This window comes from Periplaneta americana, chromosome 12, assembly GCF_040183065.1.
Source record: "Periplaneta americana isolate PAMFEO1 chromosome 12, P.americana_PAMFEO1_priV1, whole genome shotgun sequence".
NCBI classification, from domain to species: domain Eukaryota; kingdom Metazoa; phylum Arthropoda; class Insecta; order Blattodea; family Blattidae; genus Periplaneta; species Periplaneta americana.
In genome coordinates this window covers 74,159,021-74,281,821 of record NC_091128.1, presented here as the reverse complement: position 1 = coordinate 74,281,821, position 122,801 = coordinate 74,159,021, and the positions used below count along the sequence as shown (strand labels likewise).

The following is a 122,801-nucleotide window of genomic DNA, read 5'->3' as shown; positions in this document are numbered from 1 at the left end:
ATATTTTCTCATTAACGTTTTCGGTACGTAAATTGTACCATCTTCAGATGTTTGTATATGATGCTAATTGTTAACCAAGCCTATGGGTGCATGTGGACTTAAATGCTCAGTGTTTTTGTGCATGCTGTGCGATGTCGGTGAAGTGTTGTCATGATAACATAAATGATTACCTTAACTCTTATATACTATTTGCTGGTACAACACTTGAGTATCAGCCTAGCATCAAGCACGAGCAGATCAATACACGTTAAACTACACGCCAGGCGATACTAAATCCATGGACCTGACAACCTTCATTCTGTTATAATATTACATCTATGGACACAAATCACAGTAATGCCATCAACTTAATAGAAGTGTCTCAACATCACTTTTAGAAAACATAGCCATGTTACGATATTGCGTCCAGCTCAACGCTAAATAACAAGATCACCACAAGTGCCTCATTTAACTCCACACCGGCAAACACCACACAATAAGTGATCACATACTTCACATAGTTAAAGTGATGTAAAAACTATGTGCTTTTAAATAGTTTTAAACAGTGCTTTTAAACAGTGTTTTTTAAATAGTGTTTTTTAAATAATGACTGAAACATTCTAATTTAAGTTTGATAAAGTGTTGTACCAGCAAATAGTATATAAGAGTTAAGGTAATCATTTATGTTATCATGACAACACTTCACCGACATCGCACAGCATGCACAAAAACACTGAGCATTTAAGTCCACATGCACCCATAGGCTTGGTTAACAATTAGCATCATATACAAACATCTGAAGATGGTACAATTTACGTACCGAAAACGTTAATGAGAAAATATGACTAATTAATTCATTCATATTGTATGATAAGCAAAGGCGGAAAACACACACATAATTATAGTCAAATTGTGACAGCTTATCGGTATATCTTCAACATGAAATGGGAAAATGTTGTTTGTGAAGCCCTGTACATGTTGGTGGGCCTATTTTATCACCAGGAGATTTTATTACACTTTACTTTATTCCAATACAGTCTGCCGAATTAGCTTTGTGGTAGCGCGTCTGCCTCCAAACTAGCCAGCCCGGGTTCAATTTTTGGCTGGGTCAAAAATTTTCATTTAAAATTTCTAACTCAGGAATAGGAGAGATGGCGGTGCACAACTTTTAATCACTAAATTGTGCAGTGAAGAGAAGGTATATGTTACTGTTGATAGTGATTTGTCTGTTGGACGGACATTAAGTATGTATGCCCTGTTAGTGCTATTCAACAGATGTAGGCTACATGCCGGCACCAGGTTTCCCCTTCTCCTTTACCCATCTTCATCATCACTGATTCCATAAACTACACTTAACAGAACACGATCACTTACACATACACTCACTCTAGTACATGTCATAACTCTCTACAGATACACATCATTTACAGTGTGGCCTGCCAAGTGGTGTGCAACTAGAAAATGGGTCACAGTGCTACCATCTATCCGCAGTATGCGGAATTGAATCACGTGAAGAGTGTAGGCATTGGATACACACATTCCAATATGAAATTATAATAAAATAATAATTGTTTAATAAATCATTAATCTTGACTTACCAAAAAACAAATATTTGCTGATTATAATCTTGTTCTGGTCAAACATTCAATTCTTGAACAGTAAAATTTCATGAAATTTGTTACATTTTTTTCTCATATTTTAAAATTATTACTGGTTGTAGATAGTATTGTTTTGCTTTTGTTTTATTTTTTCTACCTCTCACGAATTGGTCTTGTGTGCAATGAAACACACTAGAACGATATGTTGATGTGCACCTTATTTAGTGCGTTTGTCAAATTTATAATTTATAATACTTTTGTTGTGACGTTTCAGGACAGAAATTCGCTCTCCTCGAGATGAAGGCATTGCTAAGTCGATTGCTGAGGAACTACCAGCTGCTGTCAGGCACCACCCCACTCAGAGTGACCAACGAGATAGTCCTCAAGTCCATGACTGGTATAAACGTCCTGCTTCGTCACAGAGACAATGTAGTGCTTTAACCCTGTAACAATGAAAACTATTGAAAATATCTATACTTCCCCAACCCAGTGTTATAGCGTAGAAAACCTCAGTCAGCATTTAGAATATGTGCGCGGTAAATTCTGCACTAAAAACCCTCGACTTTTTAATCCCACAGGCAAATTACGCACCAGATATTGCCAGGAATTCTCCTGCCACAGGAAAATTCCGCAAATGTCATTTATAATTCAAACATTTTTACTAACACTTCGATTAAAAATATATAGTACAAATGTGGTCAAGAAAGCCATTCAAAAGTGGCAGTTAGGCAGCAGCATCTTTTAAAAGGCAAGATAAGGTGGAATGTCGAGGACGGTGTTCATAGATTGGCACATTGATTCAATTTCTAACCGACAGCTATGTAAAAATAACCAGCACAAAGGAGGTCATGAAATGCTACTCAAAAGTGGCAGTTAGGCGGCAGCATCTTTTAGAAGGCAAGATAAGGTGGTATGTCGAGGACGGTGTTCATAGATTGGCACGTTGATTCAACTTCTAACCAACAGCTATATAAAAATAATCAGCACAAAGGAGGTCATGAAACGCTACTCAAAAGTGGCAGTAAGACGGCAGCATCTTTTAGAAGGCAAGATAAGGTGGTATGTAGAGGACGGTGTCCACAAAATGGCAGATTGATTCAATTTCTAACTGACAGCCCCAAATATTTTCCTAAGCATCTGTTCCTCTCTCAAAGTGAGAGTTCAAGTTTCACAACCATACAGAACAACCAGTAATATGACTATTTTATAAATTATAACTTTTAGCTTTTTGGGAGCAGACTGGATGACAAACGCTTCTCAACCATATTTATTCTGCGTTTAATTTGCTCTCAGGTGTTATTTATATTTGTTACTGTTGCTCCAAGGTATTTGAATTTTTCCACCTTTTCAAAGGATAAATTCCCAATTTTTATATATTTTCCATTTCATACTGTGTTCTGGTCAAGAGACATGATAATATACTTTGTGCGTGGAGTACATAGCTTTTTAAAAATAAGTAATATTTCGTTTCACAGTGACTATAGTGCTGTGAGCTTAATCGTGAAATTTTGTTGCCAGCTGGGAGCATTATACCCTGCAGCCCATGAACTCCATGCTATGCTCACATTTCATAGATAAACCATGCACTCAGTATTACTTCAAATTAGAGGATTTTTCGAGAGTTCTTCCCCAATACAAAGTGTAACCGTGACTTTATTAGAAACTTTTAGGGGTGGTAGAGTTATTGATATGAATAATTTTCGTGTAGGGAACATTCCATTTGGGAGTTACATGACTTGATGTGTGTGCTAACCAGTCTAAGTAACATTGCAGATTAATAACTCAAATCTCTGATTATGTTATGGGCTTGTAATTAATGTAAATTGACTTGACAGATATTACAATGTAGACAGTTTCTATCAGTACTCATTATGACAAGTGTTCAAAATGTTTTTCATCAACCTTAATACAGGCATCGCTTGCTGTTCTATCGACTGTTGCATCCATTTAAAGATTCCCAGCATGTTTCTAACGCTGTCACAGGGAGCAAGGAGCCATCTTATGTACCTAGAAAATTCCTTGGTCTGAAGCTGAATGGGATGTAAGACAATGGGTCCCTCTTCACGATATTTTCTGGCAGAAATCGGTCTGGGTCAAATTTTTCCAGATCTGGAAAGTACTCTGGATTAAGATGTATCACAATTGGTAGGAATCCAACGTTAGTCTGAGTAGGAATGACGAGGTCTCCTGTAACAGAGGGCGAATTATTTAAGTAGGTAGGGGAGAGTCGGGTAGTATCGGACATCGAGTAATATCGGACAGTGAGTTTCTTTCATCTACCACACGATGATAGTACCTGATTGACATGGTTACGTTTCTGTGTTGTCGCATAGAGAAACGTAACCATGGCATTCATTTACTACCATATGGTGATAGATGAAAGAAACGCACTGTCCGATACTACCCGACTCTCCCCTACTTAAATGTTTAAGTTACAGTCTCATTTGCATAGGTATTTTTAATCCACTATTTAGTTACAAGGAAAAAAAACTGCACAGGATTTGATGATCTCAGCATCAGTCATCGATGCAGGTTTACATAAATTTATCACAGTACATGAAGTCAACAACGAAGGAAGTGGTAGCCTTATTTAAAGTGACAAAAGAACCAAATAGCATATGGAGAATCAAAACAAAGAGTAAACTTAACAGAATCATACATAGCAAAATATATATATTTATATATATATATATATATATATATATATATATATATAAATTTTGTTAAATCCCAAATTTAAACTGACAAAAGAACTAAATGACACATGGAGATTCAAAACAAAGAGTGAACTTAACAGAATCTTACAGAGCAAAAGAAATATAACATATTCTGTTAAATCCCAAAGAATAAGATGTTTCGGGAGTGTTAATTTAATGACAGGTGACAAATTAATTAAGAACATTCAGGCAGTACATCCACTTGACGATATGTGTCAGAGGAAGAACAATAATTGTTTGTATGCATCTGAAATCTGATAAGTGTAATATGTAGCTAATGGGCGATGTAAGCAATGGAGGGGGAAAGGAACTGGCCATCCTACTCCATTATCTCCTGGCCTAGTTGCCTCATAAGTGGTGCCATGTTGATATCACTTGTGAGATTCAGACCTGTCTTCGGACAGTTGACTAAAAAATGATAATAATAATAATAATAATAATAATAATAATAATAATAATAATAATAATTGCATATTACTCATTCTCAGAATTGTGAAATATGTTGTGGCTCTCAGAAAAATACAATACCAGTATAATGTTTCTAGCTCTCCTTTAATTTCTAATGAGTACCACTGGTCTAGAACGACAATTGTTTATTACGATCATAAAATATAATTAATAGGGTAGCTGAAAAAATATCATCTTATAAATTGTGGGTAAGGTTTCGAAAATGGTCAAGGTTGCAGGGCTGTTCAATTTGAGGCTAGCATAATGGGTTTCTTGAGGAAGGAAGCGATTTATTCCATCTCTAGCTCTATTCAATACCAATTTCATCCTACCAATAGTGTAGTCGTGGTTGAGTGCTGGCACTGGTGGGTAGAGACGCAGTGTTTCCTTGTTGACCATCTCCAAGTACTTCATACTCTGCAGGTCGCTGAATGTTGCTGGACGCAATGAGTCTCCAAACACTTCTCTCAGCTTCTGGACAACTCTGTCCTGAAAAGCATATCGTTTAGTAAGGGCATGAGTTTAGTGTGGTGATTGACTTGTTAACTCATGTATCCGCCACTAACAACACAGTAAAATATTATTAAAAAACTGTAAAATATGCATAATTTTTTTTAATGTTAGGTGATTGTAAACTCTTTTTACTTAAATAGTGATTATGTCTATCTTTGTTTAGTTTCGGTTAAAACATAATTTTTATGCACTATAGTAATAAATTGCAAATTGAACTTTTATTTTCCTATATTAATTTCAAAATATAAGGAAAATATTAATGCTACACTTCTTTTGGGGGCAGTGTATGGCTATTATTATTTTCGAGACTTGAGTTATGACAGAGAAACGGCTAAGCTCTAGCGCAGTAGGGAAGTACAATTGAGGAAGCAAGCCCTATCCTGTGGCCTTATCACGCACCATGGCATATCACCAATGGGTATGGAGGGGAGAAATAAGCTTTTAGTCGAATTGAATTTCCACTTCCGTAGATTCGTGTAATATTAACCAGATCTAAACAAAACTTTATTTCTGACCTCTCATCCTTTCCGCTCTCGCAAGCTTACATGCCAGGTCTCGCCTCTCGATCTATATGTTGACAAATGCAGGGTCACCAACGTTTTGGAAAACAATTATATTTCTTGTTTTGTATGGAATTGTGCTATAAAATGAGGAAAGATATCACTAAATATCGAATTTATCTCGCATCTGACACAACACAAGAGCTGTAACACTGGATATAAGATTTTAAAGGTCAAATAGACTCGCTAGTGCATTGTCGCAAGTTCTATGCTCATAAAATTAGCAGTGAAACAGTTATTTACATAGCAACAGCACTCCCGTTCTAAGCGATATTCAGTGGATTTATTTTTTTCTTTTTAACCGCAGTAATATTGTCATATTTCAACTCTCAAATTTATTATAGGACATAGTTCGTTAGAAACGTATGAAGATGGTGCAACTAACATACATTAACCAATAGGAGTAAATTTTTCTACTTTACCTGTACATGTGAATGTTGAGAGAGCAGCCAGCGTACAAAGCTTAGGGCAACAGCCATGGTCTCACCTCCCTGGACACACAAGACGAATTATTTCTACAGTGAATCTCTGTTTAAAATCGCGCAATGTTTAGGATTAAATGTTTATAACACACTAACTACTAAAGAAAGTAACTCGAAAAAGATTGTCATTCGATATTCAACAGATCCTGTGGTGAAAAAAGCTGTCGTGGTTGTAGTCTTCTCTGCAAAGTATTTCAGTTTCCCTTTTATTCAACTACTGCTCCATTCTATCTTATCACTAGAATCCTAATTTTTATGTAATTAGATACCGGTACATATTCTACTGGGTGTTCAGTTCAAAGTGTATCATGGCTCGCTGTATGCCGTCACATGGCTAGTCGATGAGCCAAGAGAATTCAATCTTCCTACACTTCCGCAGAGGTGTATTACTTATCTGCCTGAGAAGTTGCATAGCAAGTACTGCGTTCATTCAGAAGAGTACTTACTGATACGTACGGTAACGCTGGTAGTGGCAGGAATGTGAACTGTTTTGAAACATGTACTGAGGTGGGTTCTTTCTTACTGTCGGGATATGGGGAGAGGGTTAAGACGATTACTTACGTATTTGTTGACATTAACTTCGACGGTCAACATGGACACAGAGCATTTGATTTGTATTGTGGAATGTTGCCGTACGCAACAAATACCCTGTGTACGACTTGGCCGTGCAAAAGACAGTTCGAAAGAGGTTATGGTAGCACACAGACCGTACAGACCGCCATCTGTTGCTACGACGTTCAAGTTATACCGTACATGTTCTCAAGTTCAGATTGAACGCCTTGATTAACAGGCAACTTCTCTGACACAAAAACTGAAACTTGCTTCAAATCGCTGACTTATCAACAGTGACATCATGACACACTTTGAAATGAACACCCAGTATTGTTGATCATTACAGGTCTACAAGTCATAAAACTTTGCAAAACTAGGATATATTAATTTGCAGGGCGGAGCTAAGGTGTAACTACTGACTAGGCTGAAAAAATCTGCTTACCTTGTATCTTTTTATACAGCAGATGTTTCTCGGCTTTACTATCAAATTTTTTTGTGACACACACCCCACAAGAAGATGATGCCCACTCATTTTTACCCTCAAACAGAATACAGGTATAACAATATAACTTATTTGCCTCAGAGCACCCTGTTAGCCAAGGATATTTCTTATACCATGAAAATTGTAAATTTCTATTTTGTCTTCCTCCATCCGTCATTTTTATATGTAAATGTGTTATCGATTTCCAATCTTTGTAAGCTCACTTCGTTTCATACGCCAAATTTGAAAAAGGTTTCTCTATTAATTCTACAAATAATAACCTCAATGTTCTCTCAGTATGAGCCATTTTACAAAAAATTAATATGTGACACACACATGCCAGCATCTTTTTATTAAATTAACACTGCCAGGCACGGACTCCATCAAAAGGTCTGGATGATCACCAGAGGCTCTCTGCACAGGAACAAACTCAAGGGTGTCAGACATCAGATATGATAGGCTGGATCATTTTGTCGCCCCAACCAAGTATAAGAAGTGGTTCCATTGTGCATATGAAAGTTTCAAAATCCAGAGTAGGCCTATATTCCAATGCTAAAATGTAATGTTGGACTATGTATTGAGTGCTTTCAATTCAAAATGAAAATAGTATTAATTCCACATTTTGTTAATCGTTTCTTCAATTATTTTGTATTGTATTGTATTATTTTCATTTTTTAATAAAAACTCCATTGGCCATTTTTCACAAAGTGTGACATGTTTAGTCGAAATGTATTTGTCATGTTATTAAGAATAAATATAGTTGAATAAAGCAAATATTTTTAAAATGTCCAATAAAAATTAATTCAGGCTTTGCAGAGTTAATGATGATGAAGTATGTACGTATGTCATTGCTCTGATTGTTTGTATCTTGTAAAAACAGCATAAACTGTTTTGAAATGACAGTTTACCTCTTTATTATATTATTCTTCTCCTCATTCAGTCTTGATCCTGAAAGTCTGAATTCAAGGACTCGTTCAATAACTGATGTCATCGATTGCTCTACAATTGGTAACAGGGTCAGCTTCATAGTCGTTCTGATGCACATTTATAAACTAACACCACCTAAAGCTAGGTGACGTGATGCTGTTTAAACCCATCACCTTGCTGGATTAGCTTTGACTGAGGTTCTGGCTGATATGTACACATACGGAATTAAAATCTGGAGCGAGTGTTGATGGGAGTCTACCTGTATGTAGGCAACAATTTCGCACGACTGTCCACAAGTATATATACAGGGGCTCTTGTTTACTGTACGTAAGCGAAACTTATACAATAAGGGAGCTTCAAATTTTATTTCTGTATCTGTACATCTATTATCAGACAATAGGCCTACATCTCACTTGATGATATGTATCATAGGAATAACGATAATTGTTTGTATACCGGTACATCTGAAGTCTCTTTGTGTAATATGTCAGCGATGTAAGCAATGGAGGGGGGAAAGGAACTGGCCACCCTACCCCATCATCTCCTAGCTTAGTTCCTCATGAGTGATGTCTTATTGGTGTCACTTTCACTTATGAGGTTCAAACCTGTCTTTGGACAGTTGACTAAACAACAAACAACAATCTTGCTGGAATAATTACAGTAATTTTGTAGACAAGTCTAAGGATGTGCTATTATCCAATTACTTCCCCAGATTTGAGATATAACTTAGTCGCCAGTCACTAACAAAATCGCAGCTGCGAGCAATTGCAATAAACCTATAGATATTAAAGATAATTGCCATATTCTCTCGAAGGTGACAGAGTAATAGATTCTAATGAGGATTATGAACCATAGACAAATAAACAGACATATGAACAGCTCATAAGCGTATCAGTGTAAGTCACTGATATAAGGCCAGGGGGTGAAACTGAGATAGGCGTTTTCGGTAGCAAGTCGTTGTTTTATTGCCACCAGGCGCACATCAGCTGTTCTCTGCTTCCCTGTCGTAACATGCGGTGTGCACTTGTATTGTATTGTTGTTTTGTGTATAAGGCTCATAATTAAAGTTTTAAAATGTTAAAAACAGAAAATCTCAGAAAAAGGAATATTATTGTTATGTTATTTCTGTAATAGCTCACACAAAGCATCAGCCATTTATATTTTGTATCATTTATATACGAGAGTTGTCCATTGAAAATATGGAGATATATATATATATATATATATATATATATATATATATATATATATATATACACATCTTGATTACACAACTTTAACACTACTGCCACCTATATCACTTCGGAATATATAATTTAATATTCCTGACTTACACTCACTGGCATCTGAATAGTCTAATATGAATAGCAGTCGCTGCAGTCTTCAATGTCTGCCTTGTGCTCTGCATTATTTACTGGTACGTTGTTTTTCCTTAGTTTAAGCTGTCTTGCATTCCTTTACGTCGACTCAGAGATACTACTTAGGTTTCTTGTTTCTGCAGGATAGGTTTACTCAGATTTTTTAGTTTACCTTAGGATAGATAAGTTGTATAGTATAGGTTAGGTAGTGTAGGCTAAATTTGGTTAGGTTTATAGTACTTTTAACGTAGGATAGGTTAGGTAAGATTAGTTAGATTAACTTTTCTGCACGATCGTGCTTTTTGTTGTATTTACAACTATTGTTGTTAGGCTTTGAAAGTTAGAATTCCCACACAGAAACTTGTTGCTAGGGAAACCATTCTTCATAACATAAAACTACACTGAAATAGACCCATTACAGTGCAGTTATTGTTACTTAGGCTAGTTAGTATTACGGTACAATATAGTTTTGCGAATGCTTTGGAATAATATTGCTCTAAATTTTCAATGCAACATATATTGTATTCGCAATTTTAAAAATATGATCGTGCAAAAATGTTATAGCCTACAATACACGTTTGTGAAGTGCATTAAAAAATCTTGGAAATTGAAAAACGAGCAGAGCTCGTTTTTCAAACTTTTCCTCGATTTTGAAAAAGCACTTTCCAACCTTGTATTGTAATATACTATTACATCACAGCCTAGTACATACAGTCATGAAGCTCAATACGTAGGGAATATGCATCCAATGACAGTTGAACTTCAGTTGCTAGCCATTAGGATTGCTACTATCGTCTCATCACAGACAATGCGAAATAGTACCAGCACAGTCTATTGTTCCTAGTACTCTCAGTTGCTATCCGCTTGAAACGCTGTACCGTAAACTGGAGTTACTTTGAACATTTTTTCAGAAAATCATATTTAGGTTTCTACATGCTGCACTTGTTATAGATGGAGGTAAATTTGGTATGAGAATGATTTCATGATAATTTGCCTCCATTGATAACAAGTGCAGCATGTAGAAACTTAAATATAATTTTCTGAAAAAAATGTTCAAAGTTTCCTTTGTGTTCAAAGTAACCCCAGTTTACGGTATCACGAGAAATGCAAAAAATCACCTCAAGCTTCTTGACTGTAGGATATTAGACTGTGATTACATTGTCCCGTTACATTATGTTGTGTAGACTTACTCTGGTACTTTTGTTTTCGTTATGTTGACAGTATTGAAATGTAGTCATATTTCTAAGAATAAATACGTCACTGATCACGGTGCAAGGCTAGCTATATTTTGTAATTAGTATAAGAAATACTGCTAAGAAAGGCGGCATTGTTAAGTTTCAATAGCTGAGAATGTAACTGGACTTTTACCATGGAGCATATTGAGGATGTGAAGAGGATAGATGCACTTCAGGATAAATAGAGTGATAGGCTTTTAAAAAGACAGTAATCAAGAGTGAGGTGGGAATCTAAGCTCTTCAGATAACATTCATCTTCAAGGAGAACATTGCTGTAATACTTATCACTTGAACCTAGATAAAGCTGCATTTTAAAAGGAAGTAAGGAATATTATTAGATTTTGAACGACTGCCAGAAATAACGCAATGTAAAGCTCTTTATTTTGTAACAAGAGTCCAAACATGTACCAAGAGGCTGGCTATGTGGAGGGCGGAAGAACATGGTAGCTATGACGCCATGTGAATAATCTGTCTCTCATGGCTGTATAACCCCAATATTTCCAGTTATATCATATAGATCCACTTAGAAATAGCAAACCAACACATCTATGTTAAAGTATATGGCAAGAATTAAAAGATGCTCCCCAAAATAATGTCTACTGGTACAAAAAAGAAAAAAAAAAAACATGGAAATAGTTACTCTCTTTCAGCATTACCAGGTGACCATTCTTGGTATGGTAATAATGGTAGGTCAGAAAATATCTTTGGTATCATGGTCACCTACAACAACAAACAACATTGCACTGTGCAAAAAAATATCACAAATAAGTGCAAGTTTGTTATATCTGCATTGAGAGCATGCAATTTCCTTAACACATTGTCTGCAGATTGTTACATATGGCTGGCAATATGAAGAGTGCCTTTTTTTAGAGAAAAAAAAGCAGGTACAAAATATTCTTATGGTAATTCCTATAAGGATGAATAGGTTCTGTTTCAAACTTACAGGAGATTGAATCCAACATAATGAAATAATACATTAATATAGATAATGGAAATGACGTCGATGATAATGGTAATAATAATAATAATAATAATAATAATAATAATAATAACTGTAGTAGCAGTAATGATAATAACTTTGTAGACATAAAAAATATATACAACATGCTTATGGGATTATCATGATATGTCTCTATATTTTTAAGTAATATACATTATGGTTGTAATAGTTTATAAGTTAAAAATATTAAGGTTGGAAGATTCTTTACTTATTTTCCAAGCAACATTTTTTTAACTAAACAAAAATAAAATATATAACATGTGTTTTAAGTACAAAAAGCAGTGTTTCAATAGTAATTTTAATATTTTCAATTTGACCAGAAGTGACCTAAAGATCCTATACTTTAATAGTTTCTTTTTGCACCATTCATACTTTGTGATGTATCATCTTGTGGTAACTAAGTACGTGACTACAATGTATGGCACCTATCATCGTGCAACAATTTTGCTACAGAATCAAACAAAATCTGCAGGAGAGAGCTCTTTGACTAATAACACACTCACAATACGATGATTACAATAATATACAGTCAAACTGGACACAGCTAACGGGGTAAGGGAGAAGAAATGAATTTGTTATGCATTGTTGGAGGAAATTTAAAACACCAGTACATAGCAGAGATATCGGCATTAAACACAACACCAAAATGACTCTCCTGAACTTAAGGGACAAAGAAAATATCTAGAGAACGAACATCTAGACGACAACAATGATAACACTTAGTTGCCATACTGCAATCTACCATAATTGTCCCTACACTTTTGAAAAGGCAGCATCATATTCCAAGGCAGTACAAAAGTTAATTTCCCTTTTTTTTCTCCTTATTTTGTATGTAATTCAGTTAACAACATCTCACTGTCAATGATATGATGATTATATATGGAAAAATTATTTAATACTCGTTTGACTTGCACACTCAACTGTTACATCCGGCACATCATGTTAGGCATCGATGCTATCACCTCTTGTGGCACATTGCAACCATCTTCTCTCTCACCACCTCATTTAAAATATAACCTTTCTATCTTTGTACCTCAAAATATAGTATCAATATATATAATATATTATCCTCTTCAAAAGTGACAAATGGAGAGTAAATCTGTTACACCGATATAAAGACCATTCATCAAATAGTAATGTAACAAGTTATATACTGCTTGTTGGCTGAAACTGCACAGCTTCAATTGTAACCAGAGATGGGGAACTTCAGGTATGCATGCTTCAGACATAGTCACAGTCATAAACACGAGGTATTGGCAGACACTGTTACTAAGGAGCTTTGTGAAAATAATTTTGTATTACGTCCCTCAGAAATGAAAAAATACATTTTTATTCAAGTTGAAGTGCTTCCTCACTTGACCCCACTGCTCTACTAGTGTTAGAAAATCAAATTTCCTGGTTAGCTATGCTGAAACCGCAATATTTCAGATATGCTGAACTATTATCCAAGCACAGCACTTCAAAGTAAGTTCAAACTAGAATCTTTAAATTATATGTTCAAGTGGAAAACCTGAAAATCTTAATTCTTGAAATAGAATTATAAATGCAATTTCCAGAGTGATATGATTGATTAAGTAATAATTTAGGAATAAATAATGAATTCAAGAATGGTAATAGTTGAATTTGATTTTTTTTCAAAACACAGTATATGTTATTTAATTAATTACAACTACCAGTGGCACCTCTATAACTCCCACAGTTTCCTTGAAGCAACATGTAAGCTTAGGCCTATTCAAAAGACTTCTTCATTTGTTTATATTTTCTTCATTTTTTTCACTATTTCTTGCATAATATATGTAAGAGGAAATTTGGATGTATTTGCTTACAAGGAGTTAAGAAATGTCTAATATTTATTACTTCAGTTACATTTTTTCTAGTTTCTTATATTAAAATTAATATTTATCTACATTATATATAGAAAAAACATCTTAGATGTATCTGCTTGCTAAACGGGGCTCAAAAATTTCAACATTTGTTAATTTAATCTCTCTCTCTCTCTCTCTCTCTTTCTCTTTTTTATACTCCTTGTACCCCGAAAGCAACATTAGTCAGCATGATGTAAGAAAAGGGAAATTTGCATATACCGGTATTTCCTGTCAGAAGAGGTCCAAAAATTGTCAATATTTCTTACGCAATCAGATTTTATTTCTCATTCCTCAAACTGGGAAGTATAACTTATGTTTATTAATGAGTCAAAAGACGCCAGAAAGGTGACTGATATAAAGTCCCGAATTATTTGATACGCCACTGGTGATGTTGACTTTTGTAATTAATTATGAATATTTTTAAGTGACTGTTATTTACTATTAAGGTTTCCCAATTGTGCTGAATCATACGAATGAAAGAATCGTAGCAAGTTAACAGTGACTGCATGGATTCCCCATTTCTGGTTTCGAAAAGATAGTTGTAATCATAGATTGAGACACAGATCCTGATCTTGTGGTAACACCAATGAGAACCTAACGAGAGGGGAGCACACGTTTGTCACAGATTATGCTTATCTGTCTGGACAGAACAGCTTCGTGTGTGTATGGGGAAGGGGGCAAATGAAGGGAAAGGAAGGTAAGACAGAAAGAGGAACAAGTGCTCAGGCTCCATCTTGTGCTCCCTGGACCTTATACCTCGTTAAATCTGGACACATCTCATTGCTGTGTTCGTGTACATGTGTGTGTATATATTACTCTATCATCTTAAAACGTACGGTAACTTTAAAATCCAATTAACAAGCTAAAATAATAAAATATTGCAGTTATGTCCACAGGTATATATAGTATAATATAGTATTTCTGTCTTGTGCGTAAGATCCGACACAGTTGCACATTAGAGAAAATTAAAGACTTCTTTACCTTACATGCTTACACCCATACATACATGCATTCTTACAGTCACACGTACACACAACCATGAAATTGCACACCGAAGAGCAACACAAATAAAATAACCTATGTTTAACAATGTTACTACAGCCTCCGTCACCACGTATCACATTTTGTCTCGTTAGGAAATGTAGAATATAAGGAATACTTTAGGAGAACAACTCCCACTAGTGCAAGTACAGGTGCAGCGATCCCTTCACACGTCATGACTGCCTTCTCTTCTTTTTCTCAGTCCACAGCCAGAAGAGATAGAGAGAGACACGAAGGGATGGGTAGAGAAATAGGCTGCGCATCACAGTGGTACCAACCGCTCACTCGAGACTGGCTCTATTACAGAGCATTTTTCGGACACGATTGCAAACATCTTCAAGGGCCGAGCACATGGAAGGAACTAGGATCATATCATAGGATTCTCAAGCCCTATAGAAGCTCTGGAAGGCAATCTAGAGGGTAGACTGGCTATAGCGCAGGTCTCTCGAGGGAATTGCACGGCAAGGGACTGGCTACAGGTAACCAGTATTCAGCAAGTCTCTATCAAAGGCATCACGCACTTGGATCAGACTGTTGCATGAGGAGACTGGGAGTGTATCAGGTTGTGGTAACTGGCTGGGAGGTCACGAAGACTTCCCGAAAGAGTTTCTTGTGTAGAAAACAAGAGTCGGACTGCCTGATTGCCCAGCCTCCAAATGGATGGAAGTTGTACTTAAGAGATGGCCAAGGTTTCTCATGAAGTTGGCAAACGTGGACAAGTAGTTCAAAAGGGCAAGCTGGCCACAAACATGTTCTCGATGAGGGGGGGAGCTGGCACGAGGTCCTCCAGCTTCAGGTAGAAGATGCGCTGCAGTCCCTGCACGCTCAGCGACCTCAGCTCTGGTAGCTTTCCAAGCAGCCTCGAGAAGTAGTGCGCCTTCCTCTGGGCCTCAGCATTGTATGTCACGTGGTCCCTCAGCGAGCCAATGATCTTCATCTGTAGCTGCTCTACTTTGTGCGGCTCCTTCAGTCCATGGCGTTCTGCAAAAGAATGAAATCTTATATGAAACGGGCAGAGAAATTTAAACTTTCAAAATGACTACACTTAGAAGAAAATTGATATGTTTTACATCGTGTGTTTCCGAACTACATACAGTTCCCATAATCGGGATATTGTATATTGCAATACATGTATAGTACCGGTAAGTGTGTAATTACAGAATCGAGGAAAAGTTAGAAAAAGAGAGACGAAGTCGAATCTTTTCTATTTCCGACATTCTGTGATGCACTTAACGTGTGTTGCATAATATTTTTAGACGATTATCATTTAATTTAACTGAAATAATTAAATATTTTGTTTTATTATACCAGTATAGTAAACAAGAATGTAAAATCTTGATTACTTTCTTAAGAAATGAATTTATAAGGAGGATTTGGATTTTGATGCTATGTCATTTTACATTTATTTGTGTAAATGCAAATAAATTTTTTGTTTGTGTGATTCTCCATTATATTAAATCAATAACAGATGGTATCGCGCTCAAAGAATCAGAATTGGAATAAATGGAAGTGAATGAATTTAAAATCGTAGATTTTGAAACTGAAGAAGATTAAGATACGAAGGGGCATGGAAAATCGGCTCGGTGTCAATGATTCCTAAAAAATCTACAATGAGGTATGAAAATACATACTACGATAATTTCAGAAAATGGTTTCATTTCTTGAATTATTAGGGTAATTGTTAAATAAAAAACACACAAGTTATGTTACGTAAGTGAATAAACATGCCGATTTGGTGAAGTTCAGATATTTATTTAACTCATACTGGCTTTAGTGTATGTAGTTTTTAATAACGATATTTCATGCAAGAGTTACATGAAAATGTAATAATAAAAAACTATACAATGAGTAACGATCATAATTCTTCACAATAATGATAAATGTAGAGTGCTTCCAAAATACGCGTGTTTGTGTATTCAATTTTTCATCATCAAATAAGAAGTTACTACTTTTCAATCTCACTACAGATATGCGAAATGTTTTTGCTTTCAGAAGGAAATGTATAATTTTGTCAATTCTTTTCAGATCGTTTAAAAGATTCAGCAGAATATAGACGAGAATAAGTTCACAGTCTTTGCTAATAACACAGGTTGTCTTGTCAGAATTTTCCTGAATATTCTTTAAATGTATTTGGACTCCAAAAATATATATGTTGAGTGACTGTTCTATCATTTCATTTCATATTATAATCAATTTTGTAATGCAGATGAACAAACTCTTCGTTTGTTGAGACTTTGCAGATATTCTTACCGAATCTATTGACAACAATGCTTAATGCGTTTTCGAAAAACAAATTATAAATAGTAATATACCACAATTTGCAACATGATAAGTGAACTGAATTCTTGTTGAACGCATAAAACCTAACGAGAAAGTTAATCTTAGGTTGCTAATTGCTGTGTTAAACGAAGCAATAGTACCGATATCACATTCTAGTGTATACAGTCACGAAGCTCAATACATAGTAAATATGCATCCATAGATAGTTGCTAACTACTAGCATCGTTAATATCGTCTCATTATAGACAATGCGAAATAGTACTGACACAGTCTATTGTTCCTAGCACCATCACAACTCAAGCTTTGTGACTGTATATACTAGACTGTGCCGATACTTTGTAAAACAAGATTCAGCAAAATTGGAATTTAATTATTTTTTCTGAATTCAGGTAAGTATAAAGTTGTAACAGAAAGAACATGAAGAAGATAGTCTTAAGTTCTATTAGTTCTATCAATGTTACTACAGCACAATTTAATTTATCTAACAACTGAGTGAGCATTATTGTATTCTGTTAACTCAGCCAACTTGTAGTGACTTAACTTACCAGTAACAAGTGTGAGAGCACAAAGGCAGGCAAATGCAGAGATGTCAATATCCATAGCATGCAGAGAGTGGCAGAAGTCAAGGATGGCATGCAACCAATCACCAAAACTTCGTTGACACTGTTGCTTGTCCAAAACTACTCCATTGCAGAATGTGAGTTTGGTGTCATCTGGCCTAGTTCTGTTATGGAAGAGAAATGTGAATTAAGAAATTGTAGTAACTCATCAGGAACACCTAAACTACAGTCAGCCTACGGAAGTTGACCATGTTACAGATTTTAAGAGAAATGCTAACAGATTTCCTTATTTGAAGTTGTGATGACAACATTCTCTAAAACTAAAGAACAGATTCAAAGACTACAAAGTTATGAAGTTGACACAGGAGTTATGTGGACAATGATGAATCCAGGACTAGTTGAACATGAGAACTTCCCTTCAGGCTCAGGGAAAATTAGTCCTTTCCCTCCAAAGATAACAATAATGACTTATGGTAAGGTAGTCATATTTCAATCAAGAAAATATGAAGGGTTCAGAGCCATAGTGGGCCAAGCGCCATTTATTAAAAATGGGTTAAATTAAGTGAATATGTACCATAGTTTAATGAAGATTGACATATCATTTAGTTTTAATGTGTATACTGTACTTTATATTACTTGCTATATATTTTCATTGAATTATGGTAATAACTTCATTTTAACCCGTGTTTTCTACGGTTTTAGTAAATGGTGTTTGGCCCATTATGGTTCTGAATCCTTCATATGTTCTTATTTACATGCTGCCACAACTTGAAAACACTGTGTGACCTTTCGCACTTCCGTTTTATTCTGCTCATGCATTGTACTCAACATAAAGAGCACATTCAATAATAGATTTATTTTCGGTCTTAAAATAGTATGATAGTATGTTTTATGCACTCTCGTGAGAAAATCTCGGTTAATATTATATTTTTAAATTTATAATTCCGATTTTAATAGCTCCAGTTTACTTTGTAACTAGTGTTCGAATTGATAAAAAGGTAAAGGGGGAGGGGAAATTTCTCATTGACATACTATGTATGTATGTATGTATGTATGTATGTATGTATGTATGTATGTATGTATGTATGTGTGTATGTGTGTATGTGTGTATGTATGTATGTATTTAAAGTATTTATATCAATTATAACATGTCCGGTTTTAAAGTTTTTCTGAGTGCTGAAGAATGAAGGAAAGGAAATTGTGATTTGTAGATGAGTAATACCTACCTATGTGCAAGACGCAGCACGAAAAGTTCAAGAGAAGCTGACTGGAAGAGCAGTTCCTGGTCATCTCTGTTCAACTCCGTGAAACCCGGAATCTTATCAGCAAATGTTCGGATAACATCTACGGATGTAGTAAGGAGATTGTAGAATTGCTGGATCTTCTCTGCTTCACTCATGAGGGGTTCATTTGGTGTGGGTTCACGATACTAAAAGAAAAACGCATTCTTTTACTATATATTGTATGCTAATAATAATAATAATAATAATAATAATAATAATAATAATAATAATAATAATAATAATAATAATATATATATATATATATATATCTCATGCATAAATAAATTTGGTATAGAGACGAATGCAAGTGGCTAAGAGGTACCGAGCAGAGAAAGAAAAAGAGATACAGCTTGAGTGCCACCATACTGACTTCTCTGCTTTGCTTTGGAAGCAGGGCCCGCTGATAAATTTTAAACACAATATTCTGGGTTTGTTTGTATAAAATAATTTCGGAAGATTCATTTTTGCATTTCACAAATGCAAAATAACCACAACTACGAGTAAAATAACACAAAAATTCGGTAATTAAAGTGTGATTGACGAAGAAAAGTAATAGCTTATGGATGTGGTTCTTCAAACCATTTTAAGTAAAAAAAGTTAATATGAACATCGTTCCGATTTCGAAAAATTAAGGATCCACTGTAATTTATTTGATAAAAATAAACGCATTAAATGAGTACTGGGCCACCATTTAAATTTAATGTGTCATGACATTGTTAAAACATTACTCAAGAGTCACAACTCTGTGGGAGGACATATTATTAAAATTATAACAGAAGGTAGGCTCGGACACTGGATGTCTATATTAGTGACGCGATTCACACGCGAGCGCAAAAGTGTACTACTGGGCAATGCTCAAACTCACCTGAGAGTAGTCGAGGTTAGCGAGATCGGGTGTCGTGTCCACGTGGGCTCGCACCAGAGCTGTGATGAGAGAGACAGGCGGGCTGGGGGGCGATTCTTGAGGCGACTTGGGTTTCGAGGGGAGCCTGCCCCTGCGACCCTTCAGCGAGTCTGTGCGCACCACTTCCTTGACCATGCCCACGGCCAGACACTTCTGGAAGCGGCAGAACTGGCACCTGTTGCGACGCCGCTTGTCCACGGGACACGCCTTGTCTGCCAGGCACACGTACTTGGAGCCCTTCTGCACGGTCCTCTTGAAGAAACCCTTGCAGCCCTCGCAGGTCCTGACGCCGTAGTGCTGGCAGGCGGCGGTATCCCCACACACGGCGCACAGCTGCGACGGGGACGGGGGTGCGGGACCGCTGCTGGTGCGGGGCACCGCGCCCCCCGTGCTGGGCGTCGACGGGGCCGACGGGGTGGGGGGAGGTGCTGCTACGTCACTCAGTCCGCCGCAGCCCGGAGAGGACGACGCCGACGACGAGGCTGAGGGCGCAGGTCCCCCGGAAGGTAACGTTCCCAGCCGGAGCTTCGGGGACTCGCTGCTGCTGCAATGTCGAGGAATGCATCGTTGAGAATTATAGCGTACACAATAAAACTTCGATCTGCAAACAACCATCATTCATGTCCTCACCCGCAAAAGTTGCTTTTCCCTATAACTTATTACTATTTCCATAATGTCAAGCACTGAAGAAGGATGTTTTGAAGCTGATTCTCTAAGTTTCTACGAGTACGCAGGAAATAGCGTTTGCTATGAAGGTGAGGCAAAATACGAGGTGTCTACAAATGATTGGAGCAGCTTCATGATTTTTTAATTACCGTATTATTGGAGATTTTGTGATCGCGTTTGGTATTATAAATGAGTATCTCTTAAAGTTTTGTTTCAATTGCCCGGAAAGCATGTTTCCGCCTGCAGCCGCGAAAGCGTTCAGTTATAAGATGACGACAAACAGTAACTTCATTCGCGACACTTTAGAAAAAAATTGCATAAAGATACACTCAGTTCCAACTCCATTCGGCGATGATATGAACAGTTTGTATAGGGAAATCAACGGGTTCCCCTCTTGTACCCGAAGCAAAAGTAGTGCGCTTACGGTAAAGTTTCGCGCGTATCCCGCAAAAGTCAAACTCACAGAGGAAACAGTGAATTAAACATTCCACGATCGACAGTTTGGAAAGTTTTGATCGCGAACTGCTGTCATAGTCTACACGTTCTCCCAACGTAAACCCTTGTGATCTTTTTATATGGGGATGTGTAAAGAATTCAATGTTTGTGCCACCATTGCCGGCTGATCTGCCAGAACTCTGGGCTCGTATCATTGACGCCTTTGCTCAAATTCACAGAAACATGTTATATCGAATGTGAGACGAAGTTGAGTGCAGAGTTGATATGTGCAGAGTTACTACAGGAACACATATCAAGCACCTGTAAGATGTAAAAAAAAAAAAAAAAAACCCTTGGCGAGTTTTCCTATGTAACTGTACAGTTCTATGATCGTATGTTAAATAATATACCTACAGTAATTTTTGAAACCGTTTGAATCATTTGTAGACGCCCTGTATTAACACCTCATTCTGCGAACAAAATATGCGAAACTGTACACGAGTGAACACTCAACGCTATAGTTCGTTCAATTTCTCGAGTGTAGTTTAGTAGAAAAGACTTTGTACACTGACTGACCCTCTACTAAATTGCTTGTCATAAGTAAATATCTTTCTTTACTGCAACAAAATCTTGTCGTCGCCTGTTAATAACCAATCACAACCCTCGTTTAGAAAAACTGATGATTTCCCTTCAACTTCACACAGAGTAAGAGTTGCCACATGTATGAATGACCTGAAGTAGCAGTCATTGAGGGGTCGAGGGTCGCTAGGATTGTGGCAAATGTGCAACATGTGATTAGGGGTGGTCAAGGCTGTTTTAGTAGGAAGTCGTAAATCTGTTCAGTGGGCTTCAAGTGGACGTTCAAAGAAGTCACCGAACTGCACACAAGGAAATTGTACACGCTGGTCTTCTTTCCAGGTAGCCAGGGTTTGATTGCCGGTCTGGTCGTGATGAAATCTTTGGTGGATAAAACAGACGTTGTACAGTGTGTTTGTAAAGGACAGCAGTGGCTCGAGGGAGTTTTATAAAGCGACAACATTATTACACCACTTTCAAGACACAGTAAGAGCGGATTTTTCTCGGGGTCCCCTCGTTTCCCTATTTCATTCCACCAACGCTTTCCACCTCTCTATAATTTTATCTATCATCTAGGTTGGATTAGGGATAGTACGGGTTTCCGACGCTGATGTAGATTATAAGGGCTTAGGACTCCAGGTCCTGCTGTTACAAGGTCTCGTCTGAGACTGGGATCTTGTTCTGCAAGGCTGAGGCAACATGGCCCGCTTGTCGACTTTGGACTCACGAATGCAACCCATCGGATTTGGAAAAATCATCATGACATGTTCACCTCTGTGGAGTAACGGTTAGCACGCCTGACCGTGAAACGAGCGGGCCCGGATTCAAATCCTTGTTGGGATAAGTTACCTGGTTGGGGTTTTTCCGGGGTTTCCCCTCAACCCATTAAGAGCTGGGTAACTTGCGGAGCTGAAATTATCATCTAAATTTCATTCAGAAGCTAGATAACAATAGTAGTTGATAAAGCGTCGTAAAATAAACCAATTAAAAACCATTACATTTAGGCAGCTTCGGTTCATGGACCCGTGAAGGGTCCGCCATCGCAAGCCAAGTCAAGCAAAACAAGTGATAAACAAACTCAGGCAATTCATTATACAGGATGTAGCAAAAAAGTATCTGAAGAATTAGTGGTGGTCAGATGAATGTCATACTTTGTTAAATGGACATATCAAGAAGCAGAACATGCATTTCTTGGATTAGGAGAAATCACATAAATATGTCTAAATACCATTTCATTCAGAAGAGTCAATAGTGTGGGCTGCAATATCCAAACGTGGTTACTCTATTTCGTGAAAAATAACAATGGGTAAGAAATAATGATTTATTGCTGCCGTACACAAGAAACAAGTGATTAACCATTTTCAGGCTGATTTGCAATTGTTTTCTGGTCTGGAATTTGAACAACATATGTTCAACCAAGACAGAGGAACTCCACATGTGGGCCAGGGTAACACAGCACTGCTCTTTCCAGGAAGAATTGTGTGACGAGGAACAGATCTACTCTACCCATCCCGTAGCCCTGATCTGACGTTAAGTGACGCGTATGTGCGAGACATTTGAAAGAAGAGTGCTTCACAAATATATGCAACAGCTTCGAAACTACGTTGAGTGTGTTATCATGGCTATAACGCCGTGTCATTCTTCCGCCATGGTCAATGAAACACGCTGTTGGTAATGAAGGGAGGCAAGTTGAACATGTTATTGTTCGATAATATAGCCAATCAGCGTTCAAACAGATTCTTTTGTACAGTTACTTTTTTGCTTTACTCTGCATCATCATCATCATCATCATCATCATCATCATCATCATCATCATCATCATCATCATCATCACCACCATCATCTTTGTCATCTTCCTTCTCTGCCTTCTTCGTCGCGGCCTGTCCATGCTTACCTGGTGGACTCTGATCTCTGCAGGGGTAGCGACGCTCGTCTCTGCCGCGGGCTCAGCGTCGTTGTCACGTGGAGTTCGGACGTACTGGGAAAGTGGGGCAGCGAGTACGTGTCTTGCGGAAGCGGCGTGGGATCGAAGCCAGGACTCTGCTGAGGTTGCGGTGGGAAGTACGGCGAGTAAGGCGCCGGCTGTGGCGGCGTCGGCTGGAAGTCGTACGGAGATGGCGTCGGCGTCGGGACGACAGCGGGGTGGTGGTGGGGGTGGTGGTGGTTGTGGTTGTAGGGCGTGGGCACGTTGTAGCACTCCTCGTCCATCTTGTAGCCGTGCTGGTGGGAAGTGCCGGCCAGGTCTGCGGGGCGCGTGTAGCGGGGGGAGTAGGTCTCCTGGAAGCTGGGAAGGGGGGCTCCGGATCCAACGGGGCTCAGGGGGCCCGCGCCTCCTCCGGGAGATTCGTGATGGGGCGGGGGTGGTTCTTGGTGAGGGTTGGGGTGGAATACTACGTCCGGAAAGGGGTCGAGCTCCTCCGAGAGGGCTCCTGTGTCTTCAGAGTAGGGGGCGGACAGCAGGTCGGCGAAACTGCTCGATCCGAAGGGTGCCTGCAACAAGCAGAAAGTGCTGCTTAGAACTCTGCACCAAGGCGGTTACCATGTCGATAGGTTGCGTACCTTAGCACAGACAAGACATCCTAGTGAAAATTACACTCAGTATGTTTAAACAGCTCCAGAAGGTTACCATCACGATCATCATATCATCACAATCGATGTCACTATGACTAAAATTACAATCATCATCATCATCATCATCATCATCAGCATCATCATCATCATCAACCCCGTACTATAATGCAGTACAGCTCGTTCGGCCTCAGTCAATTTTTTTTCAAATATATCCCTTTTCGTCTATAAATATTTTGTCTTCTATTATTACTCTAGGCTTTGTTTTGACGTGATTACGTCTTCACTTGAGGTACAAATGGGAAAAATGCCATATTTTATGTGTAACAGGAAGTATTGACACCATACAGCGGTTGCGGACCGTCGAGAAAACACAATAGGCCTACTATACTTGAACTGTAAGATGAGTCATCATAATATCACAGTCTAGTATATACAGTCACGAAGCTTGAGTTGATGAGAGTACTAGGAACAATAGACAGTGCAGGTACTATTTCCCATTGCTTGTAATGAGGCAATAGTAGCGATCCTAGTGGTTAGCAACTATCTATGGATGCATATTTATTACATATTGAGCTTCGTGACTGTATATACTAGACTGTGATAATATTATAGGAGTATTGTTAAAAACAAATGAAAGTATAGGAATAGTTTATCTCATACGAGGGGAGTATTGTACGAATGGAACAGATATCATCCAGTTATTGCGACGTAGTCACGTAATCAATAGAATTTTAAAATCCCATCACTTCTTCATCTTTTTTCAAAAAAGTTATATGCAATAACTTCATGCTTTTCGACTTATTATTTTTTTTTTTTTTGAGACTAACTTCACTTTTAGTTCTTCTGAAATGTTCTCGTTCCTCTTCTGATCTGAAGGAATGTAGCCTTTTGTTTTGCCGAAAAAAAAAAAAAAAAAACATATTTCCATTCTATCTTCTTGTTGGAGACCACAGACTTCAATGTCATCCTGCAGACTGGGAAGTGATAAGTGTTGTGCACTTTCTTAACTACATCCAAATTTCACTTCATGCAGCAAATTGAGAAGGTTTAGTGTACTGTTCACTTTTTTTTAGAAGAATGTTTAACCAAATTACTCTTGAAGTGTCGTTATGTAGCTAGTCCTAGGAAGTACACCTATTCTAAAATGTGTCATGACGCTTAAAGCTAATTTGAGTAAAGCAACATTTTGTATTTTATTTTTAAAATTATAAAACCTAACATTCTTCAGTATGAGCATAAATTTCTACACACCATAGCTACCCAATATTCCAAATTATGTTACTTGTAATTATTAATTTAAAAACCCAATAAAATCAGCTTAGTAATGTGAAGAACGTAAAGTGGCTAGTTCAGAAACTTTATACATTTATTTCTGTGCTTCATTGTTATCAATGTATGAAATAAAAAACATCTAGAAACGTATTATTTTACTTAAAAGTTGCATGGTTATAGAAAATATAAATAAATTTGAATTCTGACTCAAATAATTTGTCCATGTCTCTAATAAAGGTGTGTAAAAAGGAAAAAAAAAATAGAATGTATATTACTGAACTGTTATTCGGACATTAACAACCTCACAGTTAAGTGAAATAGCTACTTTAAAATGATTTGTTTCTCTGGTAGCTACAGTATACAACCATTTAATTAGGCCCTAGAGATTTAATTATCAATCGGACTATAAGTTTTGTCTCTACATTCATAAAGAGTGATTTTATTTTTCACTCTCATTAAGACTTTAAGATTAAAACCTGTATCTAATTTTAATGTATTCCACATACTAAATTAATTGAAAATTATTTTAGTTCTCAAAACTTAAAACAAGGTCTTGGAACATTATCTTTCTCTCCTTTTTTTACTTTGCTTCAGAAACACGTAAAATCCACCACGTATATATTCAAAACAGTGTTAATGAATTTAATAGAATGTAGCAATATACCGAAGGTATGTCTTATTGTCCATAAATACGTCACTAAGCTTTTGCTGAACCATTTTTACTTAATTGGCTTTTATAAAAACACATGTCCGCCTGCACAGAAATCTCTACTCAGAAACTTGTTATTCGTCAATGCCTCCTTGATTGCACTGATAGTTAATTGGTTGTTTCCCTAACGTAGAATGTGCCACTGGCATCCTCTCGAAACACGTTTTCAGCGATCGCTGTTTATGACACACTCGTTATGGGTCACCCCGTTCGTTTCGCATGTAAATGGAAAGTTGAAACTTTTTGGCGTTCGTTTAACGTTAAATTATGGATCAGTAATTTTATACTGCGACATTTCTTTCTGCCGCGAAACAAGAAGCGAAATATCTCATTTATGTTCAGAGCTTAGTTTAATTATATAGCAGTACACCAGTACTTTTGTATCTACCGCGCATTCTGATCTATAAAACTATACACGTTTATTTCAGATGTGATTAATTAATTGATAGAGTGATTGATTACTTGATTCAATTAGCGATTAATTAATTGATTTATAAATTGAATTAATTTGTTGATAGGGTAATTTTTCTGATTGAGGTTCTCTCTGATCATCTATTATTAGATATCAAGCATAGCATACATCTGAAGTCTGATTAGTGAACTATGTTACCAGTCAGCGATGTATGCAATGAAGGAGGAAAGGAACTGGCCACCCTACCCCATTATCTCCTGGCTTAGTTGCCTCAAGAGAGATGTTTTATTGGTGTCACTTATGAGATTCCAACCAGTCTTCGGACTTAGGTAACCGTAATATGAGAGTCTATCCTAATTTGAGACTCCGGTGTATAGGCCTATTATTAAGTAAGTGTTGGAATCCAATGCAGAACATTGTAACCTGTAGCAGCCGATATTTTTAGAAACTGGAGAGTTATGCAAGTGTCTGCACAGCTAACGTGTGTCCTTGTGGAAATTTAATTAAATTTACATTATTGAAGATGTTTGATTCGATTTATCCACACGGATGTAGTTTTATAAAGGTAAGAAAAGAGTATCTTTGTAATTGGATGATAGAGTAGTACATTGTGTGTTGTACTAGGAAGTATGTAGAAGAAAAAAATTATTTAGTAATACAGAGGGTTGTTTCCGATCTCTGATAACGGATTTGAATGACGTCATGTGCGTCAGGAATCACACCGACAGCTGAATTGCGGCAAGAGGTGACAGACCAGTAGTGAGTGATTTCATAATCAGAGTGCACGATGTATCACAGTAGCAATGTCCAAGAAAATCGAGTCTTTTATTGGGAGGGGTACACAACAACCTTTTCCGACATCAAGTACAGTTACGTGAAAATCATAGGAGCTTGCAAAACACGTGGTTTCGTTATTTCCAAGAAAGGCATCTTGTGTGTACCTAATAAGACTGGCAAAGCTCGGATGGGATTAATTCCAGAATGGAAAAAGCAAGCAAATCCACCCCCGTCACAAGTCGCCGCACCCCACGAGATGATACAAATTAATTCCATTCGAGCTTTACCAAAGGAAAGGGTTGTTATGTATCCCTACCAAAAAGGCTCGATTTTCTTGGGAATTTCTGCTGTGAGTCGCCGTGCACTCTGACTATGAGATCACTCAATACTAGTCTGTCACCTCGCGCCACAGTTCAGCTGTCGTGTGAATCCTGAAGCACATGATGCCATTCAAATTCGTTATCAGAGATCGGAAACAACCCTATATACAATTTATTGGGCGCTGAAGTTAACCTAAACAATTTTGTTGTTCAAGGCCCATAAGAGGCTAATGCGAGAGGGAATTGATTTTAGGACCCCTATTTTTAAACTATTTTTTTATAAACAGTAGGATCAGTAAATAAAATTTAATATTTATAACTGAATAATATATTTTAACATAACAAATCAATATTTGAACAAGAATACAGGGGAACTCCCGTCACGTGATTACGAACACCACCCGTTTTAAAATGGAAAACACAAGTGTTGTAGAGGAGATTGGAACCCAAGACTATGTTCTCAATCAAGATTAGAACCGTGTTTCTTAGCCGTTGCGTACTCTGCGTTCGACTAATACTTCTACATAGCCTACTTCGTAACTTCCTTACAGGGATATTCTTACTACCGGGACACCAATTGGATAACCGGACCGCAGTCTTAGCGGCATGTCTCCCGGCAAGCCCGTACACAGTTGTCGGCGGTTAGAAAGCTCCTCCTATTTTTAAAGTCTATCCTTAACCAGCAGCATAAAGGAAGGACACGCACCTACTAGTTAGCGGGGAAGTGCTGAAATTGCCAGCTCTTTTCGTGCAAACAATTTCTGGCACATGTTTACCGAAATAGTTCCATACGCTCTACAGTTTTACTAATTTCATGTAGCCTAATTTGGGTTATTTAGGAACTGACATTGTTTCTTAATTTTTCTAGGGCTTAAAGATTTGTTTTACAGATTATCTTTAAGAGTGCATCACAGGATATAGGTCTCGAAAACGCTTCATAGTTAGGCCATGAAATTATTATAGACAACACAAGAGATTCTCATTTTGTCGATAAATTTACCCTAAGGAAATAAAACCTAGTGTGATATTTAATAAGACTACTTCGCAAATAAATGAATGAATGAATGAATGAATGAATGAATGAATGAATGAATGAATGAATGAATGAATGAATGAATGAATGAATGAATGAATGAATGAATGAATGAATGAATGAATGAATGAATGAATGAATGAATGAATGAATGAATGAATAGGCATAATATAATACTTGTATCGTACCATAAAATTTCATTCGCAATCGTAAAGAAAAGCAGAAGAAAGCACGGAATAATGAAAAGAGTCATTTTTATTATAAATACAATGAAATTTAAAAATTCAAATTTAATTATATGCATATTTTACTACGGATGTGATATTGCGAAAAAAGATATATATTTTTTGTATGTTCCTGATGCTGAGGAATTGATGTTGATTTATTATCTCTGAATTTATTGATAATTATATTATGATATTCCTCATTTCCTCATAACTTGCCAGGTTAAATAAACCATTATTATTATTATTATTATTATTATTATTATTATTATTATTATTTATTTATAAACACAACTGCGAAACATCAGCAACAAAATAAAAGTGACAATATAAAATCGATAATATTACAGTATTAGATGGCTCTGATTGATTGAAATTTAACAGGTTCTTTCTCACACTCCATTGGTTAATTCTTATATGAACGAAACAGTTGTCAGTAAGATACCGTGAAAGAATCTTGTTTTAAAAAACTTACCTACGTTCTCTCACACTGACCTGACAATTTTGGAAGGTTCCTTTGTCAAGACAACACGAAGAAAAACTCTTAGTTTCTTGAGAGTTATGAACCTGTATGAATCTGTAAACAACTAAACAGTTTCGAAACATCAGAGAAACGTAGTTCATTGCAGTTATAGTATATCTTTTTTACCTCTTTTTGCACTTTTAACTTTAGTTACAATGTTATTTAATTAGAAATGTTAACATTTCAAGTAAGACAGCACCCTGTTCTGTACAGGAAGAATCTGTAATGTCAAGAGTATTCTATAATTATTACTCTGAATCACAGAAAGAGTTTCCAAACACCCCAGCAATCTGTTGAAAACCCCAAAGTATTCTTCACATAATTATGTAGTTCACTGCGGTTATGTCTCAAAATATTTTTCATTGATATTTGTGCAATTTTAACGTTAGTTAAATGTTAGTTAATTAAAATTGTAACACTTTAAGTACCGGTAACACAGCATCCTGATTTATATAGGAAGGACCTGTAATATCACTCAGAAATGTCATAGAAATTGGTTGAGAAACCCAACATATTCTTCACAGATGTAGTTTACTTCAATTATAACATCGAAATATTTTTTGACTTGTTTTTGTGCAACTTTAATTACTGAAAATATAATTTAAAATGTTAATATTTTAAATAACATTGCACTCTACTTTGTGTAGGTAGGAATTTTGTAACATTGAGCGTTCTGTCGTTGTCAATGTAGGCAATGTAGACCCGTTTTCACTGCGATTTTCTCGTTCTCCCAGCAAGTAGTCACGGAACATCAGAAGAATAAAATCTTAGCTAATGCATAGAGAAAATCCAAAGTCTTCTTTACATATACATAGACTATTTTAATTATAAATTTAAAAAACACTGTTCCCTCTCAAATCTCCCACATTAATATGACATGAAGTAGAAATAGTTTGGGACGTGAAATTGCATGAAATGCAAGAGCAACTCAAAATAATTTAATTAATGTTTATTAGTAAATAATCTACATGTGATCCATTGGCGTTAATGATAACATTCAACCTGAAATCAATTTTTTGCCATGTTCTTTCCAACATATCCATTGTTACCTAAACAATGTTACAGTTGCGGTTCGTAAAAGTGAGAGGTTGGACCTTTAGAAGCATACACAGTGACCTTAACATAGTCCCACAAAAAGAAATCCATGGAAAAAATATCGAGTGAACATGGTGTCCACGAAATGGGTCCATTGTTTCCGATCCATTGACCTGGAAATGTGTCCATTGCTTTTGATCCAGTGACCTGGAAATGCGTCACTGAGAGACTTTTGAAACCTGCAGACTCAACGTGAGACAACCACATCCCGTTGAAGAAATACGTTGGGCTGCAGATCGGCTAATTTGTAATACTAGAACTGTTCCATAATGCCACGTCGTTGTTTACTGTAGCTTCGTAGAAAAATAATGGCCTGGAAATTTTGTCTTCCATCGGGCAACACCAAACATTGAGTTTTTTACTGTTTCGGATGTGTTCGTGTTGAACGTGTGGAAATTCGAATTTGAACCTTGGCATATGAAACAGTGTGTGTATTCTTAAATAGCTGATGTGCTATTTCAACAGGATGAGGCTGTCTTTCATTGGAGTATGTAGGCTCGACAATCTGTGAATAATACATTACTATACTTCGTTCCAGAATGTCTCACAGGAGACGTAAACATTGCCGGCAGAGAGAAAGGGAGAGCGAAGGATAATTACTATTCAACCAATGGCAGAGGTCTCATTCCACGCTTATCTTGAAGTCGGGCGGTCTGAAGAGTTCTACCTCCGCCCAACTTCAAGAAAAGTGTGGAATGAGACCTCTGCTATTGGTTGAATAGCAATTATACTTCTCTCCTTCTCTGCCGGCAATGTTTACAACGCCTGTCAGACACTATGGAACAAAGTACAGTACGAGTACATAGATACTGGATAGAGTACATAACAGACCCATTTTATGGCCACCATATTCACTCGGTATCATTACACTGGATTTCTTTTTGTGGGTGTAAGTTAAGGTCCTTATAAGCCTATATGTACATGACCTTCTAACTTAACGACACCGTATTAATTTGTGATTTGCTTGTTATGGTAACAATGAACAAATTGGAAAGAACGTGTCAAGAAATCAATTTCAGGTTGGATGTTGTCATTGCAGAGATTTACTGATACATTTTCATTAAAGTTGTTGATATGCTCTTACATTTCCCCAACTTTCTTACTTCATGCTTTATGTTAATATATATGGGAGGTATGAACGGAACACGATGTATTTAACTCGTATTTATTTTGATATAGGACTAGGCCTACTTCGAACTATAAATATGATGTTTTACTTTATATTAAATTATTAATATTTTTAATATCAGAGTACTCAGTTATGTATATAACTTGTAGATAATAGCAAAAGTGATGTCGAAATATGTAAAACAGTATTCCTTACGGTTAGCAGTTTAGAAATGTTAGAGGAAACAAATAAAGGTTGAAAACTTCCAAAATAGTCTACACACATGAAGTTTAATTATGAGGTTGAAATTATTTAATTTATTTCTTCTATATTTTGAATTTCAATTATATTTGTTTAAAGATTTCAATATTTAAAGTAACAGACTACCCTTCCACATGCAGAAAGCAATAATCGCTTAGAATTGTGTTGCTGTAAGTAGTTTAGGAATGTGAGAGAAATCAACTCTTAACTAACGGCTAAAAATATGAACTTATGTTCACATAATAAAATTATACGCTATGTAAATAAGAGTATTGGACATAGGGGTTTAACATGGGAAATCAGTTAATCTCAAATACTTTCTCCTCTGCTCATTTTAAGGAAAAATGTTGTATAAGTAACTTTTATCCGCGTTGGTTTGATAATGGATACTTATCCATCTTCTTATCACCATGGTAATGGCATTCATTACCGCACTGAGTGCGATATGTAAATGATTACCGCACTGAGTGTGGTAATCATTTACATATCGTACTCAGTCAACGATTGTGTCATTAAACGCATTATTAAATAAACGCGGATAAATATTGTATGCAACTAGTGGGATGAGCATAATTACCCCTCTCATGTAATTATACAACTCGGCTTGCGCCTCGTTCTTGCAAAACACATTGGAGCGGTAATGATGCTCATATCCCACTAGTTGAATAAATAACTATTAAAGAACTGAATCAGAATAGGTATACTACAATAAGAAATTTATTTTTTTGTTTAGTGTTACAGAAAAACTACAATGTTACTAGGTATTTTTATTAATTTTGATATCAGTAATTCTTTTTCATTGATGTGGGCTATGATTCATAACAATGTTACAACTTATATAACAAATGAGTTCCTTGAGATAAAAAAGATTATTAATGTAATATCCTTCTGTATTTTTGTTTTCTGGATATTATTTTTCTTTCAAAATGGTTCCATTAATTTTATGCCATTAATTTTAATTAATTTTACTAATTTTAAGTATCGTTATGTTATTTCTATCAATGCCTCATGAAACTCGATGTTAAATAAGCCTATAGAAAAAAAAAACAATTGATTGTAGAAGAAACAAATGATATGTTAAATACAAACCAAATGTAAAGCAAATTAAGTTACAGTTTAGAATTATATTTAATTCTTATGAACTTATTAAGAAAATAAAATAGTTTTTAGTGCATTTCCTGTGAACCATCACTTACAGGGAAGGTAGCGGGAGTCTTATTTACATGTAGGTAATTGATTCCCCATGTTTATTTTGTAATTCGTTTATTTTACGACGCTTTATCAACTGCGATGTTTATCTAGTGTCTGAGTGAAATGAAGGTTATAATGCAAGCGAAATGAGTCCAAAGTCCAGAGCCGAAAGTTATCTTGCTCCTAATGGGTTGATGGAAAGCCTAGAAAAAACTTTAACCAGATAACTTGACCCAACCAGGATTTGAACCCGGATCCTCGGTTTCGCAGCCGATATACCGACCACTACTCCATGAGGTGGTTGATTTCCTACGTCAAATCCTTATGTACAGTAGGCTTACTTCTATTTCCACAGTGTACAGTTTATTTTAACTAAGAATTCAAGATCATTCGCTTGCTTAAGAACTTAACTTATTTTGTACTTAGAACAATATGTTATTTGATTACAAATGTCAATGTTTCAAGCGACAGGATACCCTCCCAAGTGTAGAACTTGTAGGTCACAAAAGTGTATCTGTTTATGTAGAACTCTGTTCCTTAAAGAAAAATTCGTTGCGCGACAATCCATGACCGTCTAATCTCATGTTCACATGCCTCAAAACAGGTGAACGAATATTCAACAAGAATGGGGGTAACGTGTAATTAGCACGATGATCCTCCCCTCTCAAGCCGTTATAGCTGGCTTGCGAATCGGATTTCGCTATTTACCTTAACTCCTCACATTCACCGGTGAGCACCGATCCCATACAATAATATAAATTTTATTAGCCTCTTATTTCCTCAAGTGTATGTTGTATCACGTAGAACTGTGTTTCTTACAGTGGGTGGAATGGAATGGAATTTCGGGAGGGGGCATTACGATCAAGCACTGCGATCTTTCAATATCTAGTGCGCTAACCCTCAAGTTGGGTGCATTCCCAAACCTACACCGGCTGACTACACTAAGGTTCACTGCGTACCCAGGTCTCGAGCAGGCAACTCTACTCGTCCCTAGGCCAGCCTCCTCCTTGCGTCGCCAGCCGGAATGGGGATGAAATGGAGAAATGTTGACGGGATGGTGTAGATGCATAATATTGGGATACGGGAGAACCCCGAGAAAAACCCTAACTGCGACCTTGTCCGCACAAGTGTCACTATGGATTTTTCAATGAGAATCCCAGGCCTGACCGGGACTCGAACGCGGATCGACTGAGTGACAGGTCTAACCATTCAGCCACTGCAGGATTTCTACAGCGATTCGTTTCGATACGTGAGAAAAATAAAATTTTAAGCAATGTTGAAAAAAATATTTTTGCAGATGTAGTTTAGGCCTATTTTTAATTATGAATTCGAGATAATTTGTTTACTTACGTACTTTTGCATGCTTCGAACTTTGTTTTAAGTAAAATTTTCATTGTTTGAAGTAACAAGGTTCCCTCCCACGTAGCCCATTGAACTTGTAGAAAATAACAAAACTGTAGATCTATGTAGAACTATGTTTCTTAAATTGATCAGTTTCGGAACATGAAAAAAACAAAAACAAAACAAAAACAAATATTAAGCAACAGTTGGAAAAACAAAATTATTTTTACAGATGTAATAGTTTAATTTAAATTGTGACTTTAAAATAATTTGCTTACTTACGTTCCTATGCTTCGAAATTTATGTTATTTGACTAAAACTGTCATCGTTTCAAGTAACAAAGTTCCCTCCCACGTGTAGAACTTGTATAAGCGTATAATTATTATAGCATGTACAGTAAAAGTGTGTTTTTACAATAATTAGTTTTGGAACGTGAAAAAAAAAATATTAAGTAACGGTTGAAAAAAGATAATTATTTTTACAGATGTAATAGTTTATTTTAATCATGAATTTGAAATAATTAGCTTGCTTACTTTCCTATGCTTCGAAATTCGTGTTATTTGACTAAAACTCTCATCGTTTCAAGTAAAAAGGTTCCCTCCCATGTGTAGAATTTGTAGACAGTAACAAAAACATATAATTATTATAGCACATGTACAGTAAAAATGTGTTTCTTACAATAATTAGTTTTGGAACGTGAGAAGAACAAATATTAAGTAACGGTTCAAAAAAGAAAATTATTTTTACAGATGTAATAGTTTATTTTAATTATGAATTTGAAATAATTTGCTTACTTACTTTGCTATGCTTCGAAATTTGTGTTATTTGACTAAAACTGTGAACATTTCAAGTAACAAGGTTCCCTTCCACGTGTAGAACTTGTAGACAGTAACAAAGTATGTTTATATCATGTTGAACTGTGTTTCTTACAGTGTTTGTCTCGAAACGTGAAAGACATCAACTCTTAAGTAATGATTGAAAAAAATAAAATTATTTTAACATATGTAATACTCGTAGTTTATTTTAATTATGAATTTGAAATAATTTGCTTACTTACTTTCCTATGCGTCGAAATTTGTGTTATTTGACTAAAACTGTCAACATTTCAAGTAACAAGGTTCCCTCCCACGTGTAGAACTTGTAGACAGTAACAAAAGCGTATAATTATTGTAGCATGCACAGTAAAAATGTGTTTCTTACAATAATTAGTTTTAGAACGTGAGAAAAACAAATATTAAGTAACGGTTGAAAAAAGAAAACTATTTTTACAGATGTAATAGTTTATTTTAATTATGAATTTGAAATAATTAGCTTGCTTACTTTCCTATGCTTCGAAATTTGTGTTATTTGACTAAAACTGTCAACATTTCAAGTAACAAGGTTCCCTCCCATGTGTAGAACTTGTAGACAATAACAAAGTATGTTGCATCATATTGAACTGTGTTTCTTACAGTGTTTTGTCTCGAAACGTGAAAGAAATAAACTCTTAAGTAACGACTGAAAAAATAAAATTATTTTAACATATGTAATACTCGTAGTTTATTTTAATTATGAATTTGAAATAATCTGCTTACTTACTTTCCTATGCGTCTAAATTAGTGTTATTTGACTAAAACTGTGAACATTTCAAGTAACAAGGTTCCCTCCCACGTGTAGAACTTGTAGAGAATAAGAGAAATGATATCATTGTTATAGTGGATCGTGTAGAATCGTGTTCACTGTAACATTATTTCCCTCATAGCAAAACACGTGTACGATTAGCATCACAACTAACACAACACACAAGTTTTCTGCACAACATGAAAAGCGTCCACTCCAGAAGAAATATCGACGATAAAACAAAAGCAAAAACACTAACAAGAACGCTACGCTACGCAACATGTAAAAGAAGCATGCGGTACATTCAATGCCAGCTGCCATTCTTGAGAGAGAGAAAAAGAGTGAGGGTGGAAGGGGTGGGTTTGCGCCGTACCGGTGGTGTCGGGGGGGTGGCGCCGGGCGCCGCTTGGGCGTGACCCGGCGTGGGAGTGGCCTCTTGCTCTTCATCACTATCACTATCCATGCGTGGTGACATGAGGCACCCCATAGGTCCGCTGCTTCTGGTCGAGGAACCAAATGCAACGAAACAGACGTTCCGGTCCTGCGCCGACGTAGTAGTGACTGTTGAGGTACAGAAACTATCCTGGACCCCCACAAACAGGGACTTGAGGATGCTGTAACCTATAAGATGATCTTGGGCAGCCAACTTGAATTCTTCTTTCTGGACCTCGCAGTAGTAGAATCCTCTCACGCCACCTATAACACCGGATCGCAGAGGGTTTTGGCTCTTCAGAGTCCCACAGTCTTCACATCTGGAGTGCCCGGAGTGACGAAGGAGCGTCGGGATTGGGTAGCAAGGTCTCATGCCGATATAAATGAATAAACGTACATGAAGCTGGATAAAGTGGTGTTAATGCAACAACGTACACAACAAGACATGGGGAGTATCGCAAGAATAAATGACACAGTTCATTCGTATCGCCCTAGTATATAGCAGCCTTGAATCTCTCTTCAGTTTGCAGAGCATTTATCTTTCGTAAATAAACATATTCACTTCATAGTAAAGTCAATAATTTTGTGGATTATACCCTATACCAATGAACCTACATACATCCGCCTTCAAGGTAATCTCTTCTAGCAGAGCTGCATTCTCTCCAGTGTTAGTACAATTGCTGGAAGCATCCTAGAAAACATTTTTCGAAATCCACAGACGGGCATGTATTGCAGTTGTGATAAGTTTCTGTGCTGAAGAGAACACCTCCCAGGAATATTGTAATTCATACAGAGAAAGAGAGACAGATAAAAAACAAGAGGTGCCAAGTCAGGAGAGTAGGTACGGAGGATGTGACAACACTATTGATCATTTTCAGTATTGATTGCAGTATTTCCTTTCTTTGAACAAAATGCCATATTTGTACGCTGCTAAATATTCTAATGTGATGCACTTAGAAACTAGGCCTACCAGTGTAATACAGTTCAAGTAAGTTAACGCTGTTGCAGATAAAATAGTAGTAGCTTGTTAAAGATGTCTACGCAGATGGCACTGCTTTTGTTTTTCATTTATTTTGAAATATAATGCACGACAACACCTCATGGCCGCTGTTAACGAAATTATTGACTCTACTATGCATGTTGAATACTTATTGCAAGTGGTTCGTAAGTTTTAAGCAAATATTTTAGTTGCCTTCTCTATGTTGAAGTTTATTGCAGAAATGAACATATGGTTACCTTCCTGTTTTACGTTAGTAAATAGATTTTGACTAGCATACTGCGATGTTAACTTGTAAGAAGGCACTGTCAGAGTGAGCAATGCAGAAAACAAATGACTAATATTTGAAGAGAAGAAATACATAGACCAACGTTACGGTGCGTTAATGTTGAATCCTGGAGCATTGTATTACGCATAGCACGACATTATGTAATCGTGTTTTCACTATATACAAAATTGAAGACTCAATATCTTTTTCTTTTTTTTTTCCACAAACTCGCTCATCTGTCGTATCAGGTATGCACGGTTTCTGGATTTCTTTTTCTAATTCTAAACACCTAGGCATATTGTTATGCGTGGTTGAATTCCCATAGACTAAATTAGTTTTTCACAAATTTCCCTTAATTAAATGATCTGAATTTAGTATTTGTTATCTAATTAGGAAGTATAGGGTGCGTACAATTTCATTTTTATGTAGGATAACGTCTATATTAGACCCACATTAACAGAAAAAAATGAAAGGAGTTTGTTAAACGGAAATTCGACTTCGGTTACCATGGAAATACTTACGTTAGCTATACCCGATAAACTGACAATAATTGAGAGAGTCCATTCCTAAACTACACAAGGAGAGCCCGCATATACCTAGCTTTTACATAACTTACTTGGAAGAATTTACTATAATCCAAGGGAGTTGTAATATAAAGAAATGATGTTATTCAGTTGTGCTTTGACATGGATGGAAAACAGACGCGTGCACAATACATGCGTAACTGCAGAAAGTCAATATTATGTACAAGGTTGGCATTATTCACATACAGATTGATAAATAACAATAACAATATTTAAGAGATATTCTCATGTGCTTAGGGCCTATGTACAGTAGGCTACACTAGTTAATAGTTCGTTATCTGTCGCTAAAAAGAATTCTTTACTTTTCCTCTTATGAGGATATGGAATTACCAATCTTGACAATGTTAATTATGTAATACATGAGAAAATTTTTCTCGAAAACTGTTGAAGCTTGAACGCTCACTTTTTTACAGCTCATGAACAAATAACTTGACTTTATACTGAAACAGTAGTTTTTCTATTATTTATTTCCTGACTGATAAATTATTTTTTTTATGCAAATCGAGATTTTCAGGTATAACTCCCTGTAAAGTTGATTTGAATAATTTCGAGGGAAAAATTGTTCCGGAGCCGGGTATCGAACCCGGGACCTTTGGTTTAACGTACCAACGCTCTACCACTGAGCTACCCGGGAACTCTAACCGACACCGATCCAATTTTTCCCTCTATATCCACAGACCTCAAAGTGGGCTGACAACCGTCAAGCAACCAACTTCGAGTGCACACTAACTCCGTGTGACTCGAAATTATTCAAATCAACTTTACAGGGAGTTATACCTGAAAATCTCGATTTGCATAATACACGTCACTGTTCGTTAACAGAAAACCACAATTTAAGTCACACGGAGTTAGTGTGCACTCGAAGTTGGTTGCTTGACGGTTGTCAGCCCACTTTGAGGTCTGTGGATATAGAGGGAAAAATTGGATCGGTGTCGGTTAGAGTTCCCGGGTAGCTCAGTGGTAGAGCGTTGGTACGTTAAACCAAAGGTCCCGGGTTCGATACCCGGCTCCGGAACAATTTTTCCCTCGAAATTATTTTTTTTATATTCCTATATTTTTTTCGGCGATTTTCAGCATATTAGCCTCTATCACATCTCTGATTTTTTAAAGAAATTAAAAAAGTAGACTATTGTTTCAATTATGTAAGACATACAAATAAAGAATTCCTGAAAATTTGAGCTTTCTGTATTAAATAGAAGCTGGGAAAAGATTTCTTTGTTCGAAAAAAAAACTAAAGTTACGGAAAATAAGAGTTAAAATAAGAGATAGCCCTATATGGTACGTATACTGTGCACACTCCTCAGATAAACGAATATTAAAATGGATACAATTTTAGTATAGGCCTACCATTTTAAAGAGGAAAACCAAATAATAAATTAGAAAAAAAAATCACTCAAAATCCAATTCCATTGCCTCTTAATAGTAGCTACATTCTGCTTTATAATAATAATAATAATAATAATAATAATAATAATAATATTATTATTATTATTATTATTATTATTATTATTATTATTATTATTTCATCGCAATTTTTAAAGACTTTCAACATCAAACGCAATAACTTTATTTAATATGACGAAGACTTTTATAATGCTCAACATAATGCAAGATTTTCGTGTTTCTGCCCCGAAACTTTGGATTTTTCTGATTATACGCCATAATACAAGGACCCAAAAGTCTCGCACCACTTCGGTCTCCGTTACTCGTGCAGGAGACTTCTCTTTCCACCATGTGATGTTTTGTTTTCAGTCTTCAACGAGACACACAACAACGTGACTGCGATGTGAAATTCGGCAGCCCACGTCATGCCACATAAACCCAACATGGCGAGCGGGCACAATTAAAAATCTAATTCCCATCAGGCTGCGAGGCTTTGTGCCGGATGTCACGCTCCACGGCGCACGCGGATAATCATACAGCGTCGCGGAGCGGCGCGGCGCTCACTTGGGAGAAATTCAGTGTTAAATGTCAACAGCTTCCATACGGCGGCGCCGCCGGAGCGGAGCAACCAGCCACCCCATCCCGATGGATGCCAAGAAAACATGCACACTCCACAGCGCGACGTTTTTTACTACATTCAGCCCGCAGACGATGTCATTTAATAATATTCCTATCTCATCATTTGCGTGCTCTATTCCATATTATTAAACTGCAGATTTTTAGCTCCTAAAATTAGTTCTTTCAAGGGGCTGAATAGGCTTACAGAGGTGTCAACTATTATGGATTTTCCATAATTATTGCGATATTGCGACCAAAGTGAAGATTATTGCGAAAAAAAATTATCATGGAAAACTATGGTCTATTGTCTACGTATACAGAGTAAACCGTAAGTAATGTCATTCATTTCAGGGGGTTATTCTTTAAGATAGGTTAATTCAAACAAAAACAATTTTTGCTCGTTTTTGCTTCCTCATCGAGATAAAAATTATTTTATGTCAAACATTTCGTGCCGTGTTTTGAGAAAGCCATTGATTTAATTCCCAATATGCTCAGTCAATTTAAGAGAGCAGTGTATTATGATAATATATAATTGGAATAATTTTAATTTTTCTTTAAATGTGTAGAAATCTGATCCGAACAAATCGAGGGTTCAGAATGACAAGGTTCTATCTAGTGTTTAGTAAATTTTACAGGAGAGCATTTTAAAAGTTTGGTTGTTAATATAATCAATGCAGATAAAACCTTTTCAAACTAACTTTATCACGCAAAATAATTTAGATATCAACATATAATTTATATGGTAGATAGCTGTGAAGTAGCAGAATTCAATGCAACAAAAATCTCAATTTTGCTAAAAATGTCAGATAGAACCTTGTCATTCTGAACCCGCGAAATGTAACTTTGCGTTCTGAAAAGAAATTTTAAGATGCTACATTTGTTCGGATCAAATTTCTGCACATTTAAAGGACAAAACTAAAATTATTTCAATAATTTAATCTATTATCATAGTAGAGTGCTCTCTTAAATTGACTCAGCATATTGGAAATTAAATCAATGGCTTTCACAAAACGTGCTATCAATTGTTTCATAAAAAAACATTTTTATCTCGGAAAGAAGGGAAAACGAGCAAAATTGTATTAAACTTTTTTGTTCGAAATATCTCAAAGAATAACCATCGAAAACAATGACATTACTTACGGTTCATCCTATATAATTAATAAACATTTCATACTTTCTATCATTGTAGGCTGTCTACAAAGACGAAGTACAAAATTTCAAGGAATACAATTCTATATAGCGTACGTAGACTATATACAAGCATTCCGAAAAATTTTGATATAAATGAAAAGTAATAATACATAGATCTACAAATCAATTTATTTTTAAAAATATACACTAAAAATTACAAATAAACTAACTGAAATATTCGACAACTGAATAAGTGCTCAAAATAATATTAAAAAAGAAACAGATTAAATCTCAGCCTGTTTGCATTAGAATTGCAGGGCCCGTTTGCGGTATTTTGAAAACTATTTCAGCGTCTAGAAAGGTTAAAGGGGTGCGAAATTGTCCATTTTGACAATGTTAAATTATGTGTTATGTAAGGAAATTTTTCTCGAAAACTGTTGAAGCTGTTGAAGTTGATTTTTTTACGCTCCATGTACATGTTACTTGTCTTTATTCTGAAAAAAAAGTTTTTTATATAAATTATTTCTTTTAGTGATAAATAATTTTTCCCCAATACATTTTTAACGATTTCCCGTAACATCTTTGAAATTCAATAGATTTAATAAACATTGTTTCAGTACATGTAAAACGTCCAAATGAACAATTCCTGAAAATGTCAGCTTTCTAGATCAAATAGAAGCTGAGAAAAGGTCCCTTTCTGTGAAAAAACTAAACTTATGGAAATGAGCATTAAAATAAGACATGTAGGCTACACTCATACTACGCTCCCTGCTCAGAAAAACGAAAAATGAACATGGATATAATTGTAGTATATCTTTTAAATATGAAAAATCAAGTAATAAATAGAAAAAATAAAAAAATACATAATTTTCTGCCCAAAATCCGTATATTTTTGGAATTATGAGCGTTAAAATTGAAACTTCTACACTCCTTTTTCCCAGAAAATAGAAAAATTAAAATGAATACAATTTTAGTGCATCATTAGGCCTATGTTTTTAATAATAATAATAATAATAATAATAATAATAATAATAATAATAATAATAATAATAATAATAATATACCATTTTAAAGAGAAATCTAAATAATAAATTGAAAAAATAAAAAAATAAAATCAAAATTTTCACTCAAAATCCAATTCCATTCTCTCTTAAAGCGCGTCCAAATAATATTTTATTTATAAGACCTAATGATGTGTAAAAATAAATTAATTGTCCACAGAAAGAACATACTGAGTAATTTTTTGTTGATTTTTTTGTCCTATCTGCTAGCTTATAAACTGAACTACCTTCCTAGTAAATCAGAATGGCAAAAAACCTGATAAATTAAACTAAATCAGATGTAAAATTCATAACATCTTAAGTGTGTTTTAAGTTTTAAAGTCAAGAAATGCTCCCCAAAAAATTTAAGAAAAGTGACTTAGCATGTTCTTTCCGTGGACCTTTCAAATGCAAACACTGACAGGTATTAAAATTCCTTCTATAAATATAGGAAAATATAATACTCAGAAAAAATGCAACGACTGATAAAATTAGCTTCATAATGAATCTATGAAACGAACACGAAAAACAGTACAGTAAGGTGTTGGAATGAAATTTCATTGTACAAAATGATTGTAGAGTTTTACTATTCAAACTTTGTCCTACTGTGTTATTGTTGTTCAAACATTGCTACATTTTTTTTTTAATTTTTAACTAGATCACTTTTTTATGGCTTACATCTGTATTGGCAGCTACAGTTTTGCGGGTCACTGTCCCATTACAGAATATACTCGTGTGCAAACTCTGAAGAGAAGTTTCGATCCGATGAGTTTGGAAGGTTCCTTACTTAGTTTAACCCTGAGGGGATGGTGCAGAGAGCCAACGCTGCACTCTTTATAATATCTACAATATGAAATCTGATATCTGAACGTAACACTGGTGCTGTAACCCAACACCGTAACACTGAGGGGTGAAAAAGGAGCGTTTTGATCATATCAGCAATATAGTGTGTTATTTAATATAGCATTAAAATAATTTAACCATCACTTCGCTGTGATTCAATTGACTTCATATAGCAGTACAATTAGGGGAAGTCCTTCCTCTTTTAATAATGCATTTGAATTATGGGGCCAGATGTTTTTTTTTTTTTTTTTTTTTTTTTTTTTTTTAAGGTACAGAATGCAATGTCTGACTTTCATGGACGTGATTGTAACTTACTAGGTATTCTGAGTTAGCCTCTGTAATAGGAATGAAATTGTCACTGCTTGTTCTTTAATGCAACATAATTTCATCTTGAAGTAAAATAAACGAAACTAAGTGCAATAATTATTAACAAACACTTTTCTCCTACTAGATATTGCCAGCTTATTATTCATTTCATTGTTTAGATTTGCAATAATACTTAAAAATTGCATTTACATTATACAGAATGTAAATTAAATTACAAGTGAGGAAGAAACATTACAATCATGTCTTTTAAATTACAAATCGAAGGAAAGACTCAATAATTTTGGATATCTGAAAACAATATGAACAGACAAATTCTTTTATGTCTTTAACGGGAAAATTCTTAATCCAAAAAGTTGGTGATGATGATGATGATGATGATGATGATGATGATGGTAATGTTTATATAGATATGTTTTTAATGTATGAATCGCAACAGTATTATAATCACGCTTCTGAATTTTCTTGCAATATAATACTTTCATTTGTTTATAATAAACATTACTGAACTTAAGGAAAGGATAAACAAAACTGTTGCTTAGATACCAAAGTCACATCTTTAGCACAGCCTAGTATATACAGTCACGAAGCTCAATACGTAAGGAATTTGCATCCATAGATAGTTGCTAACCACTAGGATCGCTACTATCGCCTCATCACAGACAATGCGAAATAGTACTGGCATAGTCTATTGTTCCTAGTACTCTCAACAACTCAAGCTTCGTGACTGTATATACTAAACTGTGTCATTAGTGTGTATTTTAATGTGAGCACATCTTCAGTAAATGAGCCGAAATAAAACGGAGTGATGAGTGACATACTATATCCATATAAATTATTTCTCTATCTACGAATATCTAAAAATTACAGCGAACTAATTTCATTTCAGCCTTTTACTCTATAGATTTAAGAGACAGCATGGATATTGATAGATGAGGATAATGAGTGGTTCAACAGACAATTATTACATTCTTTATGCAAACTCAAGTCAAGGACGATCAAACTCAGAAAGCTACTTGATAATTTGTATGTACAGAGACGAATTTTAAGTTTTCCGGAACATATACTTAAATGTACGTCATAGTAATTGCTAAATTAAACCTATTATTACCTATAAAAAGCTGCAATTAAATACGGAGTCTTACCGACATTAGAATAACAAAAAGAATAAATACCAACTGTTTCGTCATTGAACTTTGAACACACATGTAACATTTTTTACGTCGCTATTGTACGTGAAACACATTAAAATTATGAGTAAGTTATTATCTATGGAAACTTCTATGGGCTCATGAATTTACCAAATGCTAGCTTGTGAAGGCATTACATACACTGTAAATAAAACATACAGTATAACACAGCTTACACACAAAAGTTATAACATTCGTTTAAAAGTTAATGCTACATATAACTTCTTACTAGAATGCGAAGAGGTTAATATGAAGTTATAGAATTATCCTAAATTCATCAACACAGTTAGTCATTCAGGATTAAAATAAGCTGCTTAACAAGACTAAACAACAATTCACCATGACATAAGCTTATTTGGCACAGACAAAAATGACGAAAAGTTGTAATAACTTTACTGAGATCTCAACAATTTGACACATTAACATTAAGTAACAGGTTAGAGTAAAAAGTAACAGGACCAGTCAGAGATGATAATTAACTTGGCTGAGCACGTGTTTGAAAACAGATGAAGATCATATACAGCGAACATTAATTTCTGTTTTTGTTTGCTTTGCCATAGCAATCTAATCGTGTTGTTAAAATAAATCCCTTCTTTTGTTTCATTTTTAACGCCTTTTCTTCTCCGTTTTTTTATTGTGAGGTCATTTTATCAGAAAGATGATATCTATGCTATATAACAGAAATTACTATTTACGTACTTCTAAATAAATTTCTGTTATAAATTTTAATTTTTTTAATGAGCTCTCCTATAAGATAATATTGGGAAATGCATAGACAATGCAGTGAACCTTTCTCTAATATTTTTAATTTAAAAATTCTATACCTATATTGTTCACTTTAAGTGTACGGTACGTGAATAAGTTATGATTTATTGGTATTATTAAACTATTGCTACTATTACAATCACTATTACCAGTTTCGTATATAAAATCTGTTCAAAGTTGCAATCGAGCTTTTAAGCCACTGTTGAATACAACAATTTCAACTTACAACATAAAAAGACCACCACTCATTGGTGATGCAAACATACCGGTAGTCAGTCAGGAATCAACTTTGGCTGACCCCAATTAATTATTGTTACTCTTTACCATTGGTCTTCGTAACAACACTGCTAGGGAAGGAATATTTACAAATGGTAACCAATTGTTTGCAGCCGCTTGACAGCTATCTCGTAAAAATTCGTTTACGATTTTAACGGAGTACACGTTTTGTCTCCTGAAGACGTCGTGATTATTTTTTTCAATACTGTGATCAGTTATTTAATATTACTGCAATTGTTGAAGCCGTAGTTAATCAGCATTTTTTGTGTATTTAAGACCTTTATCTGAATAATTTGGCAAATTCAAATATTATGAAACCTGTGGCAGTGATTTCTAGAATAGCTTATACAGACTGTACCGTAAGTAATGTAATTAATTTCAAGAGGTTATTCTTTGAGATATTTCAAACAAAATAATTTAATATAATTTTGCTCGTTTTTGTTTTTTTTAGGAGATAAAAATTGTTTAATATGAAACTTTATTGAGGGACTCAGTGGAAAAGGGGACCATGCTACATTCCAGTTGATTTTTAGTTTCTTCGACAGATCTTGCCATCTAGGACCTCTTTTATGAACTTCCAGTCTTGTGGCATGTGTCTACTGTACATAGTAAGCATTCGTAAATGCTTCTTCTTCACTGGAAGAGAGAGAATGTCAGCGGAATAAATGCTTCTCATACAAAATTTAGTTTTTGTAGCGTGGACCCCTTTTCCACTGAGCCCCTCATTTCATAGCGTGTTTTGAGAAATGCATTGATTGAATTCCCAATATGCTCAGTGAATTTAGGAGAGCTGTGTATTATGATAACAAATTATTGAAGGAATTTAGTTTTGTCTTTTAAATGTGCAAAAATTTGATCCGAACAAATATAATACTGTACAATTTATTTGCAGAACAAAAAGTTACATTTGTTCGAATCAAATTTCTGCATATTTAAAGGACAAAACTAAAATTCTTCCAATAATTTATTATCACAATATACCGCTCTCTTAAATTGACTGCATATTGAAAATTTAGTAAATGGCTTTCCCAAAAAAACGCTAAGAAATATTTCATATGAAACAATTTTTATTCTGAAAAGGAAGCAAAAACGAGCAAAAGTATATTACATTATTTGTTTCAAATATCTCAAAGAGTAACCAGAGAATTTGCAGGTGTTTGTGGCTTAGTAAATGTAGAAAAATCCTAAATGCTAGTATAAAACTTCATCAAACGGTATGAAATGCTGTGCTCAATAATTTCGACACTAATGTAATAAGTGTCATAACGTTTTTCAAACAAAATCTTATTTTTATTCCTCTTCTGACTTTCGGGGTTCTAATCTCTCTACACACATCTCTTTTTCCTATTGATTCACATTGAAACACTGAATTCCAGGTATTCTTGCTTATTCCACAATTCTTCAAAGCGATGTCTCCATTTTTTCGTCCGCTTATCAATCTTTATTTAACGTTGATGGACAAATGACCATACCATTCATAATTTCACTATTTTATCGTTCCTTTTATTCGTGTAAACTTCTTTACAACTCAAAGGAAAGAGTCATTTCCCTGTTTGAGTAATAACATATATTATAATGTTACTCAAGGTATAAACCAAAATAAGATGAGTGTTTCCATTAGACCTACTTTTGGAATTCAAGTATTAAGTAGTGTCTTTATGGGTTCTTGAATTATTCCACAAATAGCATCATAGCAGCACGCTTTCAAAGCATATTCCAATCGTAATCGTTGGCAATGTGACGTCATAGAAAATTAACATGCTGTATTTCAGATGACACATCTTTTCTTACTATTTATACTCCATCAGAGTACTTGCCTTGTAACACAGTTATATGTGTTTCGCTCTTGGTATTTTAAACTCATACTCTTTTCTCATTCGATTTCACAAATGAACTGAATAATTACGAATCTAATTCTCTAAAATGTTCTGCAGCAGTGAAATTATTAGATAGTACTGTACTGAGAGAAACAAATTTTTATAAATTACTTGCGGGTAATTTTTAACAGAATTTATTGAACAGAAAATAATGAAAGGTGAAATATGTGTATAAATGTATTATTATATTAAATAACGCTTTATAAACAGTTATTATCAACAGACCTTGCAAAACTTAAAATCTCTATTCTAGGTTGAAGAAACTGTGACTTTTCTAACCAAATGCGAAACGGTCAGAAATTTGACGCCAAATATTATGATAAAAGAGCAATTCAAATCTGATGTTAAAAGCATGGGAAAACGAATCAAAACATAGATTAAGTGCAAAGAATAATTAAAAGTTTTAAGTAATACCAAGAATTTGAATTAACTTATGCAGTACACAGAACTACTTTTTTTTTAACAAATCGTTTTTAAAATATAACCTCACCATGTGTATAAGTTAGAGACTAATGCAGCGGAATGTCTGAATTCCCATAAAACTTTCACTAACATTGATATTGAACAAGTTAAAATTTTATATAGGTTACACAGAGTGGTCCAATACTTTTGCTACCTTATAAATCGTGGTTATCTGTAAAACAGTGAAGATCTTTCGCCACACTCTTTGTATGGCTTCGAAGATACCATGAAATGAAGAGACAAATTTTCTGTGTGAATTAGCATTTCTGAAATATCAGAATCACTCATTTTTTAAAGTGAAAAGTTAAATTTTTCATAGCTAATATTAGAGAAAATGGTGAAGAACGCGGTGAGGTATTGAATGACAGCTTTGAGAGACAAAAATATTAGACGACTGGGGGCTTCGTGATTGATTCTGATGTCTGACAAGCGGCCTACCCTCTCCAACATCTTGCGTGTGCTCACAATGTTAAATCTAAATATACTGAAAATTATAAATGCTATAACGATCCACTTAATAATACCTACTGTTATACATTCGCAATGTGGATTGCACTGCACAGGTCTAAAATGACCACAGCTACTTAAAAACTTGTCTTTCTTAATAATAAAACCTAAATTTAAGCGCAGGGAAATAGGCCTAAATTAACTGCTAGTCCACAGGAATAACGGCTTCAGGAGCTAGTTATCTGGTTGTAATGAGTGCACTGATTCTATAATTAACATGGAGGTATGAGATAATTATTTTGCCTGTCATTACAATTTACTCTGGCTCCACCCCTATTTGATTGATTGAAAAGGGGATTAGTGAACTCATGGAGGAATACAAGTGATATACATTTGCTGATCTTATAATTCACCGAGTAAGATGCATTATACCTATACATTTTCCTCAACCTCCTCTTAATGTTAATGATAACAGATTAATGTATAATATAATATGGCTATAAATATTAATGTGACCTTGATATCTCAGAAGTGCTTAACCATGGTAAATCTGTCTTCCTCATTATTGCATTCCTTGATATCACAGAAATGCTTTCGAGAAATCTTTTCGGGGATTGAAACATAAACAGTATATCTCAGGTGGCAAAGGTTATTGGGCCAGCCGGTATAGAACTCAATTCTTTCAATAAAATAGCATTTAAAAATGCATTACTCTCGTAATCTGGCCACACCTATAATTTCGAAGGCAATGCAACATAGTTTGTGAACGCATTATTTAAGAGTAGATCTGGCACTGTTTGGACATGTTTAGGTTTTGACGAATCACGCAAAATGTTTAATGACTGCTTTGAAGGAGGGCGTAGAGTGTAGACCTTGCCAAGTCGGCAATTATCTTACCTGTGTGTGCAGTAGCAGCATACTTGACGCCACAGTGAAGGGTGCGGGGCCTCGGGCACCTAGGCTGCTCACTTCAGTCGACACTGCCACCTCCTTGGGCACCTCGGGGCCTGTGGTCAGAACAGCAGTGTCAAACAAACGGGAAAGAATGAGATAATACTTATCGTTATGAATATGTTTATGAACATTTAAAAATGAAAATGAAAGATAATGTGGTAGATAAATAAATAAATAAATAAATAAATAAATAAATAAATAAATAAATAAATAAATAAATAAATAAATAATATTAAATTCAGTAAGGAGAGTGTTACATCTTAATTCTTGTCTAGATATAATAATAATAATAATAATAATAATAATAATAATAATAATAATAATAACAATACTACTACTACTACTAATAATAATAATAATAATAATAATAATAATAATAATAATAATAGTAATAATAATAATAGCTAATTTATTTGGTTATGGCCTTCATTATGAATCTGTTGAACTACTACTACTAATATAATATAGAGTTTTTAAATTTAGAATTGGTTTGTTTATTGTGCCCTTAGAGTCCGAGTGCAATAGTGATGATCTAAAGCAGAAAATGAAAGCAAGAAATAAAGTCAAAGCAAATTAAAAAAAAACCAGCACATCTTCTTTTATTATACCGTGTTTTTTTATGGATGCAAGACATAGGGATTTAATATTGCCATAAGAAACCTGTGTATAAAAACAATGAAGAAATAACTTAATGAGTGGGCCATGGTTAGAAATTAGCAGACTTTGACAATTTGTAGATCTAGAGAAATCATATTTTATGGTTACTGTGTCAAAGTTCGATGTTCTGTTACTTTACAAATTGTCAAAGTATCCTCATTTCTAAACGTATCCCACTGATAAAGTTATTTCTTAATTGTTTTTATACATACGTTTCTTACTGAAATGTTAAAATATCTCTGTCTTATATCCAGAAAAACACACGGTATAATGGAGCCTTGAAATTTGTAATACATCCGTTTATTGTGCAAGGATAATTCGAGTGGAAAAGTGTTTGATCTTAAACAGAAAAAGAAAGCAAAAAATTAAGTCAAAGGTCCACACCTGTGGAGAAACGGTAAGCGCGACTGGCCGCGAAATCAGTTGGCCAGGGTTCGAATCCTGGTCGGGGCAAGTTACCTGGTTGAGGTTTTTTTCCGGGGTTTTCTCTCAACCCAATATGAGCAAATGCTGGGTAATACTGGATCACCGGACTCATTTCACCGGCATTATCACCTTCATCTCATTCAGACACTAAATAACCTGAGATGTTGATACAGCGTAGTAAAATAACCAACTAAAAATAATAATGAAGTCAAAGCTCATTAACGGAAACTAATACTCCAATTTTTATTATTATATTCCTATTATTTTACCGGGTTAATGGTTTCTAACTCTAACTTCGAGATACTGGAGCGATTCCAACCAAAGACATTGCAAACAATATTGGCAAGATCCCTCAGCGCATCAATAACAAATATTATGTCTATCATGATTTTCGCATCCCAACAGTCAAACAAGGAAAATAGCAAATTACAGTTCAGCCTATCAGAAATAAAAATCCAAATGCGTTAGCAGTGAATTTATTGAACAACAGTTGTCTTCACCTGAACAGACTTAACATACATACTGTTTTAGATTTACGTAATCTACAGATTCAAACACTAATTTTAATTTAATTTTAGAAGCGATTTATATGCTAATGGTCTGTATTTTATAACACTGTTAAGATTATTTTATCATTGTTACTGATTGTTCACATTGTTGAATAGACTATTATTTTTATATACAAATATCTGGCTATGAGAAATATATGGGGCTTTGGAATAAATGTTATGTTCATATGTTCATGCAAGAGAAATTCGGGACATATATCAATCGATATAAATTTTTAGCTACTAGTTGTTAATACTGTTACAAATTAATAATAATAATAATAATAATAATAATAATAATAATAATAATAATAATAATATTGATAATAATACTAACAATAGCAATAATAATAATAATAATAATAATAATAATAATAATAATAATAATAATAGACTAATTGTGGCTATGCTATATCTTACGAAACTGTTATAAAAACATGGGCACCTACAATTCAGATACAAAAATCCTCCGTTCTAATAGCATGTGCAATCATCTACCGCACAAATACTTATAAATTAAAATATGTAGGGAAATATTAACTTGTTAATGTCATCTTTCAACTTAGACAAAGTTATTACAATGACAATAATAATAATAATAATAATAATAATAATAATAATAATAATAATACGAAAACAACAAAACATTTCATTATTTGTAACTGATTACACAATTATTAAATTTTTATAGAAAAATAATACTCTTCAAATCTGTTCTGCTTTTAGGAGAACTTCTTTCAATCTTAGAGATTCTTGTAGATCGTAAGAAGATATGGTGATGATAATAATAAAATAAATTAAAATTTGGGCATATTAATAATTTCAAATGAATTAGGAATATAACCAAACCACTGTATATCCGTAAGGAGTTGTGTTATACAATATCACTAAATTTAATCCAAACTATGAATTTCAATGGATGTACAGTAATCCTTTTCATGACATATGAATTAAATTCTAGATTATGCGAACGGCAGTTGCAAATTTCGGACAGAGAATCAATTTCTGTCTGCGAAGAAATATTCAGTGACTGCGAACTATGACTGAAGTAAGAAAGCCAGTCTATTGCAGTATGCGAAAGTGAGAGTGTCACAAGGTACAAGACTGGAAATTCTGCCTACAATATTCGCATTAATACGAAACTTATGAAAAACAGCACGTGTTACAAGGCGGCGGAGAAAAAAAAAGTGTTTCACTTTCAGATCACTTTAAGTACTGTATATGTAAAAATAAAGACAAAATTTATTTTCCTGTGACATTAGTCCCTTCAAGCGAGCCCCCTGAGGTGACTGACCGTTATCTGACGTGGTCAGCATGATCTTCCAACACAAACACGAAACAACCGACACTCGTGCAACCCTCGAAATGTTCCGGAATATCCAACGCCTTCCAAACTTATATAGACCATCAAGAAGGCTGGGGGGAATGGAGAGATGTCCCTAGGGATGAAGGCAGCTATTAAATCAGTGGTATTTCAAACTTGGAGCGAGTCAGTCTACGGCTGATGATGATGTTGACTGGTGATGACGCAATGATGGGATTTTTTTATTCTTTCATTTTTTAGTCTATTTTGCCTGTCTCCATTGTGTAGGATATGAGGGTTGGGGTTGCATGCTTATGGGGCGGAACGATTTTGTCGAAGCGCATTGTTGCTTATGAAAGCCCGCTCACAAACTGTTTTTCATGCTCCACAATCAACTAATTACTTAAAATCACAATCAGGAAATATTAAATAGCTGTAAATATTTATCGATATTCGTAATTTCTTCAATACAATTATTGTCAGACGTCATATTTGGATCTCTGAGTATTTCCGGCAATGAAAAATACAGTTAAATTAAAATGTCTCTCTCCAGTGTACAATATATGATAAATATAGTGACATAATAACAATAATTTTACAACACAGTAAATTGCTGTGTACGGATCTGAAAATCGGAAGTTAAACAGGACAGGTAAGCGAATGATAGAAACCGCAGGAGTAGAAATTCCTGAGATATGTTTCTTAACACAACCGCAGAGATCAAATCAGCATTGCAGACGTAAGAAAAAATAACATAATCAACTTAAACAATAAAGTTGAAACATATCACCTTAATTAATATCAACATATCTACGTAAATTAGTATGCAAAAGTTACCGTAACACTGTTCCTTGGGATATAGAACAAGAATTATTGGCATAAACACCAAACTTCAATAGATTCTATGTTGAGTATATAATTTCGTCAGTTTATAAGTAAAACACATTAAGTAAAAAAATACTACTTTAGGAAAAAAAAAGCGTTTGAAAGTTCTTGACAAAACTGAATCCTCAAAATATTAGGCCTATTTTTGATAAGTTATTTCTCTTTATGTGTATTTCATTTCCCAATTCTAAATTTATACATAGACATTATGTACATTATATACAGTATATGTTTTTCTCGGAAGTAATATTTTTTACTTAGGCCTAATGTGTTTTGCTTGTAAACCGACGATTTATTCATAGTGTTTTCAAACACAACACTAATTTATTGAAAAATTGTCAAAATTGTACTTATATCATTATTAGTTATGTATGTTAGAAACTAATAATAATAATAATAATAATAATAATAATAATAATAATAATAATAATAATATTATTATTATTATTATTATTATTAATATGGATTTCTTATTTGTAATGCAGGGATGCATTCATTTGTTGAAAAAAATAAAAAGAAAAGAACAAATAACAAATGTCAAAACATACATGGCCTACATCGTTTATCTATGCCTTGAGAATTAAACTCGTTCCATGATGTTAACTTCATGGATTTAAAAAAATAAGTTCCGGAATTTCCCATTCAAAATTGAACACGGGATACAACACACGAACAAAATTAATGCAAAGAAAGAAAAATATACTGGCTTTTTTATCGATGACGTAATCCGCTCACTATAACATCAATAAAGCAGAAGATTAATATCACAAATTATCCAAATTCAGAACAGTTTTAAATTAGCCGAAAATTAGTTAAATCCAAAGTTTGCACGAAATAAAACTTCATTTCGTTTCTTATGTCACATTGCCATACTTGTTTTCAACTTTTCATTCGGTTTCCTTGACAGTGTTTATTTCGAATTGCATTATACACAGCTATTCAAGCTATTTTTGTGGATTAATGCAACTTTATTTTGAATTGTATTTCCCTAAGTAATAGTTTTGTTCCTGCGTTTTCTTTAATAAATTTTATGAGTACAATATAACATTTACCGATACACTGAAAAGATTTAGGGTTGTCAAAGATTTTAGGCATAAACATTATAATCTGTCTTCATTTCGGATGCTATTAAAGACTAAAGAACAAAATGGCGATTATATTAGTCCATTCTTTTGGGAATAAAATGGTGTAATTATCATGTAAGCAATATTTTCAACAAATTGTTTACGGTTTAGAAAAGTGGTGATTTTTTAATAACTTCATACAAGAAATAAGAATTTCGAATATAACGCAAACATACATAGGTATACACATAATATCCATTAACATAAATTCGTGAACTACATCTTGAGTGTACTACAGGCTGTCCAACAGTTCAGAGAAGATTTTTTTTTATTCTTATATTCGTCATACATCTAGATATCCCAATTTAAGATATTTCCTTTAGGTGCTGTTTCTAAAAATTAATAGAGTTCATGAACAATTTTATTGCGTATTTTTTTAAATACGAAAAATATGATATATTTTCAGTTTATTGATGACTTTGAGTCACTATAGCAACTACAAATTCTACTGCCTTCGCATGTTACATAATGATGTAATATTTATCGTCCCCTTAATTCGCGATCGAATTTCGATTATGAATTTAACATTACTGCACGCAAAAGCAACAGAAAGTCACACCGGAAACTGAGCTCGAGATTAAATGTGTTTGCAACACGACAAATAAATGCAGTTTAAAATGCGGCCATACTAGTCTTACATTAGTTTCGTAACAATGTGGTTGTTTTTATTCCAGACAACAGATGGCAGATAAGTTACTACAAGAAGTACATTTACGTCTATTACATAACACTCTTTCCGGAAATGAAGCCTAGATGGCATTAATGTGAAACATTGTAAGTATAACTGCAGTAGAAGTTGTACTGTTCTAATAGTTTAATAGTTTACGGAGGTTTATCACGACAAGCGATTTTGAATTACACGAACAATTTAATAGCTTTCACGCCTCGAGGGAGCGAAGTGACATAATTAACACATTTCAATTTTTCACACCTAAACATATTGCCGTTGTGAAATACAATATTTGCCTTAGTGAACTATGGTTGTAGGTACGATGATCACCTCTGACCTCGGCCACCTACATACCCGTGTGAAAGTTCCGCTAGCATAATACCAATATTTACGATACAAAACGTAAACATTTGCTTTCATTCGGACTTCAAAAAAAGTGGGACGAAGATATCTGCACTTCAACGCTTCATCGCACTATCTTTTCCACGGGGTTGGATGAAGATCCCTTATATTTTATGTTCATTAATTCGAACGCCGTGAAATGTTTAATTAGAAGTGGGTATTTGTGATGTAGCGAGAAAGTTGTCTGACCATGCAGTCTAGACGACTTGCAGCAACGGGGAACGATGTCACGGTAAACATGGCCCACCCTACAACCTCACGTAGCAACTCTTCCATCTGTGTGATGGCGTTTCTGCTAGGAAACGCTCGTAATTTGTTTTACACCATGACTGTGTGCATTTGTCTTGATGTCAGGTCATTAATTGTTTACGTTTGCAGTCATAATATCCAGGTGGCTGTCTCGTAGTAAAGATTGGATTGTTCTTTTTACAAACCGACTTGAAAACAAACATTACCTGAAACTTTACACACTTTCTCAATATAAACTACGTCCAGTAACTTAAATATGCGTTATTACGTTTGTTGACATGTTGATTCTGAAAGTAAACGAGAGATCAATGTTCCTTTTGAAAAAAAGAAGTATGATGCAAAAAATAGATTTCAGGATTTTACGGATATAAGTTTACACGTTTTCTATATTCCTGATACCGAAAATTAGTGTCTATCGATATGTATGTGTACACCTATTTCTCCTGAACTACTGAACGCCACTTATTCAGATTCAGTATCCACGAGTTAATTTATCCGTGATAGAAGAACATTAAGGGGATGACATCCACCACTGAAAGCTATATCCTAAATAAGGGCAACATGATTTTTCTTAGAATCCAAAAAATGTATTAAACTCAGAATTCGTGAGAAACATATTCACTACACCTACTTTAAGAAACAATATTCAAATATTAAAAATAATTTATAGTTACCGATAATTAAATATTAAAAATGGCGCCTATTAAAATGCAGTGGGAAAGCGTGTCCCACTTAATTTCCATATTTCTTAACATAATTTTATGATATATTTTCCAATGTAATATTAAATTTCATATCTAGAAAATGTACTAGCAGTAGTTTTGTAACATGAATAGTTTAAAATAATATAAAAATATTAACTGTTCTAAAAGTTAAACAATTCGGTGCTGTATCTTTTCATTGAAAAAAAAAAAAAAAAAAAAAAAAAAAAAAAAAAAAAAAACAATATTTATCTAACATGGATAGACCTACGTAAAAGATTCTGGTATACTTTCTAAAGAGAAACATTGAAGACTGTTCTTCCTGAAACTTCTAACGTTTAACAATACTGACATACACGAATATTAAAATATACTCATGTTATTTTAAGAAACGTGCTTGTGAAACATCGTGTTTTCGAACTCCGCTAGTAGTTCTACGTACGCTCGCTAGATGTCATGAGCTTCTCAGCTGCAGAATCGTCTTTTAGAGCGTGTTTAGACGGGCGTAACGCAACTCACTGCTATATTAACGTTTATTGGCATTGAATGAAAAGCAATCTATGCAATAAAAATTATTATGTGTAAGAAGAAATACATAGGGCCTATAGGTCTGTACAATTCTCAGTAATTAACAATGAAGATATTATCCTTCTTACTCCCAATATCTGTTAAAAATAACTGAATTCTTCTTCATAGCTGTGCTGAGTTTCAAACTCATCTTCACTCTTTCCACACATCGCAGACAATTTTATTATGACATGTCAATTATACGATGCCGTAACTAGTAACAAATTAGCAACGGTTGCTTTACGAAGTAGCATTTATTAGGGATGTGAAAAACTTAAAAAATTGTACTACATAATCATAATTAGACAGCACGAGGTATATTTTCTAATCAAGTAATAAACACAAAGTAAGTTTAATCTATATTTTCAGTGTGCCAAATAACGGAAAATTCTAAATAAAGTAATTTATAATGCTTCTCAGTTAACTATCCTTTTAGTAAAACCACAAGGTAAAGAATTTCAACGGAGTTTTCGTTATTATTAAAAAAGATAAGACTGAGTAAATATGTAACTTAAAGATATGACACAATATTCAAATTACATAAACATGCTTTGTAACAATGTGGCCTATATCGTATTTTATGTTCCCTAAAACGGCTTTTTCAGCAATTAGTGTAATTGATATAATACGATAGGCAAATTCTATACGTACCTATAGAAGACAAACGAAGTACCCGTAGCTTAATTAAGACACATGTCATATGTCATAACATGTCATATGTTTGAATTAGAAACTATACGAAAGCTACGGACTAATATAATAGATATTACATACAACGAAAATGAGACCTTTTATGATCTGTATTAGGGTTAAAAACGACAAACTAAGAAATAAAGACGCATGAAAACAATTAAACATACTGAGTTTAAATGATAACATTTCCTCTCCTGTTTTACGGAGGAGGGAACCGAAGGCTTGCACTGCAGCCTAAGGCTTATTGTGCTTACCACTCTTATTCTGTGAATGATTGGGTAGTCGAACGACCACGCTCTTGTACAAGTACAGCACGCCGCACCGAATGATAACATTTACTATTACATACAGTAATATCTACCAAGTATATGCATAGAATAGAAACAAAGCAAGATTCAGTAGATGTATTTAAACATAATAAAACACTGAGAGGACTTAAGAAAATATTGCTTGCACAAAAGAAACTCATCGGACTTCAGAGACAGATATTTGAAGAAAAATAAGAAAAAAACGAAGAGAATAAGAAGATTCTATCTACTATTTAGAATACTGTGCACCTTTCTGTATTAGACATCTTCATAAAGAAGTTTCATGAGGAATGGTTGGCAAGAGGTATAGGTAAGTTCTGTTTTTTCGTTTGCTCATAAATGATAATTTTTACTGATTGAAATATCACTGAATTTCCCGCTGAAATTGAATATGTAGCGTTCGTAATCCCTCTGTTCGTGAAGATCCCGGAAGGCTGTCCCTCTCCCTTCAAATAAAAAAAAAAATCCCTTTTTTTCTCCCTCACTTGTTTCGATTAAATATGCTTCCAGCCGCTTTCTCCTCCTTCGCCAAGTACAGAAATTATTCCCCCACAGTAATTTCTCATTAAACAACACATAATTTCTCGAGCTGACATAAAATGTTAAATAAAGCAAGAAATGTTTTCTTGTGTTTGATTTAAAGACAAAGTGAGGAAGTGTTAAATGGACGACTGACGGCGCAATGTCCACTAAATCACACACATACACACATTGTGTGCTGTATCAGTTTGTGAGTGTCTCGAAAGGGACATGACATCAGCAAGGAGTAGCGGCCCGATTGGGGTCAGAGGAACATTAAAGTTTTTCTTTTTCTTCTTCTTCCTGGCTGGAGACTTTCACCGCTGTGCCGCATCTCTGCGTTACATAAAGCACACTAGATTTCTGTCATATTGCTTGATCCATCCTCCATACACTTTCTTCACGACGTGATCAAGCCAGGTCTCGACTTGGTATACCAGCGATTTGACTGGCCGCATTACCAGAAGTTGTTAGATGCAAAAATGTCTAAAAGTGCAGTCATGGATTCAGGGCTTGAAAGGAAGGGAAAATTGTGAATTCTTCTTTCTCCACGAATTTCAGGTGCATTATTCTAACCTAGTTTACTTTTTTTTTTTTTTTTGCATTTACATACAAGATATTTTAAGTTCCCACGGTGACTGTATTCAGAAAAAAAAGTTTTACATTCTTGTATTAATACGAAATATATAATTATATTGAATTCATGTAGTTTTCAATTTAACTTTAGTCATGAAATAGTCTACTTTTAGCAGAGCGTATAATATTATTATTACTTACAACTTACAAATGACTTTTCAGGAACCCGGAGATTCATTGCCGTCCTCATATAAGCCCACCATTGGTCCCTATCCTGAGCAAGATTAATCCACCATCACATCCCACCTCCCTCAAATCCATTTTAATATTATCCTGCCATCTACGTCCCGGCCTCCCCAAAGGTCTTTTTCCCTCCGGCCTCCCAATTAACACTCTATATACATTTCCGGATTCACCCGTACGTGCTACATGTCCTGCCAATCTCAAACGTTTGGATTTCGTATTCCTAATTATGATATGTGAAGAATACAATGCGTGCAGTTCTACGTTGTGTAACTTTCTCCATTCTCTTGTAACTTCATTCCTCTTAGCCCCAAATATTTTCCTAAGCACCTTATTCTCGAACACCCTCAGCCTCTGTTCCTCTCTCAAAGTAAGAGTCCAAGTTTCACAATCATACAGAACAACCGGTAATATAACTGTTTTATAAATTCTAATTTTCAGGTTTTTTGTATATTATTATTATTATTATTATTATTATTATTATTATTATTATTATTATTGTTATTATTATTATTATTATTATTATTATTATTATTATTATTATTATTGTAGGTTTTACAATTTTAATAGAAACGTTATGTGGTATAGTTCTTATATTAATGGGTCATGTTTATTAAATCAATAGGTCTTTAAAAAAAGGATCTACTCATTATGGCCACCAGGCAACTGAAAACAATATGGATTTTTAATTATGGCGACATTTAAAAGCAATTTGTCTATTCGAGACCTATTCAGAACATAGAAATTCTTCGCCAGCGTGTTAAAGAAGGATGACAGCAGATACAACACACATCTGGAATATGGGAAATTTAAGATAGTCCATGATGCGGTGCCGACGCTTAGAAACTTGTGTTAGAACTCATGATAACCGTTCTGAGCGCTATCAGTAGAATATTATGCATTAACTTTGTAAATAAAGATGTAAAAACAAAGTTGTGATAAGCAAACATGTATGAACTGAAAAGTACATGTAGCCTAATAAAAAATAAAGTGAATTTAACTAAATATTTACATTATCTATCTATTCCCCAAAGATTTCATATATATTAGTTAATACTTTGTATAGGAAGGCGAAAATCTTCAAAATTCTCACAGCATAGAATGTAAAATAAGAGAGTCATCAATCCCCATGAGAATTGTAGTATCCTCTTGAAACTAACGAGTAAAGGTTGTTTATTCAACTGTCCGAAGACAGGTTTGAACCTCATTTAAGTGACACCAACAAAGCAACACGCATGAGGCAACTAAGCCACGAGATAATGCGGTAGAGTGGCCAATCTCTTTCCTCCTCATTGCATACATCACTTATTAGTAACATATTACAATAATCAGAATTCAGATGTAGACCTATACAAACAATTATTGTTCTTCCTCTGACACATATCGTTAGGTTATTTTACGATGCTTTATCAACAGCTTAGGTTATTTAGCATCTGAATGAGATGAAGGTGATAATGCCGGTGAAATGAGTCCGAGGTCCAACACCGAAAGTTACCCAGCATTTGCTCATATATTGGGTTGAGGGAAAAACCCGGAAACAACCTCAACCAAGTAACTTGCCCCAACCGGGAATCGAACCTGGTTTCAAGGCTAGACGCGCTAACAGTTACTCCACAGGTGTGGACACATATCGTTAAGTGATATACTGTACATACTGCTGATATATATGTAGTCTACATATCAGCCAGGACCTCAATCAGAGGTCCCGTGTAAAGGTGGTTATTATTATTATTATTATTATTATTATTATTATTATTTAATAACTTGATTAAGCCAAAATCTATAAAATAATAAATTAGTATTAAAATCCAGTCCTTTTGTGGGCATAAAAGTGTGCTCCTCTGGACACATTTCACTGGAGAAAACAGGCGTAAATTCTTGAATTCCACTTCATACTTAATTCCAGATTTTATGATTCTACACGCAACATGACAAACAGAAGAAGTTGAGTTTCTCTCCGTATCAGACACACTTAAATTTTGAGTTACGATTCGTTGAGAAGCGCCATCCGTGAGGCCCGCGTGTGAGTCCATTAAAAGCTGGACATTACGGCCCTCTATGATTGTTAAAAGTGGCGTTTTATGCGCAGTTTCCAGAGATGTGACAAGGCCCCTTCTCAGTAGCTCGCTCACGTGGTACGAACAGACCCTGGTAAGTTAACGGGAAGTGAAGGCACACGGCTATAAAATGATAAATACTAACGCCTGGCTGTAAAATTAATAATGGACAATATGCTCAATATAAACTCCGATTGTGCTATCTTCAACTTTTTCTGTTCTTAAAACTTTTACTAAACTATATTACTTTTCTTTACAATTCTCCGTTGCAATTCAAACGGTAGCATTTCAATACAAAATCTAGAGAAATCGAGTTCTCCTCTTGACAAGGAAGTGGTTTTCTATCACCCCTGATAAGGCGTCATTATGTGCTACTTGTCTTATTTTGTCCTCTGATGTCTTACACGGTAGCTATGTGTCAGACAAACCAATAATAAGCGAATTTCGCTGTTTGTGAGCGTATAAGTCGGCTTATAATTAACACAGAAGTGATCATGAGGTAAAAGAGTCAAACTTTCAAAAGTAGAAGATGATGATTATGATGATTATGACGATGATGATGATTATGACGACGATGATGATTATGACGACGACGATGATTATGACGACGACGATGATGATGATGATGATGATGATGATGATGAAAATGTTTACAATGACAATTAAGACGAAAAGTTTTAATATAACAAAGGAATGGCTACTAATGCTAATTTTGGTGTGTTTAAACATTACGTTTCAAAGGAAGTCCGGTGTTCAATTACTGAAGTTCTTGTTATTGTCTGGAAATTCTTTATTTTAACACCCTAGCAATTATTATTTTACTTGAAGCAAATGACTGTTCCATAAAAAATATTTTCTGAGCGTAGGAATTTGAAGACCTCATATTCAACTATTTATTTAGTTAGATTCAACTATTTATTCTGCAACCATTAGAATAAGAATAGTTTTTCGTCTTCAACTATTTATTCTGCAACCATCAGAATATGAACAATTTTGCGTCTTTAACTATTTATTCTGTAACAATCAGAACATGAAAAGTTTTGCGTCTTCAACTATTTATTCTGTAACAATCAGAACATGAACAGTTTTGCGTCTTCAACTATTCATTCTGTAACAATCAGAACATGAACAGTTTTGCGTCTTCAACTATTTATTCTGTAACAATCAGAACATGAACAGTTTTGCGTCTTCAACTATTTATTCTGTAACAATCAGAACATGAACAGTTTTGCGTCTTCAACTATTTATTCTGTAACAATCAGAACATGAAAAGTTTTGCGTCTTCAACTATTTATTCTGTAACAATCATAATATGAACAGTTTTGCGTCTTCAACTATTTATTCTGTAACCATAAGAATATAAAAAGTTTATCTTCAATTATTTATTCTATAAAAATCAAAATAGGCTATATAAAGTTTATATTCAACTATTTATTTTGTAACAATGAGAACAATAATAGTTTTGCATCTTCGACTATTTATTCTGTAACAATCAGAATATGAACAGTTTCGTATCTCCAACTATTTATTCTGTAACAATCGGAATATGAATAGTTTTGCGTCTTCAACTATTTATTCTGCAACCATCAGAATATAAACAGTTTATCTTCAACTATTTATTCTGTAAAAATCAGAATATAGAAAGTTTATCTTCAATTACTTATTTTGTAATAATCAGAATAGTAATGGTCTTGCATCTCCGACTATTTTATTCTATGACAATCTTAATATGAACAGTTTTGTGAGTTCAACTATTTATTCTGTAATAATCCGAATATGAATAGTTTTGCGTCTTCAAATACAACGATAATGTAAACAGTTTTGCACCTTCAACTATTTATTCCTTAACAATCGCAATATGAATAGTTTTGCATCTGCCTGTAACAGTCAGAATATAAATAGTTTTTTGGCTTCAACTATTTATTGTGTAGCAATCAAAATATAAATAGTTTTTATCTTCAACTATATATTCTGTATCAATCACAATATTAGTCAACCATTTATTTTGTAAAAAATTAACAATAATAATAATAATAATAATAATAATAATAATAATAATAATAATAATAATAATAATAATTCATTTCAATAAGGTTTCAGTTATATTTTACTAAATTCCGAGGAAATATGAAATAAATTTACATTTCTATCCCGGGGCTTGAACCCGGATTCACTGACTTTGTAGCCAGAGATGTCAAATACGGCATCAAAATACAAGAAGAATGATATATAGTTCAAGTACAATACGTAGAACTGAAAATTACTGAAGTGATGTAGGTAAAGCGAATACACAAATAGAACTTGAAGGGTTGAATATTGAAATATAGAAGAAGGATGAAGGGAAAATAAGAAGAATAAACAAGCAATGCAGAGTGGGAAGATAGCGTATAAACGGAGAAGGAAGGAGAGAGAGCTAGCTTGCACTACGACAACGCACTCTGTCCCGTACGGCGTACGAGCACATCTCTCACACGCGGAATCTCATGTAGGGTAGATCGTCGGTGCCAGGTGTGAGCAGGCGGAAGGGAGAAATTCTTAAATGCTGGTACAGCAATATTTCGTAAGTGGATGCATATAATATCGGTCACGCCTACACCAACTCGCTTCGAAACCAATCAATGGACAAGGAGAAAGAGAAATTCTAGATTGTTAGCAATCTTCAATAACCCGAGACCGAAAGTGTCACGATCTCACAATAACACAAAAGGAAGCGAGAAAGGGGCTAACTTGGACGGCTCCGCCTGTACACAGAATCTCAGAACGAATGTAAGACGTACAGCAGGCATAAACGCTATTCGTGTACAGTTACCCAAAGGAAGATGAAATATTCAAAGTTCCGGATACAAGACATTCGCATGATCGGAGACTCAGAGCACAGATACACAAAATAACGCGCAATTGAGTTATTTTAATTTACTCTCTTTGGTTTGTGGTTGGAAAACCACTTGAAAACTACAAGAAAAATGTTAAACTATTGTAAATAATAGATAAATAATATAGACATTTATCCTTAATGAATGTGAATCTAATTTTATTTTATGGCAAAGAGGTAGACAGGTATATAAATGAAAGAAACTCTTTAATTTTTTACGTTCATAACAAAGAAAATTAACTGACCAGAGATGATTTCTTTTTCTCTCATTTTTATTTCCTTCCCAACTGTAAACGAAATGCAGAAAACTGTTAATTTATGACTTTACTTTAACATTATGGCTCAACAGTTGTTTAGCCAACTGACATCAATAAGACATCACTCACGAGGCAACTAATCCAGGAGATACTGGGGTATAGTAGCCAGTTCCTTTTCCCCTTCATTGGATACATTGCAAAATTTAAATTGGAACAAAAGTTTAAATTGGAATATTCAAGTTGCAGAAACCTGCAAAAAAGTATTCTCACTAATCCACTCGTTTAGGTGAATTTTATACCATTTTCACTGAAAAAGATTTAGTGCAAACATTCGTGATGCCCCACTTCGATTACTGTGATATTCTGTTTACTGACCTAAGCGTTACTTTGGCGCAGAGACTGCAACGTGTTCATAATATGTGCGTCCATTTCGTCTGCAATATTCGCCGGGCTGATCACGTAACATCATCCCTCGAAATGTTGTCCTGGCTCCGTCTAGAAGATTGTAGAAAAATCCACTGTCTTTCCCTTCTCTTTCATATATTGCATTTCTCCACTCCTGTTTATCTCGCGTCTCGTTTTCAAAATTTATCTACCCACCATAATCTAGACACACGATCACAACAATCCTCAATATTATCCATTCCCTCCCACCAAACTTCCTCATATCCATTTTCTTTCACTGTGGCTGTTGCTCAGCTTTGGAATTCCCTACCGAGCAATGTCAGAGACCGTCAATACATCAAACCAATTTAAGAATAGACTAAGGAAATATTTTTCTAATAATTCTTGTTAACAATAGGCCTAATAGCTATTTCAAGTTTCTCAATGTTTAATGGTTATGTATATCACAGAATTAATACTTAAATTATCTCATTATTATTATTATTATTATTATTATTATTATTATTATTATTATTATTATTATTATTATTATTTCTTACCAATGTTTATTATTGTCTCACTAACATTACTTACCTAACTTTCATTATTCGCTTTCACGTTGTTTTACGGTCTAGATATTAATGTAATAACTACTGTAAGCCAGTTGCATCCAATTAGAATTAGAGTCTGGCCTCTAACGTTTTTTTTCTCTCTCTCCTTATAACAACGTTTTGACATGAAAGGATTACTCTAACGTCACTCGTAATAACATACAGTAGGAACAGAGGTGTAAGATGAACTTCGTGCCTCGTAGTTTTCCACGTGGTCTGTCTTACTCCATGCACTATTTGATATGCCTCGAGGTTTTTTCGGCTTTTCTCTTTCAAAATTTTCTTATTTTCTTTAAACGGAACGATGAAAATTGTAATGAGACAAATGACCAACAGGTTTGGAGTTCACACAGATACTGTCACAAGTTTAAAATTCCCTGGGAAAGATGTGCGATCACGTAACTTTTAATTATTTCCCCCACTTCAATCAATCAATCAATCAATCAAATCTGATGGACCCAGAGTGAATTATACTAATACTTTTCTTTAATTTCGTCATTACATCATTCCACACGGTCCGTCTCGTTCCAATCTAATTATTCTATAGGATGTACTCATCCTGCCTGTGGTAGTAGGCCTATTTATTTAATCCTTGAATTAGTCCTTACCTAACATAAAAATTACAACTACTTTGAATAAAAGACTTCACGCATTAAAAGAATTTCATGAATTCCCTGCCATTTTTTTTTATTATTCAGGTTGGAGCATTGCATGATACATAACATTTCAATAAACACGAAATTAAACTTAAGTAATTTCCTGCTTAATTGGTGCAATTAAGAGACCACAACGTCACAAGTGACTAAAAATAGTTTTCTTCCAGATTTTTAATGTAAAAAGGTAAAAGGTAAAGGTATCCCCGTAACATGCCATGAAGGCACTTGGGGGGCATGGAAGTAGAGCCCCATGCTTTCCATGACCTCGGCACTAGAATGAGGTGGTGTAAAGGTATCCCCGTAACATGCCATGAAGGCACTTGGGGGGCATGGTGGTAGAGCCCCATGCTTTCCATGACCTCGGCACTAGAATGAGGTGGTGTGGTCGGAACCACGCTCTGACCGCCTTTTACCCCCGGTAATTAACATAAATAATTCGACTCTGAATCGATCGATAGTAGATGTTCAGTTGTTTTTACTCGTTCTTGAAAAGACGTTCTCGAAACATATTTTTTGAACTAATCATAAAGAAAACTAATATCGTTGTTAATAATATAACTGACTAAATAATATACTGTAACTCTTAAATTGACAATTTATCCTATAGGATACAACAGGTTAATAGGCTATATGCTATAATTTTAGTAGAACAATAATAGGAAAATTAAAATTTCACAATATTAGACTATAATATTGTACAACATAAAAATATGGGCATTGCGATAGTTGTTTTCTTTACGGTCCGACAAGGTTTAATAAACTAGTGTGAGAAATAAAGCTTTGCCAAGTTAAGGGTTAATAATCTGAAAGAAAACCAATAATATCCGCGTAAAAAATAAAGAATAGGCTACTATAACTGGTAACCAAGCTCAGGTCACAACAATTTTTTTTGTGTGTTTCAGAGTTACCAACGTCTGAAAACAAAATAAACTGGTGGTGCCGAAATAACAAGAAAACATATTATTTTGCATAAGCGATGACAGCAGATAATACGGCATACATTTACGCTAGTTTAGTGCCAAGTATAAATACAATTTAATTTCTACCCTGATAGTTACACAGAGAAGGAAATGTCGCTGGGGAGATGGAGTGAAACATTAGAGTCGGCCGGTCGTCTTGTATTAGATCGCAATCGCTATGGATATGAAAAGCCGAAACTTGTTCCTGCGTGCTGGAACATCGCCACAGACAATCACACTACAGGTAAATGGGCACAACAGTGTCGTTAATCTGTGTGCCGGACATGTATCGTATGACTGCATTGCATAACATACAAAACTGGTAGCAATTACGTAATAAAATATACATGAAGTATCGAGAGCGTATTGCAGATGTTTTTATTGTAACTGCCAGGTAATCAACAACTGTATCCAAGGGACCGGAGGAGCCGGAGAGAATTGCGGTAACAATCCGACACGAAGCAACGATATGAATTTCAACATTATCACAAGATCAATTTCCTTCTGTTTTTATTTTATACACGATTACAGTTCTTCCACGGAAAATGTTATAAAGACGTAGTTATGGTCACCGTTATGTAATATGCAAATTAAGCGTAAATATAACTAAAAATATCTCACTCTGCCTCATTTTCTTCTATCTGCGTATTGTAAACAGCAAACATTATACACAACAAACGCATATGGTATCTCAAATGTAGTTTTTACATGGATTTAGGAAAAAGAGTATTTAGGCCTATAACAAATAGCTGTATTTAACAAGTAAATTATCTACAAAAGTGTAGAATCCGAGGTGACACATGTAATTTTCCTCTAAAGTAACTATGAAAACAAGACATGAAAATAAAGAAGGAAGAATGTACAAACTTCTTTGCTAGATGTCTCTTTGCTCTTTTCCTCTTTCCTATATCTATCTATCCCTCTGCTTTACTCATCTTATTTATATTACTTTAATCACACCTTCATCCAAGTTTAATTAACTTTAATATGTTGGCTACATTTTTATTTTCCGACGGATAAATCCGAACGGAAGTTTTTTTAAATAGTAGAGGATGATAAAATACGGTAAAACAACAATTTGAAAAACAAATTCTACATTGCAATGTTACCAATATCATAGCCTTCAGAAATGTACATGCAGCTAATTACATCGAGAGAAAATAGTTGGTCCATTATTATTATTATTATTATTATTATTATTATTATTATTATTATTATTATTATTTTGGTCCACGGCAAAATACATATTTTTACCTCTAGTCCATTTGTAGCTATTGGATTTTTAAATTTTTGTTCCAGGAAAATACTTGTTTTTATTCGCTGAATTTTTTTTTTTTTCTCGTTTTTAGATGTTTGTAGCTATATCCCAAAGAAATTTTAACGCAAAATAGATCTAAGTATTGCCTCGAATTCCACACTATAACTCCTCAAATGTTCTCATTTACTTAGGATTTATATAAAGATGCTAGGTTCTAACTTCGTTCATAGATTCAGGCATGTTTGTGGAGCAATAAAACATACTAACCTACGAAGATGAGTCCGTTACGATAATTTGGTTTAAAACGAATACAAAATGATGTATAAATGTGGTTTATAAGATGAGTAGCAGACTGTAAAGAAAAGAAACGAAGGAATGTGATACAAATCAGATATCGGTAGTACAACTAGTGTCATCCAGAAATGTAAGCGTAGCTGAAGATCTAAAATATATATATATATATATATATATATATAATATATATATATATATATATATATATAATATATCGGTAACGAAAATGGTTAATTTTATTTGAAAACGGTACGATCCATTTTCATCGTTCATGCTGTTCAAAATGATTCTTTCTTAACATATTTTGAATTAAAATGAAAGCTTTCTGATATTATGACCAACTCCTCATATCGCAATGAGCGTTTTATTCCCTGAACCTTCTAATTTGCACTATGTTTGAAGTCCTCAGTCACACTAAGAAGGAAAGAATTTTATACTTGTATAAGAAGTGACTTGCGAGAAAAAGATGAAATGTCGTGATTTCCTTCTCACTGTCTGCAATTGCTGCCTCCTTAAGCATCTCTTACATCAGTTGCCGATGAAGTGAAACTAACCTGTTGCATGTATTTATTTCCAGTTTACGTTAATTAGGCCTAATTGTTGAATTTTTATTAATCTCATTGCTCAACTATAGAGCTTTGAAGCTTACATTATGTATTAAAATGAATACGCGGCAGCTATGCCAATTCTCAATCTATCTTTCAACACATCCAAAGTTGTGCTGAAAGCCCTCTAGTCCAGTTTCGAGTCCTAAAAAGTACTTCATTTGAGACGTATTTTTTGAACCAAGATTATTTGGAGAAACATAAACTATGCTCTTTAATTCAATACTATGAATAAAATAATATGCTACTACTACTACTACTACTACTACTACTACTACTACTACTACTACTACTACTACTACTACTACTACTACTACTACTACTACTACTACTACTACTACTACTACTACTAATAATAATAATAATAATAATGAAAATCATTACAGCCAAATTCAAGCAAATTGATAGGCCTATATAATCAATTAATTAATTTTACGTATGCGCTCCAAATAACATAGGTATTTAGAATAGATATCTAACATTTCAAGTATATATACCTTCTAGATGAATTATTACATGGTTATTATGAATAAAATAAAAATCATTAATCAGTACAAAAATAAAAATTTACATACACGAGCTAAAGGACGAAAAACAGACGGATAGTCTTCCAAGCAACTGGATAGGCAGACAAGAGACCAAAATGCCAAATATATATATATTACTATGTTACGGATGCTAAAGTATTCTTTTGAAGAAAATATTTTCACCGCCACAAAATTTTAGTTATTATTATTATTATTATTATTATTATTATTATTATTATTATTATTATTATTGGATTGCATTGCTGTGTGATTCGCAGTTTCCTTGAGTATGGTATTTATTGTACAATTACGTATTGCAGTAGGTTTTAAATTAATTTATTCTTTTCCACATGTATAAAGAAACGCTCATTATAGCGGTTACATTAATGAAAGAAATAAATTATATCAATCATTGACGACAAGCCAGACAAATGACATAAGATGATAAAAACAGTAAGTCTTCAGTACGTCATAGATGAATTTAAATCCTTCTGTATTATAATTATTGTGCACACAGAGTTTAAATTTTTTTATAAATTAAATCAATTTTACATATAGTTGGAAATTGTATTTAATTTAAAATTAAATTATTCCCGTCTTTTGCACTTATTTCAGTATTAAATGAAATGCAAATCGAACACATTTAAGATAATTTAACTTTCATAAGATTGCGGAAATATAAATTTTAATTTATTTTATATCAATTTCAATATTTTATGCAATTACCATACTTCGTAAACCAATAAATAAAAAAACACACGACAATAAGTCAGCAAGAAGACATCCGACTACCGCTGCCATCTAGCGCCCGTTACTTGAACGTGTACTTGCATTTAGTTTCCCAAGTGAGAGCAAAACAAGCTTAACTACCTTTGGCATTAGTATCAATCAGCTAATGTAAGAACGTGCCACAACTGAAAATTAAAGAATAAAGAAGAAATAATAATAATAATAATAATAATAATAATAATAATAATAAAAAGCACATCCTTCAAGTGTTATGTAAGGTAATATAAATAACTAAAAAATTAGAAAACAAAACAAATGATTTCAATATTACATATGAAAATAAAGTAAATGTGCCCCCGTCTTTAGACGCCATGAAGACGTCCCCCTTATGGAGGTAGCGCTTCACGTTTTCATGACCTCTAACCGTTATTTTATCTCTGGGAAAGATGGGTTACTCAATTTGACAGGGGATAGAATGGACCCCGGGGTCATTCTGGGGATTTTGGCAACGAGAAAAATCTATCCGGAACCTTTTAGTTCGTGGGCAACTGAGCTATACGGCCGCAAGTATTACAAATTAAACTTTGAGAATTTATAAATTAAGTAGCCTATTTCTACAAAAAAAAAAACATAAAAATTATAGCTTTCTTTAGGGCTTGTACGATTAGAGCAAGAAAAAAAAAAAAAAATATATATATATATATATATATATATATATATATATATATAACAAAACCATTGACAGGTCAGAAATGTTATAGGCTATAGGCTAATCTCACGTACGCAATGCACTACTGTTGGCAACTGAAGATTTCAAAATGCTTCACGATATACAAAAGAGCATGAAAAACCAAATTAATTTTATACAAGAAATTAGATAGAAATAAATACAATAAGTTTTAAATTTTCAGAAAATAATGGGAAATATCAAGTTTATGAGGGAAAAACAATGGTGATTAATTTTTCTCACCTGAAAATAAAGATAAATCTGATCTTTGAAAATGTATTATTTCTTTTTTTTTTTTTTACATCATAGGCAATGAAAGAAGTCCAATCTACAATTCGGGCAGAAAGTTTGTTGATAATGTAAAACAACAAATTGCAATAAAAAGGGCAGTCTATACGAAATCGGGACAGACTAAGGAAATAGCGAAGAGACCTCTAAAGCCTGAACAAGTAAAATAAATACACCGTCAAGTGTGGAAGAATGGGAGAGGAGAAAATAAAGAAAAGAAGAATAATAAAAAGAAACACGAACTAGTAACTTGGTTGTTTGACCTACAAGGGCGAAAATCCATTACAGTAGCCTTTGTTTTAGGGATCTTGATTAATACTACGATATACTGATTTATTATGATTGCTAATGTGGAGTAAACTGGAAATACCATGTGCTGTATCTACGGAAAGTACAGGTCTAACCAGAGAATTAGCAATGCAAGCATGCAGGTTAGGATGCACGGCACTGCGTTCAGGCGAATGTCCTCAAGTCTAAAAGCTGTCCTCGCACAATCGCTATTAACGACCGGGAACACATGCACATTGCAGCTGCTGTCAGCGGTCTGTTAAGGCAGCAAACAAAACTTCTATGTGCAAGTGTGTAATTAATAATTGCCTGAACAAGTGTTGCTGGCATATCAAATAACATTTCAGCATGCGATTTATCGGATCATTGTTATGGCTCAACTATTTTGTCCCACAGATATCATTCTTTCACGCGGTAGACATTTTACTGTTCAGTTATCACGGGTTTCTCCCATACTACCCGTCCCCGAACTTTACTGACATGGGACCCAACAAAATCTTAGAATTTTTTTTCGTGACTTAAGTTTTTATACCCATAAATTTTTATTCTATTACTCTCTATTAGAATTTAACATTCTTTTGTGTTATTTCATCTCCTATATATCAGGATTAAAATATTAATAGGTAACTTATTGACTTAACATACTAGTCCTATTAATAATTTATTATTATTAATATTTTAATAATAAATGTAAGATATGGAATTCAAAAGAGTTATATTATGAATATTATACAAAACATGATAAAACATCGATTAGATGTAAATGAAAAAAATAACACTTATGTGATCTGTGACACTCTTTTCTTTCAATCGATATGTCTATATCGGGATTGAAGATTGAATCACTTTTCATTGACAGTTTGTTCCTACATTTATTTTTAAAGTACACCAAGGTTGAAAAGACACGCTCAAACAAATATTTTTTCGATAAACTCATCAAGCACCTCAAAACAATTTGAGATATTTTTGGATATTCACTTCTCATATTAATCCAAACTAAGCTAGTCTCATGAAACACTGATTTTAGCGAAGAGTTACACAAGAGCTCCATCAGGGAATTTCTTTTGCTGATGTTAGATTCACTTTAAGCTATCTTCTACAGAAGGATCTTTTACCTATTGTTTTCCCTCATAGTGTCTAAGGCTAAAGGCTAACGCTTCAAGATGATCTTTGATAGATTTTGAGGCATCTTCAACTGTCATTCTACATGAGCATAAAAAGTATCACTGGAAATGCATCAATGACAAATATTGCTTCCTTTCCTATGTTGACATTTTTCACTTCAGTTAAAATCGTACTATTTTATTATGTTAGTTGTCAAAAAAATATAGCCAGACATTCACGTTCATTCAGTATTCATACTAAATGAACATTAATTGTAACCAAATAAGTTTCGATACTTAACACCATAGCTTAATATTAGTTGACTGGCGTCACGCGATCCACAACTTAAGGCTGGTTCACAATAAACCGGAACGGAAATGACAACGAGAACGAGAACGGAAATAATGATAAAATAAATATATTTAAATGTGAGCATTCATACCTAACGAGAATGCTTGCCGGAGTCCGGGAACGGGAACGTGAAAGTTAATTGTGAATGTTCACGTTTAAATGCATTTATTTTAACAATATTTCCGTTCTCGTTTCCGTTCCCGGTTTATTGTGGACCAGTCTTTAATTTGTTCGCGGCACACACTTTGGGAACCACTGGAATTAAACTAAAGAACCAATTGAAGAGTGTGATCCCAAAACTAGTTCAGTCAATTAGGCCATTTTTATGATTTGTAAATAATATATATGATTTTTTGAGACTTCTATGATCATATTATTTAAGCTTATTTTCTTCCAAAACAACGTTAATCCTTGTCTAAAAATGTGTTATTGTGCATGTCACCTGGAAGTTCTCTCTGTCGGTAGACCGGTGGATAAAAAAAAAAAACTAACCAAATCCTTTCATAAAAATGGGTTTTGGGTTCACAGTCTTCATTCTTTTCATTTTCAGTATTTAAATTTACACTAGAATAGTACGTTTGAAATACAGCAATTTTTAGTAAAATAAATTACTGGACCTTTATTTGAAATCAGAAACACAAAATGACGCTCAAATTCTACCTAGAATCGTCAGATTTGGATTTCTTTCACAGACCAGGGATTGTCGTCACTTTTATGGACCTCATTCTTCAAAATATAAGAAAAGAAACTCGTAGCTGTTACGCTACATATTTCTTGCTAGCATAGCCCGTTACAAAGGAACAGTCAACGTTCGTAAGACAGTTTCTAGACTATCTTCTCCCCCAATAGTGGTAGAGGCACACCCATGGCTTACAAGACGCCCAAGTCGAAGTGGTTAATGGAAGCAAATCAAGGCGTGACATGATTCGTGTTGTCAACGCGTGTGCGTGCGTTCAGGCCTCCCCTGGAGTGATACATAGCATTATCAAAATAGGAGTGGGTGTACTGACGGCCTCCCTTGAATGTTCTGCCAATTTGTCATGGACTCTCCTGCCACGCGATTACAAAACTCTCGTTAACATAGGCTTCATTTCCCGCTGTTTAATATAATATAATATAATATAGGACTACAGATTTCTTAAAAAGAAGACGTGACTTCGCTGCTTTTTATGCAAACTTGAATATCTGGATATTGCCTATTTACTGAAGAAACGAGAATTATTTTACAGATATTCAATTGTCATAGCAACGAGTTTGTTTAAAAACAATTGCTAGAGTTTAATGTGAATTTAATTTCACATAGACAAATAACATAGAAAGACCTCCAATCAATGTATACATTCAAGAGACTACTGAAATTTATATGCAAATGTTGCAGCCACTGGTAACAAAAATCGGAACTACATATTATCATGTTACACAGCCCGATGGGTATTATGGGTATCAAATGTACCATTATCATTATTAGTAGTATTTTTCATATTACTCCCCATCGGATGAATAATGATTTATAAGTTTAAATGAAATGTTTCACTACAATATACGTACATACCATACATGGTTTTTGGTTTAACATGCGTATGAATATAATGGTTGAACATGAACCTGAAAACCATCAACAACACATTCCTTCAGCTACCCGATCCGTTCATAACAACGGCCTGTGTTTATTATATTCAAACGTAACAGGATTGCCAACGTCTAATTATTGACTAACTGAACAAATATGGCTACTTTGTCTCCGACTGAAATTGTAAATCGGCTATACAAGAAGACGATTTTATAGTTAAATAATAATGTCAATATTATAAAACTGACAGTGTTGTAAATAATAGGTATTGTTATTATTTAGTCAACTGTCCGAAGACAGACCTGAACCTCACAAGTGATACCAACAAGACACCACTTATGAGGCAACTAGGCCAGGAGATAATGGGGTAAGATGGTCATTTCCTTTCCCCCTCCATTGCATACATCGCCGATTAGCTACATATTACACTAATCAGACTTCAGATGTATGCAAACAATTCCCCTTCCTCTGACACATATCGTCAAGTGAGATGTACTGCCTGATAATAGATGTACCTCAATCAGAGGTATAGTGAATATTCATAATCTCTATTTAAAATTGTCAGATTAGCAACACTTATAACCAGTTTCTTCCCAGGATCCCCATCGGAATACAGCTAGCACACTCCGACAACAAAGCGGCAAACTAAGGAACTTCTATGAGGATGCATCTTGCACCACAAATGTTAACTCCCCCCCCCCCCCCAGGTTTTATCAGTTTCTGTTATAGTGAAAAGAAATTATTGTTTTATGTTTCGACTGGTTTTATTCAATATTATTACGAATGTGGGTGCAGTTTTTAAACAGCTGCTATTTTTTTTTACTATGGCAGACATATGAAATATTTATGATTGGTATAATATTTAAAGAAAACTATTTTTTTTTTGTGCACAAGTAGCTGTTTTGTTTTTGAAATGGCTTTATAATTTAACGAAAATATTAGTTATTTTAAATTACTCCTTAGTTTTAAAACATTCTTTACTTATAACTTCCCGTTATAATTTAATAAATCATTACATGTCACAATTTCCTCAGTGGTTCAAGTGATATCGTATCAAGCTACAAATTCAGTGTAACGGAGTTCTTTTCCCGATAGAGTTTTCTTCTTCCCATTGGAAATTGATATGTGCCCTTTTGCCCAGCGTTCTCCTTAGCGGTGGCTTTCCGAAATTCTGACCACATTATTAGGGAGTCTCGCAACTAATGAATATATCATTCTAATTATTAACACCCAGAACAGTGTGGACGGAAGGAGCTGTCAGTTACAATTGCTGGAAGATAGATGTTGACAGAGATAATTCTCTTTTCCACTTTAGCTGCTAGGTCTGCAGTCTGTTTTGCTCTGAGCTACATTTTCCCAAGCCTTCCTACAGTATGTCTAATGAAGTAATTGGTTTATCTATTGTTCACTGTCATCAATTCTATAACTCGTATTTATATTTATTTCTGTTTACAGTGCGGAATATATTTAGTTTTTCCCTTATACGTTTTTTGTACTGAGCTTTATAATACAAATCTAATCTTTTTGCAACAATTGTACGAGTATATCTGCAATCCGAAATTAAAAAAGAAGCCGGAAATTTTATCTGACAAACGTAAGATTAGACGACTAAACGAACTATGTAAAAAAGATACTATCATTTTCATCTGCAGACAAGCTATGACAGTAGTACTGGTGGTGGTGGTGATGGTAGTGGTAGTAGTAGTAGTAGTAGTAGTAGTAGTAGTAGTAGTAGTAGTAGTAGTAGTAGTTAACGAAGTTAAAATCAGTTGCTTTAAATATTTCTCAGGTTTCTGTCATAAACTGTTACAAGACTCGTTAAAATAAGAACCACATGATTTCGATTGAATTGATACGTCTCAGAGATGTTTGGTAAGAAGACATTCTCATCTTACTGTCGCTGTTTATATAATCTTGCACATGATGCTTGTCTTACGTTCCCTCAGCTCCCACGATGTTCTTTCAAGTTTCTGTGCGTGTAAATTACCAAGAACTGAGTTTATAAATATTTAAGGGGGAGAAACATTATGCTCACTGGGTGCAGCATAGCTATATCTGCCATTCTCGTATCAAAGAGGCGGCTAACAACCGAGAGAGACAGCGAGAGAAAGAGAAAAAGAGAGAGAGAATGCAGGTGAGGATATTATTATCCTGGCGCGATGTCTCATTAAAAGAGATGTATGATGATTGTGTAAACCTCAGTTCACAACCCAGTGACCACAATGGATAAGATTTACACCGTTTACGCATCCCTTGCATGTGTTTAATAAAAGCGCAGGGATAAAGTTAGTAACTGAGTGTAATCTATCTAATGTACTAGAAACAAGGCTCTAATTCATCCTTAGAATACAAATACGGCTCGGAAGTCTAACTCTGGAGTGAAGATTAAAAGATGCTACACTAACTTTTACTCATCATACCAAGAATAGAGATAAATTATTGCGATGTGCAAAAAAAAAAATGCCTTTCGAGATGTTTTATGAAAATACAAGTTTTTGGCATTCCTGACAGAAAAAAATTCATCCACCTGTCTGTCTATGTTTAGCGATTACTATTAAACTACTGACCAGGTTTTTTGTTCATATTAATTTCTACTATTTTATTTAACAACGCTTTCAACTCCACATGTTGTTTAGCGTACAAATGCAACACGAGCAAAATATTACGTGCAAGCCTCTATCAAGGACATGGTTCATTTTGTTTTTTTGTTTAGTCGACTGTCCAAAGGCATGTTCGAATGTGACACCAATAAGGCATCACTCGTGAGGCAACTAAGCCAGGAGATAATGGAGTAATTTGGCCAGATCCTTTCCTCCTTCGTTGCATACATCGCTGACTAGTAACACATTACGCTAATCAGACTAAGATGTATAGAAACATAAGTTCTTCCTCCGACACATATCATCAAGTGAGATGTAGGCCCTACTGTCTGATAATAAGTGCATAATCAGCCAGAACCTCAATCAGAGGTAATGGTTCATTATCATTCATTATCTGTGAGTGAATTCCTGTAGAAATTATGCACATAAAATATAACCAGTTTACGAAACGTATTAATGCGTTTTTATTGAAACGTAAAATTTGATTTCCTCAAATCGGCTGTAACGACAATTTTATATATTGTTTTTACGCAAAACAAAGTGGAAAATGAAAAAAAAAAAAAAAAAAAAAAAAAAAAAAACTAAGCGTACCCATCTCCATAAATGTTTATATCAATATCCCTGATAACGGAAATCACATTAATCTGTTTTCCTGTCTATGTAAAGTGATTCCCTGTCAGCTTTTGGATGGATTTTCTCCGTATTTTGTATCTAGGAGTTAAATCGATCGAGAATAATATACACGAAGTACAGGCCTATAGTATCCTTTTAATAAAATTAATGGGCCTTTATTAAAAGTTTACACAAAACCGCTATTACGATTTTTAAAATATATAATCTGATTAAGTAACTAATCAAAAGCCATAGTCATAAATGTTTGTGCCGGCATACCTGATACCAATAAATCAACTTGTTCACCTATGTACAGCGATTTCTCCTGAGATTATTGCACAGATTTTGTTCATACACCGTACCTATGAGCCAGTTTGTCCGGGGGTGAGTTAGGGCTATATGGAATTATAATCAATTTGATTGAAATTGAAGAATAAGTACTGATAAACAGAAAATTGTAGTTTATTCGTAATCGGTTCAAATGACTTTGCACTTTATTTTGCTTACATGGGATAAAAAAGAGAAATGTACCGTTATACACTAAATGCCTCATAATTTTTAGCCCATAAAAATAAATTACCCACAAAATTTACCTTCAAGAGAAAAATATTTTACGCCTTACGGGCTTCCCATCCAGGCGGTCCTGCGTGGGCAATGTTAACAAACTATCCCGCGGAGCCGGCGTAGGAATTTTGAGCCCAATAACTGAAGTGTTCCGAGGAATAACGAATTAACGTACGCCTCAATTTATGACGATTTGAAAAACTTTTAGAATTCTCGAATGTGATCCTTAATGTAGAACGTTCGATAAATTTTGGCGTAATAGAAACAAACAATTAACGCAACGAACTCAGAAGCTAAGTAAACAGCGTGGGGTATGCAGACGCAACAGCGTTTGTCAGCTGTTTACACAGCACAGAAACGACGTAACAACTGAAGGTGACTAATTGAACGGAAGAGCTAACAGTCGTCAGCGCACGGGGAAGCCGGCTGCTTCGCAGTCACGGTCCCGGCGCACTGATTGGCTTCTCACGCGCTCTTGCTGCGAGCAGCTCGTGATTTTTCTCTAAAACGATTGTTGCGATAGTTAGTGCCTTACAAACGTTATATTGGAGACATTAGCCCTTCGTGGTCATTAAGACTGAAAGTCTTGGGTTTTACACCGTGTATTTGGACTTGGATAACGAAAACAAATGAACATATCGACCGTGATACGCCGAAAAAGTCAGTATCACATCTTTTGCGAAATTGAAGTATGATCATGGGGAAATTCTCTAGGTCTAGGTTGTAACACACATTCTGGCAAAAGCTCGAACGTTTTCTGTAAGACATTAGTCAGAAATTGTAAATAAGTTTTTTACTTTAAGAACAATGTTCTAAGGAATTCAGCCAATATTACCAATGCCCTATCTTTACAATGGTGAAACTCATTTCATTGAGCTGGAAGTTCGGAATTCTGTCTCTTCCCATAACCTAAATTTCTGTATGTAACTTGTTTTGGATTTCTGTAACAAGAGAACATTGTCTGTTTACCTTCATGGTATGATTTTTAACTGTTCACATGATATAATGCTACCAATTTTTCAATTGAAATATGCAGTGATGATTTTGGAAGCCAAAATAATCACCAGTAACAGAAAACGTTATATTGTGTAAAATAAATGTGAAGTTTACAGTTGTTGGAGGTAATATAAAAACATAATTATACAAACAACTTTTTAAGCCAGTATAGGGCAAAGAGATGATTTTTTCTGAGGCTATGAAATATGTCAAAAACTAAATTTAGTAAGAAATTTAAAGAATAAATGGCAGTTTGTTTAGCAGAAATTCCAACTTCTCATATTTAAAATTAATTTGTAAATAGAAAATTGCATATACGTGAAAATTATACATACCAAGAACAAATTTTGGCTAAATTTAATTAAATCACTTATCATGCCATGCATATTATTTTATTGAGTATTTTTGTAACAGTTTTTTTTATCCCCTGTAAAGTTGCAAAAATGTGATCCTCTTGGCCCTTTCGGCTTATGACCGTCGATATTTTCTCCTCTTTTATGATCAGATATTACATTTCAATACACGAATTAGTAATAAGGTTAATGGTGACACACGAAATATGAAAGAAAATCGTGTTTATAGCTAGTTGGTTCGAAATAAATTTTTTTATTAATTTATTTGTCTCCATTATAACACGGGTAAAAAAAAAAAAAGATGGTCATGGAAGAAGACAAGAAGAAGAAAATGCGTGCAACAAATTTCATACATAACAAGAGAGAGAGAGATGTTCATTTGAATTTCTTTTCAAACATATATCAACTATAGAGAATAAAAAAAGGAGGATTCTGTTATCACAAAACAAAAGAAGAAGGGTTGGAAACAAATTGCTGCAAGGATATAGTTCTACGAATGTAATTTAAAGAGACTGGAAAAGTCTGAAATTGTTTTATAAAAAAAATAAAAAACAAAGTGAAACAACCGAACATACATAACAGCTAAACTAAATTCAACCAACCTGAATTGAGAGAAATCGCCAGTTACGTTTGATCTTAGATCAAGATGAAATGATCTTGAATTAGTGTGTATCCTGCAAAAGAAAAAAATTAATGGGCTTTAAGGGTGAAGAACATACTGTATCAGAACAAAAGTGATATTGAAAGATCAAATACTGGAACAAGTTCAAGAACCCTGCTAGGCCTGTCTCGGTTGCTATGTATTTTAATAAAATTGGCTGATGTAGATAATAAACTTGCAAGATTCCACAAATTAACTGACACAATTAAAAGGATCCTGTGTGGTAAAGCAGGAAAAGACACCATAATTAAATGTAACAAAACAATGGCAATCCCTACCTTAACTCACAGATCTGAAACATGGACATTAACAACAAGAGATATTACAAGAATCGAAGCAGCAGAAATGAGATTTCTAAGATCAGTAGCGGGCTACACACTACTGGACCATAGGCTTAATACAGTGAAGATATCTGAAATTAATTACAACTTTTCACGCATAAACTTCTTGATAGAAACATACAGAAACAGATGGAAGGACCACGTCACAAGAATGAAACCTCAAAGACTGCACACAAGTTACTGTATTATTTACCAATAGGGAAAAGTAAAATTAGACGTCCACGGAACATAATCCGTGAAATGGATGATGATAACTGTATAACAAAAAATCTAATTTCATTTCCTAACTATTTAGTCTGTACAACTGGCCCATATAGTAGCTATTTTTATTTGGTTATTTTAATGACACTGTATCAACTACTAGATTATTTAGCGTCGATGGAATAAAATTGTTGATAGCGAAATAGTATTTGATGAGATGAGGCCGAGGATATTCCTCTTTTAAATCGTAAAGTTGCCTGTCTGGTTTCTACATTCGTCTCTTAGAAAACGTTCAGATCTGTTGCTACATTACCTGATATTCGGACCTGTGATAAAGTTCAGAAACGATTAATCTATTATATTTTCTTGTCGGTGAATTAGTGATGGCGAAATGATACTTGACTCGATGAGTTTGAAGAGGGTTAGGGAAAATTTTCAAAAAAAGAAAACAACTACTGTATGCAATCACCCCAACAGGGATTCGAACCCAGACCTAGTGTACCCTCGGAGCAGGGGCCAAGCTCGCTACCCCAGTGATTTCCAAAACGTTAAGGATACGCCTACATAGTGTACAACGTGGTTACTATTTCTAACCGTTTTATCGTAATAATATTTCCTACTTTTATATATTACGTCATCATTATCGTATTCAGGTGATACGTTACTCACGCCCAGTATAAGAAAGCGCGTGCGACGTTCTATTATTGGAACTGAGAGTTTTAAAGCGCAGTCAATAAACCGTCAATAGCGTCCAACAAAGCTCTAGCGTGGGTAGTTTTATTATTTTTAACTTGGACTGCTGAATGTGTCCATCCGTTCTCCAACGTACATACGTTGTTAAGGTCGTAGAATTTGTATCTATTTCTAGGTCTGTAGCCTATATTTCAACCCACCTGCAGTTTAATGTGAATTATACGTAGGTCTCAGCTTCAGCCCGCCGTCCCGGTGGTTTGTCGTTTCGTCCCGATTATAAAACACAATTATATTCCGCTCAATTGCTTGCGTTGTCTGTTCAGTTTAGTTGGTATGACTGAGATTTTATTCATTCTGTAAGACAGTGGTTCCCAATCTGTGATTTGGAATGGGTCCTCTGAACCAAAATCTGTTTTCAAGCGGTATTTTAACTGAACTTAACTTTATCACATTCTCTAGTTTTTATCAGCTTGGTGGAATATTTTTTGTTTAGCCTATCTGGGATTTTGAGACGCTGAATTTAACAGAAATGGGTTCGCCTGAGGGACTTTTCTTGGCCTTCAAGTCTTCCATATCTATCCGATATATATGTTTTAATTCTAATTTTCTGGGTCCAACTTATAGTGTGTCCATCGTTCAAGGTAAGACTGAAGCAATTATGAAGAAATTAAAATTGCGCTCTCGCTGAGTTATCAATTGAGAATTCGATTAATTTCCCATCCTCAATAACTTCTTAACAATGTAATATAATGATGAACTCTCATCCGATGTCTTTGGAAACATCCTGTATGTTTCCAAAAACATCGGATGAGAGTTCATTGATTGACACATTAAAATTAAGGGATTTTTTTTATCCTTTCTGCAATAGAAAAAAAACCAATTGTATGAAAAATGTCTTCTTCGTGACAAATAATGGTTTTCCCGTCAAAAAAGAAGAGCGACTGTTAGAATTTTTAAAATTCGAACTTAAAAATCGTGTTTCCTACAAAGTTTCTGTTTCTCGGTTAAATGCACCACTCATTATATCCCAATGTATCCCAAATTGGAATATAACACTTAATGTCACTTGCTTCTCATACTTGTGTGAAAGTTTTCAGCTTTGGTTTTCTGAAGAACAAATATAAGAATAAACTTAATGTTGAGATAGACTTGAGATTTAGAGAGGCCTACAACTGAGCCCAGCTTCGCAAAACAATATCAACCATCCCACTGGTAATCTTATGGTAAATATGAAAAATTTGTTTCATATTTGTCACAGCAAAGACATGATATAACGTAAAATAACTTTGTGTTTATAAATTTTCAGATTATATTCAAAAGCTAAATCTGCTTTTAATATCGCTGTCAATTTATTAAGGATGTTTAATTCATTGCATTATGCAAATCTTTGATGAGTAAAACACGATTACCCGCCTAAATTATACAAAAGATTTTCGCGTCAAAATAAAATATGAACTTGAAAGGATCCCTGACACTCAAAAGGTGGGATCCACGGGTAGCAGGTTGGCAATCGAGAACGGAGAGTAGGTTCAGAGCCCAAAACTCGCTCCGTGCATTTGACCACTTTTAAGATATATGATTACAGTATGTTTGAGATCTCTGTCATTATATTTGAAGCTTGTTTTCTTCGAAAACAACGTCAATCCTTGTCTAAAAGTGAAAACTCGCTCAGTCCGTGGAGCGGTGGATAAAAAAACTAGGCCAGTCCTTTTATAAAAATAGACTTAACGCGTTTTGGGATCACACTATTCAATTTGAGACTCGTATTTAGGCACTTATCGAGAGGAAAGAGTGTTAGAAGAAAAAACCTGACAATAAATAAATAAAATATTTTGTTACTTCAAAAGTAGAAATGTAGCGTTTAATGAATAATAAAATGTGCAAATAGCTAGCAGCATTTACTTGTTCAACATATTTTCTTAACTACAATTTTTAGTTTTCAGTACTTCAATGCATTGCTTGTAATTTATTATTCAATTTTATATCTAACAGTAATGTCCCTCTTCTTTAGATGATATTAGTCTATAATGTAACAGGCAAATACAGCCGAGAACTCGGTTGGCGAGCAGTTCTGGCTACCGGTACGCACTCTCGAATGAGAAGTGCATCTGTATTCTTTGTTTCCTCTCAGACAAGGTGGGAGTTCGATTTTCTTTCGACGGCCACCTCGCGGGAGGGAGGCGGAGAAGGCGGGCGACCAGAGCCGGCAGGTAGCGACATGCGGCCGGCATGGGAAACCATGTTTTGCGACTCCGTCGTGCTCAGTGCCACTCCGCATTAGAGCGGGCTAGCTCTTCGTAGAGAGTGATGGATGCGTTTGAACAGACGTGAAGAATACAGTTAGGTTTACGAGAGAATCGAAAGTACAGTACGTTTGATGAAGAGCTTGCGTTTCGTTCTTGTGGCATGTGTGACAAATGTTTTTTTTAAGAACATAAGATTCATAAATAATACATTGCACGGAGATGTAGCGGCAAAATTTCTTATGCTTCGATGTTTTCTTGGATTCACTACAATTACAACGAACATATTTTTCATGTTTTATCACAGTATACAAGCGACAAAGTTAAAAATAAGTAATTAATTTTATTTCTTGTTTTCTGAAGACGATGTTAACTACCGTCTTTGACTAGTTCTGCAGCCCTCCAATAAATTTTACTGTTGACTAACGCACTACACTGTCTTATGAACAAAAGTAAGCTTCTGCTACTGTACTACTAGTTATGAAAGTAATGAAAACATTACACTTACCAGTGATGTTAGTATAGGCCTACTAACGAACTGTAAAACTAGCCTTTTCTCACATCTCAGAGTGATGGTTCTAAAATAACAATTCTAGTACCATCATCTAGAAAAGTTGTTGTTTCTATCCCATAACTTTCTCTACCTGTTAGGGTTGCAGATCCCTGTCATAGACAGTATAGTCGCTGTATCGGCGTCAGGGATTTAGAAGGAAACGATCGTGCTCTTTTCCTAGTTTTGTAAAAATTTTACTGGAGAAACTAGTGAAAGTTACAAGCATGAAGGAGGACTTCTGCCTTGGATATAAACTCAGGCCAGCGTTTCGGATTCGAATCCTATATACTATGAGAAATGGTGCTGTCCAAAAACGATAACAGAGATGCTCGACCGGCGATAAGAAAGTTCCGCTTCATATGGTACTTGGCGACAAACTACCCGCCCTTGAGTGTTCCAGTGGATTAGGCATATGTCTTATTGGCAAGACACTTAACAATTATATAATAAGGAAAGCTTTTACAAAATTTGGTCTAAACCCTTTTCGAAAGTTTACACACGGGTAAACATTGTGAATATGAAATTACTTATAAGACACTAACTGCTAATACAAACTTTAAGACGTAAAATTCCTACCTATCGTTAGCGACGGTACGTCTTTTGCTACGTTTTTTACGCAGATTGGCGTCAGTCACAATTATGTCGATGGCTATTATGAATTGACTGTCGTGTTCGTTGGAATTCTTCACTTATCTGTCAAAATAAATCCAGGTCGAAAAATAATGCCAAAAAGATACCTAATGTTTATACATATAATGAGAACTGAAGAGAGAGCCATGTCAAGCAGCTGAAATTAATATTTTAAGCCATTTTAAAATGTATATGCATTGCCATTCTTTGTATTTAATCTTTCCATTGCATTAGAGGTCCTTGTACGATTTTTCGCGGGAGATTTCGAACGGATGATTAGTTTTTCAGCGTGACGGCGAATTCCAGAGTAAGATTATTGGACAAAAGTCTTGGAGCTCACATTGATATTCTGTCGGTCTTGAGAAACCTCGCAAGGTCACGAGACAGCACGGATCTTTGAGACTTTTGTTCTTAATTACCTCCTTGCAATTATTAGTAGGCGTGTAAATTAAGAAACAGCAAATATTACTTTGAAAGTTGAAGTGAAAAGCAAGCCCTTCAGAAAGGTGGGGTTAGGTTAGAAGTCTGTGGGTTGATCACGTGTTGTTTTGAGGACGGGTCTCGTGAGAGTGAAACTGCTTGGAGAAAAATGCATCCCAGAAGAGGCAGAGCAGGAAGAAGTGCAAGCATCCCCTAGTTTTGCAAGTGAACAAAACTACAGAATCGGGTCATGGAAATGTTTCTAAGCACAAAAAAGAAGAGGGTGTGATTTCCTTGTAGCATAAAAAGCAGACACATTTCATTCATCGTAACGCTTAAAGTAGGCCATGCTTATGTAACAGATGAGCCTCGCATTCCGAACCATCAGACAGCTGTGATGCTGCCACCTACACAGCCGGCCGGAACAGCACACACGCGAGCAATGACGTAACAGGGGGTTAATGACGTCATAGCCGGGGGAGGAAAGGGAAGAGCATCCCGTTTGTAGGAGTAGCACCGGAAAGACAGAGACGGAAGACGCGCCGTCACTGGCGACGCATCGATTCTCCGGCCGGGTGCGACGTGTGACGTCACATGCCGCATGGGCGTGGATTGACGTCAGCAGTGACGCAAACAATTACGGGATCTCCCGTAAAGTGTTAAAAAACGACGGGAGAGCTATTACGTCAATAAGATGGCGTCACCGCTATAGCCACGTGAGGGCAACCTAACTTAAAGGGGCAACAATACGACGACGCACCGTGCGTGAAGACTGACGCGAGGTACGCGCTTATTTTTCTTTCATTTCTCGAACTCCGTGTTTCTGTCACTCATCCAAAGTTTCTGAACTCAAATAGCTACGCACCCCGTCACATGCTCTGTGGTCCTGGGATCGATGCCAGAGAATAACACGTGGTTTAATGTTACAGAGCAGTCATGTGCTTCGCGCTGGCGGATCTAATTATATTCTCGTAATCACATGTCTTATCTTCCCATTCAGTCCCCCACCGTATTTACAACTACGGTTAGCAGCGTGCAGCGGTTGTTAGTCCCGGTACTAGGAGAGCACTTACTGAGGCAGACACCCGGATTGTTGTTCCGTCTGCTGCTGTTGTTGTTGTTGTCGTCGCTTTTGTTGTAGATGCAGGTTGTTGAAGTTTGCATGTCTCCCATGCATCCTGGTTTCGTGATTAACACGCTTTTTTAGATCTCCATTAGTTTGAAATGCCTTCCTCTCTATCTACTAACATACAAATATACCGAATTTGTGTACCGATCTTGTTTTCAGAACTGTTCACAGCACTTCACTAGATTGGTTTCCGAATCACAACGCGTAAGAATCTCATTGTCTGGACTCTATTTGTGAATTTGGTGACCAGCGTTCGAGCTACGTGCTGGGCGCCGCTCGCAGGCCTTAAAGCCGACGTCTCGATCGACGCGGCCCCAGCTGATCTCAGTACTCCGAACCTGTCGGCGGTCGCATCCCTGTTCACTATGCCCGTAACATGTGGCCGCCGACACTACAGAGATGCTGTCTACACTGAGGGGTGCTGAAGGATGGTTGGGGTAGGATGGACGACACCGAATAACCCACCTGGGGGTGTGGACGGCGAAGATGAACCCTGACCCTGGGGACTTAACGCAGGCGACGCCGGCCGTACGGAAGTGGTCACTTGCAGCAGTGGTACAGGTGGCGAAGGTGTGGATTGTCGCTGACGATCCAGAACGCTAATAGCTGACCCGAGCCTCATACGACGTGTCCCCACTCTTACATAGCACACAGACTGACACTCACTCAACTCCAGGTGTAAGGTCCAACACTGCTCCGATCCTCTCGGACTCACGTAACGCACCAGACTGAATGCTGTCCGCCCCTCTACCCATATTATAAAACACCGCCTTACTCCTCACACAACTGGCAGAGGAGGAGGTGGAATATGACGTCAGAGATACCGTGACGTCACCGACGGACTGTGGAGTAAGCGATCGATGAGAAATACGCCGCTCGGAGTAGGGAGGGGAAGGCTTCCGCCCGACCGGGTGGGGAAGAGGAGGAAAATCAAAGACGTCACAGTTGTGACGTAATAATAGTGACGTCATGTAAGAGCGAGACGGTGCGGGCTGTTTGCGGGATCGATAACATGTGGGGAAGCGACAGCGGGTTGAGAGGAAGGAGGCGGCAGTTTCTATTAATGAATACGAATTCTTGAAATTGTGAGCCTTGGAAATATCATAATTGTGTTGACGATATCACAATGGAAATAGACGTGAATAGCAGAAGATATTTTCAATCGGAACTTTCGCGCCATTTACAATTGTTACGTCAAATCCGATGGACGCATTGTTTTGAAGCAACTGGTATTTCTGTAAAACATTTAACTGTCTTCAATTTTCTACGTCATACTTGTCTTCACCCAGTTGACTGATATTATTTATTGCAAACTCGTATACGGAAGTCAATTATGTAACGATGCATCAAAGCAAAAGATTTGAAAATGTTGCATTTGTAGTTCGTTGTTTCCTACGTCATCAATAACCTTTCTTCCTTCCAAAATATCTCTTCGTACTTGAGCACACAATATAATAGCTTTTGAAGACAACAAATCAATCGCAGCAGAAATGATGATATAACTAAGGTCCGGATTCTGAGGTCTCAAAAATATTTAAAAATAACAATTAAAATCACACTAGAAAAAATTACGTCAAATTTAAGAAATAAATTGCTATCTTCAATTCATTAAACACAGTATTTATTAGAGCATATTTCCTCTTATTAAAATTACACTCTCTGATTTCATATATTCAGGTTCTTAAAATACATCTTACGAAACACCAAAGAAATTAATACACATTTGTGATCAAATAAAATACAGCAGAGAATACATATTATTTTCCTTCCGAACTCGGAAAAGAAAATATTAAGTGTCTTGCTTCGTAGGGATTCCTTTTCGACAGTCACTTAACACGCAGTTCATTAAATTGGGTAAAATGTTCTTTAGGTTCAGTGCAAATTTAACTTCCCTCATCTTAAATAATTATTTATGAGCCGCATGTCGCATATTGTGTCAATATTTGTTCGTTGTCAATGTTGACAACTCCGCATAAATACAAAATCGGACACCAATAATGAAATCAGTGCTGCCAACTCGATTCTTAAAGAACCGCTATTAAACAGTGTAGAAATCGATAAATTGCTATATTGTCAATGTAAAGTGAAATTATTTTCCCACTCTAAGTGCTAAAAAAAAACCGCTAAATCCCTATATCAGCAATACAAATTTCATAAATTTTTACCCGCTAAACTAATACAGAAAAATGCCAGATGTAGCGGGAAAACCTCTGATATGGCAACACTGAATGAAATACGTGCTTGGAGGGAAATTTTAAATGAAAGACAACAATATGAAGTTGTCACTTTTCTGTTACAATTTGTTTACGTCTCTGCAATGAATGTTAGTTAATTAACGCCGAGATTGCTGCGCTCTTAGCTTTATCGGGAACGTCGACATATGTAATTTTAACATTCAAGATACAATAAAAGTAAGAAAATTAACCTAAGTGTAGATAAAATGGAGATTATGACCTAAATATTTACCTAAAACTTGGTAAAACAACTTAAAATACGGAGTCAGGCTCAAAATAATGTCCTCAAGAACAGCAAAAATAAACTTATAAAAATGATTTATGAATTACGCATTTTCAGAATGTGGGAAACAAAACAAGTGTGTAAATACACGAAAACTGTCTCCGGCTCAAGAAAACCTTTCTAATCAGCATAATTATAATAGCTTCTGGAATCAAAATTTTGAGAAGAATTGTAGAAACAACATAAAGTAGGTCTATCTAGCTTACATTGCTCGACAACAGTCGACCTGGGTGGCGCAATCAGTAGAGTGCTGGCCTACTGTGCCCGAGGTTGCGGGTTCGTTTCCGGTCCAGGTCGATGGCATGTAAAAGGACTCCTACGGGACAAAATTCCCGGACACCGGTGACGCAGTTGCGAGCCTCGTTAAATAAAACATAATTTCATTTCTGACAACAGTATATCTGTAACAGTGCTGTCAAACGATGGCAGAAATTTTTCCCTCCACGGTGGTTGCAATTTCTCTAACATAAAATTTCCAGCTGACAAGACTTCGCACCATACAGTCAATTTCGTCTACAAATCAGAATTACCACAATGAATAAAAACACTCTGTACTGTTTTATAATTATTACTTTCTCTCTGCACTTTTTCGCGCATTTGTATTATTATTATTATTATTATTATTATTATTATTATTATTATTATTATTATTATTATTATTATTATCATCATCATAATCATCATTATCATGTAAATTTCGCAATTACAAGATTGTCTGGAATACTATATTTATTATGAAATTTAACAACATATTTACCGAAAGATTACGTTAAATCTGCTTATTATCCATATGTTCATACAATTATCAAATGTATAATATTATTCTGGGGAAATAGTACACACATGACCGAGTAGTTGATACAGCGTCGTTAAATAACCAAGTTAAAAGAGTACATTTGGTGAAAACTCCGAGAAAATTCCCAACCAAGTAGTAAGCCCAAGCGGGATTCGAACAGATACTCTCGGCCGAATTTGAACCTTAGAGCCTCAGATCTAAAGAAAACCTAAAGGTTGCCATCACGATATCACCGAGGACAACACCGATTTTCTACGTGTGTGTGTAAATTAAGTTTTCAAAGAAAATGGAAGAATACGCTTAGAATCTCATTATGCACCAACAATAGCATTCTTGTCACAAAATATCGGTACCCATTTCCGTGAATATTGGAATAATATTACACATGGTTGCAATCGTGAAGACAGAAGATCATTTTATTATTTGAGTATGTATTAAATGGTTTGTATACAGAGTTTTTAAAGTAAATCTTAACTTCAATTAAAATAAAATGAGGGGATTTTGGACAAAATGCTCTAGTACGTCAAAACTTATATTTATGAAATGAAACTTTTATGGAAACAAAGCTAATTTTGCGACTAATATCTATATCTTGTATTCTATTTCTATTGACATTTTACTGAGAGATAGGTGGCCGATTTGGATGAATTTCGTTGAAAAGTGTGCATACCGCTTATGTACGTCTTCTGTCACCAAATACTGTCATCAGAATTTCAATCTCCTCATTTTGTGATGAAACATCTTGTTTTATGTTGATTTCATCAATGACACTGCTTTAATAACAAAACGTATCAACAATAACTAAATTGTTACCTAGTAATCATAACCCTAGTGCTTCTGTATAAAACAAATAAAGAATTGCATAAAAATAGTCTCTTTCAGATGACATTAAAAAAAAACTATAGATATTATCTCGTCATGAAAATAGGTACTCTTTTGACGTTAAAGATTTTGTAAATTTGTTATATAAATAACTTTACTGGTTACAGTATGCTGGTAATTTGTCTTAGTGATTAGTTTCGGCTTGATTTTGGATTTCTTCAGATTTAAGTCCTTTAGTTTCTTGCAAGGATTTCACTACAAATCTGAAGATGGAGAAAATCGAACCGAAACTAGTCATTAACTATGTTAAATTACCAGTATAATTTCAATTTACACAGGAAAGTTTGTTTGTTTACCCTCCTGAGTCCTGAGACGTTTGTTGTTTTATTTTTAAAGTTCAATATAATTCTACACTTGAAAAAAAGTCACTGACATGAGGGAAAATGCTGAAAAAAATTCTGCAGGTACCAGTTAGGGCACAAATGTAGGTATATTATACCATGCTTTAGGTCTGTGCACATACATCTTATATCATAATACGTGTATGAAGTATGGTAATTACCAGGGAACGGATTTATATGGACTAAAAATATATGAAATATGTAAATATATATGTAGTTATTTTTACCAAAATATGGAATTAAATATGGATTTTTACCAAAATATGGAATTAAATATGGACTTAAAATTATAAAAAAATGACTATGTACGTTAAATATTGGTACATTTTAATCAAACTAAACAAAAAATATAATGGACGTACCTTATCTTCCAATGTAGTTTCAACAAAACACAATTTTTATTGTCTGTTACCATAACAATAGGTTACAAACATTTCTTTCAAGTGCTGAAAAGTGAATCTTCTTCTATTGTCTCTGAGGATAGATTTATACTGACTAAAAGAGCGTTCGACGTCACAAGAAGTAACTGGTACATAATTCAATTTCACAATGTCTGCTGGGGATAAGTCCAAGTTAATCTTCACTGTTGATTCACCACTCATCACAGCAACAACCTTTTGTAGTTCTTCATATCCAGGGTTTTTTGAAAGTACAGTGTCCACCTTAGCTCTTACTGCATCTGCAACTTTACCTCTACCACGATTCAGTTGTTCCACAGTACTATTTATAATTTCAAAACTTTCAGATAGTGAAAGGTGCCTATTTTGGAGACTTTTGAGCGTTTTTATGATGCATGAAAATGTATGCTGAATGTGAGCTAAGTCATTCTTCACACTTATGTCACAGGTAACTGTTTTCGCAGTATCAATTGAGACTGCATCTTCAGAGTCCAATGCAAGGAGAACATTGTTAATAGAGTCTATATGTTCGGCATAATATTCAACTGCTTCTAGCCATGTACCCCATCTAGTTAAAATTGGCTTTGGTGGCAATGGAATTTCAGGGTACATTTCTTTCAACACGTTAACTCTACTGGGAGCTTTGAGAAATACTTTTTTCACTGATGAAATCAACAAATCTACTTTAGGGAAATTGTCTCTGACCACTTCTGCCACACGATGAAATGCATGCGCCACACAAGTAAAATGAGTCAATTTAGGATATACAACAGATAATGCTTGTCCAGCTTTGACCATATAAGGGGCAGCATCGCTAATAAAGAATAACACATTATCGTACATAATACCCTTTGGCCACAGGATACCCATAGCTTCGTTGAACAGTTTAACTATAGTTTTGTTATTGCACTTTTCTAGAACATCACAATGTAAAAGAATTCGTTCAGAATATTGTTCACTTAACAAACCGATAACTACATTACCAACAAGTCTACCTTCTTTGTCGGGAGTCTCATCAATGGAAACCCAAATTGAACTATCTTTAATTTCATCTCTTATCTTCTGTATTGTCTCATCGTAGATGGATGGAGCATACGTCTTCCTAAGTGTTGACTCATCCGGGATTGTATGTTGAGTATATTTTTCAAGGAATTCCCTGAAGACCTTATTCTTTAGTTTGTAGAGAGGAATATCAGCAGAGATGAGAGAACGGCACAGGTCGATGTTAAACTCAGATCTTACATTCGATGTTGTTGGTTGTGTTAAAAACAATTGTCTCTGCTTGGAATTTAGTTGTTTGTTGGCCTGATGTTTACTAGTTGTAATGTGTTGTTGCACCAGGAACTTTTGTGTAGATGATACTGCACACTGACACAAATTACAAAATAATATTTTATTGTCAGTTGATAAACCATCTTCTTTAAATTCTGAAATGTAACTTGTTAGTTTTGATTTTAAATTGACTGAATGACGTACTTTTGGCATATTTACCGTCTTTATAGTATGATTTACAAAACTGAACCTATGTGTACTCTGACTGGCATTTAACTGTTGAGCTGCACAACTGAAGTCTGTTAAAAATTTTAAATTAAATTAATACAGTTTTGTAACTTACTTTCCCATTGTTGATAGGACTGCTAATTTTCAAATAACTCTGATGTTAAAGGGATTACTGAACATGTGTTTAAATCTCTATTGTTGAAATGTATTTTTAAAAGTTAATGGAATTTTGTTTTGTTTTATTGTTAAACCTAATATAATATGGACTGTTTTATATGAAATATGGAAAATATATGGAAATTAACGAAAATATGTACTAAACTCTAAAATATGGAAAAATATGGAAAATAAAAGTAGGATTTTTCAACCCTACACATTGTGAAACATAAAGATAATGCAAAATATAAATTATATTAGCTTTATAAGTAAATATGTATTTACATATAAATCCTTTCCCTGGTAATTACTATATTCTCAGGACTCAGGAGATAACAAATTTACCAAAGATTTATAGATTGCCATAAAAATGTTTTTTTTTTATTTTATTTTAAGATGTGAACATAACAGGCAAGCCAATTACAATGTTCACTTATAACTAAGATATTAATTATTAAGATACAAAAAAAAATATATATATATAAATAATATATTTATATATAAGTTATTTACAAAGTTAAGGTGACAAAGACAATCTAATAGAATAAATACAAGAAACATAAAAAAATGTATAGGAACAACAAAGTCAAAATAAAGTAAATATAAATCTTAAAACAAAGTTAATATGAATGCAATAATAACCTTAATAAAATAATAATCCTAATATGATGATAATCTTAATACAACGATAATCTCAATACAAAACAATAGAATGTAATATAAGCTATATCTTTTATTTTTTTATTTTATTGGGTTATTTTACGACGCTGTATCAACATCTAGGTTATTTAGCGTCTGAATGATATGAAGGTGATAATGCCGGTGAAATGAGTCCGGGGTCCAGCACCGAAAGTTACCGAGCATTTGCTCCTATTGGGTTGAGGGAAAACCCCGGAAAAAACCTCAACCAGATAACTTGCCCCGACCGGGATTCGAACCGGCCAGACGCGCTGACCGTTACTCCACAGGTGTGGACTTATATAAGCTATATCAATTTCAGTAATTTATTAGTAGCATATTTGAATACTTCAACACTCATATAAAATATATTTATTTCTCCTAAGCTATGCAATCTATTGTAAGTGTGAAGAACTCTATAAATGAGACAATAATAGTATGAATTTGTATTTACTTTTGGGATAAAAAATAAATTATAATATTTGTAAGAAGCAATGTATGAGACATAATAAGAAATATTATCGTGTATACTAATATCATCTATTTTATTAATTATTAATTTATATAAAAACAGTTAAGCATTGCAATCTCTTCTATGTGATAAGGTTGAATCGTTAAAAAAATTGAATCATAAAATTGAATCAGTCAGAGCTAAAAGGAACTAAGTCACTTTTCACAACTTTTCAGGTGGAGCAAAAAACTTTCCACTAATAACACAAATGTGTATATTTTATGTTATAGAAGACAAAAGAATATTTAAAAGTCTTAGTTCCTTCTTCCACCGTTCGATGCGTATGACATCAGTTGTTCAAATTGTTGCATAACCCAAAACTGCATATTTTGACCTAGTTCAATTCTATGTTTCATATTGTGGATAATAATTAAAACTTAAAAAATACAGATTTTTAGAAAATTATTTTGAACTTCAAGTAACTTAATATGTTTAATCGTCGTTGCATTCCAAAATATCGAACAGTATTCTAATTTTGACCGAACTAAAGCATAAAAAAGTTTCTGTAAGACAGTAATACTCAAATATTTAAAGTTACGAAAGATAAAACCCAGCATTTTATATGCACTACAAACAATACTAGTAACATGCTTCGAAAAGTTCATGTCCTTGGCGAATAATACACCCAAGTCTTTAATTTCTTAAATATAATTTAGCTTAATATCCTTCGTACGATACTGATACCAAAAATCTTTTGAACTTCTGGAGAATGTACTTGCATTACTTTCTTACTTACAAATGGCTTTTAAGGAACCCGCAGGTTCATTGCCGCCCTCAAATAAGCCCGCCATCGGTCCCTATCCTGTGCAAGATTAATCCAGTCTCTATCATCATATCCCACCTCCCTCAAATCCATTTTAATATTATCCTCCCATCTACGTCACGGCCTCCACAAAGGTCTTCTTCCCTCCGGTCTCCCAACTAACACTCTATATGCTTTTCTGGATTCGCCCATAAGATGTAATTGCGTTACATATATATTTGTATTAAATGGCAAGTTCTTAATTTCGCTCCGTGTATTTAATTTATTTAAACCTCTTTATCTAAATTATGAATTGCCTTAAATATTTTTATGCTCGACCATGCCGAAATGTAGTAATTATACACCTGGTAGCAGTCCTTTTTGCATGTCATTAAAGTACACCTATTCATTAAAGTTCAGGTTTTCGATTATTCTCGGATATGCAATCGAAAGACAACTAGCAAAACGTCATGCAGGCTGGAAATCCAAAACTGTCGCAGAAAGTTATGTTCTGTTACTATAATAATTAGCGTTAATTGTAAATAATATTCAAATAAATTCAATTTGTCATCTCGTTTTCCAATGTCGAATTCAATTTCAAGGTTATATCAAGTTTAACGTTTATCTTACTCTCTAAGTTATAACAAGGTCGTCGACATTCGTTGCCCGGAAAAAATCAATACTTTCGCGTCTGCGCACATCTCACAATTTACGAGATTGCACAAGGTCAGTTCGCTCCCCAGTCCCATAAGAACAACATGAATACTTATTAATAATTTCAAGTTAGAAATATGGTCGATATAAAAAGTCGTATGAAACTTGCCTATAATGGTAATTAAGGCGCTCGTATGAAAATTATGAAACTCGCTTGCGCTCGTTTCATAAACATCCTCGCATCTTAATTACTATCATTATAGGCTCGTTGCATAATGTACTATTAAGTCATCTGCAAATGAAAGAACATTTGAAGAAGAAATTTCATCAACAATATCATTTATGAATAAGAGAAAAAATAAAGATAAAGTTCCCGATGACGTCATAACTCGCACAGTAGTTGCAAAAATATACAGCATATATATTTTTTTTGTAAAAGTTTTGGCGCGTCTGTGCTTTCAGTCCAAAATCCCCTCATTCAATTGTAATTACAATTATGCGTTACCCTGGAATAACCCTGTACATTTCTAACAATAGTTTAAGAAACTAAACCATAAGCGGTAATATCATTCACATCATGCCATTTTTCTGACATTCATTTCTCCTTTGCAGTTTTTCTGTGTTGTTTTTGTGGCCAGTATACAATGTGCTTATCACCGTGAACGCATTGCACTGGACAACTCAACAGGTGCTAGATATCGATCGGCTGCAAGACAATGATCAAACACTGCGGATTGAATTTCTAGCATCATTGAGTTTTACGACTTCTAAAGGCAGCCGATGTTGCAGAAACCTTAATTCCCAATATATATCGGAGCGATCGCCTCACTTTCGACGTGAACTCACGTCTGTTATGGGAGTACGTGCATTGAATAATAGGGGGAGGGGGAGTCGAAGTGAAACTTCAAATTGTGCGGGGCTACACCCATGAAGAGGCACAGACCTGGTCTCGAATCGTGACACGTTGTCAGGTGTGGTGCAGGGACCCTACACATCACACAGGCGTTAAGAACCCGGAAAATAGGACATTCCGTCTGAGCACTTGTTACCATGCTAGAAAGTATGCAGTTCGTTTTCAAATTAACCAATGTGTTCTGAGAAGCAATAACTGCAATAATTCCATATGCATGACATCCAGCGATATTACTCACGAAAGATAATCGGTGTTACGAGATGACACATACAGGTCTCTCTCATTATACATTTTGAGTATTTCGCAACGATATACGTACACTGGTTCGCAAAACTTTTGTCCTATGAAATAATGTGGAAGTGAACTTAGTGAAATATTATGTTGGCAATATGTCTACGTACCCCACTTCACATGTCGTCCTGGGAAGGGAGGTATTTGAACTCTGAGTTGCAGGTATATACAGTAGAACCTCTATTATCCGTGGTTATGAAGGGGGTGGACTGAACGGTTAATCGAAAAGGTAGGATAATCCGTACTACAAAATATTTTCATGGATTAAGAGCATAATAGTTTCTAATTTGAAACTCCCATTATACTGCAACCACTGGTATCTTCATACTACACACTACACTATATAATATGCTGGTTATGACTAATGAAAACATAAAAACAGTGAAATACAGTAATACGTAGCACTTTATTCTTGTTTCATTTTACTAAATCGCATGCATTTCTACTGCCAATCTCATACTCTTATGCGGGATGAGCCACGGTTTTTCCTTTCTCAAACCGCTAACACGTTTTCTTTTGACATTTTACACAGAGTGATTAAATTATGCACGAGTTTTAATTGTGTGGAAGTTCTTGGAGTCATTTCTTTGAAAAGAGATAGTGACTATTTTACAAGTTGTGAAAAACACCTTCTCCTAAAAGTGTTTCTACTACCAGTAATGGTAGCATTCCTATTACATACTATGTAAAGGTAAAGACTGGTAATGACCTCTGTAGAAAAAATGCGTACTAATATATACTAAATACTGTACTTCGTGTTTTTTTCTGAAAAAAAAAAAAACCAAGAGAAAGATAGTCGGATAATCCACCAATCGGTTAATAGGGTGACGGATAATCGAGGTTCTACTGTACCTAGCTAATCGAACCAAAGACAAACTTTTAGAGCAATAACGGAATATGTAACCGACAGAAATAAAACACTGAGTCTATTTCGCACCGAAATGTTTAAACCATGTTATTTATTTCTCTTTAGTATTATATTATATCCCAGGAAAATTTTTCATCTTCACTGCACGTATAAATATCATGTTGGATCATAAACATAGAATAGATCACATCGCGTTTTGACAAGAATATAATGAATATCCATGGGAAAATGTAATATTTTCAGATAAAAAAATTTCTCAAACACCAGTCATAGACCTATTCAGGTATTTCGTCCTATTGGATCCTCAAGGTTCCAGCCAGAATATGTAGCATCAACAGAACGCAGTGGGTGTATTTCTGTCGCTGTTTGGAGATGGATTTCCAGACTATGAGGAGGAACTCTGTGTAAAATTGAAGAGAATTTGACTTCCCAGCAATATATCCACATACTGGAAAATACTGTATGCTACCTAGCATGCGCATATTGCAACCTGATATAACTATATTTTTTCAATAGGACAATTCCTCCATCTACACATCTTTGTTGTATCACATATGGTTCGAATATCATGTTTGGTGTTGAAAGCACAGACATTCGCTATTTAAATATGCTTTGCTTATGTTCTAGTTCGTTACATCCACATTTTCGTTCCATTACTATATGAGAGTAATATGCAAACCTTTTTTTTATATATGCAAAATATAAATTAAAATGCTGTATCCTACGGGATATAATTGACAATCAAGTTTTAAATTACACACATACCCATAAAATTTGTCTTAATAAAATTATTCACCCGATTTTTTAGAATATTAATCTATTGATTGTTAGTGCCACCACAGTCTACTATATACAGTCACGAAGCTTGAGTTTTGAGGGTGCTAGAAACAATAGACTGTGACGGTTCTATTTTGCATTGCCTGTAATGAGGCGATATTAGCGATCCTAGTGGCGAGCAACTATCTAATGTTTGCATATTTACTACGTATTGACCTTCGCGACTGTATATACTAGATTGTGGTGCCACTTTTAATCAATGTAATTTTATTAACGTAGTGTTATTACCATGACAACAGCCAAAGAAAAATAAGCTATAGCCGCAGTATAACGCAAAGAACCGTGGCGTGAGGAGAAGCTACAAAATGCCGTGTTTATTAAATTTATCTATATAACTAAACCACTAAGTAAACAGATTGGGCCAAATTCATAGACATTCTTAGCGCGGGCTTCCGTTGGATGATCAGCGAACTAACGTTTTTCGTATTCATAAACCAATGTTAGCGATATGGTATGATGTGAATCCTGTACAAGTAACCAGTCGATAGCCGGGTCTAGTTTAGCACGCTCGTAATGCAGACTAGCGAAATGTCTATGCATAGCACCCATTCTCTTTAAGTTTACTAAGTAGCTTGGATCAACCTTTCTGTTGTGAGGAGGGGTGCTTTGTTACCTGTGGGGAGACTACCTGCCGCCTACGCTACTGTCCTAGAGTGAGTACAAATACCAACTTAAGAACGAGAAAAACTGTACAGTATATCGGACAAAAGTTTTGCGAGCCAGTGTACAAGGTGAAGTAAAATGTATGGTACTTATACATAATACAACGCTGCACGTCCAAGTGACCGGTAGATGAAAATAGCAGTCTGTGTGCAACTTCAAGAATTGATTAGTCTACTGAGAACAACAATATTCTGCATAATTTTCTTATGTCGGATGAAGCACATTTGAATCAGTCATTTTAGAAAGGGCTCTAGTCCATTTTTTGATATTGTCGGTTAAAAACACTATTGCATTCGTCATACTTGAATACACCTCTTTGTTAAGAAATTACATTATTCCATTGATTCATTAAGCTGTACAGAAACTTCACAAGTTTCACAACATATTTGAAGGGGCCCATTCCTGGAATAAGGTCATTTTTATGGAAATATGATTGCTTATGTGATTTCGGACTAAAGTCCTTTCTAAAACGACTGCTTCATTTCTATTTAACTGAATTTGTCAACAAGCAAAACTTCCGGTATTGGTCAGACACCAACCTTCAGTTGCTTCATAAAACTCCACTGCACAGCCCTAAAGTTAGAGTGTGGTGTAGTTAGATTTGGAATTATTGGCGCATACTTTTTCGAACATCCCCAGGGCAGGACCGTTACTGTTAACTCACAACTCTTCAAATGCTCAACACCTTCCTGTTAAGTTAAAAAGGTTAGAACATCTTGACGCATGGTCCCAGGAAAATGGGGTTACTGCCTACACAGCCAATATCAGCATGAACAGATTGCGACAGCTGTTTCCGGGCCGAGTCATTTCTCGCTTTGGTGACATCTACTGGCCCTCCAGATCCCCGGACTTACCAGTTTCAGATTCTTTTTTGTGGCTACCTCAAGGAGAAGGTCTATACCACTAGCAAGGACACAATTGAGAATTACAGGCTTCCATCCATGATGAAATTGCAGCCATTTCGCGCGACATGTTGTACGTGTGATAAAGTAAACTGCATTTCTAGGTATGCAAACATTCTTATATAATTCATTATTCTTTTTGTACCACACATTTTGCTCCACCTTGTAGTTGCTGTTTAGTCTTGAATATCACATTAGGTCGTCTCGTAAGTAATGTCGGTTCTTAAGTTTTGTATTTTGAAAGATTTCAATGATTTTATATAGTTGCACAATGCAAGTTACAGGACGCTATGATTATTATTGCGTATTGTAAGCCTGTGACAGTCGTCAATTATTGTTAATACAACATATATAAAATGGAGGTGATAAAATTTGAGATTAGTGTCCTTCTATAACACTACTGGAAACAAGATTATAAAGCTGCAGCCGTAAGTCGAGGGTGAAAGTGTCGTTAGTGAGCGTGTAGCACTACGATGGTTCTAGCGTTTCTATAATGGAGAATGGCATTAAAGATTTAGAAGACCTACTGTAAGATATGGAATATTAAGAATACACGCAGAGTTTTGGAAGAAAGTCCACAAAAATGTACTCGTAGGCTGCCAGAAGAGCTGGTGTTTCAAAAGATGCAATACATCGTCACATTATGATACTTAGAAAATCATACAGTAGTACCTCATGAAATGACACTTCAACAGACTCAACGCAGAATGGATATCTATCGTCATCTTACCGCTAATCCTATGAATGATAGATTTATCAGGAGAACTGTCACATGTGATGGAAAAATAAGGTATATTACTGCAACCCTAACACTGTCATGAAATTTGAGAGAGAGATGTACCCAGCATCAGTTAATCTAAATAGAATTCTCTTGCAATAGGACAATGCGAGACCCTATACAGTTCGAACAACCATGGAAAAAAAATCTAGAAATGATGAGGAATCGAACTGCTATCATACCTGGTATACAACCCTGATCTTGCGCATTCAAATTACAATCTCTTTCAAGCCTTGGCCCACTTCCTGCGTGGAAGAAATTTACAAAACTTTTAAACCGTTGAAATGGGTATCTTCGCATCAGAAACTAGGAAATGGTACCGTCGTGGGATAACAAACCTCGTTGAAAGGTGGCTCAAGACCATAGAAACTAATGGCCTTTACTTTGAAGATTAGATTAATTTCTATCACAACATATTCTAATTAATATTTTACACCAAACCTCACATTATTTATGAGTCAGTATCTGTATTAATTTTTAAACTTAATTTCTTGGATTATTATTCAAGAGCGCGAGTTCGATTCCCAACAGGGTCATAGACTTTCTCAATAAAATCCTTCCGTTCTGAAGTTTACTGAACCTCTAACAGAAATGAGTACCAAGGAATTTCCATGACGGTACAGATGACGAGCCCATAGGACTGTTATCCCTACTGCTATTAATGTTGATTTTATACAAAAGATGGGAGTCTTACCTCCCGCTGTCCTATGGGTTCCATCGCCTGTACTTAATAGGGATATATACTTTTACCTTTTAATTTTTCAATATATTTACCTTTTCAAAGATTATTTTTTTCGATGAAAAAACTAAAATATACATATGATATTTAAATTGTTTAGTTTTGTTAAAAATTTGAATACAGAGTATGGTACTACTTCATGCTTATATGATTTGAATCAGGATGAAGAGTGCAATCAATTTAAGGAACGAAATATAGAATGTCGCATTTAAAGAAACATAACCTAGTGTTACTACGCATTTCTATAACACTCTGTATAATTGCGAACTACATCGAACGATAAGCTTTGGTCAACTCTATATAGTAAATACAGAACTATTTTTAGATAGCACTAACATTGTTTCTCAACCATTTTAATGATTAGGTCCCTCGTTTTTTCATATTAGATTCGGCGCCCGGGCCTAAAGTGTGCAGTAGAATGTAGAATATAATATAGGGTTTTTCATAAGTAACGAGTCTATCGAAAAATTAATTATTTTGGATGATTTTTTTAAATGATGTTCATCTTCACGAGAAAGAACTCTTCCCGGTGCCGTAAAATTGATATGGAAAAAAGCACCCCCTCCCCTCGCCGCCACAGCTATTAAACGAAGGAATGGTTAGTGTTTTAAACCTTTATTAAAACACATAAATGTAAAAACAGTTTCAATTGTTCACAAATTATGATGTAAAATTTACAAAATGTCTTCCGTTCTGCTGAATGCACAAATATAAGCGACGTATCAATTCTTCATGAACTCTGGTGAGCATGTAACCATTTGTATCGTGTGTTCAATTCTTTCCACTAATTCAGGAATGGTGCGTGATTTAGTCGCATAGACACGATCCTTGATGAATCCACAGAAAAAGAAGTCCAGGGGAGTTAAATTAGGTGATCGCGGAGGTCAACGGATTGGGTCTGTGCGACCGATCCACCTACCTGGAAACACTTTGTCTTCGGAATAAACAATTATTTTTAGCGGCACTGTTCCCAAGTTCAAACCAGTTCATTTCAAGTTGGCATCAAATCACATTACACACGGATAAGTAGCTTCCTTTAACGGCGGGAGAGAAGGTGTTTGTTTCCAAATCGACTGTATGACACCGGGAAGGGTTCTTTCTCGTAAGAATGAAGATCACTTCAAAAAATTATCCAAAACAGTTGATTTTTTGATAGACTCGTTACTTATGAAAGACTCTGTTCTTTGTAAGCCTAAGTATAAGAAATATGTATTGTAGGCCTATAAACACATTTTGTTTGAGAATATGTAGTTGCTGATTTTTAGTATGACAGCATTTCAGCAGAAGTGGTTCCGGAGTATAAAATTTCATACAGAATGTAGATGAATATTTCATTGTTTGAGGAATATTTATGTGTTACAGAATATAGGTGCATATTTAAAAGTATTTTGCCTGCGTCTTCATTTATTTATTAATTTTTTATTTCCTAAATTTCGTTCCGTCGTTCATTTCGTTATTTCAGTGGTGGAATTAATGCCCATATTACACACGTGTAACGTTAAATTAAAATACTATTACTGAGCTTATGCTTCAGATGAAGAAGTGCCACACTTTTAATTCTCTTGACCAGCGTTAACGGAACCTTCAGCACGCCTCCCACTACATGATGCTTTGGAAACCCTGAAGAAGACGGAGGAAACTGTAATGAGTGCACATGAAAGGATAGGAAAAATAGTGCAACATAAATTTAACCGGACATTTTCTATAAATGAGAAATTAACTGAGCACAAAAAGGTATCACAGTATTTACATGGTGAGCAGTTTGAATTTGGTTGAGAAACAAAGTACATCCCACTTCACAAAACGTGTCCAGTATCATCATGTGAAGTGGAGAGGACTTTCTTAGCCTTTAAATTCATGTTAAATAACAGAAGACTGAGATTCTCAGAAGAGAATATGGAGATGATAAATAATTTTATATCATAATATTATTTAAAATAAATGTAGCACAAAAAAACTGAATGGAAAATAAATTATGAATACTAATAGCATATATAAGTGTTATTTCGCACATTGCATTAATTAATTTAATTTTTAAGAGAATATTTTTTATTTTAAGAAATAGGCCTACTTAGGTATTTTAAAAAAATATTTAGATGAATACTTGGCATGTTTTTGGAACATAAAATTCTCATCCCTAGTCACCAATGTGAAATTTTATATCAATTTAAAAAGAAAACAATTGTATTAACTTATGCTTTTATTTAACGCTGAATAGTCAGATCTTTAAATTTGAAACAATTTAAAAATTATTATTATTATTATTATTATTATTATTATTATTATTATTATTCCTATTATTATTTTATTCCCGGATTCCCATTAACCGTTCTTCGGACCTTCAGAGGGTTGCGGTCGGATTGAGAATCACTGCAATAAAATACGTTAGATGTGGGAGTGTTCCAAGGTTATGGGACATACTATATATATATATATATATATATATATATATATATACTGTGTAGAACACCTCTGATTGAGGTTCTGGCTGTTATGTAGCCTACATCTATTATCAGGCAGTACATCTCACTTGGCGATATGTGTCAGAGGAAGAACAACTGGACGGAGTTACGCTATAAGAGACCAAGCGCCAAAAACCTGTTTAGAGATATTGGCCATATTATCTGTTTTTTATAAAACATTTTATGCAAGAAGTATTATAACATTCATACTATTACAAAAAATAGCACAAATAATACCAAAAAAGGCTAACCGATTTTTGATAAGAGACCAGCAGTTGAATTAATATTGCAGAGCAAAATAAATAAATGAATTTTATGCAATAAAATAATTTTTGCTTATAAAAAGCAGCGCAAATCAGATTCGTATTCTTATTTTTTTCCGAGTTAATTAGCCTGCCATCAACAGATTTGTACAAATATTTATTTTTTTTTCAAATTGTCGGTTGGTCTATTATTGCGTAACTCCGTTCAATTGTTTGTATGCATCTGAACTCTGATTAGTGTAATATGTAGCTAGTCGGCGATGTATGCAATGAGAGGGGAAAGGAACTGGCCACCCTATCCCATTATCTCCTAGCCTAGTTGCCTCATATGTGGCGTCACTTGTGAGGTTCAGACCTGTCTTCGGACAGTTGACTAAACAGCAAAAATTGTATAGAAAAAATCGAGAAAATTTTAGATATGGATTACTCACATGCAAGAATGTCAATGCGCCTGTAATACTGTTAATACTACGAGCAATACAAATCCAACAAGGTTCACTTACCAGCAAGATAAAATACAATATCTCTCTATTTTTTAATACTGTTATAAGATAAAATATAGCATCTAATTAAAAAAAAAATATCTCTGACTATATAAATATTAATACATTATTCACCTAACAAATTAGAAGAACAAAATTTCAAAGACACTCAAAACGTGATACAATGAGGACAAGATACAAAGGAATAAGTTAATAGATACAATACAAATAAAACATTTACACAAAGACAGTATAAAAATGCAAATACATTCGTACAATAATTGAAACAAAGATGGCTCTAAATCCTCAAAGTTGATTATTGTTTTGAGCTTGTGTGTGTATGTGTGCAGCGCTCTATTGTGGTAATGGCCTGAGAGAAATGGGTGATTGCTATAATGCAGATAGGTAAAAATGATCTAAACAGTTAATCTCTTGAATTTTTTTTTGCAAATTAAACCGTTTAGTCATGAATTTAAACTTAATAATAGCGACAGTCGTTGAAATAAATCTTACAACGCAGCGCATGTCGCGTATTACCGACTAAGTACAGCAGAGGGGTAGGGAAAGGTAAGGAGTGCAGGTCGCGCTTGCTTAGAGTTATTGCAGTAGCCGTGATGTTGCTAAATGCTTCATAGAAACATAACGATTTCCTTTAAAATGGTGAATGTTAGAGACAAAATATTATATATTTCAAATAACTCCTCATGATCTATTACCAGTTTCACTTTGGTGCAGAGGTTACCATCCGCTCTGTACATACAGGACAAACTATAAGTTATATCATTCATTGTAGAGGACTATTCTTTGAGATATTTCAAATAAAAATTTTAATACAATTTTGCTCGTTTTTGTTTCCTTTTCGAAGAAAACATTGTTCTGTTATGAAATATTTCATAGCGTGTTTTGGGAAAGCCATTGATTTAATTCCCAATATCCTCAGCCATTTTAAGAGGGCAGTGTATTATGATAATAAATGATAGAAATAATTTTAGTTTTATCTTTTAGATTTACAGAAATTTCATTCGAATAAAAATGTAACTTTAGTTCTGAAAAGGAATTTTAAAATATTACATTTGTTCGGATCAAATTTCTGCATATTTAAAGCACAAAATTAAAATTCCTTTAATAATTCATTATCATAATAAAATGCTGTCTTAAATTGACTGAGCATATTGGGAATTAAATAAATGTCTTTCCCAAAACACGCTATGAAATGTTTCACATAAAAAATTATCTTGAAAAGGAAGAAACCCGAACAAAATTGTAAAAAACGTTTTTGTTTGAAATATCTCAAAGAATAACCCCCTGAAATTAATGACATTACTTACGGTTCACCTCTATATAGTGGGACATTTCTGGCGAGCTATTTTGGTCGAATCCGCAACGCGTTTTCTGTATAGAACAGTTCATGAAAACAGAATTAATTGAACAAGTTCAATGTGCTTTACGAAGAGATTTCGTAATACACTGTTAACGTTGAACCTATCACAGGTATCTTTAGTGGTCATGTAGCGGAGTAGTGGGTACAATGAGACCCAAAATATTAAGACATATGTATGCAAGTGATAATTCAAGTATTTTAAAAATCAGGTGCAATAGAAATAGATATTAAAACATGGAGTACAATAATACATAAACAAAAATGTTAATAGATAAAGGACATAATATACAATACGTGTTTGTCAAAAAAATGCAAATGTCTCACTGTCCCCATTCAGGAGGGTACAGTGAGACACCACAGTGTCTATTAACGGACATTGAAATGATTTACTTTATTGCAAAAGAAAACAAAAACTTGCTGTCTCTTTATCTTGACATGTTCTGTAGGTTTATTTAGAATCATTTTGATATCTGACTTCGAAACCGTTGAAACATCTGCAACATTTGGAAAAGTGAATTTTCCATGACATTTCAAACTTTTGCGAAAAAAATAAATGAATTTTTGGTGATAACAAAGCTTATAATTATAAGAATTTAATGTAATTCTCTATTATTTTTTAACATTTTCTTAAATTTTGTGAATAATGTTTTATTTATGAAACCACTAAAATGTAATGTATCCATTATTTTGAGATACAGTTCCTAAATTGGTTACTAGTATGTTCATTTTTAATGTTAGTTACTGGTAAATGTAAAATCATTACAGTTTGTTTTTGCAAATCATTGGTACATGGGGACAGTGAGACGTCTCAGTGTACCCTTCAATGGCATGTCTCACTGTTCCCTTTACGCATAGTTCATTTAAAAATGACGCCATCACTTCAAAATTAAAACAAGAAGGACGAAACTTTGCCAAACTTAATCTCAAATACCATAGTATTAGGTAAAGAAACATTAATATTTATATCTCATTTGTATATCCAATATAACCTTCATTAAACACAAGCCAAAATTTTACTTCTAGAGTTAAGAATTACGACTTATTTTTTCATCACTCACCTTTATAACTAGAATCAAATCGAGTATGAAAATACTGTTACTTTACTCATGCAACTTACAACTCCACTGTTACCAACATCTCAACATCAAAATTTACCATCTAATAAAAAATATCTCACTGTTCTCCCTGTCTTACTGTACCCACTTCTCCCCTACCACACATCACGAGCTGCATGTTACGTTATGTGTTTCTAAATTTATCGTAAATGAATTTAGGGGCTAATGATTTGAAAACAATCACAGTATCCTGCTGCTTTTCAAGTAAGATGGAGAGCCTCCCTATCCCTATGTCACACACTTTTTAATTAAGTGCAAATAGTTAACTAGTGGTACTGACTGACTGTGAACATTCCGGTTCATTACCTTAGCGCGTTTATATACAAATATGAACTGCAGTGTATGAATACAATTAAATTAATAGTCATTTTATGGCAGTGATTTAAATCACAAAAATTAAACACTTCCGCTACTCAGTAAATAGAGTTGCAATTCTCGCTTACGGCAGAAATTCCCACATGACAATTTTAATTCAATGCTTCAACAATGCCAACGAAGAACTCAATAGCAATTACAAAGTAGCAATAGAAAATTGAGACAATGACTGTGCATCTCATCATTTGAACATTATTCATATTTGGAGCTTGAAAATTAATACTGATGTGACTTTAGATTCATTCACAGTTTTCTGTCCAAAGACCAGTCTTTCGTTGCTAACCCGGCATTCTCCAATCTTCCCTCTTATATAGACATATTTTTGGAACCCTTTATTAATTAAATAGTATTACAGTATATTCATGTTGGCATCACAGTCCGTTCTCAGTAAATCCGTCTGTGAAGAAACGCGAATTTATCCAAAGGAAATGAAAACTCGCGTCATAATTAATGACTATTTCGCGACTAGAATAATTAATGAATAAATGAATAAATAAATAAATAAATAAATAAATAAATAAATAAATAAATAAATAAAAAATAAATAAATAAACAAACAAATAAACCAACAAAAAAAAACAAAGAAACGAACGAAGATACAACTAAATAAATAAATAAATAAATAAATAAATAAATAAATAAATAAATAAATAAATAAATAAATAAATAAATAAATAAATAAAGTAAGCATTACAGGTCATGAGCGTCAAAAAGATAGCGGGGAGTTAAGGCTCTTTTCACCTTTAGCAGTATGGGTGTCATTTCTATGTTCCCGTCGTCTTTACCCCCGAGGAAAATACCTGGAAAATACCTGGTACTCGTTTCTGTTAGAAGCTGAGTTAACTCCAGGGCTATGGTGTGGGAGGAAGAATTAGATCAATGGAGAGAAGCCTTAAGCCCATCGGGAATCGCACCCGCGACATTCCAGCTTGCAGTAAAACGCCTTAACCGTTACTTTACGGTGTGTTATTCTTTATAAACGATAGTTTAAAAATTTAATATATCAACTTATGTGATTTTTAACTCAAAACATGCCATTGAATTGCTGCTATATTCTTAAATACAGTTAACTTGTTCTCTTGTAGGGCCTACCATATTCTATGATTACTCGTATTTTAGTCATAACCTGTTCATCGTCAATGAATGCCATTTATTACTTTTGTCCTGTGGTTTTATATTTTCATGTAAAAATCATGTTATATTATTAAGTTTAAACATTTGTAACTCGTTTTTGATCTGGAGTTAACGACTTAATCGTCTGCAAGAAGTTGCAAAATCTGTCATGTTTATTGTAAAGGTTGTCGTTAGTGCAACAACCCATCGCTTAAACATTTCGTCAGTATACTTTTTGTAACTCAGTTTACTACACAGGGATTTAAAATGAGAAAAATTTTATAAGGAAAAATTTTACGGGACTAAAATTATATAGAAATTACTTTTGTTCCTCAATAGGTTAAAAGGAATTAATTAAATGTAATTGCAGGAATTTTCATGATTTTGTCTTTCCTAAAGTATCAACAATTTTATTTAGTTTTGTGTTATTTGTGCCACGGCCCCATGAAACTCGATGTTAAATACAACAGAAATAAAAAAACAATTGACTGTAGAAGAAACAAATGTAGGATGCTAAAAAATAAAGCAAATGAAGTTACATTATTTTTTAAAATTTAATTAATCAATTTCTCCGAATCTATTAAGAAAATACATAGTTGTTACTGTATTTCGATGTATCTATTTTTAGCTCTTTAACATTGTTCCTTACTTCCTGTGAAACATGCAGAGAAAGTATTTACAAACAATTGATTTCCCATACCAAAATTCCGAAGTAAGCCTTACAGTAAACTGTGTTACACGGTGTGCAACGTAATACTGTACTGTATATTCCTTTTATGTTTTAAAAAGTATTGGATACAATGGACGCCCTTGTTTTCTTCTCTATTTAGTCTGTCTGTGCTTGTATTTTTCCCACTGCATCAGTTTTCGCTTTTACTTTGAAAAATTGTGATTAGGTGATGTGAAAAGTCTTTACTTTCTAGTATATAGCAGAAAAGTTTTTTTTTTTTGCTGTACCAAACGCCTTTTCATAAACTAGGATTGCAAAAAAAATAATAATAAATGTGTGGTAAGATTATATTCTCTACTTGTTATAGGCCTACTATTTGTGTTAATGTAAGAATACAATATTTGTATGAGCTGTCTTTCTGTATCGGTATTGTGCATATTTTGTTAACATAGTTTCAGCCTAGATCATAATTATATATCCAGATTGCTCGGCGTTATAGGCTTTGACGATAACTTTTGTCAGGTTTACTATGCTGCCATCTAGTTTTACATAAGGAGTCACGTCATAACACCCATTTGAATTGCATTAGCGACTGTACTGCCATATCGTGTTCGTTTACGGCGGACGGGTGGCGATCCTGGCGGTTGTTCTCTTCAAAGTGCAACCGATTTTAACATAGGAATGACCAATCTATATGTGATGTGGAGTTTCATCTATTACTACAACTCTTTTTGTTAACATTCTGGCATAAAATTTGTAACGAGTATTTTAGAAGTTAATTCCGTGATAATTTTGACATTCTTATCTGTTTCCTCTCTGATATATTTAGATCATGACGACTACAGTGCCTCAGTCGGTCGGTCCGTTAGCTTGATGATTCGGAGCTGCGCTCGGGCGTGGATTCGATTCTCTATTGGCTGTTTACCTCATTGTTATTTTTGCGAAGTCTTCTCCAACTGTAAGGTGAATGTCAGGTAATTTCATGGAGAATCCTAGACATCACATCGCAAATACCATCTAGATGTCACAAATTTGATCGACGCTGAACAACCTAGTAGTAAATTAGTTACAGAGGATTAATACTGTTTAGTTTGTTAAAACAAAGATTGCAAATGTTTTTGATCCACGCTCGCTACATGTTCAAGAGCCCAGCTATTTATGAATGTGCCACATTAGTATTAAGATTTTAATAAAGACGCTGGATCAGAACATTTAATTTTCCAAACTTATCAGAACCACAAATTTTTATAATCGTATTATCACTGAACTAAAGTTGGAGGTTGACAAAGTAACAGATTTGCCCGTTGTAATATCAGGGCTCTTTATTAATAAGATGTGACTGTCTTCGTCCTTTTATAACGCAGACATTTTCTCTTCCACCCGCACAAGCAATGACAAACAAAACTGATAATTACAGTACAGAATATATATTATTTGAACATATTACGAATGACAGCTTAAATACATATGCAATTGTTACTGAACACATGCATGAAAATTATGAGCTTCAAGACGAGTACAACAGTTTTTTTTTCCAGTATGGTGACGACGTGGGTGGCTCTGCCATCTGCTGGCGGGATGGGCGAATCCTCTTCATTAAGCATTCGTGAAGCAAGACGACCGACGATGAGGCCTTGCAATTATGAGGGGCGGAGGGCGACAGCGGAGAAAGTGCGCGGGAGTTGGTAGCGGATGATAACAATAATAATAATATTAATAATAATAATAATAATAATAATAATAATAATAGTAATAATAATAATAATAATACAAATTATTTACAGGTTATTAGATCTCTTCTGGAAAGATCACGTTCCAATCTTCTTCTTTTTCTTTGTTTCTGTCTCTCTCTCTCTATTTTTTTAAACATGTTTCAGCTGTCACAAATTTGGAAAGTAAATACAATACATTTAATGGAACAAAAAAAAAAAAAAAAAAAAAAAAAAAAAAAAGGAAAGAAACCTTGGTCAACAGAAAAGAACTGACAAAATTAATAATACAGAACGTAATTTCAAAGGCCATCCTGACATTTGGATGCATACAAAAAAGAAACTACAGAAACAGTTGAGAGCGTCAAAATGCGTTTTTTAAGACCTCTCTTAAAATTCACTCGTTTAAAGAAAAAAGCAAATTAATATATTTTGATTGTTTTCAAAACCAAAAAGATTTTTGAGGAAAATAAAATAATGTCAACAACAATGGCTACAATACGTAGTGATGATGGATAACAAGGATTATCCAAAACTTGCATCATCATACAATTCACTCAATTCAAGGGCAGAACCTTCACTGCAAATTCACCATTCTCCAATCTTCCGGCATTTTCCGCCTTCCTCTTCTTCTCTACATATTATCCATATATCTTAATGTTGTGAATTCACCTATACAAAGCATTGGTTAGATCCCTATGCATACATCCCTCCATTTTCCTCACACAAGCCCCTCCAACGACCCAATTGAAATTTGAAGCACGCGAAAGAAGAATTCTCCGCCAAATCTTCCACCTGCACAGACGCACCAGAAATAACACAGTTTACACTACGACAAAAACAAAGCCACTCTTCACACACCTAAACAACATAAACAGGAAATACACACATTCGGCAGTAAATCGCGTATATACACAACACATCTTCGCAAATCCCCCGAACACAAACAACAGAACACTGGAGAAACTCCTCTACAACTACCACCAGCTCCCACCACCAAACTAAAACACACAAACAAAACCGCAAACACTGTTGGAAATTTGAATACTGTCTGAGAGGACACACGGCAGCAACAGAGAGGCAGATGAATAAAATAACACCACACAATGAAAGTCTCCATAACGATTCAGACGCTTCTGCCACCGGAAGGGGAAACTTAAAAAAAAATGTATGTATGTATGTATGTATGTATGTATGTATGTATGTATGCACAGTGTTCTGCCCAAGAGCAGGTCTTTAACTGCAAATCCAGCATTTCCCTTTCTTGCTTTCCTCTTAATCTCCCCATATAATACCTTAATGCTGTCTATCAACTGATATCTTTTACCTCAAACTCTTGTCCCGTTCACCATTCCTTGAGCATCGCAAATTAACAAGTTAGGCCTACACCAAAATAATTAAAACAAAAAAAAAATTAAGTAAAAAATAAAATAAAATAAAATAAATAAAAAGCTAATCACCGCACTCACAAACCTACTGGCACTTATGCCAGAAATAGTGTCATACACAGTATGTAAATATATATTTATTATTATTTATGTACAAAGGCTGGAGAGGGCATCCTGCGCGTATAAGACCCTAAAACGGCCTCTGGCTCAAAGCCAGTAAAGTCAATAAACATCAACAACATCATCTGACATCTTCCACTTCCGCAAACTGTTTCTCGTTCACCATTCCCTCCAGTGCATCCTTCGGTAGACAGTTTCTTCTTAGCCAGTGACCCAGCCAAATTTCTTTTTCTCTTATTGATCAGTTTCATTATTCTTTCGCCACCCACTCTTTCTAGCACAAATTCATTTCTTAATTAGTCTGTTCATTTCACACGTTTCATTCTTCTCCATATCCACATTTCAAATGGTTCTAGCCGCTTCTCTTCACTTTGTCGTAATGTCCATATTTCTGCTTCATACAATGCCAAACTCCACACAAAGCACTTCACTAGTCTCTTCCTTTATTATTTTTTAGAGGTCCGCTGAAGTTGCTCTTTTTTCTATTATTACCATTGCCATACTCCTTTTGACTTCCTGACAGCAGTTCATATTACTACTTAAAGTAGGCTACATCCCAAGTATTTGAAGGTATCCACTTCTTCCAACGTCTCATTTCGAATTCTTACATTCACCTTCTTTATTTTTCTTTCGATAATCGTAGTCTTTGTTTTGTTTACATTAATCTGCATCGTATACTGCTCAGAACTGTTATTTAGCCCCAGTATGTCTTGGTATCACCTCCTCTTCTGCTAACACAGTGTCATCAGCAATTCTTATGCACTTTGTTCTTCATCCTACTGTCACACCTTCCATGTTCTGGAAACAGTTCTTCACTAAATTCTTCAAAATGACATTATAAATGATTTATAATTGGACTTTTAACATTTATTTCGTAGAATGACGATTATAATGATTATTATCTTTTGCTCTCCATTCTTGACTAAATTATTGTTTTACGAGTCCAGATATTATCTGACCCCTATCTAAACAATCGTCAAAGACTGGTAGGCCGTTACTTAAATCATTAACAGGGAACTTGTTTTATTCAGTATAACAATCGCAAAATCTGAAATTGAATACATGCGCAGTATTTGCACAATCTCTTCTACAATGTGGTATCGTAGTACAGACCGATTATTTAGTCCTGACAGCTCGGCGACGCGAAAGAGGGGTAGTAATAGTAGTAGTGGGGAGAGCTACGGGGTAGAGATAAGAGCGAGCGGTCAGTAAAGAAATGCAGTACAGCTTAATTGTACTGAAAACACACCGCTATACCGCACGCGTGACTCCGATCGCTCTGAATGCAAGCGACTGACTAACCCGAACACCCATTGGCGTAACTTAATGGACTCGTCTGACCCAGGCGCACATTGTCGGCGACTGTCAGGACTAAATAATCGCATTTGTAAAAGATGCTGTAAAAACGGTTTCAAATAATTACAGTAATTTTACAGGCATGTTATATAAGTGCCGATAAGCTGAGAATATGGAACTTTATTGAGTGTTTAGCGTCTAATAAGTATCAATTGCTAAGTGAAATGTATTCACTAAATTAGAATTAGCTTGATGTATATGACAATGTTACATAGATGAACGTTTTCGGCAAATGTTTTGCCATCTTCAGATCATTTTGGTATAAATATAACTATGTATGAACACATTACTGGATTAGAATACAAACTACGTCAAAAATTAAAATAGTTACGTATAAATTGTTAAATAATTACCACTAATTGTTAAGTTGTTTAAAATATAACAATGAAACAATAAAGAAAATTAGCTTCCATTAAAGCATTGTATGTTGTAGCTATTTGCTAACGTGGCACTTTTGTTGACTTTTATAACTGAAGTTAAATCCGGCCGCGTCATTCAACGATATAATCTCGCAGCTTTCAACACTATACTTGCATATGGCCTGGTTGATTTACACAACTTGCAACGATCTTCCTTATGGAAAATTATGTCGTTAACTTCAGTTATAAGAGTCAACAAATGTGCCACTATTTATACAAGAAACTGTCATAAATAATTTATATAAAGTCCAATGTCTAATGAAAATTAAGAAAAATAATACTTATCACCCTAAAACAGAATTTCATCACTATAATACAAAGTACAATAATTATTATTGTCTTTCAGAACCTAGAGTTAGATTAAGTAAGTCCAAAAATGGTTCAATTCTATTGCTATAACAATGTTTAATAAGTTACCACGAAATACATATGATGCAAGTTAATAACTAGTTAATGAACCATCATTCTATAGTATTAGTGAATTTCTTGACTCCACTGTAAATGTATTCTAAATAATTTATAAGCTGGATTGCTCTGTATTATTATGATTATTATTAGTATTGGTTATTGTTATTATTATTATTGTTATTACCAGTATTGTTATTGTTGTATTCATCTATTTTTATATTTTATGTCAAATATTATTTTATATATCTTTTAATTTAGTATATTTTATGTCTATTGCAACAAACTGTTGCTCATGAGTCATGACATTAATAAACGATTGATTGATTGATTGATTGATTTGTCATACAATGCTTTAATGAAAGCTAATTCTCTTTATTGTTTTATTGTTATATTTTAAACAACTTAACAATTAATAGTAATTATTTAACTATTTATATGAACTATTTTAATTTTTTACATGTTTGTATTCTAATCTAGTAATGTGTTCATATATTGTTACATTTATACCAAAATGATCTCAAGATGGCAAAACATTTGCCGAAAACGTTCATCTATGTAACATTGTCATATATTATATCATTATTATATCATGGTAATTTAGTGAATACATTTCACTTAGCAATTGATAAGCGTATTAGACGGCAAACACTCAATAAACTTCTATGGTTTCAAATAAAACGAAAATACCGATGATGTTCTGGCATTTGATATTTAATTATTTGTCCGTGTGCCACATTTTATTATTTGTACTTCTTAGGAAGGCAGTGAGAGCGAGTTGATGGTCTTGCTTTGTTGTTGAAACGTCAGTCAGCTCAGTGAAGACTGTTTTGGTATTCATTTTCAATTTATCACTTGGGTATCACTTTAGCACCAATGCTAATGATCTAATATGACATGCAATCCAACACGACATGTTTCTTGGTCAATAACGCGCCAAGTGCTTGGTCTAGTTGCATGTTTCAGAGTATCAATTACCCTCCATAAACAACGGCTACGTCATAAAAATAACTGCAAAGCGCAAATATGTATGCTAATTTCTGCTTTCGTGACTCAGACACTAATTAACAAAGCATTTCCGTTGAAATAAAGGCGTGTACGAAATACTATGTACATGAAACAGACATGTATCTGTAACAAATATAAATACACATCATCGTATAAAATATTAGTGCCACATTTCTCGTTAAATGTAGGTACATGTTTCACATGTTCGGCAACAATTCAGTTCCATTAACCATTACGATGTTATAAACGATATTACTGTTACACAGTTTATTATATTGGAGTATTACTTAAAACACACGTATGGATGTAATTATTATTTAACATGCATACAAATAATAATAAGATGAACTTTCGCTTGTTTTGGTTGCATACAAAATATGTCTTTTACAGTGACAAGAATAAAGGTCCGCTCTCACTTGGCGGAATCGAACCGAATCGAATCGAAACTAAACGTCTGCCGGCGCTCACACCTAGTGGAATCTAACCGAACCGAAACGTGTACACTTGGTCAAAATGAAAGTGGCCGGCGTCTGAGAGACTAAGTTTGAATCGGGTATTTCCGTGAGAGCTCGGGACAGCCAGGCTTTGTTCAAAAGTAGTAGTTATAATGGGGAACATAAATATTAATCACTAAAATGAACATGAATTAACATAAGCAAATTTATTTGATTATATTACATTAAAAGGAGTTGTAAAAATAAAAGAAAGGACAAAACAAAAAATTCACTACGGAGGTTCGAAGCATGTTGTGGAAGTAGCCCAAATCAGCGCCTTGTATTATGGAGTTAGGGTCACTCGAAGGGACCTACAAAATTTTCGCTGCTCAAGAGACCGGCCACTTTCATTTTGACTAAGTGTACAGATTAAAATGGCTCACATAATGGCTTTAGCACAGTTATGTGAAGAGGCGGAAAAAGAAGAAATGAAGGAAGATTTCGAGGGTAAATAATGATAACCGACATTTACAAATTGCATACATTTTAATTTTTACTGCAAACACAAGAAGATTGTCATATTTTTCAAGGAGCATAATCCAATTATTGTTAACGTATTTACACAATTATTTAACCAAATCAAAGATAATGTGGCTTAACAACCAGAAAACGGTCTATCTCCATTTTGAGGATTAACAATATTTACCCACGAGGTCTTCAAACATAGAAAACAATAAAAGAAAATACCGAATACAAGGAAAATTTTCGCTTTATTTGACTATATCCTGAGAGGTGAAGCAAAATTTCGTTATTTAGCGCTGCTCTGGATTTTAATTTTTACCTGTTTATGTTAATTTAGCTACTTATTTCGCTTCAAGCATTATCACGAGAATAAATTATTATGGTAGTACTTTCGTGTTTTGTCGTACAATAGCAGTTAATTTTGAAGAAAATTTATTAATTTTTCTTCGTTCATATTATTGAATTGTAATTTCTGTGTATACGCACATTACAATTTCAACAATAACATTCAATAAAGAAATTACGCTACCAAAAATGGACATGGTTCATTTGTTTTTTCACCAAGGCATCACAACAACATACGATCATACCCGAAACAAAGAAGTTCTGTTTCGGCAGTGGAATAAATATTTCAACTCATGAATTCTATTCAAGTCTGTTCGATTCGACGAGCCGCTTTCTGCTATCTTCCATTTAAATACATTGTTAAGAGAAATTCTGTACGATTCGATTCTGCTAAGCGGGAACTGGTTTAAGACAAAATTTTGACCTACAATGTCAAAATTATGATTATGTTAATAAATTAAAGACAATAATTAAGACTTTATATTACATACCTTTCTTCTACAATGTCAAAATTATATTGATTATAGCCTATTAATGAATAGATTAAAACACTAATTAAGGGTTTATGTAAAATATATAATACAAAATGTTAAACTACTAATTATATATGCAAATTTTCATTAAGGTCTGACAAATAGTTTCTGAGAAACTAGTAGTACAATAAAAAAAATAGAAACTTCCATTCCAGCGTTTAATTATTGTCAAGAAAATAAATTCCAGTTACATATTATGGATATCAATCAACTCAGGAGGGTCTGTTTTATGATTGGTGAAAATTTTGTTTGTCTATCTGCTATAGTAGTGGATAAAATTCAATTTCTTTTGAGGTACGGTAAGGTAAAGCATACACGTAAGAGCTGGGAATCTCTTTGCGGTGGAAGTGATATAACTGTTCAGATTGGCGGGGGCAATAGGATATTTTAAAATAAATAAAAATTCTATTTTGCGTTTTGTAATTATTAAGTGCATGGTTATTTATAAAATTACGCTGAAAATTCTGCATAGTTTGACAACAGCGCATCGCCGGCTCACCTAAGAATACATACGAAATCATGTCTGAATAACAGCATTCTGTCCCTTAGTCACTGCAGTAGGGTTGCCAAACTTCATTTAACGTCCAAAAAAACTGTCCATTTTATTGAAAAACTGCAAAGGGATAAATAATTTCTTATCAGGTTCTCTAAAAATAAGAATAAAAGTCAGAATCGTGCGGACAGTACTTATCGAGTAATGCAATGTTAACACATGGGGAAAAATTATTTTTTTCTGAGAAAGATACACCGTGTCCCGCTTAGAGGGATCGAGAAATAAGTGCTAATTTAAAGTATAAATAATGGTTTTATAACATAACTTTTTGTATAACTTGATGTAAAAAACCTCCGAGTTTCGGAGAATGGTCAGTGCAACTCGATGTGTGCGCCTCGATCTACCCTGAAGACATCCAAGTGTTCCATAACATTTATTTTGTGGAGTGATTAGCGCAGCTGCATTTATAATGTGTTGTCTCAGTTTTTCCAAAGTGTCAACTGTACCACGCTGGTACGCAACATTCGTTATAAAGTCCCAGAAAGAGGTCAATGGGCGTCAAGTCGGGTGACCTAGGTGGCCAGGCAAGAGTTCTCCTTGTTGCTGAAAAACCAATCCTGGGGGAGTTGATCAACAACAAAAGTTCTGCACATGTCCAGACACACATTCCCTTTGATTGTCGCCTCGATGAAGGAGAATGGTCCAATGACGGCATATTCTATGAATGGCGCCAGGCTTGTTTCCACGATAAACGTTAGTGTGCATGCGCATGAACATGCAATCATTGGTGCAGAAACTGTCCAAGTTTATGATTTTAAATGGTGAGCATTTATTTCTGGATCCCTCTAAGTGGGACATGATTTATTTATTTGGGACTAATATGGTATTCGATTTTTTTGTTGTATTTTATCAAAGGAATAAGCTGTTAAAATATGATTAGTAATATTACTTCCACTTTGTATAAAATTATCCGTGTAATTGGAACATGTCAAATAGGCCTAAACCACGTCGATAATTGCTTTAATTGGTTTTTTTACGACGCTTTATGAACTGCCATGGTCATGTCTGAGTGAGATGAAGGTGATAATGTCGGTGAAGAGAGTCCAGGATCCAGCGCCGAAAGTTGCCCAGCTTTTGCTCTTAATGAGTTGAAGAAAATCCCCGGAAAAAAACCTCAACCAGGTAACTTATCGCAGCCAGAATTTGAATCCTGCCCGTTCGTTTCACGATCACGCATCCTAATCGTTACTCCACAGCAGTGAACGTGTTGATAATGATGATAAAAGGAAATAGGTACCGGTAGTCTAATTTTGTTGGGGAAACCGAGAAAATAATTTATATCACCATTCTTTTCGGCCATAAATTCCATGTTTGAAACTAAACAATTTCAATGTAGGTCTTAGTCATGGAATGCCAAAACCTTAACGTGATACAGATCTGGCATGGTATTAGGAAGGCCGAAGTTCGACGAGACTTCCCGATCATCTGTCAAGTCACCGGTGTGCGGGTATCAAACCGCTCGTTGACTCAGAAGCATTAACACTCGACCTTGGCCGTGAACTAGTTTTTCCCTTTAGTATGCATCGTTACATCCGGATGTCAACTATTTCAGTGATGCATGGGATAAACTAGCAATATGTCCATTATTAATAAATTACAAGTTTGCGGAGAAAATTAGGGGTACTACCCTAAATAGCCCGGGGTATCTGAGGAAACCCCGTCGTCTTATTAGTGCCTTGTCACTGGATGACAGAGTCGCGGGTTTTCCGTCCGATGCTATTCACCTGCGACCTTGTCCGAGAGATGCAGTGGCCGGCCGGCCGGTGCGCGGCGTGTGTGGACTGGCTCATGGGGAATACTCCTCCTGCATCCGGTACTGCTGGAGTACCACGCATTCACGTAGGTGCAATTTTCTTACTTCAATTTACTATTAATATCCCCCGTCGTGTTCAAGTTCTAAAAACCCAGAGAACTCGGAATGGATTCCCTGAAAGGCAAGGGGAATATCTCAAAGATTGTATGTGTGCAGCCTATTTATTGTGTTCGGCAAGCGCTGGTCTTGTTCCATGCTAAACAAATGGGCACAGTCTCGCTTAGGCTTCCCATACGTCCCGTAAAATGCGGGAAGGTCTCTTTTTTATTGCGAGTATGTCCCGTTGTCCCGAAAGAGATCTTCGGTACACGTTTTTGTCCCATATTTAAAAATTGTTGTTGTTTGTTGTTGTTTAGTCAACTGTCCAAAGACAGGTCTGGACCCCACAAGCGACACCAAAAAGGCATCACTCACGAGACAATTAGGCCAGAAGATAATGGGGTAAGCTGGCCAGTTCCTTTCCCTCTCCATTGCATACATCGCCGATTAGCTACACATTACACTAGTCAAACTTCAGATGCATACAAACATTCAAATCACAAAGAGTTTGTGTGCACTCGATGTGGGTTTCTAGCACCTTGTCAGCCCACTCGAGTTATGTGCATAAAAAGGAAAAAAATTAGACGGTGTTGGGTGAAGTTCTTGGATAGCTCAGTCGGTAGAGCGTTAGTATGCTAAGGCAAAGGTCCCGGGATCGATACCAAGCCACGGAACAATTTTTCCCTTGAATTTATTTAAGCCTGCTTCACAGGAAACTTTACCTGATAGCTAGATTTGCATAATAATATATACGTTAACATAGAACCACAGCTTCAAGTCACACAGAGTTTGTGTGCACTCGATGTGGGTTTCTGGCATCTTGTCAGCCCACTCGAGTTATATGGATAAAAAGGGAAAAATTGAGACGGTGTCGGGTGAAGTTGCTGGGTAGCTTAGTCGGTAGAGCGTTTGTGTGATAAGCCAAAGGTCCCGGGATCGATATCCGGCCCCGGAACAATTTTTCCCTTGAATTTGTTCAAGTCTGCTTCACAGGGAGCTTTACTTGATACCTAGATTTGCATATTTTTTTTTCCTCTGACATATATCGCCAAGTACTGCCTAATAACAGATGTATTTATCAGCCAGAACCTCAATCAGAGGTGATTTAAAAATTAGTGACTGAAAAAGGAAACAAAACTGAGACTATCAACTATTTTTTTTATAGATATCAATCTCCAATACTGTTGGTGACATTGGTGTGTGTATTATTTTAAGACGCTTTATCAACTACTGTGGTTATCCAGAGTCTGAATGATATGAAAGTGATAATGCCAGCGAAATGAGTCCAGGTTCCAGCGCCGAAAGTTACCCAGCATTTGCTCTTATGGGTTGAGGGAAAACCCCGGACCAGGTAACTTGTCCCAACCAGGATTCGAACCCGGGTCCGCCCAGGCAAGCCAACTGTTACTCCACAGCGGTGGACGGTGATATTGAAATTAGCAAAATTGGAGATAATACAAAATGTTTACAGGTTGTTTCAAAAGTCATGGTCAATAATTTATAGATGAAAAGTACAAACTAACACAATTATAACTAACACACATTGGTCTGTAAATTAACCGTTGTCGAAATAATGCACATTTTCTGTTGAGATTCGTCGTTGACTAAGAGCAGACGTGCAGACATCTCTAACTGAATTTTACCTAGAGCAAGTGTTCAAAAACGCCGTGTATGCAGCCGTACGCAATGCTGTGTTCTTATCTATAATGAGCTGTGAATCGTCTCGGGCAGTCCTGAATCATTCCTTATCCTCTAAAAGGCACGTTCAATCCGAAATCTCAATTCCTGAAGTGTGTTGAGCTCAGAAGTGTAAACCAGGTTTTTTACATGGCCCCAAACAAAGAAATTTATCGGATTTAAATCCGGTGATCTGGGAGGCCATGGTACAGGTCTCCTCCGCCTAACAGTTTAATTTGTTGCGAATGCTTATTGAAGCTTTTTTTGCTTTTTCAGTCCGTACTTTTTATCTGTAAATTATTGAGCATCACTTTTGAAACACTCTGTATAATATTATTGTGATATACCGAAGTACGTATGATATTTCCGAGAAGGAATTTTGCATTATCATATGATGAAGGATGGGTGGAGCGGAGAAAAATTCTCTCCGGCACCGGAACTTGAACCCGGGTTTTCAGATCTAAGTGCTGAAGCTTTGTCCACTAAGCCACACTGGATTCTTGTTCCGATGCCGGATTGAATTCTCTCAGTTTAAGCTCCACCTCTTAGTTTCCCTTTAGTGG

At 34.9% G+C, this 122,801-nt stretch overlaps 1 protein-coding gene across 3 annotated transcripts; it reads right to left on the bottom strand.

Annotated features, from left to right (window-relative positions):
• Positions 1 to 10,994: 10,994 nt before the first annotated feature.
• On the bottom strand, positions 10,995 to 87,627 carry Hr38 (Hormone receptor-like in 38). Of its 3 annotated transcripts, XM_069841534.1 has the most exons (8): positions 87,356 to 87,488; positions 80,622 to 80,693; positions 49,430 to 49,539; positions 23,354 to 23,949; positions 19,744 to 20,326; positions 18,822 to 19,024; positions 17,581 to 17,759; positions 10,996 to 15,736 (listed from the first exon to the last, which is right to left on the bottom strand). In XM_069841534.1, the coding sequence occupies exons 3-8, from the start codon at positions 49,448 to 49,450 to the stop codon at positions 15,480 to 15,482; spliced, it is 1,839 nt and encodes a 612-aa protein (XP_069697635.1). In that variant the 5' UTR covers positions 49,451 to 49,539; positions 80,622 to 80,693; positions 87,356 to 87,488; the 3' UTR covers positions 10,996 to 15,479. The 3 variants fall into 3 exon arrangements, with proteins under 3 accessions (XP_069697633.1, XP_069697635.1, XP_069697634.1); XM_069841532.1 differs by lacking the exon at positions 80,622 to 80,693 and having other exon boundaries at positions 10,995 to 15,736; positions 87,356 to 87,627; XM_069841533.1 differs by lacking the exon at positions 80,622 to 80,693 and having other exon boundaries at positions 86,835 to 87,498.
• Positions 87,628 to 122,801: the final 35,174 nt, after the last annotated feature.

What these genes read in the sequence shown, in the direction of transcription:
- Hr38 (XM_069841532.1), bottom strand. Translation starts at nt 87,512, where the DNA reads ATGAGGCTCGGGTCAGCTATTAGCGTTCTGGATCGTCAGCGACAATCC. An exon ending in TGCTGCTACTGCACACACAG is followed by an intron (nt 23,950 to 49,429) that starts GTAAGATAATTG and finishes TGCTTGTTGCAG; the next exon opens with GCACCCTTCGGATCGAGCAG. An exon ending in CTAACCTCGACTACTCTCAG is followed by an intron (nt 19,025 to 19,743) that starts GTGAGTTTGAGC and finishes TTTTTCTTTTAG; the next exon opens with TATCGTGAACCCACACCAAA.